The sequence below is a fragment of the Prenolepis imparis genome, unplaced genomic scaffold, assembly GCF_030444845.1.
Source record: "Prenolepis imparis isolate NDT839.2.m4 unplaced genomic scaffold, iyPreImpa1.0 SCAF_1, whole genome shotgun sequence".
Lineage (NCBI taxonomy): Eukaryota > Metazoa > Arthropoda > Insecta > Hymenoptera > Formicidae > Prenolepis > Prenolepis imparis.
In genome coordinates this window covers 4,764,484-4,908,662 of record NW_028141159.1, presented here as the reverse complement: position 1 = coordinate 4,908,662, position 144,179 = coordinate 4,764,484, and the positions used below count along the sequence as shown (strand labels likewise).

The following is a 144,179-nucleotide window of genomic DNA, read 5'->3' as shown; positions in this document are numbered from 1 at the left end:
AATCTTTTACTAAATCGTCCAGAGTGTTGCTCTTCTTTATAATATCAAATTTATAAAAATAATTGCTCAATCTCGGAGTAGTGAAAAAAGAGTAATGTCGATTTTTCATCACTAAACTATTGAAACTATTGAACACACAATTCATTATTTTAATTCATACTTTTACCATAAATTTATATTACGAATATTTTATAATTTATAATGTTTATTCGATCAATTTCAATTTCAATATGGAATTGTTAATTATTGATAGCTTGATCGCACGAAGTTAGTTAGCAAAAAGTTGATTTTAGAAACATGATAAATAAAAAATAAAATTGAAACATGATATTCCTAATTGAAAATTTAACTTGCATACAAAGCTGAACTATTTTGCATTATGTAGAACTAGTTCGCATTATATTATACTTGCGCATTCATTTTTTAATTATGCGGGCAGAAAAATCATTTATGCAATTAAGCAACTACAGGAATAGCTCAATATGTGCATCTCGAAATTCATCTATTACGAAACACAAACATTTTGTCTCTTTGTGACAAAATTCCTGCAGATATTCTTCTTGATATGTATATTCCGAAATTATATATTCCAAAAAGAAAAACAAATAGAAGCGAAGGAATTTATATAATGCAGTAGACTTACAGCGTCGTATATACATTGATGTTTTGTGGGATATTTTACTCTTTTTTTTTTTACATAAAATTTTTAATATTTTTACATAGCGATAATAAAACACTAATTCTTATTCTGCAGATATTGATATACTGTGGAACAAATGAATAAATTACTTAGCAGTTTTTTTTTATGTTGTTTCAAATTACGAAAAACAAACGAAATATAAAAGCATTTGAGACTTCAGTATTGTTCTTAATAATCTTACGTTACTGCATTCCATGTAGTAATTGAAAGAATAGAAGAGCAGAAATCTGAAGACTTCATTTTCATTTATATTTGATGTTTACATAATAGAATCGCTCACATAGAAACGTATATTCTATATGTATATACAATATATATATATATTGCAGTGATCTGCGTAGGTAATAGGAATCGTTGGGATAAATAATCTTCTCGGGTAAAAGCTCGATCCTTATTCCGAACATCCATTTCCTTTATTCAAGAAGATTTCGCGAGACGAGACGTTACGTTTATGACGTATATAAAACTGAAGCGCGGGCGTTTATGAAATTGCTACGGAACTACGTAAGCGTGTCAGGTATACGTTCTATTTCGTAAAAGAAGAGCACGTCTTGTCTTTTGAATTAAAACGTAGAGCCAGTTCATTTGCACCGATTATACTTGCAGCTACGATCGTTGCACACTACATTTCATTCATAACAGTTCGTCTCATCCGCTCTAATAAAGTCTCAAAGAATAATAATTTTTTTATGTGACATTAATTTAATTTTATAAATGAAATCAGTGTATTACCGCACTGATGAGCTGTGCTTTTAGTTATAGCACTGTAAACGGTGAAATCCTATTGAGAAGAATCAGTTAGTACTCGTGGTTAATTTGACGTTTCTTACTGCCATAATCAGTGAAACATGAGATGTAGGAGCAAAGTGTGTGTTTTCACTGAAAATCAGTGAAATATTCACTGATTTTCGGTGAAATCTTGTTACTGCTTTAATCAGTGATATTTTTAGTTTAAAAAGATAGATAATATTATATGAGATTATCATTTTTAGAAGGATTTTAGAAGGACGAGTCGCAATCGCGGTTGCACGACGACCATTGCTATTATCTAGAGATAATTACGTGGGTTCATTCAGATTACTCCTGAGGTTTAGACTTAATTTCCAACGTTGTGTTCTGACCACCTAATTTCCTGATATCGATCACTATGCGTCGCGGCGCCAAAGAGGGGAGGCAAAAAAGACTGGTAAAGGTGATCGCGTTATACGCTACTATCTCGCTACTTTGGTGAGAATCAAGCTGCTTCCTTCCCCGTCATGAATTCGCCTTAATTCGGAGTAATTAGCGGCGCATACATGCTCTGTGTGCGCATACAATTTGTAGCCACGTGTATGTTAATGGAGAGATAATCGGCCATTAAGTCTCATAATACTCGAGGGATTACTTCCGCAAATAATGATATTTTAATACCGCACTATTGTTGTTTCGTTGTTTTACGATATAATAATATCGTAGACTATTTAACTTGTTACACAATTAATCAGAATTATTGACGCGATATGTTATGAGCGCTATTTATCGCATATTGCACGGAATTGTCATTTGTGAACACAATTAACAATATTATATATATTAGGCTGCATTTATAATTATGTATTTATACCTGTACATATTTATTTTACGTTTAACTTTACTGATTTTAATGAGCTTCCCGTAAATATACTATACGGAACACTAAGCCTTTCCTTTGAGAACTTAAAACATTCCTCCCTTCATTCTCATTTTCGACGTGTTTTCTCTGCAAGCTAAGATATCCTCATTCTTACGTTTAACAATTGCGAAGAATAATTAATTCTTCTATATCACTTGATAAATGTATGCAGGGAAATTTTATTTTTTGATTATTATGATATAGAAAAATATAACTGCATATATATTTATTTACTTTTGTTTATTGATATTTATCGTATTAATTAAAATTTATTTAAAATTTGTATGTTTTTTTTGCGTGAATATGTTTGATAAAAAACTCAGCGTTTCTCTTCATTTCACTAACTTAATTAATAACGTCGTAGCTGCGCGGCACTGTTTGTCCATAACGCGTGCACGCATGCACGCAATACCTTTCATACGCGCATATAGGCGAGCTCATGTATAGACGAGGGCTTGTAAAGTTCTATGATGCCGGATTATACGAGCAACGAAAACTAGCTCGGTACCAAACTCAAACTTTATGCCACATAAAAGTCACGTCAAATGTGTAATATATCCGGCACGAAAGTAATTGTTCCGATAATAATGTATTTTTTACGAAGATATTATACGTAGCAGGGATACAAATAATACGTGCGGAAATTACGCGATATTTATAAATTCATGATCGAGTGAATTTATACATTAAATTGAATTTATACATTGAATTTCCATTCTTATTGCCCCGAGGTCGACTTTTCTAATGTACTTAATGTCCTGAATAAGGTATACTGTTACCTCGATAAGGATTTGATACAAGAAACTCTGTAACGGATATATTGGCCATTTTTTTTTCTCGGTCCCTTCTTTTGGGAATACGTGCGATTTCCCAACTGCATTAGGTCGGGAGGAAGATAATATCGCATTCACATCTCGATGCATTTGTTATAGCTGAAGAATGAGGATGTCTTAGCTTGCAGAGAAAACACGTCGGAAATGAGAATGAAGGGGGGAATGTCTTAAGTTCTCAAAGGAAAGGCTTAGTGTTCCGTATAGTATATTTACGGGAAGCTCATTAAAATCCGTAATTACTCTCGCAGACGCTCAAAGAATTTCTAAACAGGATTATCACTCCGTTAATCATACACTACCGGAAGGGGTAATGACATGCAACGTGATACTTCGGAGTTTATATACTTTCCACAGAGCAGCATCAGCTGCGCTTAGGCTTCTCTCGCAGGTGATTCCTCTATATACTGTATCTGTGCACGAAGGTTCCCGCATATCGAACGATATTTGTACCGTATACACACGCAGAACATAACTGTCTATCGTAATTAAACGCGCTATGATAATATACCGATACATCGAAAAGAGGGAGATACATCTTTTTTATCACGAAAATATATTTCAGATATTTTTTTTAATTAGCCGCGCATATAATTTTAAATTACAATTACAATAAAGTATATGACACGCTTTTGTCTACGTAATTGCATATCTTCCACTATGGCCTGTTTCTACCAACGTCGGTTAATTTTAACCTACGGTTAAACTATATCTTTGTCTTTTTTCAGCTACGTTTTTAAAAAGAGACAAAGATAGTTTAACCGGAGGTTTTAAAGTTAATCGATGTTGGTAGAAATGGGCCTATCTCGCGCACGTGAAAAAATATTTTTATAGCTATCGAATGCAAAATAGAATGATTTTGCTCGTTTTTTACGCGAGCATTGTCGATATATGCATCTCATCAATTCCGCGTCTATCGTTTTAGAACAATATTCGACGCTATTCGTTATATTTTCCTTCTCCGTTCAGCGTAAGTCATGCGTAATAATTATACCCTCAGAGCTTGACGACTCGATCTCGATCCCATTCGTTCGAATAGTCACGTTGGCGCGTTAATCGTTAAAGTTAAACTCCGTTTAGGCATTCGCATAGTTTCCGGACGCCAATATAACTTGGAGATTTATCACCGGGCACACGTGCTACGACGGCGTTAATTATTCCGCTTTTATTGAATACCCCGCAGCTTTTTTACTGCAACGAGACGGAAACCCATCATCCACCAACTTTTTATCCGGCGATCATATCTCTTCGGCGATTCGTTGGCTTCTTCTGACCCCTTTTGTCGGATACGGCGGTTAGCATCGGGCATATATTACTCGGTGGTGTCAAAGTATTGTTCCCGGTTGACCCCAAACGGTCGATTTTTCCTCAACTTATTGCCAGAAATTCGCTCTCTCTCTCTCTCTCTCTCTCTCTCTCCATAGATGTTGTAAAAAAATATATATTATATTCAATTTGCAATTAAACTTGTAATTTTAAAAATATGAGAGGATAATGATGAATTAAAACAAGTAATATATCCTGACCATGCTTTAGTTTTTAATTTTTTTTTATATTAAATTTCCCAATAATGAAATTCTCAATAAAATGCAAAAAGTACAATGAGAATGTTCGTTAAAGCAAATTCCGCTCTTACATTTTTCAAACGTAATTTCTCATTTTTCTCTTTCTATTAGATTTTCGCTAAGAATGGAATTTAACCTGAATTTCTTAGGAGAGAAAGTGATTGCCAATATGTGTTGTACATACATGCATAATTATTTCGCTAACATAGTTTAACTTCTACTTCCACGAACGGTCTACTTCCTCGGTCAAGTTCACGTCCAGCATTCTGTAGCACATCAATATACATATACATATATGAATTTTGTTCTAAAGCTTGTCTGCACATAAGCGACTGTATTGAAATATAAATATATATTTATATACCTATTTTCTTACTGATTTATAGCATTTTTATATATGCAGTAATAATATATCGATCAACGTCTTTCAATTTCCTATCACGTTTGACGCTGACGGAATGACGCAAATGCCTCGTGAGGTATAGACAGCAAATGACAGGAATCAAAAGCAAATCTGTTTCTCGCCTATCGATTCCTTTTCCGGAGAGAGTACTGAACGCTTTCTATCGTCTATAAGAGATCGTCGTTTTATAAGGCATAAAATCTGGCAGCGGCGACAGTTTCCGCGTCTTCTACGTAGCTATGAAAGGATAGGGAAATATTAAGGAATCGGTTCTTCCCCCGCCGTGGTTATCGATCGTTCCGACACAGACTGCTTCTCGGTCCTTCCTCGTCACTCGCATCGGCCGACCCTGATGTGACTGTCGTCGCTCTTCTTCAGAGATAAATCGAGTTTACCGCCAGGTACCGCGCCCGAGACAAAGTTATTATAGTTTCGATTCGATTACGTCGCAACTGCAACGACAGTTACGAAGGAAAACCGAGCGTCTCGAATCCCATCGCTTCTGCCCTTTCGTATCCTTTTATCCGGCCAAGATGATCTTTGCCCTAGATTAGCTGGATCGCCGTGCCTTCCGGGATAACGTCCTCGCCTGGGACGAGAAACAGCGAACAGCATGTGTACAAAGTTAGTGTGTACAGGTGAAATCTCACTTCTCTGATATTAGGTTTGTTTGATATATCAAGAGATATACTTCTTCTAAATATTTTACATTAATATCGTACAAACGATATAAATATTTAAAAAATAATAGAAAAAAACTGGAGGAAATAAATTTTGCAATTGAAAAAAGAAATTAAGAAAAATTAAAAAAAAACAAATAAATTTTGCTGTTGCAATCGTTAAGCAAGGAAGACCTTCGATTACGCGGCTATATTTTACCTCGACCTTAATAATTCAGTCGATTCAAATAACTACATAGATATTAGTTGGGTACTCGAGTCTAATGTAAACTGGATAATGGACTGGATATAACCAGAAATGCTAAAATTAATAGAGAATTTAGGCGATAGAGTTACTTTTACATATTGGGCATCAAAATACCATCAAAAGTATATCTATATTTGAAACTTCATATATTCCCTGTTAAACTTGTGGAAAACTTTAAATGCATTACAATGCTATTATTTATTACTTTCTCTCTCAACTGAATTATGAATAATTATAATATTCAGCGAAACTGTAAAACGAAAAGCACTTCTTGCCATGATTATTCATAGATCAATAGCGACAGGAACAATATAGCGTGCTTCCGTTTCAGATTATTAACATAATCTAAAATAAACGTTATATAGGCGGATCATTCTTGTTGATAAACGGAGGATCAATTAATGGGGGGATTCAATTTTCATCATGTTTACGGCACGAAATCTCGTATTTAACCACGGCGCGGTCGGGTGTTAATAACGTGATACGTTATACGTGCGATTTCGCTCGTTTTGTTGCAGAGCGGCTATTGTAGCGAACGCGGACACTTATTGAAGCCCGGCGCCAATCGCCGTTCCCTCGCAGCTTCCTCTCCCTTTTATCGTTCGTTGCTTTTTTTTTCTCGTTTCACGTAGTGTCCGGTCTATCGTTCGCACAGGACGAACTGACACGTATCAAAATGTGGAAAAAAGGGCAAAGCCAGCGAATATTGCTGCGTACGTGTCGGGAAATCGTTTACTCCGTCGTCCCCTTCGGTGAAAAAAAAGGGAAAAAGAAATGCCAAGAATATATATATATATATTGTTCGCATATCTGGCAATTTCTACTTCTCCGTCCACGCAACATCGTAATGCATGTCTATATTACTATACATACATGCGCATTTTCTTTCAATAGAAATGTTGAATGCCGAGAGATACGGGAGAGAGAGCACGACGGTTGTTTCAAAGCGTTTCAAAACGTAAATAGTTCCCCGAGTTTTATGCAATATTAAGCGAAAGGTCAGGGCTGATACGCTTAAAGAATGCATAAGAATAACGAAATTAAACTTTTTCCGGCTCTCTTCTTTGCATGTAAAAAAAAAGTTCTTTTTCATACACATAGTCTTCGATATTACGAAAAAGTCCATTCCTAGATTTGCGTAAAAGAACTTTATAAATTCTTTATATTTCTCGGAAATATCTCATTAATCACGATCGAGAGATAAAACTAGCACGTCAACAGCTTATGTAATTTGCAATATTCTGCGATACAACGCGAGGGGGATGTAATCGTGGAACCATTACATTCGATGAACTATAGATATCCGCGAGCAATTGAAATATTACTGCGACGTGTCGGAATATAGTATATAGCGAGGCATTAATTTGCGCGATATTTCATGATTCCCGATTGAAACTTTTCCCACGTAGCCGAAGCCGTCAGACAACGGCCGTCCATTCCTCCGTAATGTCGCTTTCGCGATCGGTCCATTCAACCGGGGTGAGCACTCATCGTGTTGGGCCACCCAATCCCGAGTCACCCTTTCTCACCGTGAAGCGTCGCACTTCGCGGATACTTCGCTTTTACGAGTAATGGAAAAACTTTGGTCGCGTACTACAGGCAAAACGACGATGACGGGGCGAGACGACGAAGCGAATATCGCGCGTTTCTCATTCTTCTCGGTCAGCGATGATAAACACGGCGAATGTGCGCGCCGTCAGTAATGTCAGAGTTTCTGCATTCCTCGGTGGCGTTGACAGAGCGATGTAGGTAGTCGGTGGTAGACTACAATGAGAAAGGCAAGAGTGTCGTATAAGGGAGCAGCGATCGAAGAGTGACCTGCCTACTTCCTACATCGGAAACCACTAACGGTGGATGGAAAGTTTTAGTCGTTTCGCTCCTGTATTTTTAAAACTCGGAATATTCTTTGCCGATACTTTAATTCGAGGAGAACGGATATGAGATGACAAAAGTCCGAAAAGTCCGAAAAGATCCGAAATATATTATAGTCCAAGTAAATAGTCAAATTTAATTAAGTGTCGAGAGAATGGGGGATAATTCCGATCTTTCGCGCTTTTTATCACTCGCAAGTTCCCATTCGGCGTCTATATACCCGGTATTGCAGGGATAAATTTGCACCTTTAGAAACGAAATTCACGAGTATATTTGAAATTCTAAATATATAGACTCTGATGCGGTTCCACGGCCGACTGAACTGCAACGCTCCCGGTCGATTGCATGCATTCCATTTGGATTCTCCCTTGTAACTGTTGATCGCAGCACTTTATCGTCTATTAATTTCGCCCCACCGAATCGTTTCTCTAACGGGAATGTTGCATACGACTCGTTGCATTTTACGCCATAAGTACATTATGCATATACGTCATCGCGTGACCGCAAGCGTCCAACTGCATTATACTTTCCTCAATTGCGGTTAATTTTGCTTTGACATGTTTCTTACACCTCTGTTATACATGATATCGAAGCTACAGTAATACAAATGTAAAATCTAAATTATAACAATGCCGAAATTAATTAAAATTTTAAGAAAGTATTATTATTGTACGCGCCGAATTTTATATCCGACGTATACAATAACAAGCAGTTATATAAATATAGAATAATTTTATAAATTTTTAAAATTAAATAAATTTAAAAAAAATACTTCTATATACGATTTATATATGATTTCTCTCTCTGTCTCTCTCTTGTTTAAATTATTTAAATAAATGAACCAAATTAATGTGTGCGCGATTTGTATAATATAATTAATATACAAATAATACTCAGCTTAGGGTTGCTCCGCCGGTGCCTGATGTCTCTTCCAGGTCTCTTCCTCCTCTTAAGATCGCTTAAGACAGCTTAAGTTGATTGATAATATACAAATAGAATTCAAATTATATTATATAATTTTATAATATAATATAAAATAATACGTATAGAATTGTAAGACCGAAAGATTAAAATAATGAAAAATCGTGATGTACCAATGGTTGATTTAATAATTAATTTAAGCTTTCATTTTAAGAAAATTTAAATTATTGGATATTTGACTTCAAGCATTGTTAAAGAAATAATTATTATCCGTAAAAATCGATAATCGAAGGATCATATAGAAACGATATATAATTTCTAATTTTTATCCTCATTATTCCAATTTTTACTTGTAACAATAAATAATCACGCTTTGACAAAAATTTATCGTTACAATACAGTTTTGTATCGATTATCAATAGTGTAATCGTTAAATGTAATAATCATTGCTAATTATGTTTTGATACTATCGCGATCTTGTTTAGGAAACAATTTGACAATATACATAGAAGCGTGTTTCGCACCACTACTTTACTGCTCGAGTGTCGGCGTGTGAATGACAACAATACGCGCTATTGATACCAAGACCGAATACCATGTTATTGATAATGGCTGCCGAATTATTTTACGTATACTATGACACATATTATATGCATATGTATAAATATTAAATTACACAAGAATTTTGAAGTATAAATTAATTAATCATTAAAAGAAAAGATTGATGTATCATGGAGCTCATCCTTATTTTAATTAATAACTCGATCCTGCGTTTCGATCGTTTTACTGCGCATTCCGAATTATATTTAGATCTTCGAAAAATCGAATGGGATAAAGCATCGGACGAATATATTTGTGGCTCTATCATTAAAACTATCATTAACTTATGATTTGGGTTCCTGTTAATCGATTCTTACTTCATTAAATAAATATATTACGCAAAAAAAAAAAAAAAAACGTTTTGAGACATATCGTCGCGATATATATAGATACACATTAATAGTAGTAGTTAATTACTCATTAATCATATTAGAATATCAAATAATTTTTTTTATATCAATTGCGATCGCGTTTAGAAAAGGAATTCGAGTGTCTCGCGCAATACGAATGACAACAGAACCGAAAGCCCGAAGCACGTAAACAATAGCGCGCTAGACTAGACGACACCAAGGCCGAATACATTTTTATTGATAATTCGTTGTTGAAATATTTTACTATGATGTATAAATATGTAGACGGAATATTAATTTACACAAAAATTTTAAAGTACACAGAGAGAATTTTCTCTTAGAATTTACCCTGAAAATCATGGTAATCATTGGATAATATGGTATATGGAAAGAATTTATTATGAGAATTTCTCTGATTAATATTCATCACAATAAAAAATAATAATATCTATCACAATAAAATATAAAATTTGTTCGATTAATTTTACTAAAAGTATAGTAAAATTTACTAGAAGTATGGTAAAATTAATCAAATATATTTAAAAAATTTTTTCCATACCATATTGTCCCACGATTACTATGATTTTCAGGGTAAATTCTAAGAGAAAATTCTCTCTCTGTATAAATAAATTATTTATGAAATGATTGATGTATTTTACGGGGCTTATCCTTATTTTATTTATTTGATTCGATTGTTTTTTTTTATTGCGTGTCCTCAATCCAAATTATATTTAAATCATCGAAAAATCGAACGATAAAGTATCGGACGAAATATATTTGACTCCAAATATTGCCGAACTATTTTACGTACTATGACATATTCATATATGCGGAATATTAAATTATACAAGCATTCTAAAATAACCAATCGCGCGGATGATAATTGCTAATTATAATAATTGTACAGAATGATCGCATTTTTATATAATAAATATATTTTATCTGATTATATATATATATATATATATATATATATATATATTTATCGTTCAACTTTTCGACGTTTTAAATATAATTTGAATTGAGAACGCTCTGAAAAACAATCGAATCGCAGGATCGAGTAAATAAAATAAAGATAAGCTCCATGATACATTAATCGTCTGATAAATAATTAATCTATATTTTCAAATATTTGTATAATTTAATATTCCGCGTTTGTACATTTATATTGTCCTTTTAACTATTTCAATCAATATTGTCTGTACTATTTCCGCTTGCTCTCTCATACGCGGCTTCCACTTTCGCAATTAAAGCATGCACTTAAAATATTAATGGTCTAAGAATGATGAAAAAGAAAACTTTCATATTCTTTGTCATTCTTTGTCATAATCTATATACATATCTTTCTCTTTTCTTCGGCATGTCCTGTTTACTTTCGAATTATCCACGATTCTATTACTATAAAAGCTTTTAGTCATAAAAAAATATGCAAGTCAATATAAACTTCGTCTTTTAAAGATTTCGAAACGATTTTACAGATATAAATCGCATATCATAAATTTTTCAAGAGTTTACGTATTCTATTAATTCAATAAAATCTCAACATTCTTCATTTAAGTTCCAGAATGTTATTCAAACTTATACATTTTATGTCTGATAACCGTGCGAATGAGATTTCTTTATTTAAATTTAAAGCTTACGCTTCACTAAGTCTAATATTATATCGCATAAGATTTGCGGTTGCGACAGTAAGGTGAAGTACGACCGTATCTAAAAATGCGATTCCATCCCGCGGTTACTCGAAAGGCAAGAGATGATGGCGATTTTCCGCTTCGAACCGAGTGTTGCAAATCAATCTCTTGCAACCGAGAGGTTCTCGTCGGTAGCGATCATTTTTATGCCCGCTTGCCTAACGCGAGAGAGGGTTGCGACGACAGTGGAACGGTAAGGTAATGCAGTAGAGTTCTCTCGAAGATGCTTGAGCAGCAGGAACGGCGCGCGATGGAGAGTACATTTTTCCGCGGTGGAGGAAATTTGAAAGTCAAATCGCTGGAAGAGGAAGATCGTCGAGCTGCTCTAACAAAAATCGACTCGAGCCCCTTCCGGCATCTAGCGTGTTCGCGCATTCGTTTATTCTCGCTAAGGGCTAACGTTTTATTTCTATTCATCCTTCGTTTGTTTTGTTTATTACACACGAGCAATCATATACTCTCGCGGGATAAATTGTCTAATGGGGGAAATTACGAAAATATGATTATTGAGGTATAAGTGACTGGCAAATAAGTGGCATTTCGTGAATTAAGATAATCTTATTTAAACAAATTTTTTTCACACTTTAATTTATCAGAATCTAAAAAGGGCTCTAAATAAAACTTTTTTTTGATTGATCCACCAAAAAAAAGATGTTCTAAAACGAGTATTGAGCTTGAAAACGTGGCAATAGAGTGTACTCCAACGATGGTCAAACTGATCCGTGCGTTACTCGTGCAAATAGAAACTGTTAACATTTCCATGTTGACATCGGTATGCCGCGTCGCACTTTGAGCCAGTTCGCCGCATCGTTCAAGTATTGACACTTCTGAACTAGATGCTATAGAAATACTTAACAATCGAAGGCAAACTTGTTGGATCGCATAGCTCCATTGTTTGCCTCGTAATTCATTTTAATGTCATCCAGTCTCCTTGACGGGAGCTAAATGGAAACTCGATAATTCAATTGCTGAAATTTCCATTTCTTATTAAACAACACGCGATGTATCGCAGTAGATTCGACGCAGCGCAAATACGATGTGGGAAAAGCGAGGACAAAAGCCACGGGCCAGGAAAGTGGCTGCCGGATAAAATCAATCTCCAGCTCCTGTCGAGGGGTTTACTTCGATAAGAGCCACCGTAAATCGCATTGGTTCCCGCATAGTTATTGGCCACTTGTATTTTTGAGATTTATATGCAATTTTTGCGCTTACGTATATATATTAGGTGTTTGCAAAAGTTCGTATGATTTGACAATTTTTATTTATTAATAACAAATAAAATAACATATAATATTTTAATCAAAACATTGGCCGTTTCTATTGACAACTTTTTGTCACTTTTCGGGCAATAATTTAATTCCACGTCGATAAAATGACTTATCTTTTGAAGCAATCCATTGCTCGATCCATTTTTGCACTTTTAGCGTTTTGAAATCGTGTATTGGATAGTAGACCGTGTTGCATTGATTTAAATAGATAAAAATTAGTTGGGGCGATGTCTGGAGAGTACGCTGGTAGAACTTCCCAATCCAATTCGAACAACGTCTCTTTAGTTGCAACAGCAACATGCGGTCTGGTTTTATTATGAAGTAGGATGATTCCATTTTCAATCGCGTTAAATATGAAGTTATATTCGGAATTATGATTTATCAGCCATCAATTCTGATTAAATATAGTCAACATTTAAAAACAAAAAAGCAACTTAAAAGAAAATAATTATTAAGTGACTGCAATCTAATCTACCGCGCCATTTATTTGTAACCTTACGAACTTTTGCAAACTCCTAATAGTATATATACACATTTTACTGCGACTGAGAATAAAAACATATTATTTTCATAGAAGAAATTTTTAGGAACGACTGTATGTGTCTGCTTCCGCAGCATTACTTTTAAATGCGACAAGTTTGATTCAAGTGATTCATAATTCTCTTTTAATTGATACTTTTTGCATAAGAAAATAGAGTCTAATAAGTTACATAAGTCCGCATAAGTCCATTCTCCGTCATATCCGAAAAGGATTTTAATTACGTTGATTTTAATAGAATGATCATTTTATAACGATAGCTGAATATTTTCAAGTAATCGTTAATTTTGAACGATTTATTTATACCTCGCTACGATTTACCCTATTACCGTTTCACCGAGGCAATAACTGATTAGCCTCAAAAGTACTTTACAGCCATGCCGCCTTACAGGCAATCTTCGCTTATTGGGGTAATAGGATCAATGCTTAAGTAGTTTAGAGCGAAGATAAGTTTGGCAACTGGAATCGCAAAATAGCATTTACATAAATATAACTTCTGAAATTGTACAGCTTTTTTCTGCAATTCTTTTGCAAATTACTTCTTACGCAACGTGTAACGATGCGTAAGTTTTTAAGTTTTCAAGTTTTATAACATTTTGCAAAAATTAACGAAATATAGTGAATTTAGAAAACTCTTCACGTGCTCACAACGTGATCTTCTGTATTGTTTTACAAATTGTATTATCGTCCAATTCGTTATTTCGCATTAACTATAACTTCGTAAATGTACGCGCTTGGTGGAAAATAGATTCATAAAATATCACGCAACGAACCACGAAGTGGAAGTTCGATCAAGGCGAATCTTATTAGAATAATTAAAAGACTGCTTCGAGAGGGGAAAGAGAGACAATCGTACATTTACGGACTGCAATTAAACTCACTCTGAACCGCGGAGTCGAAAGGATAGAAACGGTAAAACATTCCGCGATCGTGATTTGCATTTATACAGGTTGCCTGCGCGGTGTCTCGCTTTAACCGAGGATGATAAATTTATCGTTACGGGCACACGAACGAACACGCGAGATTAAATCCGACGTATATCCCTTTCGTCCTTCTCTTTCTCCAGGTTACTCTACTTCTTTTTTGGCCGTTTGATGAGATAAAGTACGAAAACTTTTCACGGATGAATTTTCATGCCCGCTTACGACGACGAATTGAGATGATATATTCTCGCTGGCTTTTGAAGGGAAAGGATCATTAATTCTTTCGTCAGTTACACGATTCGCGGTGAACTTAAATCGCGCCAAATACCGGAACTTTCGCAAGAATTTCCGAGATCTTCCGGAAGGCATTTGTCGCGCTGAATTTTAATATCAAATCGACGATCGTCTCTGAACTCATGGTATTTGTCAGGATTGAATTATAATATACGTATTTTTAAATATTTATAGAATTATTTCATGAGAAAATGACCATTTTGTGGAGCGTACAAAGAGATTATAATTAATAACTTGACATATGTTGTAATTAAAAAAATTCTAAAACTAATTTGTATCAAAAATGAATTTTTTTTAAATTTAACATTGTCTTTTCTAAAGTAATGAAAAAGTTGAGTTTATAATTTTATAAATCTTTATAACTTTTATAAAGATTTTAAAAAAAGAATGAACTTTCATTTAGAGTTTTTTCGCTAAAAATTTAAAAAAATTTTAAAATTAAAAAAAAATATACGTAATTTAACAAAAAAAAATCGAAAAGTTAATATTTAATAGCACAATTTTTTTTACTATCGTGAAATGTGCCAAAATACAAAAGCTTGGTACAAATTAATCTTGAAATTTTTGAACTATAACATATTTTTAAATAATTAAAATTATTTTGTATGCTCCAAAAAGTGGTCTTTTCGCATGGACTGGTTTTAATAGTAAGTAAAAAACAGAGAAAAAAATCACACAATGCTTATAGAGAATAATTCAATAAAAAATGTTATGTTATTAAATGCATCTTTTGATCTTAAGAGTCGATTACTCGGTCGATTATATATAAGGTTTGATTTCTAATCTATAAAAATTCTTGATAATTTTTCGTCAATACAAAATATATATATTCAATTTTTTTTTGCAAAATTTAAATTCTGTTAACGAATGACATAATCATTCCTTAGCGAGTTAAATTACGAAATAGAAAAAATTATTTAAAAAGAGAACGCGCATTTCTAGAGCAGTAGCAACTTTTTTAATTTACTGCTTAATTCTGCTTTTTAATTTACTGTAAATTAATTATAGCTCAAGTTCGTCGCGCGCATAATCAATTGTTGTCACCCCCAATTTCCAAATACTTTATAGATATATTCTTGCAAACTTAGGGATTCGAGTGCCGAACTATTAATTCTCTCATTAAAGAAGTTATCATGCAATTCACAAAAGCAGTAATAAGTTTAATTTTCGCATGAAGAAGCAGGATACGTCGTTTCCAAAACCTCGAATTATACTTCGTATTGACTTAGGTTGAGAAATTATCAAGAACTTTTGAAGTTTGGTAACTGCAAGCTGCTAATTAAAATGTGTTTTATAACAATTAAATATATTTTATGTAAAAATGTTAATTGGTATATCTTTTATAAAATATTAAAATAAGTTAAAAGCAATAAAATGGCAGTTCAAAGTGATTATAGATCGATATATATGTACGTGTATATTGTGTCCAAACGCGCTGCTTCCAAACTTTTTATATAATTGGCTCGTTTCAAATTTAATAAATGAATAGAACGTTTAATTAACAGAAACAATAATGTGTAAATTTGAACGGGTACACTGACGATGTGCATATGCCTGTTTGCATATCGCGGAAGGTACTTGTTTGAAATATTGTATAAACAATTAAAATCACGCTGAACTACCCGCATCGCTTTTATCGCGCATGTTCCATCAAACAATCAGATTATTTTTATTAAATAGATTTACGAAGTGAATCCGAGAGGAAGGAATTAATATCGAAACGCGATGCAATTTTGTCATGTTTCAAATTAATATTTCCATTAGTTTATGCAACGCACGTGAAAGTAACATGGTAATTGTTTCAGGTATTTTTCAATACAATCAATATAATCTTATGTAATAGGATTTGAAGTTACAGTAAATGATAATTATAACTTGTTGTTTTATATATTTACGAGATATAATTATTTATTTAAATATGAATTTAAACATTTATATATCTATATATATTATTTATTTACATATAAATAAATACACAGCTAATCAAGATTAATATTGCGAGAGTGTTGTGCAAAGCGCCACGCGAATTGCTACTTATAATCGTCTGCTAATTAATGCGTGATATTGATTAGCTGGTGTTTTCGCGCGTGAATATCGAGTGCAATGAAGCAGCAAGAGAAAAGATGAATATAAGAGAAGTGAAAGAAATGGCCCAGAAAGGCATCGTGCGACGTCGAAGCAACCGTGAATAATTTTTAATTTATTTTAATTTATTATTTTAATTTATTACTTATAAAATTAATTGCTTTTACCAATATAATATACATATATATATATATATATATATATATATATATATATACATATAATACATACATACATATAATATTTAAACTTTATTTTAAGATATATCAAAAATGTTGAATAATAGGTATATTTATAATATATATATATACTCTAATATTAATATTAAATTATATTAATATTATTATATTAATATTAAATATTATATTAATTTAATAATATTTTTAATATTATATTAATATTTTATTAATATTATATTAATATTTTATTAATATTATATTAATATTATATTAATATTATTTAAGATTAATTAACAATAATTAAAATAAGAAGTCGATTTCCATTTAATATATTCCATAAAAGTTTATATTTAAAAAAAGAATTAATTTAAGTGCGCGTAATAAACATTTTTGAAAATCTTAATTATTTTTTACTATTGTTTTGTACATAATTTGAGTATATTTCTATTTATACATTTATTTTAAGTATTATAATTCTATTGTTGCGTATCATGCCGATGAGTTAATTGATTTTTATTTCATAAATAAACTTAAAATTTTTATTTTTATCGTTTACATATAACCATTCTTGCATTTATAATATCAAAGCGAATTTAACATTTTTCTTCTTCAATAACACTTTAAAGTATTTTTACGTTTTTATTAATTCTCATATTAGAGTCTAATATAATATTACAGACAATATTATAGATAAAAAATTTTCATATATTTTATCTGACAGTGTCTTTTATCGATGCAGAATGGCATCGAAACAGATTGAATTTAAAAATAGAGAATATCATTGGTCGCAGGAAAAAGGTACGATGTCGGATGAATCGAACACATTGAAGATGCGTATATAGGCAAACGGTAAAAATGTTGGAATTTACGGAGGTATATTCATCTTTCTTTTCGAGGTTCTACCCGCTTCGTTGCACGTATTGTCGATCTCCAACCCTCCTACGAATATCCCATGAGAACCTCTCCATTCTACGCGAACTGTGATTCGCGAATCTACCAATTTATCTGCTGTACCTGGCCAGCAACCAATTGAATGTGACACAAAAAATTCGCCTAGCTTCCACACACACACATGCCTAACAATTTCCTGTGTGTGTGTACGATAAAAAAATACAATTATTGGCTGTCACGAAGCGTTTCTAAAGATCTAATTATATAATTTTTGCTTCTCTCTGTATATCTTTAGTCATTAATTTTAAAAAGAGTAGTACCTACTTTTTTTTTACAAAATATTGGAAACAATCTATTCAAGAAAATTATGGCGTGATCAAACAGAATTATGTTTTTATCTTTTACGTGAGGTAAACATTTGGTTCAACAAACATACCATACCAATTTATCTATTCTAACCGTTCGTTCAACGATTCAAAAAACGAATAAGAACATCCAATTTACTTGCAGAAAGAAGATAGTTATTTTATATATATTTATAAGATTTCTCCATTATATATATACATATATATATTTGAGAGTTATCTCTACGTGTTTTTCTAAATTTTTCAAAATCAATTAGGGATAAATATTCAAATCCATAAATTTAATTCGACTTTTGGTATCCCGGTTGGTCTTTATTTATCGGTTTGGACGATTGCCAATTATAAGTATTATATTGCGATTCGGAGATATATTATATGATACTAGATTTTTATTGATCAGGAAATACACAAAATAAAAAAATCGAGAATTTTACTATACGATCTATTATACTTTCTGCAATAATTAATATAATAATGGACGCATCGCATTTCTCGTAAAATGCGTAATAATCCGGCGATAACTTAATATTAGCATGTTAATTGCACGGAGCCCTCATAGCTTAACGTAAAATTTGAGCATAAAATTTGATAAATTTAAAGTGATTGATACTGTGTATTCCCTGTCGGGGGTCGAAGGTACATAATGATATACGACAAGAATATTAGATTTCATCTCAACGGGAAATAGCTTAAACAGGAAGTTGGCGATACTCAACACGTATCGCATGTTCTGAATTAAATTGCCGCAATAATTGACTCATTATGATGCACGTATATCCTTAAAATAATGCATAATAAGCGTATATTATAAACATATTAATTTTGTACATTATTATCATAGAAAATTTAATTTATTTCAAACAAATTTTCTATATGCACTATGCCGGGGACATTAACACATTGCCGTGCGCATAATTCAGTCTTATGCCTTACAGGCATCTGATATAGAGACTCTTAGAGTAAATATAACTACGAGTTGATAACTGACGTTGGTACCGGCGGCGATATTAGTATGATAATGCGACGAGCTTAAGCGAAGACTGGGACGCGTAAATGTTACTATATTCAATTACGATATAAATTGCGGGAGAGCGTTAATTTCTTCTTAATTAAATGTTTATGCAATGATAAGCGCTTAACTTATTATATAATAGCCAAAATATATTTTAACCAAATTTTTCCTCTGCAAGAAAATCTCAAATAATCCACGAAATGTAAAATGATTAGTTTTTTATGATTGTAGCGCTTTACTTTTTTTAATTCAATAACTTTTTATAACGTTATTCCATTTTTTTATATATAAGATTAAAGATCGTAGAAGCTTGAAAATTGCAGGATAGATTCATCCCATTAAACTAATTTGCAGCTATTGGTGTAATCGATCGAAGTGTCGATTGTCGATAGGAAATATTTGGCGTAGTAATCTAATCGACACTTTATCGTGCCGGCGGATTGAATCGATACCTAACATCGATATCGTCTGTTATAGCGACGTCGCCTCTCGCTTAGATTAATAACTATCTGAACTCGATATTCATCAGCGCAACCCGACTTAAGCACGAACAAAGTCGTGCCCTTTCGAAGAGAACGGATAAATTGGCGGGCTGTCGACGCGATAGCTCAGGATAGCTCCATAGGTGTTAACCGGAAAACGCTTCCAATTAATTTGAAATATCGACTCCCCGCACAGTGGTGCTTAAAAGGAATTTCACGGATGAAAAGTTTGTAATCGAATTTTTTAATCATTTCACAAAGTTGATCAAATATTACATGATAGCACTCTATTTAATTGACAATAATCATACTAATGTTTTTATGACTTATTCTATGTTTTTATATCAATGTAACGTTTTTTATCTTCTTTTATTTGTATTTAAAGAATACCTTTAAAAAATATTAGATTCTGCTACACATATGACATACAAAACGTATTTTTTAACTCAAAAAATCTTCCATGCTTGACAACTATATTCTAGATACTTAGTATGATTTTATCGTAATTTCTTACTAGCCAACAATTTAAGATCACGTTAAGTATATTAGAAGCTATTTTAATTTAGATAAAAAAGTTATTTTATAAAAAAATATTTTTAAAATATTATTTTAAAAATATTTTTATTTAATTTTAGATAAAAAAATTCTACAAAAGAGAGAGTAGAGAGAGAGAGAATTTTGGTTTTGTCAGGCCAGCTATTATTGTGACGCTGCAATGCAATTGCCGGCGGCATCGCACGCTGTGTATTATTAATGGCGATATAATTAATCGCTCGCAGAGATGCGATCGATTATGTCGTGAATGTGTTGCGGCGACGGGAAATGGCCAGGTGTATCGGACATAGAGCATTAATGATAATTTTTCTGCAGTTTTTCTGTTTTTCCTTCTATCTCTTAGCACAGGTTTTACCTCGAAATCTAGGATCCCATTAAAAAACGTATAAAGTAATGATATATTTTATAATTTAAAAAAAATCGTAATGTTGACTGATGCGGAATAATATTCAATTATCTTCTTATTTTTCCAGACATGTGTCACGCGATATAAAGAATATAAATAAAATTTACGATTTTCCAAATTTATTATTTGTAACTTATAATAAATTTATGTATACATAGTTATTTAATAATTATTGCTTGAATAATATTTATAGATCGAACTTCGTGGAATATGTTAAAAAATTTTTCCCGTATTTCGCCTTTTTATTCTGGTTATCAGCAAAATGTCACTTTCAATTTCGTTATGCCTTCTATATAGAGCACATAGCACATAGGTTGCCGATGAAAAGCCAATCTTTGTGCTACCAGCGTAAGTAGTTTGGAAAAAAAAGAAAAGAATAAGAGATACCAACGATCTCCTCCTATAGCTCGGTATCTCGTTCCACACGAATAAATCGATAGAGGCTGCAACATGTACATAAGCATGTTTATTTTAAAAACGTTACAACTAAATTATCAGCTATATTATTAAAAGCAGGTGAACCGCTAAATTCGATTTATATATGTATGTTGCATTCTGCAATTGCTTGTCTCGATTATTTTTAAAATAAATGATTAATATACAGTTAAAATAAAATAATAACATTATTTGATATGATAAATTCATACATTTCTATAGAGTAAATAAAAATATAAATAACTCTGAAAAATATTTCAAAAATTATTATTAGCTTTCTCTCTATTTGTTCACGTTATCCTGCGTATCGGTCTCTAATACTTGATTATAATGCAAGATGTGATATAGATTGATGCGCATCATCGAAGGAAAATTATGCGACATTAGTCCCATTATCTCTTTTTAATTAATCTCTAAAGAATAAGGGTAATAGACGTGAACTCTCTCTCCTCGGAAAATTAGTTTAACGAGATTAAATCGATCGAAAGCAATTTTATTTTTATCGAAATAAAATTATCAGCAGCGCGCCGAAAGAAAGATAAAAGATTTCTTTTAGATGATTACGGATTGCCTCTCGCAAAGATTTAATGCGTAAGCTCTTTTACTGGGAAAAGAGAAATATAATTTATATTTCATCCTCGCGACATATTTTTCATTTCGGTAAAACAATCCACTATATACTCAAATAATTGCGATTGTTTTTAGAGAACAGACATAAAGTAAACATTAGCCTCATGCAGAGTGCTGAAATTTGTAATCCGTTGACTCGCGTTCATGTCGCGGAAATTATTTTACGTCGACCGTGAGAAGCGAATCCGGGATTATTGGGGGAGGAAAAAAACGTGTTAACGTAGGAATGGTAATTTTCGACGAAGATCGTAGAAAAGTCTCGTGTAAGAAATGACCGGGCAACAGCATTTCTCTGCGCGTGTACATACGTTATGCTATGAGAATTATGCTTAGTCAGGTACTGCAGCGGACGGAAAATTATTCAGCATTTTTATTCGAGAAAAGAGGCCCGGCTAGGGTATTTTATAATTCAGAAGCGGAAAGGTTAATTGCAACTTATCTGTATACGCAGCGTGTTATGTAAAAACGCGTGTAGCAATAATAATTTAAAGCGCATCAATTCTGCATACGGTAGAACGCGTTGCGTCAGTCGCAAAAGAAATTCCTCACCATTAAAAACAGACCGATAAAATGAAATTTTACAAACATACATGGAGAGAACTTTACGCATTTTGTGCCATCGCATTGCTCGAGCTTGAAACCCCGTGTCTATGGAATATCGAAATCGTTTACAGCAAAAACAAATGGAAATGATTGGGAAAATATATGCTTTGGCTAAGCGTTTCGATACTGCGAAAGCCACTTAACGTATTTGCTGGTTTTGTCGGATTTCGAATATTTCATATATTTTGTTGACGTAATTATTTTATGTAAATTTTCATAAAAAGATTCGGTGATTTTACTGAAAATTCGATGTATAGAATCTTTTTAGTCTCTCGTTTTTCGGCGGTGTTTAACAAGAGAAAAAGAAAGAGAGAGAGAGAGAGACAGAGAGAAACTGCACGCATATAAAATATTTATTAATTCTGCTAAAATCATGATTCTATTTTATATCAATAATTTTATCACTTGCCTTGCCGACATAAATTAATTAAATATTCGTTGCTATGATACGAAATGCATAAATAAACGAAATGGATTAAAATAGGATTGGAATGCATTAAAAGCCCGATAACTCTGCTTAAAACCGCTTAATAAAGTGCTTAATATAAAAAAATATATAATATTACTTTTGTGTAATAAGCAATTTATATAAAATGTAAAATATTATGCATATAGAGAGCATACCTGAGATGTATATAAAATTTAAAAATTCGGAGCGCGAGGATCGTTAAATTGAAATATTATTAATTATTATACACGATAAAACGTCGGATTTATTTTTGCTCGTACGTTAATTATAACCAATGCATTTTTTCAAATTAAAAGTAATACCTTTTCTAACTGCACTTTCCTGCTTACAAGCTTCCGCCAAAAGCATTTGTCTCCCTGTCATTTGTACGACAGATTATATACTTATGCTCGAAGTTAAGAGAGTATGTTTTTTTAAGTAAAAGGTTTTAGAGAAAAAATACAAAGGTGTAGAAAGTAGAAAGTATAAAGAACAACACTGCTTGTATATATGTATGTACATTGCTAGTGAAATGCAACAAGAAAAATGCAGTCATTTTAGGTGCTGGAATGCAGTTTGTTTCGAGTTTCGAGTGCTTCGATATGGAAATCGTCGTAATGGCATTTGTGTATTCTATATTCGGAGAAACAAAGGAATATGTATTATATACTATAATTCATTTAGAAGAATTTTACGCTCTGCCCTATTTTACTGAAAAATAATTTAATATAAATTCGATGTTTTTTTGTCGAAAAGTGAATAAAATAAATCCGACGATTTAATTCCTTTTTATAGCTAAAAATATAAAATTGACTCCACTTAGCTTTAATGAGATTAAGATATCTATTTATGAAGATAAATTGAAGTATTTCTAGAATTAAATATTAAGTTAAACGTCAAAACGACAGCTGTTGCAGGAAATATCAATTCTCGAGCCGGAATATTAATACATTTTGTTTATTTTCGCGGTGGCGATATATATTTTTATACTTTGGCCAACCATGTACTCTATTCCGCTGCGATCCCGAAGTTTATCTCGTCGCGAACGTAGATGAACGATCGATGACGACTATGATAAGCAATCCCGGTGCCTGAGGGGTTTGTGCTTTATCGCCCATCATCACGTTCTTCATGGGTCTACCTATTTTCGAACTACATTATACTCACACCGAGAGCATGTTACCGCACATATTTGCACATGTATGTATATCGTGTAAATGTGGGAAAACACATTCCTAGGAGAAAATCGCGTGCGAGCGCTTCGATATCGCGGCACGTTCGACATTTTCTAGGATCACGCTCGAACATGATCTTTTGGCTATTCATACCTACATACCGGATTCCATCAGCCATTTCCTCTAATTGTATGCTCTTCTATACGTCTCTTTGATATCGCATACCGATATCGAAGTGACAAATTAATCATCAAAAATATTATTACTCTCCATTTAACGTTAATAATTCTGAAGTAAATTGTAATAATTTATATGAGAGTCCTGACTTTTTTTAAGTATCATTGAATGTTTATAGAAGACTGATATCGTGATAGTTGAAATAATATAATATAAAAAGTGGATAACTAGATTTGTAAGAATATTTCATTATTTAAGTCATCCCTTTATCATTATATATTTATTTAAATAATTGATTGATTACTAATTTTTGGTGATTTTTCTGCATATAATAAAGCAAAGCTTACTTTTTCAATTACATTTTTAACTTGTTTTTAAGACAAACGTCCTCTTACTTTCATTTGCCAGCGGCATCCAAATATTTGCATCGCAGGCAAAAATATTATTATAATTATTTTATCTGCCTTCTTACTTATTGTCGAGTTGTTATTGTTTTTCGATATCTCAAGCGAATAACGCGCGTTAATTACTAAAATTTAATTACATCTTTAATTTTATTGTAAATTGATAGCGAGCACGCGCGCACGCGATATCGTTCAAATCAAAATAATATATGACATAATCGTAATATCTCTTGGAGCTGTTTTATATCCTTTATCACAATTAACTTGAATTTAACAATAATGCGATTCGCGTGCAAATAACAGAAAGTAATCTGTACAATTCGTGCTGACAAGCTATTCGCGTTCATTTACAATTTATATAATTGAGAATTATTTATCGATTATTATTTCTAATTATTATTTTTTAATCGTGGCGCATTATTATGTTCTATATAGCAAAATCGTTTTCGCATTTGATTATTTCCTGTCACGTCATAAGAATATATAATAATATGTGAAATGTATGTTCTCACAAATGTAAAGTGCTTTTCCATGTAGCCCTCTCCCATTATAATAGTTATATATATTAAAAATATACTTATACATATAGCAAACTGATTTATAATAACTATTTCTTTATTTATTCTTATAGAAGATATAATTTTTTCTTCGAGTTTTTAAACTTATTTAACGTGAACTTGCATATCATGCATTCTGATATTATGCTACGTTCTTATTGTAGATTTATAATAACTATTTCTCTATTTATCTCTCTCCTCTCTTAAAACAAATTATTTTCTTCGAGTTTTTAAACTTATTTTCACGTGAACCTGCATATCATGCATTCTGATTCATATTATGCTACGTTCTTATTATAGATTCTGACCTCGTAATAATGAAAATCTTATCTGCTAACTTTTTCTCGCGGGAATATCATTGTATTATCCGTTTATATGCATAACTTTTTGAATTTTATTTTTTTATTTTATTATTTTGGAATAAAATATGTTAAAATCGAAAATTTATTTTGCTCGCGCATCTACTACTAGTAGCATCTACGACTAGTCCAATCCATTTTTATTATTTCATTAAATATTCATCGAGTTATGTTATAATTTATTATCTTGGAGAGTAGAAAAATAAGACAGTCATATTTGAATTGTTATTGCGTGATATTTAAGTGTAAAATGCTATATTACATTATTTTTCAATCGCGTTAATTCTATAAAGCTCATCGTTTCAATGACAATAAAATAATAAAATCGCGAAAAATTAAAAAATAAATTCTTTTAATCGTTGCTAAGATAAAAATATATAAATATAAAAATATATTTAAGGTAAATAATTTATTTTTATTTGCGTAAATAAAATGAAATGATGCGATATTTCGATGTTTGCTGCCAAATCTGATTTGACAAAGTAATAGGTAACAGCATATTCGAGATAATATTATATGTAAACATTTATGTATTACATTTTTATTTTGCCATCTTCATCGGTGATATTTTGTTCCGCGCTCGCCTGAAGCCAAATGCAATTGTAATTGCGCGTGATCTCGATTGCACGAGTAATTTTAGCTCGGGAAAATAATATGCAAAATCATTTGCAGAAACACAACTTGTAAATAAAATTGAAACGAAGCGCAATCATTGTGCATAATTACGTTCTCCGGCGAAAAAAAATTGCCGTCGAATAAAATGTTAAAAAATTAACGTTGTCTTGAGTAAAAAAAAAACGTGAAAAGAAGTTAAATTGTCAGTAGCACTTTGCGTGAAATTAAATTCCGGCTATTAAATTCATTACACTTCAGTGTCGCGATTCGATAAGTCAATTTAACTTTTGTAAAAGATTTCTCATTACATCGAGCTGATTATTGTCGCTGTATATCTCTGAAGCCATTCTTCTCGATTTATCTCCTTTCATCCCTTTTGCGGAGAAATATGCCCTTCGTTGCTTCGCATCGAGTTGGAAATCCGTTCGATCTTTTGATAGTATGAGTAATCTTAGTTGATGGAAATAGAAGTGAGCTAAGTGAAAATTGAGAATTGCCGCTGTAAAATTAATATACGACTATGTAATACGGGCGAGAGAGAAGTTAGACGTCGAGGCAAACTACTTTCTCAGGTTACAGGAAGAGAGATGCTTTCAACTTCATATTCTACATCGTGTGTTCCGTAATCGGAGTACAATCTTCATTTATTAGATTCATTGTTTAATAAGATAATTGATTATCGAAAGCTGTAGGTAATAAAACTATCATAAAACACTTTTATTATCGTACAAGATAGAAATGTATTTTTTTTGCATCGTCTATAATTTTATTTAAACGAACACTAATATTTGACGAAGATAATAGGATGTCGCACATTGCGCAAAAATAAGTTACAATAAAGAGTATCAGAGATTCTCTTTTAAGATTCTCTTTCAAAGATACATATATATACGTTTGCATTTTCAGTCAAACCAGTTTTATCCGGCATAGTTTAAATTGTCGTATTTTATTTTCCGGACGTGTTCTAGACAGGCGCAACATATGTGTAAAGCAATTGTTATCAGAGTTCAGTGGTTTAGCGTGATTTGCTTTTTTTTACGTTGTTTTTCGAGAATTATATGCGTCGATATTCTTCGAAGAAGAAAATACACGCTTTTAATATTAATTTATATTCAACGTGTATGTTCTCGAGGAAACATTTCAATCGATCATTTAAATTTTCATTTAACAAACTTATCTTATTTGCAGCATATTATGTAAGGAAAATTGTATCATTAGTTTTGAAATTAATTTTAGTTATAAACTATATATGGAAAATAATATAGAAGTTGATCCGATAAGACTCTCGTTGCATTTGTTATAAACGGATGCATAATCATTGGAAAAATTTACGAAATATTAATAAGTGATAATTACTACATCAGTTGCATATGCTTGCATATCATTCGGACATAAAGAAAAACATCGACAAATCGAAGTCCTTTTACAAGCTGATAAATAGCCTTAATAATTAATTAATTAATATCTTTGTTGGCACGTTTGATAATGAGCTTTGATTTGTGATTAGTGGTTACATTGCGTTGTTTTCAACATTGTTAATGAATATTGGTATCGAATGTTAACTGATAAATTACATTTCTGCCATTATGTAAGATATCTTTCGCGATTTATGCTTAACAATAAATGACAGATGAATATTTATATTTTATATAAAATTTTGTAAATATAAATTTATATTTTTGCGCTCTCTCTCTCTCTCTCTCTCTCTCTCTCTCTCTCTCTCTCTCGAGTTTTCATTAACTTCAAGAGTGACAAGTTGCGTTGAATTGTAGTAAATATAGAGGTTTAGAGTAAACTATCAAGAATTATGATGCAGATAAGGGTGGTTTATACATATAACAAATGATATTTACAAGCGATATAGCGGAAAATAACAATTACATAATTTTCTACGTCACAAGCAAAGATGATATAATGTGATAGACGGTTCGTATCACCATGGATAGTTTAATCGTTTCGTTGTCGCTAACGCGAGCTTATCTAATAGCGGATCTCGCGCGTCGTGTTTCATTATTAACGACCCTTATGCTGTCCCGATTGTTTCTGAACGCTGTTATCAAACGTTGCAGTTGATCGTCACAGCGAAAACGGTACACTTCAGAGAGAGAGAGAGAGAGAGAGGGAGGGAGGGAGGGAGAGAGAGAGAGAGAGAGAGAGAGAGAGAAAGAGAGAGAAAGAGTGAGGGGGAGAGGAGACAGGGAGAAAGATTAATTGTTTCATTGTAACGCGTGTTGTAAACTGCGCGGATGTGCCATAACGATTTGCATTATACTGTTTAATACGAATTATACCGGTCTCACCTGGAGTCTCGTTAGTTGTTAAATTATATTTTAACTATATTTAAATAGAAACTCTTCGCGCACGCAGTGCGGGACAGTAAACCAATTATTTGCGTGGGTGCATGCAACATGCGAGTCACACGGTTAAAAGTTTCGCAGAGACCGGGACGACGTATTTTATCGATCGACTAATTTATACTTTTCTCCACGCTGTGGTCAAAAAGATTAATATTTACGGTCAGAGAGCTATGCTATATATTCACAGACAAAGGGAAAGGAAAAATGAGTAGTGGAATAGCGTTCAATTTGGGTAAACGTATGCAAATTTTACGTAATGAACTTTGAGTTCCAAAATTGCCTCTATAAATAGATATAACCGTTCATGAAAGAAGTTTCTATTACATCCCCTAATATATTCTGTCAAATATGACCTGTTATACTATTTCCATAAATTTTCGTGAGAGATAATGTTGAAGTGAATTGACATACTATTAGGAATTAAATATAAAATAAAGTGTATATAAAACAAGATGTGCCATGATGATTAAAAATGTTATGATGAAAGTGAAGAAAACTCTTTCCGTAATAAGCGCTTCGTCTTAGGATGATGCGTTGTAGATGAGGATGAGAAGGAGAGAAACTTCCACGACACTCGGCTATATAGCTTTCGGGCCAGCCGTCTTATATAGAGAAGTGAAGTAGACTGCTAATTACTGCGCGAAAACTCGGTCTTGATTTCTCGGACAACTCATTAATCTTAATTAGCACCGACAAATCTTTGAACGTTTCGCACACGTCGCTGCGTCTTATATGGTGGGCCTGTTTCATTTATGCATCTGTCGAAGAATCGAATAAAAATGCATCTTTTCGCATCTATTATTCGCCAGTTGAATCATCGTCCGTAAAACGTCGTTTAATTTAAAAAACGTCGAAATCGAGTCAACTAAAGAATATCATAAAATTATTATTGATAATTAAATTTGAATAACGTAATAAAACGTTTGACTTTACGGATCAAGACTATTTGACTGGTGAGCATTTTAAATTCGTATCTTGTCTTCTACCCTTTTCTGCGAGAAAGCGCTTTCCAATTTTCTCTCGCATCGGTAGACGTTCCAGGTCCATATTTTATCGATACATTGTGTATTCACAGTTGCAATGAAATATGCAAGCTGCGCCTTGGATCACGAAATTCCGAAATTTCTAGGCTACGGTAGTATCGACTCGTAGCTTATGTACGTGCGATACAAAGACTTTCCATGGAGAGCGGTATACTAACGAGCTCTTTCCTATAGATACTGAGACGCTGAAGGATATAGTTCGGGGAGGTGCTTCGGTTCCGCAAGAGGGACGAAAGGAGGAATCGTTAACGGAAGTGAACAAGCCGCATACCACGGCATTAGGTATTTACATGAGAGCGTATATACAGAAACCTGAGAAGAGCATCTAATTCTACCATCTGCGAAATACTTCTCTTCTTGCGTGAAATAGAATACGTAATTTCTCTCTTTCTCATACACACATAAAATGTATAAAACAAAATCTCAATCATATTATATATTTTTTTTTTTTTTCAAAATTTCGACATTTATCTCTATTTCTACTTTTCGCTGATTAAATGAATTCGATCATTAAACATAACATACAATAGTGCGTTCGCACGTCGCGTGTGCTCGTGAAATTTTACATTTACATGGGTACAAGTTATACGACCCATTTCCAGATTAAATGAATGGGGCAACAGGACTGATATGTCACATTGGGCGCATTCAGCAGAAACAGCAGTTGAGTGGCAATTGGATGTGATTGATATATACCTCTAGATTTCCACTGAATCAGGTTCGATTGTTACGCGGCTGCTATTCAATTTTTCTCTGCTAAATGCAGCCATTCTTGCGAGAATTGATTCACGTCCTCGCGTGGATAAATTATTATTTCCCATTGTATCGTATGTATATATGCATAAACTTTAGTGATGATCCTCCTGAGTCTTTGTATTTGACGAAATTATCTCCCGAACGCTCGATATAACGTGCGACAGTTGAAAAAAAGTTAATATTGTATTTAAATATAAAGGACAAGGCCAATCAAATTGTAATTATCGATAGTATTAATGAAATAGTGTTCAAAAATTTCCTGAAACTTTGCAAAGGTTGCTTCTCAAACTTCTTTTACTTTGGAATATATTCTTGTGCTCTGTCGCAAAAGTAAATTTTTCGAAAAAGATAGGCCTCGATACAAATAAAATGGAATTTTCCTTGGTGTAAAGTTTTGTTGCAAGTTGAGCTTACGTTGCGCGAATTGCAATTTTACTGATAACTCACTCATAATCACTTGCTTGCACACGGATTACATATGTATGTAATAACTCAATGAATTAACACAGGATGAAATCGATGATCGCATTCATATATCGCTTTTATCAACTTGCTATCTTATTCGACCGTATACACATGCACATTGCTGTTAAAACAATTCCAGTTAAAACAAACGCACATATTTGCGTATATGCATATGTATATATGTACGTGGAATGATAATTGCACGCTCGTACATAAAGAACGAAAAGGATCACAAAATATAAAACAGCCAATTGATTTTTCCTTGAAAGACTGAATATTCGCCCATTTATCCCACGTGTACGTGCAAATTAATTTAGGATAATTATATACAAATAACTATCTTTTATTGTTTTAATTTTAATAATTCTTGACTACATATTTATGTGTATATACATATATACATATATGTATATATTTTTCTCATTTCGTTTAATCTAACCGAATATAATTACGCGCGCGAAGTGAATTTATTATTATATTTATTCTTATTTATTATTCTTTGATAATAAAATATTAAAAATTGCAACGCTTGCATAAAAATTATTATTGCAACCAATGCATAAAAAAAATATATTAATTATATATATATAAAGGAAGATATTATACATATTATGATTGATGTCAAATAAAATATTTTTTTACACTAAAATATTTTACACATGGACGCAATTTGCCGGGAAGTAGATTTATTTCCCATTAACATAATTCACGCTCGCCATATGGATTACGTAAGTCACCTGTTTGAAAGTAAAAGCAAATGATTCATAGTCGGCCATAAGGCGCAGTAGAAGTGGCAAGAATATGGCCAGCCGGAGCGCTCCATTTTCAAGGGTTATCGTACTTTATCAGCTACGTGAGAGCTTGAACACGGACGCGGTGAAATTATATGAGACGACATAATCAGGTTACGAGAGAACAAAGTTAAGGGACTCACACATGTGTAGCCTTTTCCATCGCGGACTTTAAATATTACGGGTTTGTGTACGAGTTTTCCTAGCGAACAATTTCATACTCTAAAGTCCATAACACAATGGATGGACAACAAGCGATTCACGCTATATTAACTTCTTTAAATATTTTGACACATATGTGTAGTTTAGTTTAAACATACGATTAGTTTTAGCTCATAAAATCCTTAATATGGTATCCTATAATATGGTCAAATATGTATAAATTATTTTTCTCAGAGATTTCAAAATATTTTTTTGTTTTTTTTAATAATTATAAATATATTTTGAATAAATATAATTAAAAGAAAGAAAAATAAAATAATTTTTTTCGACTTCAGTAAACTGTCTCTAAGGAAAAGGTTCCATAAGAACGTATTCTTAATTTACATGTACTAGAACAACACAAGCGCGCGCTACACGCGCGCCATTCTTCGATTTCATGTTAAAAGGAATGATATTTAAAAAAAATAATATAGTTTGTTTAAACTCGATTAAAATATTTTTCACAGAAATCAGCTGATTAAAGCGTTAATTTGCTAATTTAATTTTAAAATAATAAATATGGTAAAAAATTAAAATAGTAATATGTTGTAAATAATATGTTATAATACCTTATTCTTGATTAATATTTTATGACAGAAATCAGCTGATAACTGTCCAAAATATTAATCGTGTTTAAAGTATTACAACATATTATTTAAAACATTATTTTAATTTTTATAACTTATTATTTTAAAAATTAATTAGCAAATTAACGCTTTAATCAGCTGATTTCTATCAAAAAATATTAATAAAGCGAAAATTTGCCAATTAAATATTCTAGCTTACATATTTATAGATATATTGTGTATGTTATAATTTGCTAATTAAATTTTAAAATAATAATATGGTAAAAGTTATAAAATAGTAATATGTTATAAATAATATATCATAATACCTTATTCTCGATTAATATTTTTTCTTTCTAAAGCTATATTTTTTTGAACGAATCTCCTTCGAGTTTTAATTAATTATTAATATTAAGTCATGTATATAGTACCGCGCGCGCGCTATTAGAATGAAGTTGCCGATGTTTGTAGCCTCGGCCATTACCGAAACCCCGCGAGTATCAGGCAGTTGGAGCTGCGTCCCGCTGTGATTAATTAGTAAGCATAATCGTTAGAAACGATTTCTAACCTTTGTATTGTAATATTTATCAATCGCATATCATAATTTCAATGTTAATATGTAGTCGTAATTGTTCGAAACGCATATTTCGCGAAAAATTGGATGCAAAATCTCTTGCCAACATAACCCAACTTAATCTGTTTTCGCGCGCGCGAATGTGTTGCAATCCGTGGATATATCTATCGTTAATTCTAGCTTACATATTTATATTGTGTATGTTATAATGCGAAATAATAAGATTATTCTAATATATGTATGTATTTTATTTGTTACAGGTAGCATTGCGATTCACGCGTCGTGTCGGGAGTGCCGTGTAAAGTATCGCGCGTCGGGAGTGCTGTGTAAAATTTCGCGTGTCAGGAGTGCCGTGTAAAATGTCGGGCAATCGTAATTATTCGTATTTTCGCGAGTGTCGTGAATGCTTCGAAGGAGCAATGACGGTCGACCAAGAGAGGAGGAGGAGGCCCAGGGAGGCATCGGGCGACATCGGGGCAACTATGAGGTATGCAAAATAAAACATTTTTTCTAAACTGCATTGTTTATTCGACATGCACACATATGTATATTTGAATATTTTGTTTCCAGATCAATGTGCTGTGTACTACAACTCCGCTATTGCTGTATCGGTGAGTGAGAAATTGTTTATTTTATAATATTTCTATAGCGGTAATGGGGGTATATACAATATGTTGAAAATATTAAAATAGTAACATATGTTTTAAATAATATGTTATAATATCTTATCTGCGATTAATATTTTTTGACAAAAATCAACTCTGATAATTGTCAAAAATATTAATCGAATTAAAAATATAATAACATCCCTTTCTAAAAAAGGCTCGTTAAGTCGATTCTTGCAAGTATTGTTGCATTTTTTCCGATGCTGATTAACTGTTTTGATTCGTATTGTGCGTGATATTTGTAGCATCGAGAGGCTGTCATCGCGAGGGTTAGTAGTTTAACAGTTTGTTCAAAATAAAATAAAATAAAATAATATGTTTTAAATAATATGTTATAATATACTTTAAACTCGATTAATATTTTTAGTTATCAGTTGATTTCTGTCAAAAAATATTAATCGAGTTTAAAGATTTATAAAATATTATTTAAAACATATTATATTAAAATATTTTATTTAATTTTATTTTGAACAAATTGTCAAACTGCTAACCCTCGCGGTGACAGCCTCTCGATGCTACGAATATAACGCACAACGCGAATCGAGACAGCCAATCAGCATCGCGAAAGAGAAACAATAACAATACTTGCGAAAATCGACTTAATATATCTTTTTAGAAAGGGAATAATATTATTATAATTCGGTTTGGTATAACGGGGGACTATCCGCATTTAGTACAATTTAAGCAAAGTTGCATCGCTAGTTGTGCGGCTAGTTCGGGTCAACTAAGTTTGTTCACACCGATTCGCCGTGTCCCACTCTGAATTAACCCGCGATGCAGACGAGGAAGGAATATTCAGTTAACCAGTCTCCGCTCGCTTTTAATTTGTCACGATTTCCGTCGCGCACTGTCGACGCCTCCATTTACATTCGAGAGAAGCTTCTCTCACCCACCACTTCCCGTCGAATCCGAATTCTCTCTGTCGTATTTCCCTTCGTGTCTTTTCAATTAAATGACGAAAGATGAACTGAGCGAACGGGACGAGAGAGTAAGACAATATTGATCGTGGAAAGGGCGACCGCGGCAAACGAGAATGATATAATGATGATCATTTGATATTTGCGGAGCACACGGTAACATATACGTGCGCGGACGCAGCAGAAACTTTTCAGAAGACTTCCCCCTTCGCGCGTTTGTCTTTTCTCTCGCGTGTCTTCTGTTTTGCCATTGCACCTGGCAAACTGTAGTACTATAGTACCTCGCGGAAGGGAAAATAACGAGGCCGCCTGTTACAAAGTGATTCTGAAGGTTGGCACAAAGTTTGCGAGTGTGACTTTTGCGAAAAAGAATCATTTCCACGAAAGTGAAACATGGCGCGGAATTTCGTGTTATATCGAAACACAGTTTGATGATGAAATTGCGCTCTCTAATCAAATCTATATATTTTGTCTTTGTCTGAACTTAACATTTATAGAAATTCAATCGAGAATTTTCGAACTCTTGCATAAAGAAATTAGAAACTCTATCAATTATATCTCGAAATTCTGAAAATAGAACTTCGCAAGAGTTGTGTTTTGTTCTCTCTCGAAAATTTTTCAAACTGTAAGTAACTGATTTACTACTGATTTATTACTACAGTTATTTTAATTCTTGCCGTTGACATCAACTGTATTTTTTATCCAAAGCTAAAGGAAGAACTAAGCGAGATATATATAAACTCGAACGTTATTTTACATTAGATTAGCACATCCCGTTTTCCGCGTGAATTTCGTCGCCGAAACGTGCTTGAAGATATAAAATAAAAGCGTCCTGGCCTTTTTTAAGTCCTATATAAGTCACGACTTGCGTCTGACATCGCACAAATTTTTCGTACAGTCGATTCCTTCCTTCCTCGATTTTAACCTCTTTCGCCTCCTTAGATCTCAATTAAAAGATCAAAATAACTAGCATCGGGAATGAGAGAACGAAAGCAGCGAGACACCGAATAATTACAAACGTTACTCTGTCTCTCTCGAGTAATCCGTCTTTAATTCCATTTCATCCATTTCATCCATTTCATCAAATTAATGTTGAGATATATAATTATGCGTGGTCTAATTGAAGTTAATCAAAATTAAGAAGAAAAATATTCTCCTCCGTATCTTTTCCTACATATTATATGAACTCTTCTTCTAGATCGCGCGAAAGAAAGATATCGCGGTGCCTCATTAACAAACATTACGCTTTACGATTGCTCCTAAACGGCTCATCATTTGCGCTTTAATGAATGTCGTTGCGACGAGGACGAGCGTTATCGCGAAAAGATAGTTCGCCGCGTCCGTTTTAACGAACGAAGATAGCACAAAAGAGGTGCAGCTGAGGAACAGGGTGAATTCTCGAGAATGCATTCTCTCCATCGTCGCATTCGAACTTGGGATACTTTGTGTAACTGGTTGTTTAATTAAATGATAAAAGGAAATACCGTGGCGCGGAATACGAACGGGAAATGGACGAGAACGGAATCGGGCGAAAAGTCGGCCGTCTCTTCGGTCAGCGCTGATTTCCATACAAGGAAACCCAATCCCTTCTTCCTCTTCCCGAGACTTCTCTTTTTTCCCCTTTTTTTTTTCTCTCTCTCTCTCTCTCTTTTTTTTCCACGAACCAGCATTCCCCTGAGCCCTGACCTCGTTGCGAGGCGGAAAGGCCATTCTCTGCGTGTGCATCGTTATCTTTGCTATATACAAGAAAGTATAACTATTTTAACGAGTTCTCCTTCCGGAAATTCTATACTCTCTTGGTCTCGAAACAAACCGCCGGTATAATGGCAGGGATTACGCGAATAATCTTCGGTTGATCCTCCGCCTTAAAACTCGAGCACTGCCGCTCTTGATCCCTCGATTCGAATCGGTCAATAACACAGTAGAGATAACAAAATTAATTGGCTGTAACAAAGAAGATCACAAAATTATTTTAATATCATTTATTCTAGAAAAATGTAATCCTATTTACTTATATGTATATAGGTCGGTATTGATTCGTTCAGTGACGTCAGCGAAATTAATGAATATATAAAGCGGAGCAGTGGTGTGTTGTAATCCGATGTAATCTTTTTTGGTTTTGATGCTCGTTAAATTTTGGTTCGTGGAATGCACTGGTTTGTATGTATTGCAATTTTTTTTTTAGTACCATTATTCCTCTGTGTGTTTTGCAATTAGCAATATATCGGATAAATAATAGAAAGTGATTTATACCGCGCGCGTTCGAATTTATCTCACTCTGACCTCGCTCTATACGTGCGTTAAATAATAATTTATCGTCACGACAGCGTATCGTGTTTGCAGTTAATTCAACCCATCAACACGTACCGCGGATAGAATTGAAGGGCTCGTATGGTGAACCACCTGACGAAAAGTACAAGATTCTTGGCTTACACATCAATTTATTTGCATACAAAGCGATAAATTATCTTGAGTATTTTTCTTGTTCAAGAGAGGTATACTATATTATATATAGAAATTAATTTCTATATCAATATTATCCCAGAAATGCAAGCTTCGCTGCTTATAACTTGCGGATTACCTAAATAGAATGGTTAAGTAGTAGCACTAATAGAAACAAAGGTAATTATATAGTAGAAGAGAATGTGCGTGAGACACAATAGAAACATGCAAAGAGACTAATCTTCTTTTAAATATAATGTTTCAAGTGTTGTTATGCGTTGCATAGTTTGTTGATTCAGGAAAATTCCAGAGATCTCACTGTCCTTTACAGTATTCATGTAGTGGTTAAGTCGGGCACGCAGAAAGCGCGAGCTTCGAGCGAAATACGACCGTGTTTTATCGCGCTATTTATTATTACCTTGCACACACGTATAAGATATCTAATTATGGTTTTATGTAAAATTAATCTTTTGTAAAATCGTGTTATATACGCGCTGCGCAAAATCATTTCGATCGCATAACAGCTTTTGCGTAGGAAATCATGACAGAGTTTGACTTTTTTTAACATTTTGACAAAATGTTTTAATAAAATTTAAAAAAAAGAGACAAAAAAATTTATAGAATAATTATTTAATAATAATTATTTTTTAATAACAATTTATTTAAATAATAAAAACATTATTAAATTAACAAAATAACATTATTTAATTTAATTATTTATCAGAACTACTCGATTTTTTTTATATTACAAATGATATTTAATGTTTTTCTCGAATACGATATTCTTGGCTGCAAATTTTTCATCTCAGAACTCAGAAGCAATTTGCGTTTCATCCGCGGATCCGTGAATTGATCGCCCGAATTATTCGCGCAAACATAAAAGGGACATACACGTCCCTGAATAATCCGTTAAAGTGTATTTCCATCTTTAGTATGAAGAGCGAAAATAAGTGGAAAACATCGCGGACAATATCGCTCACGCGAGTGAGCACGCGCGAGATCTCTGGATATAAAACCAGGGGAAGCTCCTTAGAAAAAAACTTGCGAAACGACTTGGCGACGCAAAAATGCACTCTTCACTCGATTCGCCATCGTTGTCGCAGTCGCCGATGCGATGATGATGCTTTATTCATTATTGTGCCGCTGCAGGCGCCGGCGCGTAAGAATTCGATATCCGGAGATTCGTTCGAGAGACTAAGGGAAAGGGAAGAAGAAAACCCCCGACAATGATAGAAATCGTCCTGCTGATACCGTCTCGGTGGCGCGAATAGCTATGAGTTATTTGGAGGAAACCGTTCGAGCGAACGGAGAATAAAGGGCGAGAGGGTTAGGTAGACGGAGAGTGGCGGAAATTACAATAGAGGTATATACAGGTGAAGGAAGAGAAGAGGAGGAGGAGGAGGAAACGGGGGTGGATGTGGATGGCTGTTCAGGCATCGGTGGGGTCGAGGACGAGAGTGGATAACCGCGGAGGCGGAAATCGTTATTAGCCTAGAAGCGGCAGGATTTGGATATCAAAGGCCGCAGTCGCGGTTAGGGTTTATGCTCGATATCGGAGACAAAGAGCCGCGAATGTACCAGAGGACCATCTCGTCCCCCGTGTTTGCCGTGCGCGTTTAGCTCTAAACTCGACGTTCATCGTATAATTGAACGACTTAAACGAAATCATATTAAATGTATATAAAAGGTTGGGATTAATTGCGAGTATTCAGTATTAAATCCCCTCTATATTTTTGTCGAATATTATTTTTTATTGTAGCCTTGATTTCAGGCAATATCGTGCCAATATATATCCCGAATCTTCTCATAAAGACGCTGCTCGATTGCTTCGCGTGTCGAGAAACGTGCGTGCCTTCGGTCTAACCGGACGGGAGTCTAGAAGCGATATTGCTTCGATATAAAGTTGTATCGATATTGTAGCGCGCATAATGGGAAGCCATTATAAAAATCTATCGGCAAGGGTGAAGCTAACGAAGAAATAATGGAATATCGAAAGAAGGAGCTAAACTCTTTGAAGGATTGAATGGTGCACAATGGTATCTTTTATTAATCTCTAACTATATATATGTATATAATATATATATTTAAAACGCTTTAAAAAGATTAAAAGCCGACGAAAAGAAAGTGACAAATTAATTTAGCAAAAATTATTAAATTATTTCGAATATTACAAGTAAGTCGCTTCTAGCAAATTCTAGTCACGTTTTATCATTGCGACGGTGATAATATAAATGTTCTGGCATCGTCAAAATAAAGACAGGAGAACGACGAGAAGAATATAGCGGAAATTACGATGAGACAGAAACACAGGATATCGTTACTTGGTCGACAGAGCACTGCTTGTGTTCGCGACGACATATCCTGTTATCAATATATATTGGTTTTCGTTTTCCCTCGCCTGCGTCCTAAGGGTCGAATAGACACGCCGATAAAATCAGTTGATATGTACAAAAGGTATATCTTTTTACGGGTGAAAATAGGAGTGGGACACGAGTGAAGTACACGAGTGGCTGATAAAAGATGTGGACGAGCGAACGAAGCTAGGGCTCTATACAGTTATAAATGGTCTTAAGAGACAAGCGAGCGCGATTCGATAAATCGTTACGGATAAAATGTATTTCGATTGAATGAAATTTAATTATTCCCTGTGGTTGTGATTAGTCGCTTTGCAAAAGGAACTTTCTTGTGTGTGTTAATTAAACATTATTTCTTTCACTTATGTCATAATTTATCTCGAGATAAAAAAATTATACATTTAAAATATTTAAGGATTTTCTCGTGTGTTAAATTAAAAATTATTTCTTTCAATTAGTTGTAATTTATCTCGAGATAAAAAAATTATTATACATCTAAAATATATAAGGATACTTTTTACGTGCATTAATTACCGTGGGTCTGCAATTTTTACATTTGATTGATATCAAAGCTTATTCGAAAGAGTCACAAAGCGTGCAAATATACATAACTGCTTGTACAATTGGCAATATTTACCTATATTTTACTGCCAACCTGTACGGTTATTTGCCTATACGCGTGCTTTTCCATTTCCTCTCCATTCCTGCATGTTCCGTCAATATTCACGACGGGCTATTTCCGATAGATCTTTTTGATAAAAAGCGCAATACAATATGTATGATATTCCCCTTCATAGTCTGGTAGAGAATCTTCCCACAACTTCTCCTTTCTTGCGCCTCTATCAATGATTCAATATAATTCTGCCGTGTGTTTAGTTAATGCCGTGAGTCTGTAATGCAATGCCTCTTAACCAAGCTCGCGAGCTTGTTGAATACCTGAGAAAGGGAGAAGAGAGCGAGAGAGAGAGAAATGGATCCCGTTGTGGCAAGATTTATGTCGTTGAGCTCAAGGAAAAGAAAAATAACGAAGAGAAAGGGCAACGAATGTCGCGAGGAACTACGGGGTTCTGTGATATGGTTTAGAAGAAACGTTTCGTTCTCGCGAACATCTGCGAGAGCGAGTTTTCCTTCCGCCGTTTTACCCTCTCTCGCAAGCTTGCGTATCAGGATGAGGAGCGATACACGCAAGGAACAGCGAAGAAGGATAACGTGCAATATGAACTTTCTGAAATCGAGCCGAGGTAAAGTGAGACTCTCATCCGGCAATTCGCTTTATTTTTCATCTTTATTCGATAACACATCGATCACATCTCGAATGGCGGATAAATTGAATTACGCGATGCCCTCGACGCACAATCGAATTAGTTGGCCAGAAAATATCCGCAATTTACTTTTATGAAGCTTTATCCAGCGTATACGCGTCATATGGCGTCGCAATAACCGGCGTCTGGAATTTCTGGATCACGTCGCGAAATGAACCGCATCCTAGAGAGAGCAATAGTTGGAGAGAACAATAACTTCGGCGGTATATCGATACCGCGATGAGTATCGTAATAAAATTAGTTATAATTTTTGAAATCGTAAAACGAGTAAATATTCGAAAATTTAAATAATAATATGTAATTCTTATATACAACATTTCAATAATTGCGCGATTATATACGATAAGGGAAAAGTTAATTAGAGCGAATGTACAATTATCATGGTTTACGTCAGCGATGATATCTCTCCGAGCTATTTTTACATTCGCGTGCGTAATTCCTCTATCGTTCATCCGCAAACACAATTTTATTTTTTTCCCATAATATCATACATATTTCATACTTCTGCTGAATGCTCAACCGCGCGCGGTATTGTTTACGAAAAAAAATCGACGGGTATAAATTCGGAAACAACATAGGCCACGCCGTTCCGTGGATTACATCTGGTTCATGCGGAGAATATCCGGATCGTTTTACAAGCTCGTTCGCAGCGTGTCGTCGGGATTCTCCTCGTCCGGCGAATCGCTATACCGCATCGTTGCACGGATGTTAGCTAGCTCTCGCTGTGCATGACGACGGGGCTGCGGAAATAAAACTACAGCTCTCCGCACCGAGGCTCACAACTACGGGTCGAACAAAGCGAACGGAACTGAAAAAAGGGACAGAGAGGGAGGGAAGGGAAAAAATCCCGAGCGTCCGGCGCGATCGTAGCCCCCGGAGGTGTTTGCAAGTTTCAACGACGTTCCGGGACCCGTTAATTCACTCTAATCCGTTGCCGCCGCGGTTCGCGATCGAACGCATAAATCGTCCCGAAGTCGGCGAAAAAGCACCGGAGACCGGACGTATAGTTTTCCGAACCCCTTCATTGTTTCCTGAGAACAACAGGCGCATTGATAGGCGATACAATGCGGCCGCGGTCTTTGATGTGTATGCACATAGGGTCGTTAATTAATTGTTTTAACACATATCGAGACGTACATATATATATTTATTTATTTATTCACCCCGTTTCTTCTCTCTCCGATTCCATCTTTCCTTGTAAAAGCATAATTTTCATGTACGATGCACGTACACATGGTATTATTACCATCTTAAGAAAAAAATTCACGCATATATTCAATTATATTAATATGCACGATTGAATACATGCGTTTATTTATTTATTTGTTAAGATGATAATGCTAACATGCAGAAGAAATAAATGGGGTGAATAAAAACTGAACAACAATATCCCAGTAATAAAATTCAACAAAGACGCAATTTTCAATAAATCAAAAATATAGGAAACTTATAAATATCTATTCGATAATTTATTTCTTATTCTGTTCGTTAATTTTTATTAAGATCGAAGCTTATTATTTGCGATGATTTTATTTGCGATCGAAATGTCTACGTTCGAGAGAATATTGCAAAAATTGAAATTTAATAATACCTTTCCGGGGCACGGCACATTAAATCGATCTAGATACGGTCCATTTTAGATGAAGCAGTCCTCCTGCATGCCATCATCGTAAGAGCACCGGCTGCAACAATTGCGTTATCTCGATTTATACGGCCTCTTTCTGCAATACGGAAAGTGTACGCGAGGTTTTCCGGCTCTCTATCGAACGATTCCGCGTCTACATTTATGATTCTTTATCATCGTTTCTCTTCTGAGGGGATGGGGGAAGGGGGCGAGAGATGAAAGAAATTATTCTCTTCAATTTGCCGAAGTAGAGGTTTTCTTTGGCCGAGCAAATATACGCTTTACACTTGTCTCGTCATGTATAGCTTAATTGTATCGCACAAGTGATGCTTTTTTTCACTTGAAGTTTTTCGCCCGTATAATTACTTTTGCAACACGTGGTCTTTTCAATTTTCCGTTTAATGAATGAATGAACAGTATATATCGCGACCTCAAAACAATGCGCGGCAGCTGTGCGGAATACGGGAAAATAAATTGAAATGTCTATCGCGTCAAATATGACGTGTTTCTATAGCTTCATTGACGCATATAAAAGGAAATGAAAATTCAGAATGGACATCGTATATAACGTAAGCCGTAAGCTTTTCTTGCTTTTTAAGATTGTCATTTGATTTCGCTGCTCCTTTTTTTTCGCAATTTAATTATGTTATTTCTTTTATCGCAATTTCTCTTCGTCTCCTTCAATCTTCAATTAATTTTTTTTTTAATCAGCTTTTACAGTTTATTTTTTTACGTGAAAAACATGAATTTTGAAGCAAATTCGAAAGAATGATTTCTGATTTATTGCAAAAAATTCTGACATATTAAAATATTTTTTTCTTTTTAACGATACATGTATAAAACGATATACGTTTGTTTTCAATGTTTCTGTTTATGCAGAGAAAACATGTTTGAAAAGTGATAGCTAACAATTTTTTGTTTCGGGATACGCGAACTCGACCGTTGTTTTTATATTTTATATCTTCTACCGTCGCGTACGAGAGAGAGAGAGAGAGAGAGAGAGAGAGAGAGAGAGAGAGAGAGAGAGAGAGAGAGAGAGAGAGAGAGAGAGAGAGAGAGAGAGAGAGAGAGAGAGAGAGAGAGAGAGAGAGAGAGAGAGAGATAAAAGAACAGAGCTGTCTGCGAATTCCCCATATACCTGATATTCCACAAATTGAAATTTTTAAGGCTCTAACTAATCCGGCAAAAAGCATTGCGCGAAGATTGCGTCACATTTACAAATATCTTCCATGGTCAGAGACACATATATTTTCCATCAGTCTTATAACTTATAACAATGCTGCAGAGATGATTGTCCCGAGTTACTTTTACTGATTGTACTGTTTAAAAGAGTGTCGTGAGAATTATCTAATTACAATATATGAGAGAGAGAGAGAGAGAGAGAGAGAGAGAGAGAGAGAGAAGCACACACACACAATATACAAAACATACGAAAATATTATACAATAATTAACTGTACATGTACTAAAACGTTAAAACGTGCTTCTCTCGATGATACTGAAAGCATTAATTTTATTTTTACCACAAAACATTTTTATAATTTCTCAAGCGCCTTTTTCTCTCTCTTCTTCCTAATTTAATTGTCACTCCTACGATTTCTACGCTTTTGCGTAAGAGATGCAGTGTTTATGCGAAATTTTTACTTGCCAGTCCTTTTCATTTTCATTTTCTTCTCTCTCTTTCTCAGTTTTCCTTACTTAAATATTTTATCTTGTATGCGCACGAGAAACAACTCTGAAGTCTGACATCTCGTTAAATATCCCACCCGTGTAACATTCCGCGCGAAAAAAGAGAAGAAAGTAAGAAAGAGGAGCCGCGTATATATAAAGATAGTGTTCCTCCGTAGCGGTGTTTCAATAAATAAACGGTGAAGTTCATAACGAGACCTCGTAATTTTGAAATACTGGTGGTTGAAGGAAGAACATACGAATAACACACTATCTAAGTAGGCACGGATTTATATACGTACGTGTAGCAAAAATGAGTTTAAAAAGTTCTTTATTTCTCGATGGGGCGGGAAAACTCGTGGAGAACGCAAGCCGCGGGACAAAAGTCGAAAATTTCGCCTTAGACTCGCTCTTCGTCCGCGAATACAAAGGTACTGTATATATATACAAGTGAGGGTAAGTAATCGCCATTTCAAAGTTCGTCGCTTCGTCGAAAAGAACGTCCTGTGACGTTGAATAAACGAGTTTACGCCGCGTCCAGCGTAAAACGCGGCATCGCTCTCTCTGTCACGCCACGTTATTTCGATTCTGTGAACTTTCAACGTCCTCCGCAACGTCCCTTTTGTTGCCGCCCCTTAAAAGTTCCTGAATTTCGCGGAACGTCCGGCCCTTGGTCTCGGGTACGGCGAACATCACCATTACAAAGGCGAATAAGCACGAAGCCGCGAAGAAGTAGTAAACGATGTCGGCGCCCAGCGAGTCGCCGATCACCTGGTACAGCTTGGAGACGGCGAAGCCGAGCATCCCGTCGAAGATGGTCACGATGGCGCCGGCGAACGCCTTCACCTCGGTGGGGAACAATTCGCCGATCAGCGCACTGGGCAGCGTACCCAATCCGATCTGAAAGGCAATCTGAAAGGCGATCACGTCGATGACCGGAAGGAGATTCATCGTGGACATGTCGACGCCTCGTTCGTCCAGCATAAGATATATCGCGAGAATCGCGAGGGTAACGGAGGAGCCCAAGGTGGAGGCGATCAGCAATGGACGTCTGCCGGCGCCCTCGACAGTCGCGGTTGATAATCCTGACGAGACGAGGCCGACCGCAAGCACGATTACCGTAGCCGTGTTGGAGTCGAGGCCGATGGCAATTTTCTTGAAGAGCACTTCGAGATACTGTATAGTACTGAAGTTCCCGCTAAGTTGCTGCGCCATGATGAGACCGAGAACGATGCCGAGGGCCCGGGCGTTACTGGGCAATAACATTAACTTCAGTTTGACAAACCAGCTACGCTTGACCGGTTCCGTTCGCGCTCCGGGACCAGTCACCGGGACGTTGTCGCAGACGTCCTCGAGGAAAATATTGCGCAGAGCTTGCTCCAACTCTCTTCTAGCCTCGTCACGATCGCGGATTCCCTTGAAGAACGCCAGGGATCTGGTGGCCTCCGCTCTGCGACCCCTGGCGGCGAGAAAGGCGGGAGTCTCTGGAAACCAGGAGAAGCACAGCACGAAGAGGACGGCTATCGCGAGCAGTATAACCACTAGAACCTGATAAGACACCCAAGGACTGATGCTGCACGTCAGTAAGGACCCAGTGAACACGTTCACAGAGATCAGAGTGCCGAGGGCGCCCCTGATATTTACGTCGGCTACTTCCGACACGTACATCGGATTGGCGGTGTACGACATGCCCACGCCAATGCCCAGGATTACCCTCGAGATGTAGAGGACCGTGACGCTCCGGGCGAAGAACACGACTGTCCAGCCGATGATGAAGAAACCGCTGGCGAGCAAGAGGGCTCTCTTACGACCGTATCGATCGGCGAGACCCGCTCCGAGGAACGGACCGATCATCGAGCCGATCACCGTCAGCGATACGATCCATGAACTCTCGTCCTGGGTAATCTTCATTGGAACGTCGCTGTCGCCAGACGTGAGTCGCGAGAGCGACGTGGTGGTCCATCCGTAAACAGTACCGACCGCTACCATAGATAGAGTCGCTGCGAAACGAAGAATTAAACGAAGATTAATGGCGCATTAATTAAACAATTGATCGCCACATGTGACTTTTAAACGAGTCTCATAAAATATGACGCAAACCTGATATGCATGCCAGCCATTGCCTCCATTGTGTGTGTTTGCTATGACGCTTCTCCTGGGAAGATGAAGCTTGTATCACAATTTCCTCCTTCGGTCCGCCTTCCTTCCGCGCATCGATCTAGAATGGAAACAAATATTGATCTTTTTTTTTTTAAATCAGGTTGACAAAGCCTAAAACCTTTACGTTGTTATGTAAGACTTATAATTGTGTAAAATGACATAAATAACGTAGCTTTTGATTAAAATTAGATGCCATCGCGTTTGAAATTATAAATCTTGCGGTAGCTACTGATAACAAATCAACCGCTGCTCTTCCACTGCCAATATGATTTATGAATTCGAATCAAATCGGAATGCAGCGATGATACTCGCACATGCATCTCCTTGAGCGTGACGGAATGCAGAAATTCTTTCTGGAAGTGAGAAGCAACAGGTGATAGTGATTAATGTGGTGTGCAAGGAATCAAGTGGAAATCGCGTTCTTCTTTCAAAGAACTCGGACATACCGCGGGAATCAAACAATCTACGCAAACTACACGAAGCTTCGAAAAAAATTATCCTCGGTTTCGTTTCAATAGTCGGCTCTCTCGGTGGAAAAATTGTTTTTTTTCAATTGTCAAGTAAACATGTGGCGCATCGAGGAATTCGCAAAGCGCGGTTTAGCGTAGCGTTTCCTGTTCTTCGATTGAGCAAAGCGCCACCGTAAGGTCGCCGATCGACTGCACATGCGCGCTCCTACTTTTCGCAACGATACGTCACTCTTCTTCTTCGTGTTCGCGTGTTTGCCGGCGACGCAATCTAACACCAGGATCTCATCAGTCGTAACGGCGTCTACGCGGACTTATCGCGATAGTTTGGTGCACGCGAGAGCATCGGCGAGGCCGGGAAAGCGAGCGAGTGAACGAGCATGATGGTGACACATGCCTTGGCTTTCGTTCCGTTGGTCAACTTACCAACGTGTTTGCACTCCTCGTGGCTTTCCGGAGCCATCGCACGCACTTGCCCGCAAGGTATCGAAAAGCGGCACTGAACGAAACACCCATTTTTGGCTCCGTCGCGGGATGGGCCGCTTCGAGTTTATTTCTCGAGATCGCGTGCCAACATACTGACACACACACGTGTATCTAATGCATGTATGTGGAGAACACATAAAGCGCACACAACACTCGTTACGCGACGCGCCGATGGAGGTCAACGTGCTCCGACTTCATTGTCTAAATGCTGAATCATTCGGTTTTATAAGTTCCGAGTTACACGGCTCATCGAAAAAAAATATATTTGAAACACTGATTAGAGCCGGATTATATTTGGAAAAAATACTTTTAATTTTACATAGTTGGATATGGATAGAGAATTTAATTTCTTGGTTCTCACGAGCGATTTCAACTAAATTGAAATGTGTTAATAAATTTTCAACTTTCGCTGAGAGTCGTAATCTTGAAATGTAATATATGGATTAAAATTTACAAAGTACAATTAATAAATTATAGAAATCCCGTGTGTATACGTTCCGTTTGTATATTTCAATTTTATTCAGAGAAGCGATGTGTATGAATGACATCTTTGAAATCGTAAGACGTTCTAAATACTTTCGCCAGTGGATCATCAATTTTTTTTTAGAAACTAAAAAAAAATTTCAAGATTGTTTTCCAGTCGATATATGTACATACAATACCGGTATCTGAGTGCGCGCAAGCGCTTCGGTAAAAGAGTGATAACGCCGTTTCCTTCACGTGCACACGCATGTGCTGCGCACGCTCACGCGAATATAACCTCAGACTTGGAGCGGATTTTATCTGGCACGAAGAATACATCTCGGAAATGCGCCAAATGTCTCGTTTTTTTCAACAAAGCGAACGAATCGCGAGATACTCACCAGCGGGTCCATTGTTTCAGTCATGTCGCCTCCGCTCCGATCCCTTTAAATGGCGCTAACCAGCGATCTAAATACAACGTGCCACGATCGACCAGCTCCTCTGTCCCGGATTCGATAGAGGCGACCACTTTCATGTTTTTGTCGGTATTAACTTTGGACCGTGTTTGTGGAACCGGATACGTTGGAAAACGCGCAGGCGTCAACACTGCGTCTGCTTTCACGCATCGCGTACACATTTGTGTGATCGCCCCTCTACATATTTTTATTTTTCTTTCCACTCACTCTCTCGACACATCCCGCGTTTACACATTAACCGCGATATTTATAATCATTCGCAGACGGCAAAGGCCATCGGTTGATGATCCTTCAATTGCAGCGTTGCGATAATAAAGAGATTGAGCAATGGTACCAAGGAACGATCCATCGTATACATGATTTTCTCGAACTGAATTAGGAAAGCCGTGTAGAATTGGATGAATATAAAATGAACTTGATAAACGCGTTAAAATTTGATTATTCAATACTAACCGACTATAATAGTAAATGCCGATGATTATTATTCCATAATTATCGCCAATTGCGATCTGCGTTGCATATTCATGCAAGAAACCCTGCAGAAATGTTCGAGGAAGATTTGCGATAGATTTTTATTCAATATTGTGCTACTCCCATATTATAATTCTCCGATACGACCAACAATTATCGAAAATTGATCCAATATGCGCGCGGAGCAGCCGCACCATTACATCTAATAATAAGCGTCAATTAATTATACGAATTAACGATTCGCGGCAACGCGTTTCAGTTTCGTCTGTTTACGCGGTAACGAGAGAAATCGGAGCAGCGGCGTATTGCAACTGCGGAGTAAAACTGTGTCGCTTACATTTGTGATTGTAGCCATGTGAGAGACGAGAATGGAACGGGGCTGTCCTATTTTATTTTCCTGGCGATTCTCCGGAGCTGCGGACTTCAATGCGATGAATCCAACAAGTAGTTTCCTTCAAGTTTTTATCGAATGCCCTTATTTTCAAATCATCCGAGTATCGATACTTTCATTTTTTGAACGTATGTCGGTTTTATCATTTTATAGTTGCGAACCGAACAATTACTGATTAGCTTTTCAGAGAACGATTTTTCTTCTATTTATTAATCACTGTATTTCATAGTATTTTACACAAAAGAGAGCTACGTATGTAATCTATCTATTTTAGTATTAATTAGTCTTTTGTCATTTATTCCGGAAAAATTCCGGATTCGCGAAAATTACTATCGCCGATATATGTTCGTAACAATCGCGCATATAACACATAAATGACGCATAAATCGAAAATACAAAAAACTAATCCACTCAGCCTTTTATTACTTCACTGCTTTTTTTTCGCTTTCGCAGCTTTATATCAGCGCAGCAAGAGTTTCATGATTAACTAGTAGCCGTTTTATCACTTGCAGTCTCGGTTTTCACGATGTTTCCACCACTAGAGGCTAACAGACACTGGTAACTTCGGAATTTGAATTCATGTCGAGCCGACAACGGAGTCGGCCGCGTCTTATCGATGCGTGTGTGTGTGTGTGTGTGTGTGTGTGTGTGTGTGTGTGTGTGTGTGTGTGTGTGTGTGTGATCCGCGAAGAGAGATCTAGAAAGATCTATTTATCTGTTACTTCATAATTAACTCCAGAGCTGTGGTATAGATGACGACCCATCACCGCCCTCGTGCCATCCAATTGGCCTTAATACGATTGTTGATTGTTAATTGCAAGCCGGTACAATTATACTGGCAGTTCTAGAGATAACCAGTTTTCGCGTGCGACACGAGTCTTTTTCTTATGCTAACTATATAACGATAACGCGAGCAACAGGCGATTACTGTCCGTAATGTCCACTCATGGTCGTCTGCCTTGTCGTCCAGACACACGAAGAGGTGAATCCTAGAATGTCTCCTTTGCCTCCTTATCTCTCACCATTATCGATGATGATGGGCCCATACGTTTGCTCGTATCTCGCACTATCGATGAAGACGCCCCGTGGCTTATCTCGCATCGTTTGTCTGCGATCCGTGTGCGTTTTCAAACAAACCGCGACGACAAGCAATATAGTTGTTAATTAGCGCCAGTGTGAGAGATGTCAAGCGTCGAGTAAACTTTTCGCTCGATTGACTTTCGCGCGATTCGACCTATTCCAATCTCGTTCACCATCATCGAAACCGAAATCAATCGCGAAGACTCGTAAAGAGAGAATTCTCTCTCACGTTATGTCCGGAAGAGATGAGCGGTATACAATATTTTTGTTGTCTCGGCTTGTCGTTATATATAATATTTGCCCTCTATAGTGTCTTCTGGACGACACGTGATAAAAATTTTATTACCGCATTCTTTCAGATAGTTTATCAGAAGGTCACGTTTTAACGTCAATCTTTCCGCTTATATCGATAAAAAAAGGAAATCGATGAATCCGTCCGGAGTCTTAATCGCTTTCGGCGATTCAATAACGAGAACAACAAACACAGGATGCATCAAAGGGATTTATTGCGTTTCAGAGTTAAGCTGATTGCGTTTCAGAGCGGATAGTTTCGGTTCTCTTGGAATACGCGTGATCCATGATAATCTCACATTTCAAAGCTGCGGCTTTTGCAACAGTTTCTGATGATTCATAGAAACACTTTCGATGTGACATAAAAGTGTCAGATAAATTGGCTTTTAACTGTTATCGCGCGCGCGAGCACTCAAAATTGAATAGAATCTCTCTGATGTAGCTTAATTTAATATATTATGAAATATATAACTGATAGTAAAAATCTGCTATTCAGCATATCTTAGGAAAGAGAAAAATTTAAAAGAGTGAAAACTTAAAGATTTTTTGGTTTGAGAAACTTGTTTTTTTTAGTAATAATACTGTTGGTACATTACTTTTATATTATTATCGATAGTCATTATTTACTTAAACAGTTTGTGGACATTAAGATTAACTAGATTGTCTTTTTTGCAAAAAAATACTGACAGACGTTATAATTATAAGTATGAAAGCTGTCGTACTGCAATTTACTATGTCTTGTAACTAATAAGACCTACTGTCATTCAACATGTGTGTCAACTTAATTAATCATAAGAGTAGTGACGGATCAGGCTTGACATATATATTATTAACGAGCAGCGAACGTCACGTTGCGCTTGTTCCATGATTAATTCCTATGCAAGCTTTGGTTTCGATTGGCAAATATACGAGTAATTCCAATGTGATAGAAATTTATATCTGTAAACAAACTGTATATATTCTCATTGAATTGTTAAAAACATTTTGACAGGAAACCGCATCGATCCGGAGATTCAAACAGTTATGATTCATATACCCTACATTTATATACAAATATAAAATATAATCACATATGTAGATTTAAATAATGTAAAATCGTACAATAGATTATTTGTGAATAAACTACGCGTTAATAAATATACATGTGCATGCTTTTAATAATTTTTCAAATGAAAAATAATTGTCGAATATATCGCTATTGTCGAATATATATCTGATTATGTAGTCGGTAAAATTGTTGTTATCGTGATACATTTTATGCTCATTTTATGCACCATGAAACAAATATTACATAAAACCATCACTTTAAATTGATAATTTATGAATACTATCTTTCTAATTACTATCGCTCATCTTGCAACTGATTGCTCCGAGATAAAATCTTTTCGCAGATTTAAGATGACTTCTTCACCGTCTCGTTAGTAAGATAAAAATATCATGATAATGGCAGAGAGTTTCATAAGAATCTCTTAAATGACTTACAAACAATTACGAGATTTGCGTTCTTGATTTGATATCTTCTGTTTACTTTTGCTTCTTGAAACATGCGACAATAGCCTGAACAAAATCTATAGTATCTTGGACCTTGATTCATCGAAAATAAGCCTAGACTGTAATTAACTGAGCTAATTCTTCAAATTACAATACGCGATAATATCTACTTCACTCTTCATTAATTTTACACATCGCTACTTTATATGCCAGCCTTCGGATTTATTTCACTCATTACTTCTAAGTGACAAGCAACCTCGCACAATGTTAGGTCTTGAGAGAGATTCGTAACTGAACAACTGTCCATGCCCCTCTGTTTCTCTCTCCCTCTCCTCTCCTCTTTCTCTCTTCCTTTCGAGTAAAGTAATGGCAAGTCACCAGACTTAATGCATTTCGCGACAAATTGCTTCAGCCGGTGTCCCTTGTAATCACGTAAATTGTCATTATCTTAACTGTTTCTGTTCAACACAACCGATTGCTCTGTCGGTTGCATAGGAGGGCAGAGAGACTTCGAGATCTTAACGCCGTACGCATTATTTCGACGAGAAATCGTACCTAGCATCGTTCCCTGGCATCGCATCGGGCTGGCTGAATTCCTCCGCGAACGTGAAGTTAATTAAAGTAATACTCGGTTAATCGGCGTCGCGCGCCCGGAGAGAGGCCGCGTGCTCACGCTCATTATGTCGCCCTTTATAAATGCAAGCGCGGAGCGGCGCCCGCTTGGTGTGATTAAAATTTAAAGCGACGCGCACGACATTTGCGCTCCGACGAGACGAGCTTGGCGAAAATATCGACCCTTTCGCTTCTCTTTTGAGAAGCATTTTTTTCCTGCTGCGTTTCGCGTCAAAGAGCGTACGTTTATTTGCTTATTCGCTTGCTAAGCATTACGCTTTTGTCGTGTTCCGCAAAGAGAGAAAAAGACAAAGGGAATAACGCGATAACACTTCCGATTGGAGATAGTAAAAATATTTCTTTACATCTCCGTTATATATATTTTCGCATGAAAAAATCTGAAACGTTTTCCGTCCAAATGGTTAATCCGATTACAACGATTTATGTTACAGAATAAAAAAAAGACGCGTTCCATTTAGCTCCTGCGCGAGCAATTACAGAATTGTTTGTCCGAAATGTTATAAATATTCGTATAACTTATTGAAATATTATTTTTATTCATTTTCCCTGTAGTTTGCATATCATCGTTTTGAATTTCTCCATATATATATACTCTGCGTATCGAGTGTATAAAGCACTATGTCGCGAAATACAGAATGACACCCAAAGCTTGTATAACGAATTCGATGAAATATCGACGTTTCAATCCCCCGCGTTCTTTTAATCTTTTTTTTCTACCTCAGTTGCACTGATAAATCCATTTATCTGTCCGGAGCAGCGAGACATCCATTAAGCTTCTTTTTTTCATACCAGAGAATGGAAAATAATCAAAGGGAAGAGAAATATATGTGTGTGTTTATTAGGTTCTTCTATATATACCATATAACAGTTCGCAAGATTTTATCGAAATCTAAAAAAAAAAAAAAGAAAAATAGATATCGAAAAAGATTTTTGCAAGATTCACGATATCCTGCCGTAAAAATGTACAGAAGCCGGTTTGATTAAATTCGCGTTGGTATGAATTTTGCCTCGGTCAGGTTTCAGATGAGTCACGTTCGATTTTGTACGGCACTATGACGCCGTAACGAGTGCGCCACACGTCGTATTATGCGAAATAAATCAGCGCCGATGCCGGATTATGTAAGACATTAATCTTTTCGAGACGCGTGATTTTTCACCCTCTTATTGATCTCCCAACAAGAGCAATGACTTTTGACGTTTCACGGGCCTGCGGAGACGGTTACATGTTCGCGATGAAAAATTCATGAGGCGCTATGTAACGCGTATGTAACACGCTTGCCGTACATAAGACATGGTTTGCGATAATTTCTGATCCTTATCGACGTTGTGTCACGTGAATCATATAACAGTTGTAAAAATATTCCATTAAATATTAAATTATTAATGGACACTCTCCGCTGTTGCGGAATACATACGATATCGTAAAGTTATTTTTTTTTAATTATTAGAACAACACACACAAGCGCGTTATTCTTCGATTTTATATTAAAAAGAATGATATTTAAAAAAATATATATAAAGTTTGTTTAAAGTTTAAACTCGATTAATATATTTTCACAGAAATCAGCTGATTAAAGCGTTAATTTGCTAATTAAATTTTAAAATAATAATGAAAAAATTAAATTGTAATATGTTGTAAATAATATGTTATAATACCTTATTTTTGATTAATATTTTTTGACAGAAATCAGCAGATAACTGTCAAAAATATTATAACATATTTTATTTAAAACATATTATTTTAATTTTTATATTATTTTAATTTTTATAACATATTATTTTAAAAATTAATTAGCAAATTGACGCTTTAATCAGTTAATTTCTATCAAAAAATATTAATAAAGCGAAAATTTGCTAATTAAATATATATATATATATATATATATATATATATATATTCTAGCTTACATATTTATATTTATATTGTGTATGTTACAATTGCGAAATAATAAGATTATTCTAATATATGTATGTATTTTATTTGTTACAGGTAGCATTGCGATTCACGCGTCGTGTCGGGAGTACCGTGTAAAGTGTCGCGCGTCGGGAGTGCCGTGTAAAGTTTCGCGTGTCGGGAGTGCCGTATAAAGTGTCGGACAATCGTAATTATTCGTGTTTTCGCGAATGTCGTGAGTGCTACGAAGGGGCAATGACGGTCGACCAAGAGAGGAGGAGGAGGCCCGGGGAGGCATCGGGCAACAGCGGGGCAACTGTGAGGTATGCAAAATAAAAAAATTTTTTTTAAACTGCATTGTTTATGAGATATTCGACACACACATATGTATATACATATACATAATTTGATATTTTGTTTTCAGATCAATGTGCTGTATGTACAACTCCGCTATTGCTGTATCGGTGAGTGAGAAATTGTTTATTTTATAACATTTTTATATAGCGATTAATGCGGGTGTATATAATATGTTGAAAATATTAAAATAGTAATATGGTTTAAAATAATATGTTATAATATCTTATTTGTGATTAATATTTTTTGACAAAAATCAGCTGATAACTGTCAAAAATATTAATCGAGTTTAAAGTATTATAACATATTATTTACAACTTATTACTATTTTAATATTTTTAACATATTATTATTTTAAAATTTAATTAGTAACATGCCTTTTTAGAAAGGATTATTTATTTGCAATAATAAATATTTTTTAGTTATAAATTTTTGCTATTTTTTAAATGTAATTCTCATGAATTGCTTAGTGAGAATTAATAAAATTCAGCCTTTGTCATATATAGACATATACATAGTTAATACATATATTATATTAAAATTCATTTTTTTAATCGTCTTATTTACGAAAATACGCGGATTTCTCTCTAACATGTTTGTAGATATTTTATTATTCTATTTTTGGTACATTCATTTAAAGGCACATCGTTTAAATTAGAACGAATTGTGTTGATAAAGCCTTGTGAAAAGCTATTGGCGCGTAAAGCATTTATTCGGAATATTTGTGGCTATTTAAAAGAAACTGAGAGAATGTTGGTTCCTCTTTAACCGCATGAAATCGATTCATTTAAAAATGCAAATATTTTCTCAGTTACAAAATACTCGAAACAGAATAAAAACAGCGTTTATTTACTGTTTATTGTTCTTCACGTGTACAGCTGATACTATCTACGTTAATCGATACTGAAGTTTTAATAATAGAAAATTAATTAGCACAGCTGTCAATCATCATTATTGCAATGATTTTTGTACAAGGATTGCGTGAAATTTTTAATTTATAAAACTGGTTTGCATCATCAAATCAACTGGTTACAATCTCGTCATTGTAAGCCACAATGACAACTTGTACAAACTAGTACCTCTGATTTACTCGCAAAATTGGCAATCGCTAAGCTAAGCTGCAAAATGTTGCGATGTTAAGCCGCATAAGCTCATGCGACTCTTGCTTTCTGTTCAGCGTGCGGATTAATGGCCATGATGCAAATTCACGGATGAATAGGTGCAAATCAATTGCGAGATATATAACGATATAAATTAGCAAACGCCGAGTTAATCGACCTGTTCAATCTATTCGTTTCGAAAGCTCACTGAATTTATAACATGCTTTGAAAATTGGATTTTTCTTGAAGCTAGATTTTTTTTAGCAATCTATTATGATGTAAGCAAATAAAGATGCAAGATTTTGCTTACGTCAATTTTTTAAAATAATAATTAAGTTTTCGCATTAAAAGGAGCAACGAGATTATAATATGTTGATAGGAAAAATTTTTTTAAAACATGTTTCCACGATTTTATAACAAACTGTGCGTAAATGTTATTGAGGATTTCTATGAGAGAAATGCATATTTTCAACTATTTTATCAAAGTTATCTCAGAATGATGTGGCGTACTGAAATGAAAGCTGCGTCTCGCTCATTAATTCTCTCCTTTTTCCGCATTTTCTTCGTAACGAGCGTTAACTAGATTTGCCTCTGCATTCTTCTCAAATTCGCTAATAGCGAGAATTACGAATGCGTCTCGGCACACACATACTTATCCATTAACCCTGCGACGCCGTAATTTATCGGAGCGTGTAGTTAGTCGGGAATGGAAGCCATGCATATAACGTAATCTCTAATGAGGAGCCATGTCGAGACTAAATTTTTGTTCCCTTGCTGTGATATACATATATATACCCGTATGTTTATATACATTATACGCGTCCATTGCTAAGCCGAGCATATATACTGCATGCATACTGCATGTATAGGCGTATGTTTTATACTAGGTCGAATAATTAAAACTACTGTGTGTTTATCAATACTGACACTCAGTATTGATGAAATAAAAACAAAAACAAAAAAAAATAATAAAATAAATTATGCAGTCAATCAATGTCGTGCAAATTCTGATCAAGTTACTACATAAATAAAAATTAAATTGCATCGAGTCGTTACAATCGATGTATCGTGTATATTTTTTTAATCAAAAATACACTAAAATTGTGCGCGACGCCATCGTATTTTAACTCGTGGTTTAATAGACTTGGAAGGACTTACCTCACGAAGAGAAGGGATTTGGTCGTTAAAATGGCACATCCATCCTCGTTGTTCTCGCTGTTGTCGTGGAAGCGACAGTAACTTAGTCGCAATTTAATTGTCGCTCGTCGCTTTACGCATCTAACTGAGTCTGACTATAGAGTCTGACTATAGAAGTGATGAAGAAACAGAGTGCGAGACGGGGAGGGAAACGGGAGTGCGGTGAACAGAAGGAAAAGAGCTTAACTTTACTTCGGAACTTTGGCAAGCGGGGACCCGTCCCGCGGGAAATCAATGTCTAGCTGTTCAAAGGGAAAAGTCGAAGCAGGACGAGTGATCGTGTATGTATGTATGTACGCGTACACGAGTCGGTTTACGTGTGATAGTTAATTTGATAACCAGTTCGCGCTGGCTAGTTTCTCGTCTCTGTTTCTACTTTTGCGACTCATCTGCTCGCGGACTTTTTGTCCATTTCGTTTTTGCCGATTGAACTTCAAAGTATTTGAGATTGTACAGACTACGGGATGAGGATGAAGAAACACTTCCGAGTAATTAAATAGGAGATCTGCATTTTACAAAGCAATAAGTTACACGAGAATCCTTACACGAAACCAAAGCCCTAATTCGAGTCGTGGCACGCGTTCCTCTGTCGTGCCCCTTTCGTTTCCTTCCTTTTTACACAATGTGATATAAATGTTAAGTGAAGAATAAAAAGCGCAATGTGTCCTTTCCTAAAAAGTGTTCCCGAGTTAATTCTACACCATATATGTATCTACGCTGTTGAACAAAAGTACGAATACCCTATAAAAAGTAAAGTCTCGCTACATCGATATATTAACACCAAGAAGAAGGTTTCAATCTATTGCTTGGCAAAATTCGTTGCAAAATACTTGCTTATACCTTTCTAATAAAAAGATATAAATTTTTCTTTATCTGTATTAAAAATGCTTTTTCTATCGAATCTATTTCGACTTTTGTTCGGTAGTAAATGTACGCAATTTCATCAATATTCGCATTCGCGTTTATGAAGAAATGGCTCGAATTTCTGTGGAAGACTGGAAAAGGATGACGTCGTTGTCATCGATGGTTTAAGAAAGAAAAAAAAAAAAGAAGAAAAACGGACAAGAGATAATAGCACCGCAGACGCACGACTAAGTGCGACGTGCAAAGTTAGCCACGACATCGAGGTTTTTTTTTCTGAGAATTATACGTAGTTAGCACCTAAAAAGTTTATCATCGCTCGTAAAGAGAGAGAGTGTCTGTGTGTGTGATCACACAGTTAATTAGCTTAGTGACCTTAGCTTGATCCGCAGCTCGAACTTTTACTTCATAAGTTTGATTTCGTCATTCAACTAGCCTCCGCGCTAGTTTTTATTCGCTCTCGGTAGTTTAATTCTTCACGACAACGAAGAAAAGGACGCCAGCAGCGTCGTTCAAACAGCACGATTAAAGTTCATCGCGATTTCGAACTATTATACCGTCTTTCGTATATTCTCTTCACCAGTCTTTCGTCTCTCCGGACTATGATCCTAGTTTGTCACTTTGATGTAAGTTTCGGTCGTATACATTAAATACGGGTTCACGTTTTGTTCGACGTCTCGGTACGCGAAGATACATCCATTATCTGGTCCATTGATCCTGTTTCAGCCGTGCCCTCGTCATTTTGATCGGACTCGAGGTCCGATATTGGCTCGGATCAATCACTGTGAAAAGAAAGAAATTTTTCTTGTAAATCGGACAGCGAAAATTATTCAAGATTATCATACGTAGAATACAAAATATTTAAAAATCTCAAATTTAAAATTATTGTTTTAGATTTTTAATTATATTATTTTGTGCATTACATTCCTCCTCTTTTCCCCTTATCCCTTTCTTCCTCTCCTTTTGCTTACCTATCACTATTCTCGCTCGTGGCTTCCTCGCTGCAGTCCAAGTCGAGTTCTCCTTGAATCGCGCTCTGCAAGTCGTCGATCCTCTGTAGCGCCAATCTGAGATCGTCTCTGGCCACTTTGGTCTCAGCCTCTGCGGCCTCCAAAGATTTCTCCGTGTCGCGACGAGCACGTAGGGCCTCCTGTTCGCGCGATATTGCCGCGCTGGCTTCGTCGCGTGCATCGCGCAAGGATCGTTGCAGTCGCCTTGCCGCGTCTTGAGCAGTCTGTTCCTTCGTTCTAAGTAAGGCTGATTCTGTCTGTAATTTATCTACGCTCTCCTTCAACCGTGCTATTTGCGTCTGCATAAACAAAAATAAATAATTAAGATCAGTTAATTAGAAATTAATTTGCCAAATTATGTATCACATTGCAATATTTAATTGATTTTTAAAAATATTGATACTCTTATATACACGATTCTTTCTGAGACTGAATAGATTATTTTTAGACAATTAATTATAATGAGTTTGCTAATTTGACAATACCTCCAAGCGCGCTCTTGTGGTTTGCTCCAGTTCGAGCTTGCTCTCGAGCTCTTTGGCTCGGAATTCCAGGCGTCTCGTGGCGAGACTGTTTGCCGTAGGATCGCCGAGTTGCTCCACTGATTCTAATCGTTGCGCCAGTTCCGCTAATTGGTCTTTCAACGATGACTTTTCCGCCTCGAGTGCGGCGATTTGAACCTGAGCCTCTTGCAATTGGCTCTGCTCCGACGAAACTTGTTGCACGGCGGCTCGATATTTCTTCAAGACCTTTACGATCATAATAAGATGTGAAAAATCATTTTACACTCATATAATTTTCATTTATTTTCAAAAAATACCACGCGATTATTAATTATAAATTATAATTACATAAATTAATTTTTGAAGTATTATTTTTGAAGTATTATTTTATAAGTCTTAAAAGATATTTCGCGAATATTGATTATAATTGATTAATTAGTTTAATTTTATATTAATTACTTAAATTAATTAATTTTGTTTTTTCGAACTCGAAATGAAATGACGTACCTCGGCAAGTTCCTCTTCGTTCTCCTCTAACTGAGACAGCAGCTCCGTGCGTTCGCGATTGGCCGCATTGGCCCGCTCTTCCGCCTCGGAACGTTGTCGCATAGCTTCCTCCAGACTCGCTTGCGTTTCATTCAGTTCCTGTTCCAATGCCTGTTTCGCTTTAATCGCCACCGCTCGAGCGCATTCCGCGTCTTCCAACTGATTCTTCAATTGACGCAGCGCGGCTTTGCCCGTCGAATCGCCTTTGGATCTCTCGAGCATCGTCTGCGCGTCCCTGAGTAAGGCCTTTGTCCTCTTCAGGTCTCTCTTCAGTCTGTTTAATTATACACGTAACGTGAATCGTTAAAATTATTTTTATTTTAGATAGAACGGATAAGATGAATAGAAGCGGAAGTTCAGAATTTTTGACACTCACCTCTGCATAGTTTCGGCTTCCGTCGCGCGATCGGCTCGATCTTGTTCCTCCAAAGCCACCAAACGGCGTTCCAATTCGTGTTTCTCCCTCAAAAGAATCGTTCTCTCCTCGTGCTCATTTTCCAACTGCGACTCGAGAGCCTTAACTTTTTTGTGCGCGTTTCCGCGAACGTCTTCCAGTTCCTCGTCGCGCTGTTGCATCTCCTTGCGCATCTCCTTGCGCTGTTGTTCGATGCTCATTTCAAGCCTGAGTTTCGCCTGTTCGAGCAGCTGCACCTGACCAGCTAAATCGTCCAGTTCCTCTTCTTGATCCTTGGCGCGTTTCTCTAGTTCGTGTTTTGCTTTCTTCAGCTGCGCGACTTCCTCTTCCGTTTTACCGCCGAAAGTGAGCTCCTCCAATTCTTGGGTCAACGTACGAAGTCTTTCCTCTTTCAGTTCAATCTCTAGTCTTGCGTCCTGTTATAAAAATGATAATATATGTAGATGTACGCGATGTCGCATTCACCTGTCTAAAGCTGGGAAAATAAAAAAAAAATAGAGATATAATAAGAAGGAAAATATATATACTCACGCTCAGATTTTGCTCTATTGTGAATTTTTCCGCGATCGCGATCTCCTTTTCTCTCGCTAATCTTTCACGCTGTGCTTTCTCTTGTCTAAGGTCGTTCATCAGGTTCTGAGTTTCCGAATCGAACCTAAATGCATTTATTATGACGATTAAATGAGAAAAAGATAAGATTTAATAACTTCAATATTACAACACAATAATAACTTCAAATTATTTATATATAAAACTAAACAAATTTAAATAGATATTTTAACAATGTTCAGTCGTGAAAATTATCTCTCATACCTACAAGGTGCAAATCAATTACTACAAGGTACAAATCAATTACTTTGAAACGTTAAGTAAAATAAGTATTGGAAAGAACGGACTGAATTTCGGGAGCGAGTCCAATTTCGCTGCTTGTAACGAGATCGGCTTTAACCGGTGCGCTGCATTTAGATTAACAGGAAGCTATCTTCGCGAACGGTCAATCGTGATTTGCAGGCGCACCGGACGCGTCGCTGAACGCTGGCAGTATAGATCGGGTGGCGTTACTGGCCTGGCGAAATGCCAGAGACACTTGTTGCCGCGAATGAAATGAGAATAGAGCAAGCTACTATACCCAACACCGACTCGTCGACCATTAGCCGTGGATTAAACGCGCCTGCGAGGCACCGTATCTCAAAACGCGACAAAATAGCACGATTTATATTATCTTGTTGTAACTTTGTTTGACACATTCGCAACCAGACTTACTTGCGCTGTTTTTTCTCCAAGAGATTGTTCCTAGCGGTCTGTTCCTCCAACAGTAATCTGAGATCGTGCATTTCACCGTTCAGTTTCTGAACTCGTCGTTTCCACTGACCGACGACTTGTCGTTGCTCCTCCACCTCTTCGTAAGCATCGGCCAACTGTTGGACAGAGCAAGAACATGACGATGACGATGATGATGACGCTTGTTTGTATGATTACGAGCGTAACTCTTGACGTACCTTCTTTTCCAACTGCTTCTTGAGTCCCACCAGTTGCTCCAGATCGTCCTCGTGTTGCTGTGCCATTTTTCTCTTCGTGAACTCAAGCTCCCGAATGGCATTTTCGTACCGTTGCCTGTAAACACCGCCGTCCTCGCTCTCCTCGCCGTCGGAAGCTACCCCGTTCAAGTCGGCAGCCCTCGCGTATAGCAGTTCCATCTCCAGTCGTTCGGTCGTCTGCTGAAGATTCTTGTTAGTCTCGGTTACATCCTGCAACTCTCTCTCGAGTCGCAGACGCTCCGATGTCTCGGCATCGATCCTCTCCGCCGCTAAGGTCGACGTAGAATGCTCCTCGGCAAAGTCTGCGGTCATCTCGCTCAGCTTGAACAGAGAAATACATGTCTTACGTAAGGATATCGAATCGCGACACGCGAACAATACGAAATCATCATTACTTATGCTTTATACGATTACTCTTTTCCTGTTCTGCGTTCTTAAATATGTTCGAAATTGAAATGAAGTAAATTGTACGACCTTTGTTCAAAATGTACGATAATATTTTTTTTAAACAAATTTTGTTTTATTATGTACTATCTGATTTTTCCTTAATGGAAATTTCAAGTCTTCGCTCTGCATCGTTACCTCCTGGATTCCTTCCGATAAAGTGCCATCCTCCGAAGCGCGGGACAAGGACCGCCTCGAGGGACTCTTTGTTACACTGCTCGATCTACTATAGTACTGATAGCCGCGTATCATGATATTCGTGGCGCTCTGACTTCTCCCGATAATGCCTCGGGGCTTATCTCGCGACAAACTTCTCATCTCGTCGTTCACGTCGTCTTTGTGACCGAGGCTCCGCCATTCGTCCATGATATGATCGGTACGTTTCAGAAACTGAGAGATCTTCGAGGAAAGATACGACGAAGCGGTGGAGGGTTCCAAATGCGACGCGGTAGGTCGAAACGATTGTTTTACTCTCTGTCGTTCGCAGCCGAGGACGAAGTTGAGACTCGCGTCGAACACGACCGGAGCCTGTTCCTTGATCAGAACTTTCTCCATCGACGGCGAGCGCGTGCTCTCGCGAGGATACGTTCTTCGTGGCGGAATCGAGAAGCTGGGCGAGTCCAGCTGAGAGCTACTTCGCGAGGAAGCGACGGACGGCGACCTCATTCTAGCGGATCTGGCGCGATAAGAGGCACTGGAGGAAATACTGCAAGGAGAAGGACTTCGCATCGAGAGACTCGAATTGCCAGCGACGTGCCTTTTGCTAGTCGGCCTCTTGTTGAAATGCGGCGGCAAGGGTGGTCTCCTCGTCAGGATCTTCGCGGAATCGGGTGAATTCGGTAAACCGTTGGTCAGATTGCTCATCGAATCGTTTCTTTCGAGCGTGTCGTCGGAGCTGGTGTTCTCCAGCGCGTTCAGATGCCAATTATCGTGAGAGAGAGAGGATGTATCCGAGTAACTTGTCGGCACGGAAGGCATCTTGATGATTTGATCCGGGAAAGTTAACTCGGGAATATTCGATTTATAATTAATCTGATCATGAAGCGAGCGATGGAATAAATTTCCCGAGACAGAATTGTCGCGATTCGCGTTTCAAGCTCTTTTCTTCGTACTTCATAGCTTTATTTGTGCTGCTAGTCGAGATGGAGATGCGTTATATTACTTCGACGAATTGCGTAACGTCGAATGACAACGGAGACGCCCGTGTCGGCAAGGAGTCGCGATGCAACTGCCTCTTCCTGGGTCGGCCGACTCGCCGCCGAAGACGTTCGTTAGAGGAGGCGGTCACCTCTGAGTTATTCTAAGGGGAAGACGGCGAGAAAGAGAGGACCAGCGAGGGTGATGAAGGCGGAGAGAAACAGGCGAGACGGCGATTCTGGCTATTCGCCAGATTCTCCGTAGATTTCGTGAGAAAAGTATCGAAAGTGAAGGTGGAAGGGAGAACATAACACTCTCTAGCATTTCGACAGGAGATCTAAGAATTATATCTTTTGTATAAAAATAGAACGGAGAGAAATGGAACGGAAAGAAACAAAGATTGCCGCGCTGTAAATAAAATAAAGTAGCTCGAGGAAGTTCCGATATTAATGACATAGAGAGAAATTAGGCTGAGATTTATTGTCATTCACTAGTTGCGAATGATAATTGCTCATTAAATAATGGCTCTCTCCAGTCAATTATTCCCGATTAAAGAAAGAGACGCAGAGGAGGTATTTTCTCGAGCAACTTATAAGGATGCGCTGTTTTAGCGTTTTTTTTTTTTTTCCTTTCTTATATATTAGCGGCCGACTCTGGAATGGTAATGTAACGCGTGCGGTTTACTGGTCGAGTCACGATAATAGTCGCACACGCTCGACACGAGCCGTCTGGCGTGCTTAACCCAATTGCGCGGCGTGCGTGCCGCGAATACCTAAACGGGCAGTTTGGGCTTAATGTATCCTTCGAGAGTGCCTCTATTAGAACCCATCACGCGGTCACACGCGAAATCATTGCGGTAGAAGCGGAGAGGCAGCAGCAATTTGCAGCAGCACGGGCCGCCGCTCAAGTATAACGAATATTTTTTTTCAAGCCACAACGTTTTTTTTTTCTTCAGTCTCGCGAAAAACATTGCATAATTGTATTAACCAAAAGTGGATGTTCTTTCTCTAGCGTTGGATTATAATATCCGTTGCCGTGTGTCGCAACTCACCTTTGCCTCTAATTTGTCGTTGTCGTGTTTCAAATGATTACGTTCCTGCTCCAAGCGCTCCACTTTTGCCTTGAGAAGCTCGAGCTCTTCCTATTGAAATGAAAAAGTGCATTAGAAAACAATGATATAGCGGCGGATAAATACTGTAACACACATATATTGTACATATAGATAACTGTTTTTCTCACCGTTCGCGCCTTCAGCTGATCCTCGGTCCGATGAACGTTCAACAAGGGCGCGACTTTCACGTACAATCTCCACCAAGGCCATTCTCGCACAGACATTAGCTTCCTCACGTTCCTCTGGATGCAACGCACTGCGAGATCTTGCAGCTGTAAAAAAAGTCAATTTTTATTTATTTGTTTCCAATATCATTATTATAGAAGAGTGTTATAAATTATCACCGACGCGAAGAAAATGTAAGAAGCGAGATACAAGTATATATTTTTTACATTTTTTTTGCTCCTTATTCGGTAAATTAAAAACCTGAAGACTTTTATAAAGACAAAGGTAAATTTTCAGAGCCATTAGAACGAATTAGACATTTTAAACGCGGCGATTTCTGCATTAATCGTGCAAAAATGAGCGAAAGTGTTTGCTTGCGGTTTCTCATACGTAACAGAAAAGTTATCCTTCTAAATATAATTATGAAGTTAGAATATTTCAAATTCGCAAGAGAGGAAAATAAGCGACCCACTTTCAAAGTGTTGAGTCTGCGCCGCGCTAGATAGCCTCTGCATCTCGCCTGCAGTAGAATGATGTGGCCGGTGAGTTTCTCGTCCCTCTGAGCCTCCAATCGTTCCAAGGTGCCCGATCTGAAGAATATCTGCGAGAAGAATAGACGTTCCTTTTAGTTTTCCCATTGATGAATATTAATTGGCATTTTGAATGCCGATGTTGTTACGATGGTGTATATTACTGTTAATTATCCTATCTTAATCAAGCGCGATTTTTATCGAAAGGAATAATCAGCTATTAATAACTAGTAACGTACATCACATATGATGTAAGAAGAATATCAAGCTTAGTTTCATGGACGATGAAAATGTTAAAATATGCGTGGCATAGTTTCCTGCTACTTTCATACACGTTTCTTCGTATGGAAATAAAGGATAAATGCATATAGCTACTGAAGCGTAAAGGCGCATCGTGGCATCTCGATATTGCATTAAATACTTTTACATAAGACTATGCAATGAATGAACTGAGCATTAATATAGTTACATTAACACACACTTTCAATTATACGTATATAATGCGGGTCTTATTTTTAAGTACATCATATATTTTGAGAGATTCTAATCATTCTAATCATAAAATAGCGATATAGTTATCGTTTACGTGAAATTAAAGTATTAATTTAAAAAAAGAGAGTCAATTAATAGATACTGGATCTTCTTTCTGTTAGTATCTTATTATATTATTATATAAAATCACGATTTTTCCGCAATATATGAACGATGAACGCGAGCGCACATTGGATACGCGGAACTACTAACGCGTCCTAATTATTCAATCGACCTTCTAATTACCGAGCGCTATCAGCATTTAAAGCTAACAGCGCGCGAGATCATAATCGTTCGACACGGACCTGTTGTCCATTTTCCGAGCATCTGTCGTCCCGACAATTATCTGTATTGCCAGCATCGTTGGACATCAAGGGACTATTCCGGTTATTGACGACCTTCTTCTTTTCAGGCTCGGCCAGCCTGCGAACGATCGTTGGCTCGAAGATCTTCGCATCATCGTTATCCTCGTCTCGATCGATCCTGTCGAAGTACTGCTGCCCCTTGAACTCGCTTGTCTCTCTCTGACCCTGATTCTCCATAGTTTCCTTCCATTCCACTTCGTTCTCATTGCTCATGTGACCGCTGTCCTCCGAACAGTTTCCATCCGACACGTATCCACTGTACTCATTCCCGGTTTTGGACTCGTTCTTCTTCAAGGCAGGTGTCTCGATGATAGGAATGTCTACAGATCGCGGCTTGATCAGAACCTCTCGCGGGGACTCCTTGACGACTTCGGCGTTCTTGCAATTGAAAAAGTTCACCAGATGTTCGATATCCTTGGCTCTTTTACCGACAACGCACTGCTTCCTCTTCGTCTCCTGCGCGTCGTCGACGACGTCGTTCCCAGTTCGCGTCGCCTTCGACGGGTTGACGGTCATCCTTCCGGAATTTGCAGCATGGATCGTCGTTTTGGCGTCGGTATTTTGATTCGTGATTCCTCCGGTCTGTTTTTCCCAATTTCGCCTCAATTCTTGAATGGAATTCTCCTTGTTTCTCCTCGAATCCTTAGTAAATTCATCCGGCTTTTCGCAACTCTTGATTTGATTAGACTTAGATTCTTTTATAACAGATTCGTTTCTCTGCAAATCTTTTTCTGATTTGACTTTAAAAATATCTTCAGAAATCATTGGCCTTTTTCTCTTCGTCTTTTCGTCAGCTCTTGATATTTCGTTGCTCTTATCATCCTCAGAATCACACTTCTCTATACTAATATTATTTGTGCGCAAAGTCTCTCGATCCTCGTAGACAGTTTCCGTTCTACATGGAGGAGCGACATTCATGACGTCCACTGACACAATGGTCTCCTTGGGCTCCAAATCGTCTTCTAATTGTGCCATCAGTCGCGCGGCTCTCTCCTCCAGATTGCTCATCGACGTCGACCTCGCAGAATTGAATTTCGATGCGCGATCTAGAGTCTCGCGACAATTCTCGTAGATACGCTCGTCCGATGCGGCATCGAGATCGAGCTCGAAACTGATCATCGTCCGGCCGACTATCTCTTCGGCGCGATCTACTTGCGATAGATCGGCGAGAGATCGACCGAGACCGGCGGATCGCGTCGCCGGAAGCGGTATCTTGCTCGGCCTGAAGACCGAGTTTAGCCTCGCGGGCGAGCCGGAAGTCTTCCCGCACTGATTGTTATCCACCCTCGAGGTCCGAACATTCCACAGACTGGTAGATCTGTTAATGAACGTCAGACCTTTTCCCGATAGTTCTGTCTTCTTCTCCTTTTCTGTCGATCTCCTATCCGAGAAAATAGGAATCCATCGCGGGCTGATTGCGGGATTTGTCGTTTGATTATCCGAGGATACAGAATTCAAACTGACAGAACGATCGAGGAGGCCCTTTCGTCGAAAGGCCTCGGGTTTCGTCGGTCTATTTTCGGGCGTATAAGTGAGGCCTTTCTTCAACAACGCTCTGTCCTCTAAAATCGTGCACGAGCTGGCCGATTTGCAGACCTTCTTCTTGTCACGTGCAGCGGACGAGACAGTTTTTGTCGCGTCCGGTCGGGCTTCGTTCGGCGATCGTTTCGGAGGCTTCGAGGGCACAATAAGTCGAGATTTCGAGGAATCCAAATTGGTAGAAACACGTCGTGGTGGAGTAATCGCGTCGTTAGGCGTCTTGATGGATATCCTCGAGGGAATAGGTGGCTTTGCGGAGCGAGATGTTTTGTTCGGGGTAACCGTGGGACTCGTCGTTGTCTGGTTTGATTGAGTCTGTTTTCTGACGGACGAAAGCGCTGCTTTTGACACATTCGGACTGCTCTTGGCCTTAACTAAACGCGAACCGCCGCTGGGCGTGCATTTAGATACGTTATCGAACATGATTAGGAAAGATCTAAGGTCAGATTCGATAGTGGAGTAAGCAAGTCGTTATATCTAATGGAATGTCGTTATTTCTATTTCAAGTCTAGTGTCTTTCCTCAGAATTTTTATACTACTATTATAATTATTGTTATTATAATAGTTGTTATAATAAATCATCTTGTTCTGTCATATATATCGCATATATTTTCATGCATCTCTGAGTCAATTTTCTGATACAATAAAAATGAACTTTGCTGCTTTCTCGCGTAATTTCCTTTCTTCAATTCAAATCCTTTACTTTTTAATATAGCATTTCACTATTTCTTTCTCATAATTTGTTTTTGATGTAACTTGATAAAGATTGAAGACGCGCACTTTTTTCCTCTAAAATTAACGTAATGTTTTTTTCAATTAAATGTCGATTAAGTACAGCTTTCATCACTTTCGAATTAATCGATAATTTTTATCCGTGTGAACATTTGTCATTTGTGCTGGTGAGACGGACGCGATTATGATATAAACACAATACAGTAATGTCCCGAGGAAAAGTGTTTATCAATTCAATTTTGAAACGTTGTACTCTAACGATTCAAAGTTTAAATACAGATTATATTTGTGTGTAACACAAAGCGTCTATTATTTCCGCTTCATCATCATTTCAAATAATGTCCTTTGCAATCGCCTCGCACGACATTAAGCAGTTCGTTACTTCGCGTAAACTTCGCATACAGATAATATACAATATATATATACGAACAATGTAGACATATATAGATGCTCACTGGTCTATGTAAATATCGGATTCGATTGTAATACAGTATTTAAAAAATGCAAAAAAATCACAGGTGTTTCAAAAAATTAAAAGACATCTGATAGTCACACGCGAATTGTGTACTTAAAAGTCTAATGGCTTGTCATCAGAGTCAGATTTGTTCGCCGCACTTGTCACCTCGACATCGCATCCCCGATCACTGACACCGCGATAATTCTCGCACTTGCATACGTTGCGGAATGGATGGTCGTTGATGGAGGCTCTTCCTCTCCTCTGCCGGGTAGAACGAGCCGCAACTAAATGCCGTAAAAGCCGCGTAAAAGTGTATACGCATCCGACTGCGAGGACAGAAGTGAAGAAGCAAAAGAGAGAACGGCAGAGATGACGACAGGAGGGAGGGATAAAAGAGTGAGGGAAATAAAGGGGAGAGAGAATTGAGAGAGAAAGAGTGAGAGAAAGACCGGTGAAGGGAAAGGGGCAGATTATCTTGAGAAGCCGGTTACCACGCATCGGCCTGCAACTCTCAACTGGGCAGGAAGATGCAGCCGGTTAATGCCCGGGTGCCAGCTTATCATTTTCATTGAAGGGAGACGTCGCGTCTTTTTGCTCCGATAAATCGAAACACAAATCGGAAGACGTAACAGTGAGAGATGCCCGTAATGTTGCGATTTATAGAGAGATGCAAAATTACTGCGGAAGAAAGATTTTTGACTCTGCATCACGTTTATTTCTAAAGACAGATAGCGAGACGGACACGCAGATTAAACATTTTTTTAATGTTTGTTATCTAATCTTTATTAAAAAATAATTCCGTTTTACCGAATATTTTGTCTGAACTTATAATATGAAAATTATTATAAATATTTATTTTTTTTATACGATACACCGGTATCACGTTTCCTTACGGTGAAATAAATAGATAATTAAGAGACGCTAATAAACGCAGAGACGGCGCGTTAAATTTGCTGTGACTTGGTTAATTAAACGCGCAACAGGGATATTGTGTAAAGCACACTTCGCAATCCTGACCGCTTCTCTTCCTCTCCTTAATTACACGACGCGTTCGTCTGGAGATAAAACACCCGTTAAACGAATGTCTGTAGTCTGAAAGTCGACAGAAACGAAACATTGAGGTCCCTCTCTTAATCATCATGCGCGTTGACGTTTTAAAAGAAGTTTTTGCGAAACAGCCTTTGCAACGCACACATGCGCTCTTCATTAATTTCGGGTAAGATGTGATATTTTCTACTTCGAGATAAAGTCACCGTTATGCTAATACGCTAATTATCAGTGAATACGAAAATATAGCGTATCGAGAATTCTTTTAGATCTCTCACTTTGCATGAAAGTCTTATTATATGCGAAAAAAATTTTGTTACAGCAAGACTGTGTCTTCGTCTCTTTCATCTCTCAAATTGAAACACGGTCTCTTTGTATATGCAGATAAAAAGGCTTATTCAGAATGGCTCGTCGACTAGTGATATAATCGATTAAGAGCGACGATGATTCGACCGCTGACCAGATGTGCGGCTAATATAGCTAATATTATTTCCATTATCAACTCTCAAAGGAAAAGTATATGATATACTGCGCGTGCGAGACATTTGCATGTCTTTACATAAAGTCGATGATATAAGTATAGATCATATAGATATACAATTATATTTTTTATCTATAATTATTTCTTTTAGAAGAAAAATATTTATTAATAAAATTTTGAAAAATCTATTGAAATATTAAATATTTAAAAACCGGAAGCCGTAAATATCGACAAATCCAAATAACGCGATTAACAAGTTCACGACGTCGAGCAGTCACGTTCAAATAAAGCAAAGACCGAAGCCGCAAAGTAAAGAAGCTGTCGATCTTCGCGCGGATCAATTTTATATAACTTTTCTGTACGATTGTACAGGATTGTAATACCGGTGTTTCGTTTGGTCGACGATGAGAAAGCACTCGTGCGGCTCGGTGCTTTACTTCCAGGCCGATGATGTTTACCGTTATCGAAACTAACAGGAGGGTACCGGTGTGGCTGTGGACTTTCTCTCTCTCTTTCTTTCAGGTAGGTTAATTAAGAAATTGATGACTTTCTCTCTTTTTCTTCTTCCCTCGGTCACAGACACTTCGTCTACGGACCGAAAAGCGAATCTACTTCGCGCTTCGCCGATTTTTACCGAAATTGTAGTGGATTATTTTGTACTCGGCAAAATGAAGGAAATTGTCTAAAATATGGCTAATAAAAAGCATAAAATTTGCATTTAATCTTGAGCAAATTCTATTATTTAGTACTGAAACTTAAATAATTCAAATCACGAGCAAATTATCCCTTTACGAGAAATAAATTTTAATTTTAAGAAATTTTAAGCAACATATTCTTATTTTATTAGGAATTTAGTAACATTTTCAAGATTAATATGTTATTGGTTTTATATTGAAAATTTAAAAATTTCTTATCAATTTACTGCAGACTATCATATATGTTATAAAATATATGTGATAAAATAGGAAAAGATGGGCCTTTTACAATAAAATTATCATGTAGGTTCAAGCAAAAAATACATGAGTTTATCGCATGTTTAGAAAATTATCGGCTTTCTTTGCAGCGAGATAATATATTCTAATTAATTATTCTCAATAAGTATTCCCGTCTCAATTTTCTGGGGAAAAACGACCGGAAGGAAGTTTGAAGAAATATGATCGACCGGCATGCACTCACACACTAGAAACGCATGTGCGAATTATGCACTTCGCGAACGAATTGCGTGCAATCCGACAAAAGGCGAGTCCCTTCGCTTGCTGTGCAATGTCAAGGCCGAAAGATATTCGACGCCCGATGACGTCTTGACCGGAACCAACCGCGAACTGAACCGCAGGTGCGGTCGCACAGTCAGTCGTCGCGTCGTCAGAAAGCTCGTTTTGCATCAGGTACGCGTCCCTCCATCTCCCTCCTCACTATACAGGTAATGTGTCACCAACACATGTATAAATCCCGCGCATTCAAACGTACATATACGTCTGGTCCCCTGCTAGCAACGGCACGTTCCGCCAGTAATGCGCGCGATATGGAATATAAATCTCGAAATTATTATGTCGGAAGAGATTAGGGATGAGAAAACATTCGATTAATCAAAAGCGCGATTTTACGCGCGAATAAATGAATATCAATGATATAATCGAATTATATGCATCTCCGACGCGTCTAAAAATATTTCGAATACGCCGAATTACTTTCGATATTATAATTTTGCAAAATCATAATTATCGATCCACCCTCGATATTTCACGGAATCGTGAAAATTTCGAAAGTGCAAGGGAAAGGGAAATCGCAGATTCGAAATACGGTGACAGGTGGGCCTTGAACGGCGCATCGAAGCGCTGCCGAATGGACCCAGGAGGACCGGTCCGAACTGGCAGGTCTCTCTCTTTCTTGTTTTCTCGTCTATCCCCGAATAAGGCACACTTGGCGATATCCATTTCGCCCGTCCGCTTTTTACCTTACGATCCACCTCGATATATTTAAGGGGGGACTCGTCAAAAGACATGGAACGCTCTCGTCTCGTTAGTTTTCTAATCCTAAATGATGATCAAGAAGAAATCATGAAGATCCAAGAAGGGGGGCGTTTCTTTCTTGGCTCGGTTCTCGCGAGCTCGTCTTGACCCGCGAATTTTTCGAGCGTATTACGGAAACGGGGACGCGGGGCCGTTCGCCTTTCGGACACGTAGAAAAAGGTCCCTGCATCCTGCCGTCCACTACATCGAATCGATAGATGTTTGCCGGGGATCTTGGCTGCCACGAAGAAATCCGAAGCAGACGCAGGTTGGTTGGAAAGCGGCGAGAATGTCTGCTGGCCTACTGACGAACGGGAGAAAGGAGAGAGACGAGACAACGCGAGAGAGAAGGGAGCAGCCGCATAAGAAGAGAAAAGACGGCTTTCTGGCCGCGTTATGAAATCGCGAACTTCTTTCCGCGAGTCTGCGCCAGACATTTTTTTTGGTACTTTTGTTTAATGGGACCAACCGCGTCTGCAACCAAGATTTCGCCGTAAAGTTTATTACTCCTCTTCGGTAGATACCGTCGCTTTATCGAGTCCGTTTCGCGTTATGTCTGATTCTTGCGCCCTTCCCCCTCGTAAGAGTGAGGTAAGTTGATCGGGTTTATAAATTGCACGGTGAATGATTTCGCCCGGAGCATAGAGAGTAAAGAAGAAAGTAAAAAAGAACTCGTTTCTCGTGTGCATTATGCTCGTTGCACGTCCGATTTCATCGCGATGCGATTTTCTTGAGAAGCAATTAACTTTTTTGGAAAGTAGTGGATTTATTTTCATCCGAAAAAATTTCGTAAAAACATAATCGGTAAGGATTTCCGTATTATGCAGCGTCCAACTCTCGACCCGTGTTACATGACCCAGTAATCTTATCGTAAATGTACATATATGTACATTTTGTGATAATTTTATCGTGCCATTGGGAAAGTAGGAGACGATAATTAGAAAATTGTGCTGCAAAAAGCATTCGGCTGCAGTTGCACAGAAAGCGAAGGAAAGGATCTGCTCCGCGTTATATTTCATATCACGTCTGACTTAATAGTAATATAATTTTCTCAACGAGCGATTAGTTTTCTAGAAAGCAGTAAATAAGTAGTATCCAAGTATCAGTTTTTCGTAAAAACATCCTGTTTCATGCACGCCTGCAAATACGGAATCTTATCGGAAAGACATCGGACGCCTACGCCCCGGTCAATTAAAGGCTTGAAGCCGCTTCTTCTCAAGGACCGAAAGAAAAGCAGGAGGAAGTTACGTTTAACTTGTCGCAATTAACCGCGGGGTAGAAATGAAGAATCTGACCCCGAGTCGCGGGTTGACGAAGCCGAGATTGAGCGGTATGCAACGTTTCCGCTTCCCGACGAAGGGAAAACAGAGCCGTGTGAGAACCTGCAGCGTTGATGCATTTTGCTTGATAATTAGTCGGTGGCTTCTTCAATCATCTACTCGTTTCTGATACTTGATGAATCCCGATTATAATCTTAAACCTGAATTAATTACATATTCCGAAGAGTCATAAAAATAAATTTGAAAAGTAGAAGAGTAAACAAAGAAGAGATGCGACTTATTAGTAAAAAAACCTTTATCTATCTTATAATATAAATTTTCTGCTTCTAAAATAGAAAATAATAATTATGTGTGCGAATAAATCACATAAATATTGAAATAGAATTTAGAAGGTCTAGTTTTTGACAGAAAATGTGAGCTACAAATTACATACTATGTGATATCGAATTTGAGCATATATCTTTCCTGCATTAGCGTGGGTGGAGGCAGTAGGTTATATTCCGCGATTTCGATCTGGCTCGTTGCCGAGATTGTCGTGCGAACCTGACCTAGACGTGCAAAGTTTCTTGGATAACTAACTTACGTTTCTCTATCATGGTATAACATGATTAGTAGTCCTTCAGTCTCCCAACTTAGCATTGTTGAGTGCAAATTGATTGTCAATTAAAATATAATAATATGTACATATAATATATGTACATTATATATAAGATTCGTATATACAATATACAATGAGATGTAATTTTATTATTTTTAGAATAGAGACTTTATCGATAAAATTATTTTAGAATAATTACGTTACAGATATATATTCATTAATTTAAATTTCTTTAAATTAACCGGATATTATTTTTATTTTTGTTCATAATCTAATACATCTCTATTCTCTTTAATCGACTGATCCATCTAGATTGATTTAATCTTCACTAACTGATTGTGATGCGATGACTGTTAAGGCGCGCGCATGCATAATAAGGATTAATTGTACGGTACTTGTTCCAGAGAATCAATATTCTAATCAAGTTAAGACACGCTCGCGCTTTTTCCATTTGGCGCCTCGGAATTACTTGACATATACGAATCGTTCGAGATGCGAGACACGCAGTAATCGAAGGCACGCGTAAAACGGTCACATTTCCGCCGTGGAAACTTTAGCGCCAGATATTTCGGTAGTCGTGACGTATATGTTTAAACAGGCACGATTGGCTTGAAAATATATCCGAAAATACATCGACGTCCATCGTAAGGAATCGTAACTTGATTATTTTTCCGAGAAACTTGGCAAGAGAGAGATGCGTTTTATCTATCTCGACAAATAGAGGAAGATTATATGGAAATTATATGAATGAAAAAAGAAGATCACAAAAATGGAGAACACATAATACGTACACACATGGCGATTGCGAGATTGCCGTAAAGTAACGGCGGGAAATTGCAAGGAACAAAACGAAAGAGAGAGAGAGAAGAGAAAATAAGAGATATTAAGAACTAAGTGTACCGGAAAAAGCTACGCTTAATGTAAAACGATGTTGTAAGGAACATATATTAATTCGCGAGTCGTCGTAACCAAGACCACCGATCTTCTCGTCTCGCGTGAAGAGGAATCGACTAGGCTGTACTATATAGCGATGCACTAGAAAAATAAATGTCGGTGGAACGGAAACGGAGTTAACGTTTCCTCGGGCTGGATACGTAACTCCGGGAAAGATACGGAAAAACCTCGTTCTTTTCTGGTTATTCTGGTTTTTCGCATATATGGCGATAGCGCCGAGGGCACACGCGTGTTGCACGCTGGCAACAACGACAGAAAGGAAACGAAGACGTCGACAGACGTGGAAGACGTACGAGAAATAGGCGCATAAACACTCTCGAAAATGACGGAAGATTCATCTGACGGTCGTGTAATTTGCACTTCGTAATTGTAGCATCCCAGGAAGGAGAGTGCCACGCTCTGCGTATGTGTGATGCGATCGTAATGAACGTAATTTATAATAGTGATTCTCGTATCCTGTCGCTTTAGATAATAACGAGTTACGTATCTTTCTTTTTCTCTTTAAAATATTCAGTGAAAGGGATTTCATCTTTGGAAGAGTAAAAAAAGATCATCTATCTAAAGAACTTTCCAGAGAATTTCCAAACAACTACTTTTATAAAATTTGACAGCTACGTGCGGGACGCCTCTTTTTTTAAAGCTGTATCTCGCGCAAGTGTAATTATAGATAGGTGGGAAGAAATGAAAGGCCGAAGACGAGATGTAAGGAGGCTGATATGTTCGCGGTGCAAAATTGCAAATGGATCGACGGGGCATGGCGAACCAGTAAGGACCAGTGCGGCAATTTGTATGTGGGCCACGAGAAAGTCACAGCACGTGCACTTTTTCTCCCTACATTCGTCTCTTTTACACTTTCGCGGACGAACGATCGGGGTGTGTGTTCTTTTTCCCGATTTTATCCACTATATAGATCTTTCTGTTAAAAAAAGAAATTCGCTCTTAGAACCGAAGAGAATAATAAGCAGAATGACGAAGAATCTCAGGAATTTTTACAGCGAAATTCTTGAAACGCATCTTGACATCTGTAAAATAAATTCATCCGTTGTAGTCGCGAAGAAGACCACGTAAATCATTCGTTGAACATCGGACATCGTAAATCAGACAGTTACGACATTTCGCTCGGCGCCGAGATGTGCGACTTGGCATGACGTCGATAGTTCGCAGCTGTTTCGATTAAGCTTCTGCGGCATCAGGAAGCATCAGTGAACGCCGTCGATGAACGCGGTGACTTTCCACTCGGATTACAAAATGTAAGATGCGTGAAAGAAATATAGCGGTCTCTCACTTCGAGAGACGAGGATAGCTTCAACCTGTATCGCCAACATCTAATTTGTATTTCCTCTCTGCCATGCGGCGTGATCACGAGTTTGCCTCACGTAGAGAGGTATTTAGAGATCTCAAATTGACTTATTTATGTCCAATAATGTCTTAGCCTCGAGATGCATCGTCCCTCGAGATGCTCATCTCGGTTTTGTTTGTAATAAACAAGTTTGAAGGAAGTGATCTTTGAGATACTTTGTATACGCCGCTATCTCATTTAAATTTCAAGATACTAAGATAAAAACGATCTCACCCAGATGACTGTTAATTTCGATTTTTTCTGATCAGTAATAATAGGTCGCTTAGAATTTGCATTTTGCCGCGAAAGTATTTATATAATTATCGACAGATTATATCATCACACTATCATTATCGTAGATGAGAAATTTATAGCGCTAATATATAAACAAATATCTAAAAAAAAATCTATAAATTCTTAGAATTTAAAAACCACAGAAAAAATGTATTTTTTTCTTATTATAATTCTCTATAAATAAACACTTTCAATTGATAATTATATATAGCTTCTCTCTAATCGATTTATTTAAAACTACTGAATTCTATTGAATTCTAACGCGTTTCTTCATTTATCAAATGCAGAAAGACCGTCTTCCAACAGACGGCGGGAAACAGGTGGTGTCGGTCGAAGACACTTTACATTCTCCGTTTCTTTAGGACGGACGGGGCGGATTTCGTGAGGCGGTGAAACGCGACAAGGCCAAGGTAAAGGTAAAAGGTAAAAAGGAGCGGCACGGGGAATGCGGGACTGTGGAAGAGAAAATCATGCGCGGCGAGCCGCGCAAAAGTCAACGAACCGAAATCGGCGTGTACGCGATAACGCGCGATAATCCACGGACGATTTCCTCGGTAAATTTCAATAAGTATGGTCCACGCTACGTTCTCTTAATCGCGAACATATATTTTAGACCAACGTGTACGTTAGATACTTTTTCTCCAAGTTCTCAAGGCGGTAAATCCGCTTCAATGATTATAGATTTGCGCTCTGATAAGCGCGTTTATAGTATATAAACTTTACACTTATTTATATATATATTTATTATGTATATTTTTATATTTTAACGCGTGTGATAGATAATCGAGGAAATGACTTTCCTCGCAATGTAGAAATTAATATTTCTCAATTTTCTTTTTTATAATTAATCAAACAGGTCTTCAATTTGAATTTCCTTTGAAACGACTTATATCCGATTTATTTCGTTTTTATTATCGTTAAAAATCTGAAGATTTTAGAAGAAAAATAATTGTATTTATGCAACGTGTGCATAAATATAGAGTCTCGTTATACCACATATGGTTTATCAGAGGCAGAGGCAAACGTCCGCCGCATAACTTATACAACGAGAGTCTTCGTCGTCCACGAATAAACGGAGTTAACGGTTGATTGCCTCTCATACAAGATGCGCAAGACAGAATCAGTTTTTAAATCTCGAGCTTTGCGCCTGCCTCGCGTCATACCATGTATTTCACCTGCTTCAAATAATATTGCAAATCATTGTTGTGACACGCGCTCCCATATTGAATAGTCATTCGCGCACTATAATGGTACTGTAATATGAAATATGCGAGACGTATCGCGTGAAAAATTATTACAACATTGCGAAGGAGAATGATGATGATGATGACTCGTTAAATTCTCTCTCTCTCTCAGAAACCGATTCTAAATTCGTCCGAGATGTGTTTTACTTACAATTAGTAAAACGTTCTTGCACATTTCTCCTTGGAAGATACGCTACTTCCATGGCGATAGCTTTTTCTCCGGTGTATTTCATGAATAACGCATATATGTACGACGAAGAGTGGGACGACGCAGATCTCGCAGAATCAGAAAGTTGTGCGTTTCGTCGAAATAACGAATTTGGGTGAAACGCAGCCGTCACGAACGGAAAAAAGGAAATCTCGACCAATTTTCACGAATGGGAAGTGATGCATTCGCGATGCGCAAGTGGATCGTCATGTGTGCCAACTGGATTTGTCGTATATATATATATATATATATATCGCTTGAATCCTATATACACACGTAGAATTTGCCAAAGATGCGTGTCCTCCCGCACTGCAAGCTATGCAAGGTGAAACCGGCGAAGCTGGTTTTGCGTGTCAAGTACAGTTGGTGAAATGCATGAATACGCATGGATCGCGCGTACCGTTCGTGGCCCTTCTCTATAAAAAATATATACGAATATAACAGGTGCGGTAAGAGGCTGTCGCCTATTGACAAGCCGCCCACACCCAGTCTCGTAAGCTTTCACGCATCAGGAGGAGAAATTAACAGCGGTGAAAGAAGCGATAGTTTTCTTCTTCCTTTCTTTTTTTTCCTCGAAAGTAACTCGACGAGATTTCGAAGAAAATTTCGAGACGTTGAATTTATATATAGTTTTATATAACGCGCGTGTTTTTCTTTAACATAAAAAAAAAAAAATCGTTAACCGGAGAACTACTTTTGATTTTGTCCCCGATACATATTCATGATCGAGATACGGAGAAATCGTATCAGTTACGGTGGAAATGTGCACGTATGTATATGGGCGCTTGTGAGTTGGTATTCCGAACCGTGTGGTATCTGTACACGAGAGAATATACGATCTGACGCGCGTCGTCGATCTTTCGAAAGCGTCTCAGAATATTTCCGCAGGCGAAACTACCGAAAGACTAATACGCATGCGACCTCGCTGACCCTCACCTAGCAAGTTTGCTCCTTTCTTTCTATTTTTCATCTATAAATATAAATCCTTTCTCAGAATCACGTCTAGAACCTGACGCGAGATATTCTTACATCTCCTTATCGATTACTTTCCTAAATCTTTTCAAATTGCCCTGACTCGATTATAATGAAAGGATCAATACAGAAAGCAATCCGTTGGAATAAATTTTGAAAGCAATTTTTCGGATAAAATAAAATGTGATATACATATTCTTATGTGTGAAGATCTACACAAGGTTCGTCTAGTCACGCTCTAAGAAACGGATGTCGTTCCTCCGAGCAGCGACCCTCGATCGTCTTCGTGACGAGGACAATTATCGAGTCGCGGAAGTGTTGGACGCGATGATTTGCACAACGCCCGTTCAAGTACGGTCGTCATTTTCCCTTCTGAATTCGTTGAACGATTTCTTGGCAAGCGAAAGTGCATTGACACATCTCGGCCTGTGAGACGAGAGCGCTTTTCTGCGAGCGTCGCGTCGTAAAGCGTCGTCGCGATAAAAAAAATATATATATGCCGTTAAGTGGTTATTCGCAGTTAACGTGTCGGAAAGATTTATAAGCTCCTTCGAGCAGTAAAATTCTATTAGAAAGCGAATATTATATATATATATATATATATATATATATATATATATTATATATAGGTATATCGTGGTCGGGGAAGAAATCGCGCGCATACAGAATATCACGATTTCGTGAATAATAAAATAATAAGATTATGAAACAACTGGTACATCAGCACTTTCCAACATAATCTCTTCGTGTGTTATGTGTGTATCTCTTAATATATGTTATTTCTCGTTACAGTCCTTTGACATAAATATCAATTATTTAAACCTCTAGCCGAACTTCATTTTATCTCTTAAATTTTATTATAGCTAATCCTATATAATCACACATCCTGTCAGATTTATATACGCCTTTTCTCTGACATTTGATGCAAAGCGGCATCACATTGACAAATATTTCAATGTCGTAACAAACTTTCTCGCAATAAATATTATTTGTTGCGGCTTTTATGATTGATGACATTTTCTCTGTTTCTAATAGTTTGTCTACTTTCTAAGTTGCACTGTAAGTTCAACAAAATTATGCGCACTTTCGAGAAAATATTGACTCACCTGGCTTTGGCCGACTCGATAGGATGCGGGGTCGACGTCGACCGTGAGCAGCATGTCTTCGACGGCTCGACGTTCATCGGTTACGGGACTTCCAGGACGAACGTTCACGTCGCTCGAAAGTAGTCCGAATCGACGTCTGAATTCACCCAGGGCCATATGCTTCGGGAATCCAACTTTGTGTAGACGAATAGCGTCTATTATCTGGCTTCCGCGAATCTGTTTACAAGTAAAAATATCGTATAAAAAATATTCGATATTAGTTTTTGTATTAAAAAGAAAATTAAATGTTAGCAAGCTAAGGTTTCATAAAAAATTATATCTCTACTGCTTATAGGAAGTTTTCCTATAATAATATGAGAAACTGATATATCTTTCATTAATTAATTAAACTTGGCTTCTATTCATTATAAACATTTATTTTTGAAATAGTAAAATGTTTTTACCTGCGATCGCAGAAGAGGCACATTAATGACGCTGTCCTCGCTCTGATTCGATTTCACGGAGAGGAGGCTTTTATTGTCGGTGCAACCTGCATTGTGTTGAGGTAGAATACAGTGTACAAACTTGACGCGAGTTCTCCGTAGCGTTTCCACTAAGCCATCCTGGAAACAATTCACAGTTGTGCTTTACTCCGCTTTATAATGTCCGAGGCATACGTCAGCGAGATAAACAAAGAATCGCAGTATTGTCCTTACTAGATAACGAGCGCAAAAAAGAAAACACGAGAACAACACAAGGTAGCAGCAAATCATCTTAACACAACATATTTCTCCGAACATTTCTAACATGCCAAACATCTCGCAGAGCTAAGGAGAAATGATCAACGTGCGTGAAAATGTCCACTAGCTATAATGTAACATTTACGCGATTAAAATGTACGGCCTTGCGATAATGGAACTTGTGATAATAGTCTGATCTTTGACACCGAGAGAGACTAATGAGAGATTAATGATGTATAAATGACCGACGAAAGTAATTTTACCATAGATGCCGCGATATTCCAAGACGCGAAGAGAATATTTGCTAATAAATAAAGTAAAAATTCAAGATATTAATCATTCAAATTGTTTTCTCAGATGGAGAAAAGAAAGTGGGGAATTAAATACTCACTACTGTGAATTTCACTTGCAGGCAAACGTTCTTCCTTTTCACTGCAGTGAACGTTCTTCGTATGCTCGAGGCTCGCCTCAAGGATTGCGAGCCTTCGAGCCCCGGCATAGAACTGCATAAAGCACCGGAGACACCGGCACCCCGGGCACTTACGAACAGTTTGCTTACGTGTTCTCTATAAATTTTTATAACATATAAAAATATATATTTGTAAATATTATAAATATCATATAATATATTATATATAATATTATAATATAAATTTTATATATATATAATATATATAATATAAAAAATTATATAGATATATATAATTTGCAAAAATGAAAGCGTTTGCATTAAATAGATATGCGATATATTACCGTGTACTTTCTTGAAGTATCGTGATGGCACTCTTGGCGACAGGATTCTCGCGCGTGGCCTTAAGCCAACCGGTGGCAGTATAAAGCACGGGATTCGTTCCCAACAAGTGTTGCAACACGAATTGATTGTTGCCCGGTGCTTTTCGCAAAAGCGTTTGGTGATCTACAACAGAAATTATTTTCACGTAAAATAAAAAATTAAATAAAATATTCGCAATTGGCACGAACGTAGATGTGTCGATGTCGGGAAATTAATTTTACCTCGGTCTCCGTAATGAGAGAATAAACGATCCAGGAAAGTCTCGTCGCTACCTCCGGGACACACGGTCTCCTCGTCCAATAGCCAGAGTAATCCTTTCCGTTCCATCTGCCTGCTACCGCTAAGATCGCTTTGACTAGTTCGCAACATCGTCGCGCTTTGCGAGCTTCCGCGAGAGCGATCCAAGAGAGAAACTAAACCTTGAGGCGATCCGATGCCGTCCTCGTCGTAATCATCCTCATAATCTACATCAATGCCCTCCTGAACGTATCTGATAAAATTTTATAAATTAATCTTTATATTATGCTATTTGTAATAAATGATATAGGGAGATTGTCGAAAAAATTTTAATAATGCTATACATATAAATAAAATATTTTTATTTTACAAAACGTCTATGGAGGAATTGAGAATAGAAATTTGAAAGTTCTTTGCACATTCTTAACACATTTCACTTACCTATCCTTCGGAGCTATCAACGTAGTATGGTGAAACAATAACTGCAGACGCTCCTGTAGATAATTGTGACAAAGATCCTCGAAAGTTGCACCGGTTTGTCGGCCGCACGAGGCAGGATTTTGAAAACCTGGCGAATCACACAGCAGTACAGATGAAACTGTATGTACAGCGGATGATATGGATCTAAAAGAATGACAAGTACATAGTATATAAATACTATCAAGAAAATGAATAGCTTTATGAAACTGAATCTTATAATTTTCATCGTTAATCATCTGTCAAGCTTCTTGAGAAAATATCTCAAGTATTATCAAGCTATAATTGCCTTTTTAAAAAATTTTTTAAAAATAAGTCGAGTCGATCGACAAGATGAAACTTATGAAGATAAAAACACTCCACGATGTTAAGAAAAAAGTCACTTAGCGAGCATAATTTAGTCCGCCAATTTATTTACTTGTTAATGAGAGCCGCGACGCAGTGGAAGACTTCGGAGTAGAGTCCGACCAGAAGTCCCTCCAGCGCATCGAGCCCGGTGACATCCTTGCCCTGCTCGGTCGGACTAGGTGTTCTCAGAGCCGGTCTCGGAGTGCTCGGTGTTCCGGCACCACCTCCGTTGGACGAGAAGACCACTCGGCTCAGCTCCTCTACCGAGGTACCCAACAGATTGGCGGCCTTCTCCGCGCATTCAACTCTGGCGAATTGCCACCTGCTCTGCGAACTAGTACCGGCCTTCACGGCGCCGGCGCAGCTCAAGTGATAAATGCCGGCCAGCACCAGCCAAATGACCTTCTCGTCAGCCTCGGAGATGCCGAGTATCCTGAGGGCGACGACGATGCGATTAAACTCGACCATAGCCCGCTGCTTGTCCTCGTGCTTCTGCAGCGGCGTGACGAAGGGATTGTTCTCGGCGACTAGATTCGTAAGATGTAATTCTTTCCTCAGTGCACCCTCCGCGCCCGCTAGCAGACGATAAACGGCGTGGAAGGTCGGATCTCCGTTGGCTCGCCGGCCTATCCTCGACTTCTCCAGCAGCAGCACCTTGCGAGAAAAGAGAAAAATTCATCGCACGAAGCACGAGAGGCAGAATGATAAAAGGAAAAAGAAAAGTGTTTTCCTCACTTGCAGAGAGGCCGAGGCGATCTGACCCGACTGATCGAAGTCGAGGCTGAAGAGCTGCGTGAACCGCGTCGCGTTCGAATTCATATGTGTTCTACTATTTCCGAAGGCCTCGAGGACCGTGAAGAGCGCGTTCAGCTTCTCGATCGTCAAGATCTGTAAAAAGGAAACGACGCTCGTTCAGAGACGTTTCGTATGTATAACGTCCCGTGCGTTCTCGACCCTTCGACTTGCCTTGTTAACCGTGCCGGCAGCCAATACGAGGTAATGAAGAGCGTGTTTGAAGTTCGTGGTTTTCCCCGCTCCGCTACGTCCGAGAAAAACCAAAGAATGATCCCTTCGTGTCGCCAGCATTCCTCGATAAGCCGACTGCGCTATCGCATAGATATGTGGTGGCATATCCTCGCTTTTGCAACCTCGGAACATGTGCGCAACCTAAGAAGAGAGATATAATTTTTATCTTTTTTTTTTTTAGATATACAAATTTAATATTGATACGCGAAATTCATCGAAAAATGAATAGATTTGAAATTTAACGATTTTACAAGTCCGTAAGCACATAAATGATATATAGAATTGTGATAATAACAATTTTTTTATAATTTAATTTACTGTAAACTAAATTGTCACATTGAAAAAATTTAAGTAGTGTAACATTTAAGTAAACTTTCGTAAGAGCAGCCTTACCTTTTCAGAATAAATAGCCAATGGTGCAACCGGATTGATAACGATCATGCTGTCCCCCGCATATGTGTGTATTAAATTACTGGCGTAACGTTGCCTCAACGTATGGAGAACGGACGATTCATTCAAGAACCGTAACTGGGAAAGCTCCTCGGCTTTATCAAACTGGGGTGGATTAGCCTAAAGAGAGACAATGCAAACGATAATGAAATGAAATACGAACAATTGCTCGATTTAATTGATTAATAAGTATATATTATGAATGAATATGCAGATGAAAACTGATTGCAAAAAGTAATCGATGGCACTATACCTTCTCTATATCTTCCTCGTCCACGAGCAACTCCTCTCCAGAAGTAGTCAATCGAATCCTCAACTTTCCTGTGTCGGGATCGGCGGAACCGCACCTTGCGGCAGGGGTGAAACCTCCGCGATGTAATAACCAGATCTTCTCGGAAGTTAGCCATGCTTGTTCTTGCGCCAGATGCTCCTCTGATCGCGCCTGTAAAATATTTATATGAAAACGTGTAATCAGTGCACGTAAATTATTCAAATTATTAGGTATTTTCCGAAAAGAGTAAATCCTTCATTGAACTAAAATTTAACTTTGCCTTAAACAAAAAAAAGAAGAACACAGTTCACAAAAAAATTGTCTTAAATCCATTGAAACGTGTGGATTCAAGAAATAAGATACAATTGGAAGCTATCAGCTTCTCGAGAAGATATTTTTAAGCGTTTCTTATTTCGGAAAAAGATTGATCGAGCAAGTTAATTGAATCGTTTGCAGTGATCTTGCAGCATCTCTGCATTCGCAGTCACGCGAGTTTCTCGTTCTTTTTTTCTACGGCACTAAACGATCAGTCGTGTAATCATAAATTTTATCGACGACTTTTGCCACCGGCAAACTAGGCGCGACCTAGCGAGGACAGCAGACGCCTACACGATAGGTTGAATCGGCAATGCGTCCTCGAGTATCTCGCTACCGGCGACGATCAGTCGCGGTGGATCATTATGAAATGTTTTATTGCGTGGCTGCGCGTTATGACGAACGGACCTGCGTTCGTACCATTAAGCGGCCGCTCATTAACATCGAAATGGCATTCGCTCGATCCTTTCTATTTCTATCTTCCCCCGTTCATATATCCTTCCTATCCCTCTTCAAGAATGCCTATCATCTCGAGGGCATAGAGAAAGAGCTGCACCGATTTGCCTGTATCAGACAAGGTACGACGTACTGACGATTTTTACAGAGAATTATATATAATCATGCCATATTATTGATAATTTACAATTGTAGAGGTATTAAAGTTATATAACCGTCTTGTACGATTTATTAGCTTGTACTATTAAATCTGTACGCGCCGAAAGTTAAACGTATTCCGCGACTCTATTCTCATAAAACAACGCGTGAATCACCCCGTGCAGTCGATGCAGCTGCGAATTCTCGCGTATCGATTTCCGCATCGAGCAACCGCGGCGCGGTGACTCCGTACCCGGTTCCACCGGGTAAGGACGACAGACACACACAGTGAGTTTCCTGGTACATAAATTATCACGCATCAGGTCTCAGTGCTCATTGGTAGCGCACAACGCGCCATTGTTTTACGGTAAACGCCGCTCCTACAAAAGGCCTAAATGAGGGGATTGTTCGAATATTACGAGTTTGCCCTTTAAACTTGCCGTTTTACGCCCTCTCACGCGATGACAATTTGTCAGAAATTTCCTGGATTCGCTGGAGGTGCATATTATGCTTAACAGACGAAGACGGGGAAATTATATACATGACATCTCTATCTGTTTTATCGAGATTGATGAAACGGCGAAAGAAAAACGTCTCTCGCATTCTGTACTATTTTGAAACTACGTATGTGTATATTTTTAAAAATTATCAGATTTTTAAAAATCATTTTTCTATTGGCAAAAACTATTTCACATTGCATTTCTTTTTCCAAAACGAAATGCTCAATTTTCTGTAAATCCTTCGCGAAACGTACCTCGTCGATTTGCGGCTTCACTCTATTTTGCAGAAGGACCTCGAGGCGCTTCATACACTCTCCTTCATCCTTCGCGCGATTACTTTTCCCACCATCTTTCGTACTCTCAATTCTGTTCGACTCTACTCTCCCTTTTCCCCGTATTTTTCGCTTTATCTTCCTGGCTAAAGCGATTTCGAACAGCTCCTCCCACTCGATAATATCCTGAATCGGTTTCGCGCATCTTTGATGACTCGGCCGGCTTCTCTTCGATACCTTCTTCGAATTATTAGTCCAGCTATTCTTGAAACCGAACATACGAAGTCCACTATCCGTGCTCGGTATTCTCTGTTCTATTTCCGCCGTGATCCTATGCCATTTGCGTTCCCTCGGTATCCTGATGACGTTACTGTCATTCCAACCCTTCTCCATTCTCTTGATTTTGTCGTCCATGCATCCTGTGCGCAACGTATCCGCCCAGTTCCCCTTCTTGACATTTCTGACAAGTAATGGCGAGCAATGATAATTCTTGCCGTGCGGTTCTTTGATCCTCTTTTTGTCGGACTTGACACTCGGTGATCGATCGAGGTCGCGATTCGTATTGATCGGTCGATTTTCGTAGCCGTTCTGCCCGATTTCAGACGAGTGCATGCTATCGCTGTCGCTGTATTCCCACGAGCTGGTGCTATTTCTGCTGTGCTTTCTGCCGGATGCGAGGCCGTTCGAGACGCAGGACTCGCGTTGCTTCGCCAAATCATCCCGCATCGAGGACCTCGGAGACTTTTGCGAGGATACGCTTCGACGGAGGTTCTGTTTGGCTATCCCGCTGGCGTGGGCCTTGCCCCTGCAGGATCTGTGAAGGAGACGATGCGCACCGAGCGACATATTGTCGGTTTCGTCCCTGCTGCGCGGCATCTTCAACATCGGTCGCTCTTCAGAGAAACGAATCTCACGCGCGCTGTCACTTTCCCAACGTAATTATCACTAATCTCAGCGGTTCCTCTCTCTCTCGCTCTCTTCTGGCCTACCGACTTTCTTAAGTTTGCTTGAGAATTCGCGTGTATGGAATTCTTCGTCGTCTGTTGAAATCGTCTCTTCATTAACGTTTCTCAGCGCAATGATGTCAGATTTCTTTGATATCGTGGTAACTATGTGACACCACTACTGTCAAATATATTACTTCAATCATAATATACGTTTCACGGTAAAAAAAAAGTGTAATACATATTTTTTAATCAATATTAACTTGTCATTTATACATTTTTTTAATTGCTTAATTTACACTCGCAATTCCTCATCACGTAGCACATTGTCAAGAGCAATACTAGCAACGCTGTGAATTGTCGTTCTTTTCTCAAACTCGAAGTGTATTGATTCATAAATACGTAATCGAGCGTTCTGCGAATTATCTGATGCGTTCCATCCGACTTCTATTTAGGAGCGTTTTAGTGAACGACTCGCATCCGCGAAGAACCGAGACGCGACTTCCGCCGCGAGTTCCTCTCATGACTCGGGACGGCGGCGACGGTCACGAGGGACAGAACGCGATCACGAGGAGCATCACGGGTCTCTCTCTAGTGTCGACTGAGGCAACGCCGGTGCTCCGAGACAGAGACAGGTCTCCTCTCTTCGGAGGAGAACGAGAGAGGCGTGTGCCCACGAGAGCCGCCCGGGAGTTCTTTCTCTCCATCACGAAACGTAATTCTCCCGCTCGCTCACCAAGTTCCTCCGTTCTCGTCTCTCTCGCCTCCGTCGTACAAGAGTCCCTTCTCCGTCCCTCCATCGGCCCGTTCGGTTACTTCAGACACGTCCTTCCTCCGCAATTTATACAGACGGCAAACAGTCGGCCAGTAGGCCGTTTCGTTTTCGCGGACGATCGCCGATCGAGGTGCGGTTAGCGAAAATTCGAAATCTGAACGACGTCTCACTCGACGTATAGATATTTGTCGCGACGTAAAAGTCTTGTTAATGCTGTTGGAAGAGTGATTCAATAAAAAAAAACTATCTTATAAGAATCGTACAGTCTACTTTAACATTCACACAATTCTAATTAGCCTATTATTCAAAATTTATTAGAATATTATTTTCGACATTCTTACATCTATATATTTAGCCAATATAAATTGAAGGTAAAGCTGATGATAAAAATGCATCTATTATCTGAAGTTAAATGCCAGCCTATTCTTAGAGATTCGACTTATGGAAATGTGATGCGAGTGCAAACAAGAGCCATTTCTAAGAAACACTCGACTCGATCATTCGCTTCGAATATATGTAGCTACCGTTTACCGTGCAAAGCTCCCGTAAACGCTTTCGTAAGCTTTGAGCGAGGAAGCGAAGGAAATGGAGCAATACAGAAGTGTTTATATATAGACTTCCTCAGAAGGGAGTTCTGTAGAGGCTTGGAGAATCTATTATTCAAACGACTCTTGCCTTATTAATGTTATATAAGACTGTAAAAATGACCGGCGCGTACACAATAAGCTCTTATATTCCTCAATTCTTAAAAGATTTATCCCTTTGATTTTTTTTTAATTCAAGTTTTACATCCGAAATCTATCAGATAAAATTACGCCATCATTACGCTTCTATTTTGTACATAATTAATAACGTCATGAAAAGGAATTAAATCTTAATCGAAGAAAACATTCACGGATTGGTCACGTGCGCCACGTTGAGAAGACAGTTCAATGCGTGCATCGCACGTGCTGAGAGAAATGCATTCGTGAAGATTCGAGGGAGCAACGAGCTGCTATTTTAAGAAACTCGTAATGCGCGAGATTGCGTCCAACCAAAGCAAGAGTTCCCCGACATCGCCACACCAAACACATCCTGTACAGAAAGACGTAATATCACAGTCGATGTTTAGCTCTTTTTAGGGTCCGAATATTGCCGCCGCAGCTATATCGGCCGCAAGAAATGTGGGCAGAAATTCCCGATGCACGATAATTCGCTTTTTGCATGAAGCACTATATGACTATAAATATATATGGAATTCGATACGGTACATTGACTGTAATAAGGCAATTGATAAACTTTCTCTACTCTTTAGCATTTTTCTTTGTATCAGATGAAGCTTGCAAAGCTACTAGGAAGGAGAAATAATACTGTTCAAGGACGCGTGACACGGCTTCAATCGGCTGTGAAGAATCGAGCCAATTAGTTTTCAAAAGGCGTTACATTCTAGATTGTAAATTATGCTAGACCGATGACGCATCGTTGTCATTGTTCGACAATGGATGCTTATTCAATGAAGAGACGAGAAACATGAATCGATCGCGATGTGGGTGGATTGCTACACGACAATTTCTTCGTTACGTTTCGTCCGCGACGCGTAGGCCGTCAGATCGATGAATTAGAAGCAGGTAAAAAAAATTTACATATAGTACAACCCTAAGGCCAGATCCCAAAAGAAAGAGCGATTTAAAAATTCATATCTTTTTTTTCTCCCTCCTTTTTTCTCTATTTCTCCTTCTCTTTATTGGAATCGTCATATAGTGTCTTAGTACGAATCATTAAATAAAAGAAAGTTAAATAAAAAAATTAAAAACACATAATAACAGTTTTACTTCTGTGTGCACATCAGCGCTAGCAATTAGGCTGAAATTAGCAACACGCGAAGTGACGTAGGCACAGCTGACATACATAAATTGTCAATGCAATATAATTACGGCACAATTACGAACTTCAATTATCGATGGTCAATACGAGAATAGCTTTTTATTACTGCGAGGCACGTCGATCGAGGGCAATCGTTAGCGCGAAGCTTGTGCGTGACTTTAAAAGTTACCTGTCAAGAGTCAACTCCTGACGGAACAGCGATCTTTCTCACGGTTCGAAATGTGCAAACAGGCTTCACGGTTACATTGTTCCGCGCGGCGACTCGCGATATGCGCCTTTTTATGCACTTATGGTGCACTATGCTTATGGTACCGGCGAACGGAACGACGAAGAGATAGGTGGTGCAGCAGGAATTAAAGTGTAGGTCGAAACGGCCGGAACCCTCTCGTGTGCGAGCGCGTAATTTATGCGACAAACAAGACGAAGTAGCTTGACGTGTCGTGTTCAATGAATTTCAATCATTGTTATCTTCTGATGTAACGCGATTTTTTTTCCGTCGTACTCGCGCGAATTCTACATTCTGAAGAAGAGTGAATAAGTCAAGTTCGGAGTTTATGAAATTTTTGCTTTTTTGTGACTTATTATCTTATGAAAAAATTTGGAGACGAATGTAGATTGATAGATTTCACTTGTCACTTGTCACCAGCCATCGAAAATGCAATAGAATCCACGTTGGAAGGTCATTCGAGGCCGCTCGGAGTTCTTGAAAGGAGGGAAAAAAAAGAAAGTGGAGAACGAGTCCTTTGGTCGTACATGCTGCGCGAATTGCTAAATCGACCTTGCGCGTTGTAACACGATCGGCGTAGGCGATTGCAACCAGGAGTTGTAGGTGGTGGATTTAAGAAAGGTATCTAATTGAGATAATTGTCACGAAAAAAAAAAAAAATTAAGTATCCATTAGAAGTCCGGAAGAAATTGAGTGGACAAATGGATATCAAAATATTTTCTTAGAGACAAAATCGCGATAATCGCTACTAGACAGATCGATCAGATTCGAGAAGATGCGACGAGTCGAAAATTTTGACGTTTGTATACAAATTAAATGTTGTTGAGATTCGCGAGGAAAAAATGATGCTCGATGACTCACGTTGATAGAGAGACCAGATTGACTGGTACGATTGCAGCATACGCGACTCATAAATCTGCAATATCGTACTCGCATCGAGTGCGAGTAACATGCTTAAATGCGCGTGTCTAAGACGCGGTTCTTGATCCGATTTAAAAGAACATGTTCGCTGGCACAGCTTGTACAGAAGAAACCTCTACACGCATACAACATCCGCTGAATCTAAACATCCATTCGCAATATGACTGCTCCAATTTCAAGTATCGCCGACACTATTTATTGTTTTCTAATCGACCCTTGATAAAGTTTTGATTATCACATTCAAACTTAACACTGATTACTACATGATCTATTTTTCTATATTTTCCCCTAAATAATTATATTTAAATGTAAAGACTATTCTAGAATAGAAGAGATGGAAAATACTATTTTCTATGTATCATACGAGAAATATTATACATGTCAGATTTAATTATTCATAATCCGTAAAGAGCATCGAGTTTCATTCAAGGAAATAAAAAATATATGCTAATGTTATGGAGTCCGATTAATTCTTTAGCGGAATAAGAGAGTACATTGAGAAAAATACATCTACGTTGGGAAGGCAGAGGGAGGATAGAGGGAGGATAGAGAGGGACGGTGTTAGAGAGGCGCCAAGGATCAGCTGGAGCGTAATGCACGCAGCATCGCTCGTCTGTTGCAATCAAGATGCCTCTCGCTACCAGGCGTTGACGACGCGTCAACGCCGTCACGCATCGACGTGGGCAGATAAGAGAGAGCGGGGGCACGCACGTACTCGCGTATATATGTATATGTGTACGTACGTACGTAGAGCCACCGCGATTACGTGCATAAAATTCAAATTACGCCCCGGCGTGTCGCATTCTTGTGAATGCCGACTTCGCCTTTTGCCCGTTGCATGCAAATTTATTCACGCGCGCGGCAAAGCCGCTCGAATAGTCTATTCATTTTTGCGAAATAACGCAACACCGATGGAAAGTTAAACGAATCGCCGTTTTTATCGGGATTTTTAAGGCTTAAGCTGATATATTCATCGATGATGATCCCTCGAACGCTTCCATTTGGAAATGTCTCCGCAATTATTTTTCTCAGACTGACATTTTCAGCAGATTGACATTCTGCTCGAGTAAAGTTCGCAAGTAAAGTTAAATAAGGAGAATAATGTTTGATTATTATTTATATTTTTGCTAATTAAAATATTCAAATTTTTTGTGCGCTTTATCAGTGCGACATATGCCAGCAACAGTCTACAAAGTCGTAGACGCGCATTTAGAGGCCGTTAAACTCTCGCGGTTCCTTGCTCGCGTGGGCAACCCACTTTTTCCGAATACCCGATATTTACAGGCGATAAGCTGACGTCATACCAAGACTGCACTCATCTGAGTGCATCACTTTCGGCACCGAACGTTTTATTGCACGTTTGTTAGTTCACGAATTCCTTCTCCTTATGAGCAACAACATTTATCATAACTCGACCTAACAATAAAAAAAGTCTGAGTTCTTAACGAGGAGACATCAGGGTTGACGACTTGGGCGTGGATCTAATGATGCGTGATTTTCCAGATGGAAAAGGAAAAAAGCGCCAAGTTCGCTCGCCTTCTTATCTCGTACGAATGCATATACGCGATCGAAAATATGCATTATTGGCCTACATATTGCGACAAGCAACCAGCTTGGCTGGATCCGCCGGAGATATTATCTCGCGCGCGCATATCCAGTGCCTTCCTCGCGGGCATAATAATAGCGTTACGATGGTAACGACGTAATTATTTAGCGTAGCGCGTAACGTGCAATTCTAATTACGTAATTTGACATTTATGTAGTACCTATACGGAGAGAAAGAGAGAGAAAGAACAGAGCTACGCGGATGCTGCGATCCGTACATCGTAATACTAAGTTCATATTTTGCAAATCTGCCGGTTCTTTGATTAATAGTCTCGTCAATTGCTTTGTAATTTCTCAGCATACATCGATTTACAAGATCTTGGTATTTTGAAATGTGACTCTCTTTCATTGATCTCTTGAAGATAATCACGATAAATTTTATCCCCGAGATATTTTTTTTATGAAACCAAAAATTCCGTAGAAATTCTTTCGAGATGTCTTTTTAAAAATTATTATCCATTTCGTAATATACAGGGTGTTTCTAAAACTATGTCGGAGATTTTAAGGGCATATTCTAGGGGTCAAAATAAGAAAAAAAGTTCTTATAAATATGGGTTCAAAAATGAAAATTAGCACCTCCCCATATCTCCTTCTCAAAGTCGGATCAAATTGTTAAAATCACATAAAAATGGTTTCATGTGTAAAAGGTCACTATTAATTATTACACTGCAAAATTTCAATGATCTGTGAAAGTCTCCGAGAGCTAATTTTTCGATTTTTCCCCCAACTTTAGGAGGCTATAACTCAGAGGGAAAGCATTTTTGGACCCATGTTTATACGAACTTTTTTTCTTATTTTGACCCCTAGAATACGCCCTTAAAATCTCCGACATAGTTTTAGAAACACCCTGTATATAGATTATAATTTTTTTAGCAAAATATTTATATAAATTTACATAAAATTTTCGAAGAATATTAAATATATTTTTTTTTATTTTTGTTATAAATGTGTAATAAAATCTTAATGAAAGTGCTTCTTCAGCGAAATTCGAAAAGCCTGCTCGCGCTACGATGTTCTTCGCAACAGCAAGTCGGCAGCACGTTCTTTGGTGTACCGCACCGTATCTCGGGCTTTACCGGCAGTCAGTAAATATCATCATTCTACTATGTATTTTAGCACTGCACAAGTCGCACTTTGTTAAAGCTAATTGCCAATTACGACACGTCGTTACTCGTGTCAAATTGCGCAGCGAGCAATGACATTCGTCTCTACGATGCAGCGCTCATATAACGTTTCGTTTATGAGATATAATTGCGTTATTTCTCATATATATATCTGTATCGTTTAATCGAAACTGACAATTTGACTTTAAATCGCGTGAGATCGACGCGATTGTTAGGAAAGTTTACACAGCTGATTCAATTGAAGCTGACAATTGAATTACCTGTCTTCCCTACGATACACTGTTTCATGTTTACTGTAGGCTTCACGCGTTTATATACGTATAACAAAGGTATTATCTCGTTTTCTCGTAATTTTGATCATCATAAAAATACAATCAAAATCTTAGCAAGATACTAATAATTTTCAAATTATTTTAATGACTGCACTAATTATTTTAGAAAAATATACAGTTAAATGCTAAATATTTCAGCAATACGGCTCGTGGCGTTTTTCCTTCTCGTTAATGGACTCGAGTATGAATAATAATTTCATTTATAACGGTGCTTCGATCTCGTCCACAATGGCGAGTAGGAATGCGTATTATGTCACGTGACGGTTTAATTTAATGAAGACAGCTCGAAAGCCCGCAAGCTCTCGACTACTAACGAAGCCGTGAAATAAAGGAGGAATGTATCGATGAAATACCGTGCAGAAAAATAACGAGGCATACGTGCGTTCATTTCTGCTTATGAACAAGCATCAACTCGGGAAATCAATGTCGATTACATTCTGACTCGTATTCCTGTACTCTGCTATCGTTCGCTTTATTTGCGGTAGTTGCGCTTTCGACTTTTAACTCTCTTGGTGTGATCACCGATTCGACGATCATATATCGACCAGCGTCGACGATGGTCCACGATACAAAAAAGAAAATTGTCCATCGTTAAATTTAATTTGCGATTAATTAATTTAATTGCGGCACATGATTCTCGGTCGTTAAGTCGCTTCGTGCCCGGTTGTAAGATCTTAACTCGAAAGAATTAAGTGACAAAAAACGCGAGAGTTCGAATAGTTAAAGAGTTAAAGTATTACAAATTTTTTTCTATGTTAAAAATCTGCTCAAGATAATTCTTTCCACGCAAATAAAAAAATTTGGATAATAAATTCTTGAAATTTCTGAAATGTTACTTTCTGGGTGACATTCGAATTGCATGACAAATTCGCCAAATAATTGGTTTTTCCTGAAACAAGTTACACCCATAGCTAGATAGGAGCTCGAAACTCGGCGGAAACGAGATATTACGGTACGAAGCAGTAGATGTACCGTTATGCGATTGCTATGCCACTGCGTTGCTCTAGGGAATGTGGGTGGAAAGTGAAGCGTCTCTACTATTGTCTTCCTCTTTCTACGCTGCAATCCTATCGAATTCCGATACATTCTTTTACCCTTTGTGTCATTTTCCCATTTTTCTGCGCATCCTTCACTAAAATCGATTGTCCTTTATATTCAATTTTCATGCCCCCTTTATTCTTCGGGTTTCTTTTTATAGACGTAACGTTTTGTTGTAGATATTTTTAATGGGCTAAGAAACTACGTGATATATTGAAACACCACGTATATCAGAAAGGTGATTGAACAGAAAAAACCGAGAATAGCCTGACATGATATAGCGAAATAATTCATGCGTGACGAATTTAAGTGGTAAAAACTTGAATGATACAAGTCAATGAACGTGACTTCTTAATTATATATCTTTCAACGTGTGAATTCTCACGTTATTCGCTTATAGAGAGTTGTGCGAAAATAGTTTTTCTCTTTACACTCGCTCATTTGATCCTTTCTTTCGAAAAGAAAAGATCTCGACGAACTTGACTCGTAGCATTTAAGTTGCTAAGTCGACGGCAACTGTGGCGATAGGCTTACTGTATTCTGATGAAACCGCAAACTGCCGGATCGGCGAAGCGTGCCACCGCGGATATTCGCAGGTGCCAATTCGACTTGACGTCCGTCACAGCCGCCGCGTCTCGATAGCTCCGACAGCTCGGCGACCGGCTGCACCTGCAACGAGATCGACACGCGTTAATATCTATAATACTAACATGCATCACGTAAGTACGCCCTTGAGCGTGCGGACAATTGCGACTGGAGATTCATTTTCGCTTATGAATAGTCGCGTCCGCACACGAATATCCGCGCACCATATAAATGCAAAGTATGTACACAGGTATGTACATTTGTCATTTTCAGAGAGATAACAATGTCCATATTTTAAATACTTAATAGTCGGAAAATACACTCTTCTCCCCATAACATAGTCAGGGTGTCCCAGACCTACTGGATCACTTGTTAATGATAGATTCCTGGGATCATCTGGAGGCCATTTTTCCTCAGTGAAAATGTCGAGGCTACAATAATTTTCGAGATTTTTATAAGCGATTGAAAATAAAGAATTTTTCGTAAACTAAGCCTTGTGTAGAAATAAAATATTAACAAAAGTTCTTCAGTTAATTTCAGGTAGAATATACTTTGATAAAATTTTAATTTAAGGCTTAATTACAAAGATACATGATGGCAAGAAATGATGGCCTCTCTCGACATTTTCGCTGAGGAAAAATCGTCTCCAAATAATTCCAGGAATCTGTCATTAACGGATGATCCGGTAGATCTGGTACATCCTGATGCATATTTCGAAAACTTAAAAATTCTCTTCGGAAATGGAAAGAGCTTAGGACTCTATCGATTGTCTCAATCGTGTTGCGAGAACACAGTATTAGCTTCTCGCAGAAGTCATATGAAGTACTATGTATCCCTCTCTCTCCCCGTTCGCCACTAATTCCAATTAATCATCGTTACGAACGACTCCGCCTGTTATCGACATGTCTACATGCTCGATACGCACACTTCGTCTATCGGGCGTGTATTATAACGGGGCACGTGCATGACTTATATACGTACGGGGCCGAGCTCGTGCGACGTACAGTGAACAGGAAGCAGGATGTTGACCGAGAGGCCTGCCGACGCGTTACCTCTATACACAAATATGTAAATCACGTCACGTTTCTCTTTTCTGCCGAGACGTTGCCACGCTGCGGAAAGAGAGAAAAAGGGGGAAAGGAACAAAGGGGGAAGGGAGGAAGAGAGCACGAGGATCGGATCTCTCACGTACATATATATTGAGATACTGAACACACAATAGATATAGCCTTCTCCAATATTTACCGTTTATCATTCGATAGCCATTCGATTCCAGCGATGATGGATGGAATCGAGTAGTGAATAGAGATGTATACACACTCTGGTGTGCCACAAATATGACAGCAATTTTGAGAGTTTTAGCTTATTCAGAAATTTTGTGCGTGTGTGAGTGCATGACAAAATTAAAAATTGCAAAAAATTGCAAAACTCTCGCTAAAGAATCTCTAGCGAAAAGTATGCAAGTTTTGACACGCCCTGTATGCAGCACATAACACGCTCGGTTTGTGAGCGATTTACATCCGGTTTTTCCCCCTCTGCGTCTTTCTCCCTCGCTCCAATGCTTATTTCCTACTCATCCGCTGACATGCCTAGCATTTTCGGGTGTCTACGTGTTTGAGTTGAGAGATTCCCAAGTTGTTTGAGAGTTTTAAAATAACAAATAAATTTGATCGCGTATATTTACAGATATGTATATCGTCCACTTTTCTATCATCATGACTACTTTCATCCTCGCTGTTGGATATTGTTTATACATGAAGAATGCATTTACAGAGAAGCACGTTTATCGATCCTTCGACGTTCTCCGATGCGCGCTGACGCACGAAATCTCCGGATTAGCCGTACAATCCACCCCGGAGATTGCATTCTGTGACGCGCGGTGAAAGGGAGAACGGTGCAAACGGACACAACGCATGACGGAATCGTATACATCTCTTCGTTCTCTGCCGCGGGAACGCGGCGGCATTTTTAGCATTCTACGCGGGCTACGGGGCAAGGTCAGATACACTCTTGGGCGTCTCTCCACCACGCCGCCCCCTTTTACTTTTTCGCTCTTCGGATCCAAACTCACCTCACGCTTGGATCTCCTCTTTATGAGATCCGCGTCCTCAAGATAGTCGATTTTTGGTCCCTCTTGGTGACGACGAAAGAGAAAATCGCATTCTCGGTAAGACTGCTATTTTCACACGACAGTATCGCTCCCCTCGTCCCTCTTCTCTCTTGAGTATAGTTTTATTAGCGGGACCGTGACTCACTATCCCGCTATATTCGTTGCCAACAGTGGCAATGAACCAGCCAACATCGCACGGCAATCATTGGGGTCCTACCAGACGCTCGTAGGTTTTGCGAATTCACTCACTTTTAACGACACGATGCAACGACCGGCCAAGTATCAATGAAACCGACATAGTATTCCGTCTTTCTTCCTTTTTCTCTTTTCTTTTCTCTCTTTCATACATAATATTATTTAACATGATGAAACGTGAAAATATGGATTTTTTTTATTCGTTTGACGGTACAATTAATAAAAAAATTAAAACACTTTATCCCGTAAAATATATTCAATTGTCTCACATTCTGATTAAAATTATCGAAATGAAATTATAAATTTAAATGAAGTGTCAGAGTTGTTGTCATTTATTAAAATGCAATAAGCGTTTCGCTGCAATGTATCAAGGTCTACGAAACGACACTCGACCGACCCCTTTTTATGACCTAAGGATTCCTCGACACCTTTCACCATATTCGTTATTGATTTCCCTGTGCAATACCGAGCAACATTTACACGTGTCTTCCAAGCAATGTTTTTAAAAAACCAAGGCCAATTGCGACTATCGCGATAATGAGAGATAAACAGATGATAAGTTAATAATTATTTATCGTTACGGCGGGCTGATAATCGAACATAAGTCGCTGCGCGGTGATGTCACGTTTGAATAATTACCTTCCGGTAAATATCGTCAAATTTCAAGCCGCGCTTATGTTAATAAGCTCCGTTGCCGTGCGTTCCGAGAAGAGAAAGGTTCGTTTACAGGGTATGAGAAATCGACATTATGCGACGCGACTGGTCTATAGAAGAGAAGAGGATGAGGTATAGAGAGTACTATCTTTTGCGCAATGTCTAAGATACGCTCCGAGCATTCTCATCGTTTGACTCCGACGTCTTCGTAAAAAATTTAACAAGAATAGAAGTCTCTCTTTCTGTCTCTCTAGGTTGCATTCCGCGTTATCTCAAATAATTTTACTTGAAAAAAAGATATTGCTCTACAAAATATATCGATTAGATTATTGATTCGTACATTGATTAAAACGCACGCAATATTTTTAAACGTATAAAATTATTTCAAAATAATGGGATACGCATTTATTGTACGAGCTAAATTAATAAAAGAATGAGGATTACCTTTACAGTGACGCTGCCGGCGGAGCTCTTAATGAGATCGATAATCTCCTCGCGCGATTTGTCGTCCACGTTGATCCCATTGACCTCGATCAGCCTATCGCCGGGTATTAGACCCGTGTCGTTGTTATGCTGGACCAAAGCACCGGGTTCGGCGAAGATCACCGGTCTCATCTGGGTGACGCCGTTCGCCGCTCGTTCGACGATCACGGCGCGACGAAGGGAAAAGCCGAAATCGCTTCGCGGCGGCGGCTGCCTCTGAATGGTGAGCTCCCTAGGTTCGGGTAACTCGAGCGGCACCAGCTCCGGCAGCTGCAGCTCGATACCCTGCTCCTCGAAGGAGACCGACGAGCGCCACCTCGAGAAACCCTGGGACTCGCCGACGGGCGACAGGCTGAACGGCGGCGTGGCAAAACTCGAGTTCGTCGTGTCCGTCAAGGAATCCGCGGATGGACTAGCACTAGTGACGACCTAAATATATCGAGACGTTTTGACGTGTTACACGAAAAATCTCGATTTAGACAGTCGCTGGAAATATCACAAAGCGAGGTCTGAATCACGAAATGTCAATTGATAAATTTATTTTGCTCGGTGAAAATAAAAATATTTTCAGTTAATGAGAGTTGTAGAATTATGGTACAGAAATTCACGATAGAGATATTTAATAATAGAAAAAAAAACTCTGCTATGTCGTAAGAAAAATATTTTGATGATCGCACGCAAAATGTAAATTATGAAAGGCACAATTCGCTTGTTGTTTCAAGGGGAATTTTTTCACCATCGTCTGTTTACGTCAAATTATAAACAGACCCGTCATCAGTGTCTCATTATTTGCAAATAACTGTAATAATCGAGTTTCACATTGCGGCTGTAACGCGCGAGTCGTAAAGAGAAAGCGGAATGTTATCTAACCTGCAGCAGTTTGGCGTCGATTTGGTGATGCTGCTGCTGCTGCTGCTGATAGTGTTGCTGAACAGTCTGGTGCGGCGTCGTGACGCGCCACGTGGTCTGACACAGCGTCTCCTCCTCGCTGCAGACGTCGTCCTTGTTCAGGATGTTGTTGAAATACGTCGGCACGTTCTGATAGGCTATCACCTCGTTCTGAAGAGTGTTCCTCACCAGCAGATTGCTGGCTTCCTGGTAACTCGTGTCGGTACCATTCGGCAGCGCGTTCTCCTCCGAAAGGACACTCCCGATGCCGCTGTTGACGCTCAATCGGGGTCCCTTGAGGATCCCTCGCTTGGGCGGCTTCGGCGGCAAAGGCGGCAGATTCTTGCCACCCGCGTGACTCGTCGTCGTCGACGACGTCGTCGTGGTGGTCATTAGGGAGGTGAGAGACGCCTCCGACGAGTCGCTCTGCATCAATCCGTCGGGTGTCCTGACGCTGGACCAGCTACTGGTACCGGCGCTGATCGTCGAGCCTAGACCCGAATCTATATTCTGCGTGGCGTCCAGAAGATCGCGGTCCAGATGCGCGAAGAAAGACGCGCTGTAATCCGCGGTGATACCGCTCGGTAGCTTCTCCTTCTCCTTCCGGCGACCGGGAATCTTCAATGATCTACGGACCTGTAACGAAATTCGTGGCGAATATAGAGAAACGTTTTTCGAAGGAAATTTTTCCGAATCATCGGCTCCGACCAACGTGGACCATGGATGGAATCTTACGATTTTGCTCAAGAGACTTTTCTTATTTTTTGTCGAACGATGCGATTGCGACGACGCGTTCTCCATATCGCAAAATAATTTTGCAATTTTCACTTCGTCTATCGAATGCGTGTAACTTCGCGACCGGTACTTCTTATCGCGCGAAACCACATCCAACCGATGACAATACTGAGTCTACAGAAAAGAACGGAAACTTTTCAAAACGAAATCTTTTCTGCTAATAGTCTTGTATAAATTTTATCTAAAAATTTTCTTTCGAATAATTATCCTTTTAATAGTTATTTCTTTGAAAAGCAACGTAAAGCACAGTTTATTAATAATGACACAGTTTATTATTAATAACACAAATCTGAGGAAACTCGCGAAAAAACTGATTGCCTCTCGGTATCGACTCGAACTCGTTTACGGCGATAAAAAACGTAGTCCGAGCAAGATATCGATATCTTCGTAACTTGCGTAAATCTACATGCAATATCAGTATACACCCACTTTATTATTATTGGAGGATGCGATAACCAAACGAGTCTATACGTCGCAAGTTCAATATGAAAATCATATGACCGGCGAAACGTATCATTATTAAGTCTTATTTGTTACGCATACAATATAGGAAAAGGGCAATATCGAAGCCAGGTTGTTTCTTGATAAGAACGTTCACCTCATCCAATCGTAGGAGCTCCTCCGCTGACATGCTGCTGCGATCGCGCTTCTTGACATCCTTCCGCTCCTTCTTCTCGCGCTTCCGCTTCTCCTTGTCGTCCTTCTCCGCGGTCTTCTTCATAAAGTTAAACATCTTCCCCGACTTTTAAACGTTCCCAAGCCGAACGCGAGAAAGAGATAACATACGAGATATCTCGTTTCTCGATTGCTTCAACGCGCTTGACGTGAGGCCCTACGCGACGCAATCGCGAACAGTCTCGATCTCTCGCACCTCGTAGCATATATATATTGTATATATATTACACGAATATATCACAGTATGTATATATGTATATATGTATGATCACAGCACCGTCCATGAAAACAATCGGCGAGCGTGTTCCCTGATTCGCGATTGAGCGATCGGCGTTATTGACCGATCGCGAGCATCGCTTAGTCACCGCTGCCGAAAATGAGCCGAAAGGAGGCGGCCGTCTGTCGTCTGTCCTGTCACGATTCGTACCGGGATAAGCTCGGTCCTGCGTCCGAGAAAGCTTCCACCAATGCTCCGGCTCGCCCCGAAGCGTACCGGTGCACCCTATCGACCGGCAACAACGGCACGGCGTTCATCGAGTCGCCCTCAGGATCGTCCCCTGGAATTTATCGGAGAAAACAGTTAATTACAAGAATATCATCAGCATTCTTGAACGAAGTCTCGCGCAATTTCGCACGTTTCAACTACTTGGTAAGCCGCGAATATGAATCCACTCTCTGTCATCGACATTGAATTTCCTTGATATAATTAATGCGAGTCATTCGGCTGAAGGCCGCCCGGATATTGGCTTGCAAGGGTGTGAACCAAAGTGCTTCTCTTCGTGACCGGACGCTTCCGGCATTCGAGATCGCGAGGTATGCGGAAACGGAGCGGCGGCGAACTCACTCGCGGACTTCTCGTTCGTTAACACACCGGCGGAAGAAGCGACGATAACGCAATCGTTGTTCGGTGCAATTCACCGCACGAAGCAAAGGAGGCTTTTCTCTCTCCCTCTATATCTTTCTCTCTCTTCTTATTGCTCGCGAAACCCGCTAATATACGCACCGTTCGCGTTCTTGTCGACGCGGAGTCAGCGAAATAAGAAAGTGTTGTCGAAAAGTGACCAATTATCTCAGCGATTATCGACACGCGCGTTCCATATTAAAAATTAAGTTGAATAATCAGTTGAATAATCGATTATTTAATTGGGAATCAATTAGAAAATAGGCTGCATTTTTTCTCATATATGACAGATATCTTTTAAATAGAATGCGATACATCGAGCGAGCCTTCATACCCTCATTACTCACATTTACATGACTTCGCGGAAAGCGATTAAGAAGTCATAACTGCATCTCGAGATCTATGAGAGCGTAGAGAATTAGAAAGGCGACAATTAACTATTACTAACGAATAGACACACATTTTAGTTTATTTTGAATTGTACATTCCTGTATATACACTTTCTCGTACCAGACGTGTACCAGAAGAGGAGATCATTTAAATGTAATCGGAGCACGCGGAAGTGTGCATTATGCAAACGATCTTACATCATTAAACTATCACGTCCACATGGAAATGAGAAATGACACATTAGAGATAAAATAAATATCTAGACGTAATATCCTTTATTCTCGTGTATATATATGACGTCCGCAGCACCGGCGTTATTATTCGCTACGCGGAATGTGAGCGAATGTAAGCTCATTTTCCACCACACCTTACTCCGTATTCTTCGTTCAAGGGCGGTTCGGAAAATCCCGTTGGTCTACGCCGGCGAATTCACAGGCGTATCGATCGATCATTCATACTACGATTCGCGTACGCTCGCTTGCCGGCAAATTTTTCGGAGCACGCGGACTGCTCCGAAAATTTGGGCCGCGATCAATGTATCGATTAGCTTTGATTCGCGTGCGCTGCAAAGCGAACAAATAGAAAGCAACGTTTTATCGTTACCAAACAATTTTTTATATAAAGAAAGAGTTTAGCTTTATTCAATAAATTGTAAAAAAAATCTAAATCTCGTCTGTATAATTTTGATAAGCTTTGAACTTTGAGAGCTCTGTAGAAGCTTGGCAGAATTTCACGAAAAGCTTGAAATTTCGGTAAAAACTATGAATTACCGGCGAATTTTTCACGAGGCATGCGACCTTTCAAGCGAGTTATTCGGAATGTCTCATAGCGATCGATGCTCGGTGCACTTTACGCTTTGGTGCGACGCTATTATTCTCCGTAGATGCTCAAGAGGTAGGTCCTAGTCTTGGAGAAGGCGTCCTACCTACCTACGGGATTCGACGAGACGCATCGATCGTCCAAATTCAGAGGAAGCGTAGCTGTCTATTGTATCTCGACGCGGACCAGTACCTGGTGCTCCGAAACTGACAGCGAGCCAGACGTGCGTGCATGCATACGTGCGGGATTCCGGATCACATCAACAACATCGCCGCCACAACATCCGCCACTTTAGACACTGATATCCACGACGCGTGCTAGCGCTTCGCGAAACTCCCGCTGATGATGATATAGTGATGATCAACACGTCCAGGACGGCCGCGCCTGGTCGACCCGCGGAGAACTGGTCCGCTGCAGTTCCAGCACCTTGACGAACCCCGAGAACGGATCTTGGTGGAACCTTCTCGCGGTGTAACGCGGATAAATGCATCAATCAATAGCGGCGCTCTTTAAACGCGTTGGTACTCGGTGTACTCGCCGCGATACGGAGAAGGACTGTCATGGCAGCGCGGATTGGAAGCGAGGCCGGTGGCGACTGCTAGCGCTTTTGACCAGACAACGGTCTGTTTAGCCAGCACCCTCATTTTCCAGACAGCTATTCTCTCATCCACGCATGCGCGCACGGCCTTTAGACCTTTCGATCCACCGGCCGAGCACGGCTTTAGCGGCATCTTCTAAAGCGGACCAGGTCTTTGACTCCAGCTCTGGTCGCCGAGTCTCTGACTTGGGAAAGGGAGTGATTTCACCATCAGTCGATTAGAGAATTAGGCATAGACGTGTGTTCTGGAAGAAAAGAATAAGGATGTTGATGGATACAATATAACAATATGATTTGATAATAATTAAATATAAAGTCAATGAAATAATTAAGTAATTAATAACATAATTGTGTAGTGTACTTTCTAAAAAAACTAATAAGTTTTTACCAGAACGTACAAAGCTATTCTATTGATAATGTCATTTTTTCAAAATTTTATTTTACATATTTGAAACAGCTTGCTCTGATTCTTTAATATATTATCTTATTCTTTTTGTACATGATGTTGCTTCATTTTGTCGGTAAACGTTCAACTGATCTTTGCCTCGCCAGCTGGCAGCAGTTTATACATAACAGAACGTAAAATACGTATATAACTTCTGATGAATCTCTAACATGGTCTATCAACTCATGGCACAACATCAATAACATCTTGTAACATCTGTATCTCGGAGCTTCCGCAGCATCGAATGAAACATCATGTGGTGTCGGAGCATCTTGAAGACGTGCACTGCCTTCAGTAATTTATCCATATCTACCTATGTGCAATGTTTGACGATTAATGGTCTCAACTTTGTCACGTTGAGATGTCCAGTGCGACGGTCGTTCAGTTCGAACACGCGTGTATGTACGGTCGGCGATGTTATTGATCAATGGAGTCGCCGATTCGAGAGCGAAGGCATAACGGAGCCAGTAGAATCGATAGAACACATAGTGGCGCACGTTATAGGAACTAAGAAGGTAATAATCGCTATTTTGTCATTATAATTGATCATTCTGCGAGGGAAGGTTACTGATAATTATCTTACGTACGTATTTTGTCCAACGCATGCGCGTCCCATCCTTATATTTTTCGCTTAAAATTATTGGAGTAGCTGCTTGGCGCGAATTTTATGACTATTACTTTTTAAGTAGATTCACTGCTTTCATGAAATATATTAAAATGGAAAATATAAATAATGTGTGATAATAAGACAGCCCAAATATGTCTTATGTTATATAAAAAATATAAATACTAAAGTCTGGATTAGTTTCTTTCTGATGAAGTCTACCTTTAGATTTTATTAAATAATTTTTCTAATTTTCTCTTATTATTATATTTATAGATAATCGATATTTTAAACGTCAGGAATGACCGACTCAATGAGAGCCAGTTCGAAAAATTGGAGTCGTTGTGCCAATGTCGATTATCGAGGTAAGAGGCCCTTAAAAGAGCCCATTATAATCTATCACATTGGACTTTACTGCGCGAAGTTTTTCGCGCTCGCTCATCAACATCGAGCCCTTGCAGAATGCCAGTTCAGTACATTATCGGCGAATGGGATTTTCGAGACATCACCGTAAAACTCGTACCACCGATTTTCATTCCTCGCCCGGAAACAGAAATACTAGTAGATTTTGTATTGAAGAGACTTAATTCGTCGCAACTAGATAGTTGTGAAATCCTGGAAATCGGTTGCGGCTCAGGTGCAATATCACTGGCTCTCGCTCACGCTTGTAAAAAAGTGCATAACGTGTTATAATGACGTTATAATACTTTACATTTCATAAATCAATCAATGAATTTAATGTTTATACTATATTTTTTTCCAGATAAAATGCACAGCGATTGACACGAGTCCTTATGCATGCGATTTAACCGTGATAAATCGAAACAACTTGAATCTGGCGAATCAAATCACAGTCATACATGCAACTCTAAAGCAAGATGCAACTGTTGAAGTTTCGAAGAACTTGAACGGTGCCAGTAATGTAGATCTGAATTCAAAATCATTCGATTTCGTAGTCAGTAACCCGCCTTACGTTCCGACGAAAAATATACCAGAACTGCAACCCGAGATAAAGATGTAACATACAAAGTATAATTGAGAATTCTTCAATAGCATTAAATGTAAATAATTAATAATTTTAACTACTGTACACAGTTACGAGGATCTCAGGGCGTTGGATGGCGGTGACGATGGGCTAGAAGTAATCAAGCCGCTCTTAAAATACACTGCCAAAGTATTAAAACCTGGCGGACGTCTCTTTTTGGAGGTTGATCCCACTCATCCCGAATATATACAATTTTTCACAAATAAATATCCTGACTTCAAGCTCTATCACGAACACACGTACAAAGATTTTTGTAATAATGATCGTTTTGTGGAAGTAGTGAAGACTGCCTGATGATACGACTTGTGATATTTCATTCATGTTTGTTATTCTGATTAAAATAATGTTATATAATTATTTTGTACATATATTTTAGAATAAATTTAATAAAATGGTCACACACGTTGTACATATTATATAAGTTTATTGTATATTTCAGTTATAAGAGTATGTTTCTCTAAGTACGTTGGACGGATCGAAGTTACGAGAGAATTATTGTTGCAATTAATATCTTTCGAAATTTTTTATGTGATTCAAACTCATTATTTATGATCGTATCAAGGTTGCAAATGTATTCTACATATATATTCTACATGCACTTATTCAATATGATAATATGTACAGTGATTACTAGTTGATAAGCTGAATTTATAGTGGCACAATTTTGTTTCGCGACAATGAAACTACAGAATAATCTATTTCCTGAAATGTGTATGCGAAATGATTTTATCGTGATACATGTGAAATGATTTCATTTCACATGTAGAATGATTTCATTTACATCATAGTGAAAAAGTTCGATGTCGAGTTATAAAATTTCCTGACAAAAGTTTATCGGATATTTACACCGTTTTTTGATTCTTAAAATTGATATATCACTTCGCAAGAGTATTTAAGCTAACATTTATTGCACCCCGTTTATAATTGCGTTCTACTGAGGCGAAAACTTTTCGAGTTCCTTCTTGATCGACGCGATCAAGGGTACCGCAGGATCTTCCGGTGCAAGTCTGCTGTCCGTCAATATACGTCTAGTATCCACTTCCGGTAAGTTCGGTCTGTGGAACGGACCTGCGCTAAGTGGCCTTGAACCCCAGACATTGCGTGAATGAATCTGTTCAGCCTGGCCTGTCTCCGGAATATCCTCGTCGAGATCTCTACGTGGTAACGATGTACGTGGTCTCGTTTTTATTTCCATCGTTGGTGTTGCTACTGGACTGTATGATTATACGATTACTTTTACCACACTCATTAATAAAATACATAATTATTAATATATATTAATATATATTAATATATAATTATGTACATATAATGATAAAATATCGCGAGATAATTTTCTTATCGCACGCTTTTTATTAAATATATCTTTAATGGATTCTGGAAAATAATGAAATATGCACATTTATATTTAATAAGTGTCTGACAACTAAACTTTAACGACTAATTACCTGTTAGAAGAAGAAGGAGGAGAAGAAGAAGGATATGTACCTGACGTGGGCGGATTTGCCTCTCGGCTCCGAAAGTATCGCGAGTGTATCCGCGGTACGTGCAAAGGAAGCCGATGCTTGTGACGTTTGCGGCTGCTGCGTCTCTTTGATTTTGACGTCTCTGCTTCCGAAGAGACTGAAGGAGTCCTCGAGGAGTTCGTGGAGTCTCCTCCTGGCGCGACCCACGGGTCCCGATGATAGATGGTACATTCCATCGACATCCGTTTCGGACGTACCGTTACCTTTAGACAAGTTGAGTCTTTCGAGAGATTGTGAAGGAACAAGTATTCCTTACATTTTATTATAATCGATTGCGAACGAACAAATCGATGCAATTTCACTTTTAAATTATAATAATTTATGTGAGATTATTATTTATCCGTTCGTAATCGAAGTCGCAGAAATATTAATGATTCGTTGATATTCCTAAATGATTACCACAAATATATATATTGAACATGCAGTGCTGGAAAAAATGATATGTTTACCTTCTGTCGAGAACAACTGCTTGCTAAGATTCCAAACAATCGGTCCTACAGCTCCAGGATCCTTCGAGGTACTCAATGTTCTCGTAAGAAATGTATCTTCGATATTGCCGTCTCTATCGCGGCGCACTAATTCTGGAGAATCGATATCTAAGTGTCTGACCTAAAGTACATCTTATCATTAGTATGAAGAATTTATATCGGTTAGAGTGTTAGAGCAATATGTTGTTTATCATTTTTCGCTAATTACCATGACGGGTTCCAGCACTCTTGACAGCGGTTCCACACTACGCATGCTAGGAAATTGCTTGCACGATGGCATTGACAAGTAAGATCGCGGCGAAGCGGTAGCTTCCTCCCGTTTCACGTAACCATTTTCTAAAGATTCCAATGTCTCTACGTGATCGGTCACCGTGTCCAATGAATCCGGTGTCCTGGGTTGGTCTATTGCGTTCATTCTTGTCATTCTTGCGTGCGATATTCTATATTTCGTAAAATTTATAATTATTATAAATAGAAATTATCGCATAAATATTTCCTTTTTTTACTATAAATTAAAATAAATGGAATATTAATAAGATATTATTAATTATTATTTATTTTTCTGTAAATATTAATTGTTGAGAATTTTTCTGAGACTACCTTGCTTTCTTAGCTGGATGTTCTTGAATACTCCAAGGAGTCGAGCCGCGAGCCTTTTTCAGTTCCTCGTCGTCGTCGCTGGAAACTTCATGAATGCCCAATTCTAAACTATCAGGCGTGTCGGGGGTGATCGGAGTTCTGGATAAAGTTCGCGGAGTTTGTCGCTGACTGGTACCGTCCGTCTGCGAACAAGGGAGAGCCGCATAAGAGGCATAGATAAGCGATTCAAAGCGTAACAATTTGCTCGATGGGAAAGGGAGTAATATTTCTGTTAGGATCAATATCGTCCCTGACATCGAGGAAACAAATTGTCTTTCCTCGCAATTTCCGACATCGTTTGTTGATCGTTCGCGTGCCAATTTTAACAATTTCAGGCTTATTTCCTTTATGATACCCCATAACTTTTAACACGCGAGGTAAAAACTTTAAAAGTTATAAAGTATTCTCTTTCTTGTTATGAAACACTTCTGCTGCATGATATAATTTAACAGATGTATATTTAATCATTTCTATTAATATATATACATATATTTCGCATGTAATACAAATTTAAACCAGTTTAAAATATATGCATAAAAATTAATATTCTCAATATAGAAAATAATTTCTTTTTTATTTTGATATACATATATTTAAAAAAGAAAGAAATTATATAGTGTGTGTACCTTAATTTCGGTTTCCGACGTTGAAAATGCAGCGTTATCGAGGCCAGGTGTCGTGGATGCATATTCACGTTCCTTCTTAAGGATACTTCTGTTCGGTGGCGCGACGACAGCACTATGTGCCCTCTTTCTTTTGGCGGCCAAGATCAAACCAGTGAGAACCAAGATTAGGAGAATGACGCCTGCGCTAGTTGCACCGATCAACAGCCAGGCATCCCTCTTTCTTGATAGAGCCAGAGGTCGACTCTCCTTCAAATAAGCTATAAATATAAGTCATTTCTAATGCTCTGTTTTCGTGAACTTCTGCCTAGTAAAAACTACTATTTACTCACGCTCGCTTTGAATGATCACCGGTGCGCCAAGTTCCAGGGCGACTTCCTGGGGCGAGAGAAGGGCCATGTCTCTCGCAGCAGTTTCAGCGGGAACGGGCTTGTCATCGAGATGAACCGAATAGATCAATCTCATCGCGCCGCCTTCGATAACACTCGTATTCTGCATTCTGACCTTTACGACCCCCGGAATCGAGCCATCCGCTAAACGCAACCTCGAACGCATACCTGCATCGCTCGATCGGTTTCTGGAGACGACATCAGTGTTAGACTTTGAATCAGACTTCGAATCTGTAGACATCGGCATCAATTCTCGCGGAATTTGCTCGCTGGAATCATCAGTTTTATCGGGATACAATGGATCGATAGTCGTAGATAAGTCGTCCGAGGGTAATCTCGTTTCTCCCTTTAACGTTTTGATGAGCTTTTTCAGAGCAAAATCTTCTTCCTTCGTAGATTTCACATTATCGTCCGTTGCGTCGACATCGAATGTCGGCAGCAACATCTTCTTCGGCCTGGGAATTTCGATCATTCTCATGGACTTGATTTGCGAATCGTTTGAAAAATACAATTTGTTATTGTCGGTTAAGTTCGAAATGCTCGCTTCGGTTTCTGTATGAATCGAGGAGCTCTCGACGATATCGACGATTAATTCGGACGGTTGAGCTTTGGTTGCATTGACGGAAATCTCTTCTTGACGAATTTTTCCTCGAGACAAAGGTTCAAAACGTTCCGGTATAACCTGTGCGTATCGAGAAGAATAAAAATCATGGACAAAATTAATATGTAAACGCATATATTTTACCTTTCGGCCAACTAAATCACGTAATAATGTGCCTCTTCGCGATCGCGGATCTGTCGATAACAGACCAAGGTGCCGTTGTTGCTGTCTGGAAAACGCGGCTCGATACAAGCGAGCTAAACGAAGCTCGACTTTTGGTGGTACAGCCTCCCCTGGTCGAAGAACCGTCAATAGCCAGTACCTATTAATGCAAATTTGACTATTTTCGTTATCTCTACATTAGAAACGATATTTATTTTATCAGTATTTACACGTATGTCAGAATAATTTTACAAACATATATTATATGCTTGTAAAATTTATTTATCAAAATATTTTCCTGTCGTTCTTTAATTCTTTGACGTCTTAATTCTGTGTAATTTAAAAAACATTTAATGCATATTATTTTATAACATTAATTAATCGCAGCTACCTTGGACCTGGATCATCTCCGATAAGAACTCCGATACTCTGATCGTCATCATCGTCCAACCTAGGTGTCGGTTCTATGCATGTGATACATTCCGGATTGTAAGTATCTGGACGATGAGGCGATATAGGATCCGATAGGCCTTCCTCGTTGCTCGGAGTGTAAACTGTGACAGTATGAACGATTGTTTTTGTCTCGTAAAATGTTAAACCCTGATTTGGATCCACCCATGGCGGTGCATCTTCCAAACCGGTCCAGAAGAAGTCTTGCAGATGCACCCGCCGTCCTGGTAGGTGTTCGATCAGAATAATCTCGTCTTCTGTACGAACAAAAATTTCATTATTTAATAACGCTTACAAAAGCTCCTAAATACATATTAAATTTAAATAGACACAAGAGCAAAACGTGGATGTTAGTGCAATCTCAATTTCGATGAAATTAATTTTTCCCATCGAATATAGTGTGCTCAAGGCACAAATTTTTGTTGATACGATATCACAAAAATAATTCTCATATCGAGAATATTTAATTTTTTATAATTCTCAATTTAAAAAATTTATCAAATTAATAATGTCCTCTATCCTCCTTCCCCTTATGGTAGGCGAAAAAAATAAGGTCAAAGTCGCTAGATCGAGAACTGAACCCGCGTTTTTCACTTGCCGGGCGACACCTCTTACCACTGAGCTATTCAGACCTTCAACCTGATATTTCTCATAGGGACTTGCACATATTTTCGAAGCCCTTCTCGACTAAATTGACTGCCCTGTATAATCATCGAGCGAATTTCGATGATTAATTATTGAAATTGATATGGTTCGTCTTCCTATAGTGCCTTAACCCAAAGTCCGACACTTACAAGAAATATCAAATTGAAATCAATCGCTGAATCGGGAATCGAACCCGAGTCTTTCGCTTGCCGGGCGACTGCTCTTACCACTGAGCTATTTAGACCCTTCATCCTGATATTTCTTATTTGCCTATAAATATTTTTGTGTAAACAACGCCACCTTTAGCCGGCGTGAAATAACTAATAAGACTTACAAAGGCTCCTAAATATGAGATGCATATTAAATTTAAATAGGCGCAAGAGCCATTTCATAATTTCATTATGTTTGACTTTGTTGTATAAAGTCTGATAAAAATATGGCTAATGCATATGCGTAATGAAAAATTCATTATTAAAATTACAAAAATAATTATATCTCGTATCTTTGTCTTGTGATTTCAAATATGAAATACAACATAGATGTCTGTACAAATTTTAAGATATTATACATCTTGACATGTAATATCATTAATTATATCTATTAATAATAATGTTTTAAATTACTGTACTGCGTAATTTTCCAATATTGTTGTAATGTCATAAATTTAAAAATTCAAGGGTTTCGTGTTCTGTTAATTGTGTAACTTGTGTAAAGATTCTGCGAAGGAAGCAGGACACGCAAGAAAACACGCGTGTATATACGTAGAAGCCTTTCCACAAGGTACCTTGTCGATGGGGCCAACGACCGACCGTCATGCGAGTTATTGGCGATGTCACGACATGCCTGAAGATGAGCCGATCATAATAGATACGATAATAATAAAGACGGGGTGCACACATAACAAAGAAAGGAATTTCTTATCACGCGATCACGTGACCGAAGCTTATGAAAGTTGTATAATTCATTTACATGCGTGAGCAGAACTATTTTTGTGACTATACAGACGAAAAATATAATATATAGCTATTGCTGTTTCTTATGTCATTCTAGGTATTTTAATAATTAGAGGGTAACGTCCTCTTGAGAGCTAAACGTACGTTTTATGTTAATGTTAAAGATTGTATAAAAAGAGAACTTCGGTATGAAATTGATTCTGCGTTGGATAATTTTTGCAGCCGGTCATCGCTGAAACTGTCGATCAATTATGACACTACGTGGAACACGTCCATGATCTATTCTTCACGTGCAATTTTTTTCGCGTTGTTACGACGACCTGGTTTCACGGTTCGTTTGACTTTCCGGTGCGTGGAAATATTGTTGTGAAGTTACGCGCATCCTGATCGCTCGCGTGGTTCTGCAACTTCGTGTCTACGAGGACGAGTAACTCGTCTGTGTTTCCAAATTTGTTCACAATTATCAAAAGAGAATATAATAATTCCAGCAAAACTTTTTCTTCACGTGAACGTGCATGTATGTATCATATACATATAAACGCGAATGCATATTTTTTTTCCGTCACTGAACTATACTCAATCATACCGTACATACGCAGAGTTTATAGTCGGCATATCTCAGGTATTTTTAGTACGTGATGGTAGTGTTAAATCGATAGAAAACGGAGTTCCTATGGTGAGAATGAGTTGAATTGATCGTTATTAACCCCCGTATGCCGCGTCGTTTATTCCATCGCAACCTATTCCATTCTCATTGATAATTTCCCATGAATTTATGAAGAATGAGTAAAATTACGTCGAGATTTTCCGCGATATATACGCATATCAAATCATTTATATTCTCGATGCTACTTGTATTTTAAAGAAAATATATTTCTTCTACAATAATAATCATACATCGATATACAAATTTTATTTAAATATCACAGAATATCAATATAAAAATTATAATAAATCTTATCGCAAAAATATCGTAATCATCAGGATAGTAGTAGCGCATCCATATTTATACAAGAGCATGTACCGATAATAATATTGATTACCTGCTAAGGTGTACACCTGCATGAATTACTTAAGTTGTCTCATAGACTGACGCCTAGTTGGCTATCTGCTCGATTTTGATTTACATACGCGAAATCGTTAGCATCATTGACAACAAGAAGTTACAGCAGAACGCACCCCCTTGCAGAAATAAAGTGACGGAACACGCGGAACATCGCTTGTATTTTCATGCGCACGTGTAGTATCATGATGTGAAAGAAAGGTTCACCTCGAATCGATCGAGCACGTGGAACTACGTATACGTCGCTGAATCACACACGCTACATATGCGTAAAAATTTACCGTAAAATATCAGCGATATAAATTAAAAATATATGCGTGACTCGTAAAATAAACTCGCATGCGTGTAATAATTTCAGCATAATTCATAAGAAGCGGATTAGACATATCGTGTTATGAAATCATTTCTTCAATAAGATAGAAATAAAATAAAATAGGAAAACTTTCAACTTTTAATATTTTAAACAACATTGCACCAACGCGACTTGTATAAAATGTATATTAAATATAAAATAATTAAATTAAATTATAGATAAGTTCAAATGGTAATCTTTTGAAAGCTATTCTAAGCACCCAACTCTGAGCATACACTGTAATTTTTATGCAAAAAAATGATGCAAAGAATGCATTAATATAAAAAAAAAAATATTTATTACTCTTTCGTATAGATTTTTGTCCATTTATAGTAGGTCTATTTTATGAATGTATCGCACTAACAATAAATCACTGACCGGCTCCTGGTGGCATCGAGGCGAGCACTCTGGAGATATTGGAGTTTTGCAGCAAGAAGATCGCAATCTGCACAACAGTCCCAAAAGACGCGGATAACGCTGCACAAAGTATACTGCATAGTAACATCGCGTCAAGCGCGCTCCGTTATACTGATTCGACCACAGGGTGTTCTACATGGATGAGTAATAAAGTATCAGAGTGGGGTAGAGAGTTTGCGCAGAGTGGTGTATGCTGCGTGGATGAAAGGAAGTAGCGTAAAGTAGCGATGCGTGAATGGGACTACAAACAAAAAAGATAGTCATTGACAGTTACTGATTATTTCGGTTATTTCCTTTCTTTTATTTACCAAATGCTTTCATGCGGGGCTAATGTATTCCCTGTAAAATGCGAGTATATAATATATACAATCCGGACTGTCTATCTACTATTTATCTATTAATGCCATTTTGCATCAATGACTATAGGCTATATTACGTCCAATAAATTATCTACAAGGATAATGTTGAACAATAATTTTTAATCAATTAATTAAATTGATGAATTTAATGTTAAGTACTATTTGTATAATTTCTTAAAAAAGAAAAAAAAACTACGATTTTTTTAAAGACTCTTGTTATATGTACGATTTTATACTTACATTAAAATTGAATGCTATTTAAAAGATTTAAAATTAAATACGTTTATTTAACTGTGTGGAAATACTATATACAGTTATTTAACGAAATAATTACATGTTTATACTGTATTTTATACACATAATTGTATTGAAACAATATTAACAATTAATTCATTAATTTTTAATTAAAAACGTGTAGAGATAAATATTTTCACAATATAAAATATCCAATTATATGTGCTGCTTCTATGATCTGGTATAAGTATCATTAACAAATGTTATTTTATCGTCATCTGTTATATTTAGCTTTAATTTTTTGTCACTATTAATATGTTCGCCATTGATAGCAGCTACAATTTTATCATTGTCCATCATCGTAACGTGATTACCTTCGACATAATATACCTCCACATTTCCTTTAGTAATCTGAAAATCATCTTGATGAGTAAAACTATTTTGTATAAGTGATCTTTTCATAATTATCACAATAATTACCTTATGTAAACCATAATCTTCTTGAGAAAAAGGTAGCACTTGTATCGTAGGCTTTAAAAGTATTATAGGTGATTCAATTTTCGGTAATTGTGAAGCATCATATTCATGAATAGCGAATAACCGTTGGTAAATAGTTGTACACAAAGATTTATTGTTATCAGTTGACAGTTGTGTGTAATTTGGAGGAACGTAAGTTATGAAAGTATTTAATTTTTCGTCCCAGTTAGTGCATTTATTTAACTCCAAAAGAAGCTGTAAAAGATTACTTTTGACTTTCACAGAAAAACTTTTCCCTTTCTCTCTTTTTCTCTCACTCTCGCTTTTCATTTATTCAAAGATAATGTCTATAAATAATATACCTTTCCACTAAGTGCTGGTTGTATAGTATCCATTACAGTGAGAAGAACATTATTCTGGAGTTCGACAATCGTGGTAAAAGGTACAAATTGATTTACTATTGCTTTTATATGTTCCGGTGCACCATCGATAAGCACTAATCGGCCTTGAAGATTCATTCCTTCTAATTTTCGTATTAATTCAATTGCAATTAACGATCCCATTGAATAACCCACTAATACAAAGTCTCGACTCAATTTCTTTTTGCTTAGAATATGCTGTAAATATGTAAAACATTACAAAATATATACATAACAGTAATACTATATCAAACATCCGTCTGCATATTCCATGAGATTCTCTAATTACTATATTTGTTGTATAAATAAAAAAAATTCATACTTGTAAAAGGCAATCGGCAATTTCGTTTATTGAAGTACAGCCAACGCCAACATTATACGTTCCATGTTGTAAGCACGTTGCTGGACCGTCGATTAAATGCACTAACGAATCGAATATACTTCCACAGCCTTCCAATCCTGGCAATAGAAATATTTTGCTTCCCGCTTTGTTCTTTTTTGTCGGAAGGTCTATACAGACATCGGGAATCAGATGATCGTTACCAATCAAGCGAACGAGCAGTTTAATACCAGTTATATCGTTTTCATCTCCACTTTTATCGTTCAACGTGTCTTTGTCAAACATTTCTATAAGTTTGGCAAAATTGAGATAACGAATATCTTGCGCTGTAAGGAAAACATCGAACTCCCGTTCCAAAGTCTGTTTAATTTCCACAGCCATCATCGAGTCCAAGCCAAGCTCCGGCAATGGTGTGTGGCGAGCGACGTTATTCAAATCCTTCACACCTACAATAACATTTAGCATTTTGATTTGATTTATTACATTAATTCGCTTAATTAAATTGTTTAATTTTTTTACGTTATATTGAATTACCCATAATATTAGCCACGGTTTCAACAATATTGTTTACGCCAAAAGCATCTGAACGTTTCTCAGCTACAACCATACTTGCAACTACAGGATGCTCTTGTAATAGAAATTCTTCGAGTTTTTCTATGCAAGAAACTATTTTTTGTTGCAAAGTACCGCCTATGACCATTTCTTTATCACTATCTTGCATGTCGGCCACAAGACCGACATCGCCCACTGCGCCCCACTGAATCGCTAGTCCGTGTAAACCTTCTTGCACTCTTCTCTCACAAATTCTTTCCATAACAGAATTTGCCATGCCGTAATTGCTTTGTCCAGCATTACCTCTGCCGCAAGAAACTGAGGAGAAGACAACAAAATGTCGAAGCTGAAGACATATCTTTTTAGACAGTTGATCCAAGTTTCTCGTCGCCCAAGCTTTCGCATTGAATGGCTCTTGAAATGTATTTACAGTATGATTCTGGCAGATTTTATCATTCAATACCACAGCAAGATTGAATATAGCATCTACTGGCGCTATCTTTTCCGCTGTTCTCAATATACGTTCGCAATCATCGACGTCCGACGCGTCGACGTTCGATATGACCGATACCTTCACTCCGTAAGATTTCCACTGTTCGACCTTCATTTGTTGATATCCGTTTTTTATTCCTTTGCGCGAGATAAGGACAAGATTCTTGGCGCCTCGAATGACCAACCAATCGGCTAATTCTAAACCGAAACCACCTAAGCCACCAAAAATGACGTATGTCTTGTTCGCCATACAATAATACCGTGGAAGTGCTAGAATGGGTGCGTTCATAGATTCGTCTTCTTTATGTATTTTTATAACTATCTAAAAATTGTGATATATAAACTCGATTATAAATTGCAATATACTGTCTCTCTTGGTACATGGTATGACTTACTTTTCCTATATGCTTTCCAGCTGCCATGTATCTGAATGCAGACTCAATTTCATCTCGTTGGAAAACTTTTCTGCTTATTGGCTTGACTGCTCCGCTACTGAGACATTTGACTAGTCCCTTATGCAGTACCATTCTTTGCTCCTCCGAAGCCGAGAAAAAATTATCCAACATAATGCTATAAAATGTAATGCCTTTTGCAAAGATCGACAAGTCTAACATATTGTTAGCCACAAAGTCGAACTTGCCAATTTCCAAAAAACGTCCGCCTTTTGCGAGACAACGAATAGAAGCCTGAAGTTTCTCTTCGGCTAATGAGTTCAGTACTATATCTACTCCGCGACCTTTGGTCTGTTGGAATATCATCTGCTCAAAACTGGTATCGCGCGAATTTCCAATATGATCCTCTGGAATAGATGGGAAGGTTTCTCTTATAAACCGTCGCTTTTCTGGAGTGCCAACTGTGGTGAATACTTCACAGCCTTCGAAAAGCGCGAGATTAATCGCCGCTTGACCCACGGCGCCAGTACCCGAATGAATTAATACCTTGTCGTCTTTATTCATTTTTGTTTTGATATATAATCCGTAATAACATGTGCCATAAGCGCATGGAACTGTCGCAGCATCTTCCAAAGTCCATTCGTCGGGAACGTACCAGCATAAAGCTTTATCAGCTACGCGCATATTTGCTATACATCTGAATGAAAAGATTATCATATATATTTTATATCAAGAAATAAAATATAAAGAGCTTTATATATATTTTATAGATAATAAAAATGTTTCTCTTTTAATAAGTTAATTCTGCTTTTGAAGTCAGAACCTCAATAAATTAATACACTTACTCATTAACTAATTTATTATATTATAAAATTTAAAGTACAATTTTTATTAATTAGTATATATTAACATACCTATTTCCATAAATTCCCATTACACTGCGTCCATCTCTATTTATACCGACATATTCCAAACCTATCACACAGTCCTCTAACCGTCCGCGTGACATATATTCATCTATATTAATTTTGGCAGTCGCTAACATGACATCTTTAAAATTAATAGACGCATAAACTATGCGAACAAGGTCTTTGTCCTGATAATCCGAAACAATCGGGCCTTCGATCCAGTGAAATGAACTCAAATCACCGCGAATCTAACAGTAACAAGCTTTATTGTAGAAAATTTATTTAAACATTTGATAAAAATAACTTATTTTTAAAAACACTGGTACATACCATTTGATTGACAAAAGCGTGATATGAGAGTTTTGGTGCCAAAGGTGATAACGGAAGATGTCTGTATGATCCCCATATTTTTCCCGGACGTAAGACATTTGTAATGAGATCAATCTTGAGTTGGTTCGCGTACAACGGCTCGTCCAAAGAAAATTCCGGTGCTGTCTCGTCTTGGATAAATACACCTCTTATTAATTCACCGCCTGGTTCTCTTCTTAAACAATTAACAAGACCTAATAAGCCGCATTCCAAATCTTTTTGCCCCACTAAAATTATTCGTGAGATATTATTATCCTCCTTTAAGATCGATGTTAATTGTTCTAACCAAGAGAATTCGTAATTGTTTACATAAATAATTTGTGTCTTTTTCCACAATTTTCTTGTTTTCTTTAAGAGTATAATGTGCTCTTTTATCGTGTGTTTCTCAAGAACTACTTCTAAATCGTATTTCTTTGCATTTATAAGATCGTTTCTTGTGAGCGGTTGTCCCCGTGTCAATAAGAATCCGTCGTCTTTTAATGCCGACAAGATTTCCTTTAAGGTTTCACTCTTATCGTTTGTTAATAGATTAAATCCAGCGATTAAGATCGCATTATCATCCTTTGATAGCTTCATGGATTGCGAAATCGTGATTTTTGAAGGTAGAATAATAGAATTAAAGCAATCAGTTCGAGTTATCAAATTGATGTTAGGTTTGATCAACGGCAGATTATCTAAGACTTCGAGGAACAATGGAGACGCTAATTCTTCTGACGTTATCTTGTCCCCCTGTTCAATCAATTCGATAATATTTACTTTCGTTATTTGATGATACTCTAGAGCGAGATGCGTCGATATAATTATGCCCTCCTGTAAGGAAACTTCGGCTCTGTCGCGATGTGCTACGAATCTATAATGTTCGAGAATGGGATTTCCTGTCGGTTTTCGGCGCGATACAGAAGCAGCTTTGACACCCCGCATTTCAATACCACCTGATACTATCGTATCCAAATCTTTGTACACGCGTACAGGTAACTCTAGAATTTAAAATTATTTTTTAATTGCATTATTAATTGTTTAGGAAAAAATATTTTTTTTGCATCTGTGTGACACATTGACACATTATTTATATAATTATTTAAAAAGATTGCGATATTAAATATATGAGATAATTTCAAAATGAAATTTCTTCGACCGTCATTCTGTAAACTTACGCTTTTCTTCTTCTGTTATGTTCCGTATATACTGTGCATGAAGTTTTGTGTCAATCACCAGCTTTTTTATCTCGGTGGGAACATAGAGAGTTCTCAGATTTATACTGAAAATTTTTATTTGCAACATATTATCCATGAACGTCACCCAATTATTCACCCAAGCTATATGTCCTCGCCTTGCCGTTGTGGATAAACTTTTTAATCCTCGAAATAGATTGGCATATTGATATCCGCGTAATTTAAGTTCTTTATAAATATCTTTTGTTTTCATCACTTCTTCCTCGTTCTCCTCATCTTCTTGTAAAAGTTGTAATCTTTCTTTAACGGGATCTGACGGAATGCGTGCTCTACCAGTAACGACAGCATTACCTCCTTCAATTATTTCAAAATTTCCAGTGGCTAGATAATATATATAAATATATATAAATACATAACAATAATAACCACAATATTTTTTTTTATTACAAATATTATAACGTTGTTTGTAAAAAATTTAGTTTACTTTCTAAACAAACTTTACCTTCCTGCACCATTATTGTTAGATCCAGATCATCCTGCTTTGGAATATGCGTAGCTCGAAGAAACTTGACATTTTCGAATACAATCGGTATCTCATTAAGCCATTGACCTCTCAGCATACTAATCGTATCCCAAATGAAAACAAGATATCCCGTGGCAGGCAACAAGTTTCGTCCGTCGATTACGTGGCCGCTTATGTATTCAAAAGATTCATCTTTCACTGTAATATTGACAATTCTTTCTCCAGAAGTAATCTTCTTTTGTGTTTTAAAACACATTACATACCAGTCTTCGGAATGATTCCACCTAGAGTATAATAAAAAAATGTCTTTATCAATTAACAAATTTGAAGAAAAAAAATTTTTTGCAATACAAAAATTAATTTACGCTTCCTGTATATTTTTATATATGTTTAATATCTTTAAATGTGTTTAATAAATAAAATGTTCGATATACTTGATTGACGGCGAAATCATTGGAGTTCCACGACTAACAGGGAATCGCACAGTCGGATATAAATTAGCTAATTGTGGTTGCAAGCCGTTGTTATATATTTGTCCCAATCCTTGCAAAAATACTTTAACATTGTCTTCATGATTGCCTTGTAGTAATGTGATATTAGTATTATTAAACAGTTCTTTTATATTGCTCTGAATAATATTATCTGGCGCTATTTCGAGGATTATCGCATTTTTAGGAATTAATTGCGTAATTTCTTTGAAAAATACTGGATTTAGTATACTATTAGTGAAATATTCTGCGCAAGACATTTCAATCCCGCGAAACAAACTTTGCCATATTTGATTGTGCATCATGGTGTGCGGTATTATTCGATTTAAATAAGACAGAATCGTGGCTCTTGTAGATGCCAAATGACGACTATGAAGAGAAATGTTGCTGCACTTAATTTCTTTAGTACAGATATTGTTAATCTAAAAAATAATATATGTTAATTAGGCATAATAATTCATTTATTTTACTAAAATTAAAATATTGAATTAATAAAAAATGTAAAAAAGAACCTGCAACTTTGTTATAAATGCCTTTATTGAATTCTTTGGACCACTTATAGTGCAAGTATTGAAATTATTATTGCATATTACGTCAATATCCGGCGGACATATGTTCTTTGCATTCTCATAACTAATACCGATGTCCGCTATGGCTTCATGAATTACTTTTGTTTCATTCAACGCCAATCCTATATAATACGAAGATAGAAGCACTTGTTCCATTGTAAAATTACCAGTTACGTATCCGCAACAGAGTTCACCAATCGAATGACCGACAACATAATCTGGCACGACATTTACGGACTTTAAAAGATCGATTAATCCAATCTGAAGAGAAAAATAAAATATTAATTTTTGTTAATTCTAAATAAGTTATATATAAATTGCATAATTTACGCGATAATTAGAATGGATAAATCATCACCTGCATTACAGTAATGCCAACTAACGAGTTCAATACATTATTAAAGATTGCTTCGTGTTTACTTGTTAATACATCAATGATACGCATTCCACGTATCCTTAAAATAGTATCGCATTTTTCTACAGTTCTATAGAATGCTGGGAATCGCAGTAACGCTTGACCTGTCAACGCGTAACATAAAATAATTTAATTGTAAGTTATTGCTTCTCTGATATATGTATACATATATGCAAAGTAAGATGCATACCCATTCCAGGCCATTGCGAGCCTAATCCAGAAAACACGAAACAAATCGGTCTTTTTTTACTTGAATGATATTGTATTTCTTTTATTGTTTTGATCGATGTTTTAGATTCAATAATCGTATATCCTCTGTAAGGATGACCTTTTATGTCATCAGAGTAAAGGTCATGCAACAGTCGAATATATTCAACGTCTATCGGCTGATTCTCGATCTAATATATAAACTTATTTATTTAATTTATTTAAAAAATATTTTACTTTTATATTTTATAAATATTTATAAAATATAAAATAAAATTATTTTATATATACTTTAATCGACAAAATAAAACGCAGAACTTTTACGTACCTCATTTAATAATAACGCGACTGCTTGTTCAGTACGGCCAGATATGATGACGAGTCGCGGCAAATCGTCATTTGGCGCTCCTTCATTAATTTTTTCCTTTTGATTAGATTTTAACAAAATATGACAATTGGCTCCGCCGAAGCCAAACGAATTAACACCCACGAAACCAGGCTTCCATGGTGTAGGAGCATCCACTACGCGTATACTTCCTTCATCAAAAGCTTTAACACCTTTTCGTGCTTGTGTAAAGTTTATATTTGGTGGAATTATGCCGGTTTGTATCGCAATTATAATCTTTTGGAAAATAGTATTATCAGAAATCTTTCTTCACTCTTTGTTAAATTATTATTTTTCGATAGAATTTATGAGTCAGAAGTGGAAAGATAGCAAAAGCATTATTAGTTTTAACTAAAAAATTAAAAAATTCTGGGTATATATGACACTGTCACTGTGGATATATGACATTAATTAATTATTATAATAATTTCTAGTTAGTATTATAATTACTATTACCTTAGCAATTTGACATATACCAGCAGCAGCCTCAGAGTGACCCAAATTTGACTTGACAGAACCAATTAACAGAGGAGTCTGCCTATCCTTGCAGAAAACGCTCTCGAGTGCGTTGATTTCTTCCGGATCGCCAGCTTTGGTACCGGTACCATGAGCTTCCATATAAGTTAAAGAAGATGGAGATACACCACATTCATCGTAAAATTCTTGAAGCAAAACTCCTTGCATTTCGCTGGACGGAAAAGTAATGCCTTGTTCTTTGTATCCATCACAATTTGTTTTGGCGTGCACAACGGTAGCATAAATTCTTTTAGCATTCTTTGCTTTTTGCAAGTATACTATACCGATTGTTTCACTACGCATGTAACCGTTTGCATTATCATCAAAAGATCTACATATTCCGTTAGGCGATAGCACCCCTATAGAATATATATATAATTATGAAAAATTATATATATATATATTTAATTACACAAATATATGTATATTTTTTATATATACATCTCAGATTTATATAAATTTTTTATATTTTAAATTTATTGATTTAACGAGTAACAATACCAAGTCGTGTGAATAGCAAAGCTAAATTGGGGTGTAAACAGAGATTTGCACCACCGACGATAGCAGCGTCACACTCCCCCGATCGTATACTTCTATAAGCATGCTCGATTGCATACAAACTTGAACTGCAAGCGGTATCGATTGAATAAGACGGTCCTGTTATACCCAACCAGTGAGAAATTCGATTTGCCAGCATAGCCTTGCTACATCCATAAATTGCAGGACCAGATACCTAATACATATACATAATTATTTAAAAAATTTTTTATGATTGTCACACATGTTTTTATATATAGAAATCACTTTTTCTACAATTTGATATATTAAAATATTGTGTCCATAAAATTTTTTATTGATGATTAATGCATAAATTTGAACTAAACTATTAATCGTATTTCTCACTCATTAATAATATTTTGTATACCTGAAGTTTTTCGTAAAACCAATTTCCCTCCGATTCGGAAAAACACACTCCTATAAAAACTCCTGTTTTTGTTCCGTGTAAATTTTTCGGATTTACTCCCGCGTCGACAATAGCTTCGTAGGTATGTTCTAATAGCATCCTACTCATAGGATCTATCAAAGGAACTTCATTGAAAGGAATATCAAAATAATCTGCATCAAACTTCTCCATATTGTTGATTTTTCCTGTGCGTTGAGGTATTTCTGGATGAACTGTAAATTTCAAATCATATGATTTAAATAAGATATTATTTTTACTTAAAGTTTATATTGATTATATGATGTAATTATATTAATAAGTTTAAATAATACTTATATATATGTTTATAAAATAAATTATATAATTTTTTTTATATTATGTGTCATATACATATAAAATTAAACGTTATTACCGTGATTCCATCGTCGGGTGTCATTCGATCCAAGATCTACTTTGTTAAACAGATTTTCCTGAAGATGTTTAATGTTGTCAGATTCAGGAAATCTACCAGCGATACCAGAAATAACAATTTCATCACCAGGTTCAATGTGTAGAAGCGACATTTTCTTACTTTCTATTTCTTAAATGTTTTTAATCGAAAAAAATTTAGATTAGTAATTTAAAAGAAAAATGTGACACAAATGTGAGAATGCAAATGTTCCTGATAATTACTAATAATTTAATGTTTTATTTTCATATTTGTTATATGTTTTTCTTTTCAAATTTCAGACCTTAATATTTTCGATTTTTAAACTCAAAATATTGATTTTTTAATTGCAGATGTTCTATGACATAATGGATTACGTAGATATTGAACCTATTTATATAAGAAACCTATGTGATAAATATTTCCCGTTTTTATATAATACTAAACTAACTCATTATTTATAAGCATTGAAACTAATGTGTGAATAATAGCACAAGCATACATATATTAACTTTTCACAGACCAAATATAATTTACAATTATTTACATAAAAGAAGAAACATTCTTATTTATTTCGGAACAATGTCTTCTGGTGTGTGCCATATATATTTATAACATGTAAATTAAAGAAGGCGATTTTATAATATATCTAAAATAAACAGGAACCGTAATTCTACTGAGAAGGTACAATAGTTATGCAATTCTTTATTATGGAAAGAGATAATGCATTATTTATAGGTACATATTATTAATAAACATTCGAACTATACAATTTAACGAACTTTATATGCAATCTTTCAATATTAATGTGGTCAAAGGTCCTCTCTACTGTATTATATTAACCTTACTGACCATCGATTAAAAGTCAACGGCTACACGTTGATTGTAGTTTACTGTAGTAATTCAAATAGATCTTGCTCCAATTATAGGTTCAAATTCTTAGAAAAGGCATATAGAATCGATTATTTGAAAAATATCGTATTTTATTGTTGCCTATTTTCAGTGACGCCATTTGATTATCTCGATATGTACTGTATGTTATTTCGTATCAATGAGAAGTTGTCATTGAGGAAAAATTATTTAATTAAACAGTTTGAATATCGAAAAAGTTAACAATGTGTTGGAATTTTATCCGTTTAATACGAGTTTAATACCATTGCTTTTAAAAAATGGAAAAAATTGTAATAAATTTTTTTCAAGTTTTTAATAATAATATATTAAAAGATTGTATTGGCAGTTTTCTTAATGTCAGAACGTGCAGCAGCTAAGTTCACTCGCAGTGTGTTATTTTCGCCATCGACGATCAAATTCGTTCGCAGCAGGTTTGCTTTCGCGAATGCGATACTGTAAAATGCGAACTACTTTACACTTCAATACGATTTTTTGCCTAAATTATCCTTATCAATGTTATACGCACATTCTTCACATTCTTCACATTCATTATCGAATATATCGTGTCCAATGAACTATCTGTAATAATGCTGACAAAAGTAACTTTTAATTGATTAATTTATTTGATCAATTTAATATAAAATACTATTTGTACAATTTCTTAATAAATAAAAAACGTTACTTTTTTTAAATGACTCTAGTTATACAGGATGTCTCTGAACTCATTGTCAGTGTCAAAACTGGTACAGCAGCTTTAGCACATAGAAACAAGTCGAAAATGTTAATAAACATATTTCGAGCTTTTTGAAAAATTTTATCTGCGAAACTCCAAACATTTTTCGAAACTATTCAGATTCGGACATATGTTTATTAACATTTTCAATTTGTTTTCATGTGCTAAAGTCGCTATATCAATTTTGGCACTGAGTTCAGAGACACCCTATGTTCATACGACATAACAATATGATACGTATGTATTATGTACGATTTTACAACCATAACAATAAAGCTGTTAAAAATTAAATTCAATAAGTATTACTGTAAGCCTGCTAAAGAATATATAATAAGAGTTTGTATAAAATTGATGTAAGTATAGAATATTGTATTGCTTTTAGAGAAGCATAAAACCTTTTTTATCTATTTATAATTTTTTTCTAAACAAATATAATTTTTATACCCTATATGTTATATTTTTTTTATTATATTTTTAAATCACAAATGTAGATAAAAATTATATTTGATTAATAAAAAGTATAAACGGATAAAATAAAATTTTATATTCTTTAAAAATCCCAATGCAATATTGTATACTTTTCTTAATGTAATGCTATTTAAAGTATTAAAAATTAAATATGTTTATTTAACGATGTAAAAATACTAGACCCTTTAATATATATAATTATAATTATAATTTAACGAAATAAATACGTGTTAATATTGTATTTTATACAAAAAAAATTGTATTAATACAATGTTACCAAACAATTATTTCGTTTTTAATTGAAAACGTGTAGAATTGTTAAATATGTCCTCAATTAAATATTTTTATACTGTAAAATATCCAATTATTTAGCTTCTATGATCTCAAATAAATATTTGTAACAGATGTTATATTATCATCATCTGTCACATCAAACTTTAAATTTTTGACACTTTTGATATGTTCTTCATTGATCGCAGTTATGACTTTATCACTGTCCAGTATGGTAATGTGATTACCTTCGACATAACGTACTTCCACATTTCCTTTAGTTATCTGAAAATTATTTTTCTGATTGAATTGTGCTCTGTATAAGTGATTTTCTTATAATTACAGCACATAATTACACACATTACTTAATTGTTACTTTATATAATTACCATATGTAAGCCGTAATCTTCCTGAGAAAAAGACACCGATTGTACCGTAGGTTTCAGAAGTATTATCGGTGATTCAATTTTCGGTAATTGTGTGACATCATATTTATGAAGAGCGATTGCTCGCTCGTAAATTGTTCTACACACAGATTTATTATACTTCATTGCTGATTTTTTGTAAGTTGAAGGAACATGACTTAGGAAAATATCTAATTTTTGATCCCAATTAGTGCATTTGTTTAACTCCAAAAGAAGCTGCAAAAATTATATTACTTGTAACCTTGATCAAAAAATGACTCATTTAAAAATAATACCTATGAATAATATACCTTCCCACTAAGTACTGGTTGTATAGTATCCATTATTCCCAAAAGAATATTATTTTCGAGTTCGGCAACCGTGTTAAAAGGTAAATGTTGATTTGAAACTGCTTTCATATACTCAGGTGCGCCATCGATAAGCACTAATCGGCCTTGGAAATTCATTTTTTCTAACTTACGCACTAATTCAATTGCGATCACTGAACCCAATGAATAACCCACTATTACAAAGTTCTGCCACAATTTCTTTTTGCTTAAAATATGCTGCAAACATATATATACATATTGAAATAATACTATATTAATTTTACTCTGCTATTCTAATATTCTATAATCTATAAGATACTATAATTGTAATTAAGTATAAGATTTATACTTTTAAGAGGCAATCAGCGATGTCGTTTATTGAAGTACAGTTCGTGCCGATGTGGTATGTTCCATATTGTAAGCATGTTGCTGGAGCTTCGATATGTTCTGTCAGCGAATTAAAAATACTTCCACAGCCTTCCATTCCTGGTATTAGAAATATTTCGCTTCTTGCCATGTTCTTTTTTGTTGGCATGTCTATACAGACATCGGAAATCGGATTATCGTTACCTATCAAGCGAACGAGCAGTTTAATACCAGTTATATCGCTTTCATCTCGGCCACTTTTATCCTTCGATACGTCTTTGTCGCACATTTCTATAAGTTTGGCAAAATTGAGATAACGAATATCCTGAGCTGTAAGAAAAACATCGAACTCCCGTTCCAAAGCCTGTTTAATTTCCACAGCCATCATCGAGTCCATGCCAAGCTCGGGCAATAGTGTGTGACGAGCAACGTTATTCAAATCTTTCAAACCTATATTAACATTTTGATTCGCTTTAATATATTAATTCAATTATTGAATCAAATAACTTAATTTTGTATACCATACTGACTTACCCATAATATTAGCAACAGTTTCAACAATATTGCCTGTACCAAAATCTGAACGCTTCTCAGCTACAACCATACTCGCTACTACAGGATGCTCTTGTAACAGAAATTCTTCGAGTTTCTCGATGCAGGAATCTATTTTTTGTTGCAAAGTACCGCCTATGACCATTTCTTTATCATTATCTTGCATGTCGGCCACAAGACCGACATCGCCCACTGCGCCCCACTGAATCGCTAGTCCGTGTAAACCCTCTTCCACTCTTCTCTCGCAAATTCTTTCCATAACAGAATTTGCCATGCCGTAATTGCTCTGCCCAGCATTACCTCTGCCGCAAGAAACTGAGGAGAAGACAACAAAGTGTCGAAGCTGAAGACATATCTTTCTAGATAGTTGATCCAAGTTTCTCGTCGCCCAAGCTTTCGCATTGAATGGCTCTTGAAATGTATTTATAGTGTGATTTTGGCAGATTTTATCATTCAATACCACAGCAAGATTGAATATAGCATCTACTGGCGCTATCTTTTCCGCTGTTCTCAATATACGTTCGCAATCATCGACGTCCGATGCGTCGACGTTCGATATGACCGATACCTTCACTCCGTAAGATTTCCACAGTTCGACCTTCATTTGTTGATATCCGTTTTTTATTCCTTTGCGCGAGATAAGGACAAGATTCTTGGCGCCTCGAATGACCAACCAATCGGCTAATTCTAAACCGAAACCACCTAAGCCACCAAAAATGACGTATGTCTTGTTCGCCATACAATAATACCGTGGAAGTGCTAGAATGGGTGCGTTCATAGATTCGTCTTCTTTATGTATTTTTATAACTATCTAAAAATTGTAATATATAAACTCGATTATAAATTGCAATATACTGTCTCTCTTGGTACATGGTATGACTTACTTTTCCTATATGCTTTCCAGCTGCCATGTATCTGAATGCAGACTCAATTTCGTCTCGTTGGAAAACTTTTCTGCTTATTGGCTTGACAGCTCCGCTACTGAGACCTTTCTCTACCATCTTTGATAGTTTCCTTCCATCTTCGACCGGGTATATCGTGAAAAAGTTATCTAACATAACGCTAGAAAATGTAATGCCTTTGGAAAAGACCGACAGATCTAACATATTGTTAGCCATAAAATCGAATTTGCCAATTTCCAAGAAACGTCCGCCTTTTGCGAGACAACGAATAGAAGCCTGAAGTTTCTCTTCGGCTAATGAGTTCAGTACTATATCTACTCCGTGACCTTTGGTCTGTTGGAATATCATTTGCTCGAAACTGGTATCGCGCGAATTTCCAATATGATCCTCTGGAATAGATGGGAAGGTTTCTCTTATAAACCGTCGCTTTTCTGGAGTGCCAACTGTGGTGAATACTTCACAGCCTTCGAAAAGCGCGAGATTAATCGCCGCTTGACCCACGGCGCCAGTACCCGAATGAATTAATACCTTGTCGTCTTTATTCATTTTTGTTCTGACATATAATCCGTAATAGCATGTGGCATAAGCGCATGGAACTGTCGCAGCGTCGTCCAGAGTCCATTCGTCGGGAACGTACCAGCATAAAGTTTTATAGGGTATGCACATGTTTGCTATACATCTAAATGAAAAAATTATTACATATTTTATATGAAAAAATAAATATATAGCATATTTTGTATATTTTTCCAATATAATTAAAATATTTCAATACGTCAATTCTGCTATTGAAGTTAAAATCTCAATATATGAATACACTGACTAATTATACTGAGATTTACATAGATTTATTATAAACGCTAAAGTATAATTTTTTGTCCAAAATATAAATTATTTAAATTATCTACATTATATATTTTTCTAGTACAGCTTTAAGCTTGCAATACTTGTAAACAATTAGTATATAGTGACGTACCTCTTTTCCAAAAGTCCCATTACTCTGCGTCCAGCACTATTGATACCAACATATTCCATACCTATCATACAGTCCTCTAACCGTCCGCGTGATATATATTCATCCATAATTAGTTTGGCGGTTGCTAACATTACATCTTTAAAATTAATAGACGCATAAACTATGCGAACAAGGTCTTCGTCTTGATAATCCGAAACAATCGGGCCTTCGATCCAGTGAAATGAACTCAAATCACCGCGAATCTAACAGTAACAAGCTTTATTGTAGAAAATTTATTTAAACATTTGATAAAAATAACTTATTTTTAAAAACACTGATACATACCATTTGATTGACAAAAGCGTGATATGAGAGTTTTGGTGCCAAAGGTGATAACGGAAGATGTCTGTATGATCCCCATATTTTTCCCGGACGTAAGACATTTGTAATGAGATCAATCTTGAGTTGGTTCGCGTACAACGGTTCGTCCAAAGAAAATTCCGGTGCTGTCTCGTCTTGGATAAATACACCTCTTATTAATTCACCGCCTGGTTCTCTTCTTAAACAATTAACAAGACCTAATAAGCCGCATTCCAAATCTTTTTGCCCCACTAAAATTATTCTCGAGTTATTATTAAAATTATCCTCGTTTAAAATCGACGTTAGTTGTTCTAACCAAGAGAATTCGTAATTATTTATATAAATAACTTGTGTCTTCCTCAATTTTCCTCTTTTCTTTAAGAGTACAATGTGCTCTTTTATTGTACGTTTCTCAAGAACTACTTCTAAATTGTATCTCTCCGCATTTATAAGGTCGTTTTTTGTCAGCGCTTGTCCTCGTGTCAATAAGAATCCGTCGTCTTTTAATGCCGACAAGATTTCCTTTAAGGTTTCACTCTTATCGTTTGTTAATAGATTAAATCCAGCGATTAAGATCGCATTATCATCCTTTGATAGCTTCATGGATTGCGAAATCGTGATTTTTGAAGGTAGAATAATAGAATTAAAGCAATCAGTTCGAGTTATCAAATTGATGTTAGGTTTGATCAACGGCAGATTATCTAAGACTTCGAGGAACAATGGAGACGCTAATTCTTCTGACGTTATCTTGTCACCATGTTCAATCAATTCGATAATATTTACTTTCGTCGTTTGATGATACTCTAGAGCGAGATGAGTCGATATAATTATGCCCTCCTGTAAGGAAACTTCGGCTCTGTCACGATGCGCTACAAATCTATACTCTTCGAGAACGGGACTCGCTGTCGACTTTCGACGAAATATAGAAGTAGCTTTGATACCCCGCATTTCAATACCACCTGATACTATCGTGTCCAAATCTTTGTATACGCGTACAGGAAACTCTGCAATTTTTAAATTATTTTTTTATTATTTATTTACAATATTATATACGCATGTTTTATGTTTTAATACATTTTTTTAATTTTAAACCTACAAAGATCTATAAAATATTAAATATATTAATTCAATAAAAACATGTTTTTTTATCGATGTCTGCATCCGTTTTTTGGCAAACTTACGCTTCTCTTCAGCTGTTATGTTTTTTATGTACTGTGTATGAAGCTTCGAATCAATCACCAATTTTCGTATCTCCGTAGGAACATAAAGACTTCTCATATCTATTCCCAAGATTTTTATTTGTAACATATTATCCATGAATGTTACCCAATTATTCGTCCAAGCTATGTGTCCTCGTTTTCCCGTTGTCGATGAACTTTTTAATCCTCGAAATAAATTGGCATATTGATATCCACGTAATTTAAGTTCCTTATAAATATCTTTCGTTTTCATCACTTCCTCTTCGTCCTCACAATTCTCTTGTAAATCTCCTTGTAATCTTTCTTTAGTCGGATCTGATGGAATGCGCGCTCTACCAGTTACGACAGCATTACCTCCTTCAATTATTTCAAAGTTTCCAGTACCTAGATAATATATATAAATATATAACAATAATAACAACGATATTAATTTTTTATTATAGATATTATAACGCTGTGTCAAAATTGTTTGTGATATATAAATGTATTTCTAAGCAGAATTTACCTTTCTGCATCATTACAGTTAAATCCAGATCACCCTGCTTTGGAATATGCGTAGCTCGAAGAAACTTGACATTTTCAAAAACAATTGGTATCTCATTAAGCCACTGACCGCTCAGCATACTAATCGTATCCCAAATAAAAACAAGATATCCCGTGGCCGGCAACAAGTTTCTTCCGTCGATTACATGGCCGCTTATATATTCGAATAATTCGTCTTTCAGTGTAACTTTGACAATTCTTTCTCCGGAAGTAATCTTCTTTTGCGTTTTATAAGACGCTACATAGCAATCTTCGGAATGATTCCACCTAGAATAAAATAAAAAGTAAATCTGCATCAGTTAACAAATTTGAAGTAAACGTCTTTGTATTTTACAAAAACTATTTTACATTTCCTCTACATTATTATATATGTTTAATAGATGAAATGTTTGACATACTTGATTGACGGCGAAATCATTGGAGTTCCACGACTAACAGGAAATTGCACAGTCGGATACAAATTCGCTAGTTGTGGTTGCAAGCCGTTGTTATATATTTTTCCTAATCCTTGCAAAAAGACTGCAACATTATCTTCATAGTTGCATTGTAATGTGATACTGGTTGTATCAAACAGTTCCTTTATAGCATTCTGAAGAATTTCATTTGGCGCAATTTCGAGGGTTATCGCATTTTTGGGAATCAATTGCGCAATTTCTTTGAAAAATACTGGATTTAGTATACTATTAGTGAAATATTCAGCGCAGGATATTTCAATCCCGTGAAACGAACTTTGCCACATCTGATTGTGCGTCATGGTGTGCGGTATTATTCGATTTAGATAAGACAGAATCGTGGCTCTTGCAGATGCCATATAACGACTGTGAAGAGGAATATTGCTGCAGTTAATTTCCTTAGTAAAGATATTGTTAATCTAAAAAAGTATAAATGCCGATTAAATATAACTGCTTATCTTAATTGTTATATTAAAAGTAAAATACTTAATTAAAAGAGAAAATATGAAAACGAACCTGCAACTTTGTTATAAATGCCTTTATTGAATTCTTTGGGCCACTTATAGTGCAAGTATTGAAATTATTATTGCATATTACGTCAATATCCGGCGGACATATGTTCTTTGCATTCTCATAACTAATACCGATGTCCGCTATGGCTCCATGAATTACTTTTGTTTCATTCAATGCCAATCCTATATAATACGAAGATAGAAGCACTTGTTCCATTGTAAAATTACCAGTTACGTATCCGCAACAGAGTTCACCAATCGAATGACCGACAACATAATTTGGCATGACATTTACGGACTTTAAAAGATCGACTAATCCAATCTGAAGAGAAAAGTAAAGTATTAATTTTTGTTAATTCTAAATAAGTTATATATAAATTGCATAATTTACGCGATAATTAGAATGGACAATTCATCACCTGCATTACAGTAATGCCAACTAACGAGTTCAATACATTATTAAAGATTGCTTGGTCTTTACTTGTTAATACATCAATGATACGCATTCCACGTATCCTTAAAATCGCATCGCACTTTTCTACAGTTTTATGGAATGTCGGGAATCTTAATAACGCTTGACCTGTCAATGTATAACATAAAATAATTAATTATAAGTTATTGCTTTTGTAATAAATATGCATAGTAAGATGCGTACCCATTCTGGGCCATTGCGAGCCTAGTCCAGAAAAGACGAAACAAATCGGCTTCTTTTTACCTGAATAATATTGTATTTCTTTTATCTCTTTGATCGATGCTTTAGATTCGATAATCGCATACCCTCTGTAAGGATGACCCTTTATGTCGTCAGAGTAAAGATCGTGCAACAACCGTATATATTCAATGTCTATCGGCTGATTCTCGATCTAATATACAAATTTATTTATTTTTATTTTAATAAAAAATATTTTATTTATTTTATTTATATTTTATAAATATGCTTTTATCGGGAATATAATATTTTATCGGCAGAAATTTTGCATACCTCGTTCAATAATGATTCGACTGCTTGTTCAGTACGGCCAGATATAATGACGAGTCGCGGCAAATCGTCATTTGGCGCTCCTCCATTAACTTTTTCCTTCTGATTAGATTGTAACAAAATATGACAATTAGCTCCGCCGAAGCCAAACGAATTAACTCCCACGAAACCAGGCTTCCATGGTGTCGGAGCATCCACTACGCGTATACTTCCTTCATCAAAAGCTTTAACACCTTTCCGTGCTTGTGTAAAGTTTAAATTTGGTGGAATTATGCCGGTATGTATCGCAATTACAACCTTTTGAAAAATAATTTTAATAAAAATATTTCCTCATTTTTTGTTAAATTATTATTTTTCGATAGAATTTATGAGTCCGAAGTGGAAAGAAAGCAAAAGCATCATTATCTTTAAGTAAAGAATTAAAAAATTGTTTGTGTATATGTATATGACACCGCCACTGTGGATATATGGCATTGATAAATTATTATGTAAATTATTAAAATAATTTCTAATTAGTATTATAATTACTATTACCTTAGCAATTTGACATATACCAGCAGCAGCCTCAGAGTGACCCAAATTTGACTTGACAGAACCAATTAACAGAGGAGCCTTCTTATCCTTGCAGAAAATGCGCTCGAGTGCATTGACTTCTTCCGGATCACCAACTCTGGTACCGGTGCCATGAGCCTCCATATAAATTAAGCGAGATGGAGATATGCCGCATTCATCGTAAAATTCTTGAAACAAAATTGCTTGCATTTCGCTGGACGGAAAAGTAATGCCTTGTTCTTTGTATCCGTCACAATTCGACTTAGCATGCACGACGGTAGCATAAATTCTTTTAGCTTTCTTTGCTTTTTGCAGGTATATTATACCGACTGTTTCACTACGCATATAACCGTTTGCATTCTCATCAAAAGGTTTACATATTCCATTATATGCTAGAACTCCTAGAATTAAAACGGTTTTAAATCATAATATACTATAATGAAATATATATATATTCGAATATAAATTTTTAAATCTTTTGTTTATTTCTCTATATCTCCTATATTTTTTTAATGTATAAGTTTCAATAAGCAACAGTACCAAGTCGTGCGAATGTCAAGGATAAATTAGGATGTAAACAGAGATTTGCACCACCGACGATAGCAGCGTCACACTCCCCCGATCGCATACTTCTATAAGCATGTTCCATAGCAGTTAGACTTGAACTGCAAGCGCTGTCAATTGAATAAGATGGTCCTGTTATACCCAACCAATGAGAAATTCGATATGCCATGAAAGCCTTGCTACATGCATTCATTGTGGAACCAGGTATCTAATGCATACATATGCATAAATTATTAAATAAATAAATATGATTTTTAAAGTCGGCCAATAGAGCCAAGCACGAAAATTAATTCTAATTTTTCAGAACTGTATCTCTTGGTTTGAGATTACTAAGTTCCATCAATTAATAATCCTCGAATTTACAACGGGAAAATAGGCGAGAAAAATATTGGTCCGAAAAATTATTAAAAAACAATTTTTTTTCTTATTTACACATATGTTTTTATATAATGAAATTAATTTTCTACAATTTAATATATTAAAATATTATCTATAAAAATTTTTGACGATTAATGCATAATATGGAACTAGATTATTTATAAATAATATTTTATATACCTGATGTTTTTCGTAAAACCATTTTCCCTCTGATTCGGAAAAACACACTCCTAGAAAAACTCCAGTTCTTGTTCCATGTAAATCTTTCGGATTTATTCCCGCGTCGACAATAGCTTCGTAGGTATGTTCTAATAGCATCCTTCCCATAGGATCTATCAGAGGAACTTCGTCGAAGGGAATATCAAAATATTCTGCATCGAATTTCTCCATATTATTGATTTTTCCTGTGCGTTGCGGTATTTCTGGATGAACTGTACATTTTAAATCATATAATGTAAATGAGATATTTTTACTTGAAAATTTTGTAATGTATTGTATGATGTATAATTATATAATATAATTACGTCGATTAAATAACAAATAATTAATATAAAACATATATAAGCTGTATTTATAATAATATAAAATAACTATTGAAATCATATATATAAGATAAACGTTTTAAATCATATATTTTTTTACTGGGAAATTTTTTCATGTAATGTAAGTGTGTCAATAAATAACAAATTAATAAGATTATTAAAATATAATTTTATATATTTTTATAGAATATATTATATCGAATATATATTATAGAATATATATTATACGATTTTCTCACATTATATGTACACATTTGGTAGAATTAAATGTTATTACCTTGAATCCATCGTCGGCTATCATCCGATCCAAGGTCTACCTTATTAAGCAGATTCTGCTGAAGATGTTTAATATTGTCAGAATTAGGAAATCTACCGGCAATACCAGAAATAACAATTTCGTCTCCTTCAACATCGAGAAGTTTAACTTTTTTATAATCCATCTTTTAAATACTTTTAAACTTTCGGAATGATTAAGATCTGGAAGAATAAAAGAAAAAATATGACACAAACATAAAGATGCAAAATTTTTTGATTATTATTGACAATTTTGATCTATTTTGTGTTTTTATATTTATTGTATATATTTTCTATTTCGAAAATTATAGAAAATTACACATTGCATATTACAATTACGTATTACCTTAATATTTCCAATTCAGATTCTTGAAAATTTTTATGATTTTGCGATTAATTACGGTTAAAATCTTGTAACATTATGAATTGTACAGATGTTGGATTTATTTATATAAGAAACCCCTTTATGTGATAAATATCTCATTATTATAAAATAGTACAAACTTATTATTTATAAGCATTTAAATAAATGTATGAATGATAATAAAATTATACATATATTAATTCCTATATACATACATAACAAATATAATTTACAATTATTTACATAAAGGAACATTCTTATTTGCTTTGCAATAGTGCATACCGGATGGCATTTTATGTATACGTATAATATGTAAACCAAAAATTTTAAAAGAAGCGATATCTACTTGGCAAAATAAATATTGTTTTAATTCTTAATAAGAAAGTGTAATAGTTATATAATAGTTATACGACTGACGAATTTGTATTATGTAAAAAAGGCAATGCGTTATTTATTAAGTTAAGTACATATGCGTTATTTATTAAGATAAATAATACACATTTAAAAAATACATATTATTAATGAACATTCGAATAATATATACAATGTCGTGAATTTTATATGCAATCTTAATATGCAATTTTAATGTAGTCAAAAATCCTCTCTCCTGTATCAAATTAACCTTCTCTATTGATTAAAGTCAACGACTGCAATGGACTGTAATAATTTAAATAAATCTTATTCCAATCACAGAAATATTCAAACATTTAAACAAGATCGTATGTAGAGTCGATTAAAAGTATCAAAGTTCATTGCTGCCTTTTTTCCAGAATTGATTATCTCGATATGCATTGTGCATTATTTCGTTTCAATGAATGTCTGTCATTGAGCAAAAGAATTTGTAAGCGATGAATTGTTGACTCCTTTTATAATATTAAAAACGATATCGATAATTTGTTGCCGCGGACACTATACGACGCATACTTATAATTCGTATATTAAATAGAAGAATTTGTACGCTCGCATGTTTAAGATGGAAAAATAATCTGCAAACAGTATAGTATCGAAATATACAAGCGATGAATTTTTGGCTTCTTTTAAAATTTCAAATATCGATACTTTGTAGCCGCAGATCCTGTACGACGCAGATTTATATTACGTATATTAAATAAAAAAATTCGTACGCTCGTATGTTTATGATATAAAAGCGATCTGCAAACAATTTACTATTCAAATATACAAGCGATGAATTTTTGTTTGTGTGTATGTGTGTATGTGGCTCTTTTTAAAATATTAAATATTTTTTAAAAGTGTTGATACTTTCCAGTTACAAAGTATCGATATTTAATATTCAAAAAAAGAGCCAAAAATTAATTGCTTGTTTTTTTTAATAGTACATTGTATGCAGATTACTTTTATACCAAACAGATTCGAGTCTACAAATTTTTTCATTTAATACACATAATATAAGTCTGGGTTTTATAGGGTCCGCGGCTATAAAGTATACATTTTTAATATTCTAAAAAGAGCCAAAAATTTATTGCCTGTTTTTTTTAATAATACATTGTATGCAGATTACTTTTATACCAAATAGATGCGAGCGTACAAATTTTTTCATTTAATACACATGATATAAATCTGCGTTTTATAGGGTCTGCGGCTATAAAATATCGAAATTTAATATTTAAAAAATTAATCGCTTGTTTTTTTTTAATAGTATATTCTTTGCAAATTTTTTTTTTTATACCGATCAGATTCGAGCCCACAAATTTTTTCATTTAATACACATAATATAATTCTGCGTTGTATAGGGTCCGCGGTTGTAAAGTATTGATTTTTAATATTTTAATAAGAGTCAAAAATAAATCGCTTGTATATTTTTATAGTACATTGTTTTTAAATTATTTTTATATCACAAGTATACAGGCGTACAAATTCTTTTATTTAATATACACTAGAACAATACAAAGCGCGCGCTTCGCGCGCGCCATTTATTTCCTTCAACTATACAATATAAGCTGCGGTCGAGAATGTGCTACTAATATGGTACAAAGATAGAATGATGTTTCGAATTATTCGTAGCGCATTCTCGATCCACAGCTTGTACGTTAATTACATATTATACAACAATTATAATATTTATCTTTTCATCTTTTGATACCATGCAGACACCAGCGTACAAATTTTTTAATATGATAAACATAAAATAAGGATGCGTCGCATAGGGTCAGCGGCAAAAAAGTATCCATTTCTAATATTTTAAGACGAGCCAAAAATTCATCGATTATACATTTTAATAGTACATTGATTACAGAATCTTTTGGTACCAAGCAGACAACAGCGTACAAACTTTTTCATTTGCTATACATAAATTAAGGATGCGTCGCATAGGGCCAGCGGCATAAATGTATCAATTTCTAATATTTTAATACGAGCCAAAAATTCATCGATTATACATTCTAACAGTACATTGATTACAGAATCATTTGGTACCAAACAGATACCAGCGTACAAATTTTTTAAATTGATATACATAAAACAAGGTTGCGTCGCATAGGGTCAGCGGTAAAAAAGTATCGAATTCTAATATTTCAAGACGAGCCAAAAATTCATCGATTATACATTTTAATAGTACATTGATTACAGAATCTTCTGGTACCATGCAGACACCAGCGTACAAATTTTTTAATACGATAAACATAAAATAAGGATGCGTCGCACAGGGTCCGCGTCAAAAAAGTATCAATTTCTAATATTTTAAGACGAGCCAAAAATTCATCGATTATACATTTTAATAGTACATTGATTACAGAATCTTTTGGTACCAAGCAGACAACAGCGTACAAACTTTTTCATTTGCTATACATAAATTAAGGATGCGTCGCATAGGGTTAGCGGCATAAATGTATCAATTTCTAATATTTTAAGACGAGCCAAAAATTCATCGATTATACATTTTAATAGTACATTTATTACAGAATCATTTGGTACCATGTAGAAACCAGCGTACAAACATTTTCATTTGCTATACATAAATTAAGGATGCGTCGCATAGGGTCAGCGCATAAATGTATCGATTTCTAATATTTAAAGACGAGCCAAAAATTCATAGATTATACATTTTAATAGTACATTGATTACAGAATTATTTGGTACCAACCAGACACCAGCGTACAAATTTTTTTATACGATAAACATAAAATAAGGATGCGTCGCACAGGGTCCGCGTCAAAAAAGTATCAATTTCTAATATTTTAAGACGAGCCAAAAATTCATCGATTATACATTTTAATAGTACATTTATTACAGAATCATTTGGTACCATGTAGACACCAGCGTACAAACATTTTCATTTGCTATACATAAATTAAGAATGCGTCGCATAGGATCAGCGCATAAATGTATCAATTTCTAATATTTTAAGAGGAGCCAAAAATTCATCGATTATACATTCTAATAGTACATTGATTACAGAATCTCTTGGTACCAAGCAGACAACAGCGTACAAACTTTTTCATTTGCTATACATAAATTAAGGATGCGTCGCATAGGGTCAGCGGCATAATTGTATCAATTTCTAATATTTTAAGACGAGCCAAAAATTCATCGATTATACATTTTAATAGTACATTGATTACAGAATCTTTTGGTACCATGCAGACAACAGCGTACAAATTTTTTAATACGATAAACATAAAATAAGGATGCGTCGCATAGGGTCAGCACATAAATGTATCAATTTCTAATATTTTAAGACGAGCCAAAAATTCATCGATTATACATTCTAATAGTACATTGATTATAGAATCTTTTGGTACCAAGCAGACACCAGCGTACAAACATTTTCATTTGCTATACATAAATTAAGGATGCGTCGCATAGGGTCAGCGCATAAATGTATCGATTTCTAATATTTAAAGACGAGCCAAAAATTCATCGATTATACATTTTAATAGTACATTGATTACAGAATTATTTGGTACCAACCAGACACCAGCGTACAAATTTTTTAATACGATAAAAATAAAATAAGGATGCGTCGCACAGGGTCCGCGTCAAAAAAGTATCAATTTCTAATATTTTAAGACGAGCCAAAAATTCATCGATTATACATTTTAATAGTACATTTATTACAGAATCATTTGGTACCATGTAGACACCAGCGTACAAACATTTTCATTTGCTATACATAAATTAAGGATGCGTCGCATAGGGTCAGCGCATAAATGTATCAATTTCTAATATTTTAAGAGGAGCCAAAAATTCATCGATTATACATTCTAATAGTACATTGATTACAGAATATTTTGGTACCATGCAGACACCAGCGTACAAATTTTTTAATACGATAAACATAAAATAAGGATGTGTCGCACAGGGTCCGCGTCAAAAAACTATCAAATTCTAATATTTTAAGACGAGCCAAAAATTCATCGATTATACATTCTAATAGTACATTGATTACAGAATCTTTTGGTACCATGCAGACACCAGCGTACAAATTTTTTAATACGATAAACATAAAATAAGGATGCGTCGCACAGGGTCCGCGTCAAAAAAGTATCAATTTCTAATATTTTAAGACGAGCCAAAAATTCATCGATTATACATTTTAATACGACATTTATTACAGAATCATTTGGTACCATGTAGACACCAGCGTACAAACATTTTCATTTGCTATACATAAATTAAGGATGCGTCGCATAGGGTCAGCGTATAAATGTATCGATTTCTAATATTTAAAGACGAGCCAAAAATTCATCGATTATACATTTTAATAGTACATTGATTACAGAATTATTTGGTACCAAGCAGACACCAGCGTACAAATTTTTTCATTTGCTATACATAAATTAAGGATGCGTCGCATAGGGTTAGCGGCATAAATGTATCAATTTCTAATATTTTAAGAGGAGCCAAAAATTCATCGATTATACATTCTAATAGTACATTGATTACAGAATATTTTGGTACCATGCAGACACCAGCGTACAAATTTTTTAATACGATAAACATAAAATAAGGATGTGTCGCACAGGGTCCGCGTCAAAAAACTATCAAATTCTAATATTTTAAGACGAGCCAAAAATTCATCGATTATACATTCTAATAGTACATTGATTACAGAATCTTTTGGTATCATGCAGACACCAGCGTACTAATTTTTTAATACGATAAACATAAAATAAGGATGCGTCCCACAGGGTCCGCGTCAAAAAAGTATCAATTTCTAATATTTTAAGACGAGCCAAAAATTCATCGATTATACATTTTAATAGTACATTTATTACAGAATCATTTGGTACCATGTAGACACCAGCGTACAAACATTTTCATTTGCTATACATAAATTAAGGATGCGTCGCATAGGGTCAGCGTATAAATGTATCGATTTCTAATATTTAAAGACGAGCCAAAAATTCATCGATTATACATTTTAATAGTACATTGATTACAGAATTATTTGGTACCAAGTAGACACCAGAGTACAAATTTTTTCATTTGCTATACATAAATTAAGGATGCGTCGCATAGGGTCAGCGCATAAATGTATCGATTTCTAATATTTAAAGACGAGCCAAAAATTCATCGATTATACATTTTAATAGTACATTGATTACAGAATTATTTGGTACCAAGCAGACACCAGCGTACAAACTTTTTCATTTGCTATACATAAATTAAGGATGCGTCGCATAGGGTTAGCGGCATAAATGTATCAATTTCTAATATTTTAAGAGGAGCCAAAAATTCATCGATTATACATTTTAATAGTACATTGATTACAGAATTATTTGGTACCAAGCAGACACCAGCGTACAAATTTTTTCATTTGCTATACATAAATTAAGGATGCGTCACATAGGGTCAGCGCATAAATGTATCGATTTCTAATATTTAAAGACGAGCCAAAAATTCATCGATTATACATTTTAATAGTACATTGATTACAGAATTATTTGGTACCAAGCAGACACCAGCGTACAAACTTTTTCATTTGCTATACATAAATTAAGAATGCGTCGCATAGGGTTAGCGGCATAAATGTATCAATTTCTAATATTTTAAGAGGAGCCAAAAATTCATCGATTATACATTCTAATAGTACATTGATTACAGAATCTTTTGGTACCAAGCAGACAACAGCGTACAAACTTTTTCATTTGCTATACATAAATTAAGGATGCGTCGCATAGGGTCAGCGCATAAATGTATCGATTTCTAATATTTAAAGACGAGCCAAAAATTCATCGATTATACATTTTAATAGTACATTTATTACAGAATCATTTGGTACCATGTAGACACCAGCGTACAAACATTTTCATTTGCTATACATAAATTAAGGATGCGTCGCATAGGGTCAGCGGCATAAATGTATCAATTTCTAATATTTTAAGACGAGCCAAAAATTCATCGATTATACATTCTAATAGTACATTAATTTCAGAATCATTTGGTACCAAGCAGACACCAGCGTACAAACATTTTCATTTGCTATACATAAATTAAGGATGCGTCGCATAGGGTCAGCGCATAAATGTATCAATTTCTAATATTTTAAGAGGAGCCAAAAATTCATCGATTATACATTCTAATAGTACATTGATTACAGAATCTTTTGGTACCATGCAGACACCAGCGTACAAATTTTTTAATACGATAAACATAAAATAAGGATGCGTCGCACAGGGTCCGCGTCAAAAAAGTATCAATTTCTAATATTTTAAGACGAGCCAAAAATTCATCGATTATACATTTTAATACGACATTTATTACAGAATCATTTGGTACCATGTAGACACCAGCGTACAAACATTTTCATTTGCTATACATAAATTAAGGATGCGTCGCATAGGGTCAGCGTATAAATGTATCGATTTCTAATATTTAAAGACGAGCCAAAAATTCATCGATTATACATTTTAATAGTACATTGATTACAGAATTATTTGGTACCAACCAGACACCAGCGTACAAATTTTTTAATACGATAAAAATAAAATAAGGATGCGTCGCACAGGGTCCGCGTCAAAAAAGTATCAATTTCTAATATTTTAAGACGAGCCAAAAATTCATCGATTATACATTTT

General features: G+C 36.7%; 6 protein-coding genes, 1 long non-coding RNA gene and 1 pseudogene across 16 annotated transcripts; 3 read left to right on the top strand and 5 right to left on the bottom strand.

The window, feature by feature from the left end:
- The first annotated feature begins 32,956 nt into the window (after positions 1–32,956).
- Positions 32,957–54,473, top strand: LOC145939783 (uncharacterized). The gene is made up of 4 exons (XR_014425896.1): positions 32,957–33,151; positions 33,235–33,275; positions 54,054–54,280; positions 54,382–54,473. It is a non-coding gene; the product is annotated as an uncharacterized LOC145939783 (long non-coding RNA).
- LOC145943074 (facilitated trehalose transporter Tret1) lies at positions 43,084–49,853 on the bottom strand. 6 transcript variants are annotated; one of them, XM_083050370.1, is made up of 5 exons: positions 48,515–49,226; positions 48,160–48,379; positions 47,632–48,076; positions 45,756–45,873; positions 43,084–45,655 (listed from the first exon to the last, which is right to left on the bottom strand). In XM_083050370.1, exons 3-5 carry the CDS (start codon positions 47,653–47,655, stop codon positions 44,223–44,225), a joined length of 1,575 nt encoding a protein of 524 aa, XP_082906496.1. In that variant the 5' UTR covers positions 47,656–48,076; positions 48,160–48,379; positions 48,515–49,226; the 3' UTR covers positions 43,084–44,222. The 6 variants fall into 6 exon arrangements, with proteins under 6 accessions (XP_082906496.1, XP_082906515.1, XP_082906485.1 ...); XM_083050389.1 differs by having other exon boundaries at positions 45,756–45,896; positions 47,632–48,379; positions 48,515–49,853; XM_083050359.1 differs by having other exon boundaries at positions 47,632–48,379.
- Positions 54,474–57,097: 2,624 nt separating the features above from the next.
- Positions 57,098–104,172, bottom strand: LOC145943052 (unconventional myosin-XVIIIa). Of its 5 annotated transcripts, XM_083050269.1 has the most exons (27): positions 103,460–104,172; positions 101,163–101,796; positions 99,752–100,405; positions 98,843–99,310; positions 95,389–95,523; positions 84,328–84,516; positions 84,018–84,194; positions 83,565–83,765; positions 83,334–83,486; positions 82,669–83,252; positions 82,215–82,397; positions 81,758–82,026; positions 81,497–81,659; positions 81,135–81,309; positions 80,468–80,626; positions 80,025–80,240; positions 64,811–64,939; positions 64,302–64,445; positions 64,114–64,203; positions 61,443–61,802; positions 61,207–61,361; positions 60,475–60,598; positions 59,905–60,359; positions 59,490–59,802; positions 58,965–59,228; positions 58,441–58,778; positions 57,098–58,251 (listed from the first exon to the last, which is right to left on the bottom strand). In XM_083050269.1, exons 2-27 carry the CDS (start codon positions 101,295–101,297, stop codon positions 58,245–58,247), a joined length of 6,240 nt encoding a protein of 2,079 aa, XP_082906395.1. In that variant the 5' UTR covers positions 101,298–101,796; positions 103,460–104,172; the 3' UTR covers positions 57,098–58,244. The 5 variants fall into 5 exon arrangements, with proteins under 5 accessions (XP_082906395.1, XP_082906406.1, XP_082906427.1 ...); XM_083050280.1 differs by lacking the exons at positions 95,389–95,523; positions 98,843–99,310; positions 99,752–100,405; positions 101,163–101,796; positions 103,460–104,172 and adding an exon at positions 86,009–87,572; XM_083050301.1 differs by lacking the exons at positions 81,135–81,309; positions 81,497–81,659; positions 81,758–82,026; ... (9 more) ...; positions 101,163–101,796; positions 103,460–104,172 and adding an exon at positions 80,720–81,028.
- Positions 71,187–74,505, top strand: LOC145944344 (uncharacterized; annotated as a pseudogene).
- Positions 104,173–104,359: 187 nt separating the features above from the next.
- Positions 104,360–106,439, top strand: Hemk1 (HemK methyltransferase 1). The gene is made up of 5 exons (XM_083050337.1): positions 104,360–104,907; positions 105,273–105,361; positions 105,458–105,671; positions 105,760–106,013; positions 106,092–106,439. The coding sequence occupies exons 1-5, from the start codon at positions 104,647–104,649 to the stop codon at positions 106,333–106,335; spliced, it is 1,062 nt and encodes a 353-aa protein (XP_082906463.1). The 5' UTR covers positions 104,360–104,646; the 3' UTR covers positions 106,336–106,439.
- A 44-nt stretch (positions 106,440–106,483) lies between these two features.
- Positions 106,484–114,452, bottom strand: LOC145943063 (uncharacterized). The gene is made up of 10 exons (XM_083050324.1): positions 114,311–114,452; positions 110,861–111,176; positions 110,452–110,629; positions 109,650–110,388; positions 109,321–109,577; positions 108,656–108,837; positions 108,264–108,495; positions 108,017–108,176; positions 107,530–107,770; positions 106,484–107,255 (listed from the first exon to the last, which is right to left on the bottom strand). Exons 1-10 carry the CDS (start codon positions 114,435–114,437, stop codon positions 106,973–106,975), a joined length of 2,715 nt encoding a protein of 904 aa, XP_082906450.1. The 5' UTR covers positions 114,438–114,452; the 3' UTR covers positions 106,484–106,972.
- Positions 114,453–115,173: 721 nt separating this feature from the next.
- Positions 115,174–124,991, bottom strand: LOC145944530 (fatty acid synthase-like). Its single transcript, XM_083052903.1, has 20 exons — positions 124,988–124,991; positions 124,522–124,689; positions 124,092–124,342; positions 123,668–123,899; positions 123,107–123,525; positions 122,594–122,887; positions 122,249–122,456; positions 122,002–122,162; positions 121,587–121,904; positions 121,021–121,496; positions 120,566–120,870; positions 120,046–120,444; positions 118,853–119,868; positions 118,529–118,770; positions 117,618–118,311; positions 116,713–117,544; positions 116,161–116,624; positions 115,782–116,036; positions 115,423–115,674; positions 115,174–115,353 (listed from the first exon to the last, which is right to left on the bottom strand). The coding sequence occupies exons 1-20, from the start codon at positions 124,989–124,991 to the stop codon at positions 115,174–115,176; spliced, it is 7,170 nt and encodes a 2,389-aa protein (XP_082909029.1).
- Positions 124,992–126,804: 1,813 nt separating this feature from the next.
- Positions 126,805–137,146, bottom strand: LOC145943043 (fatty acid synthase-like). Its single transcript, XM_083050257.1, has 20 exons — positions 137,125–137,146; positions 136,762–136,961; positions 136,123–136,373; positions 135,541–135,772; positions 134,983–135,401; positions 134,452–134,745; positions 134,125–134,332; positions 133,889–134,049; positions 133,474–133,791; positions 132,904–133,376; positions 132,468–132,772; positions 131,945–132,346; positions 130,749–131,767; positions 130,425–130,666; positions 129,434–130,130; positions 128,532–129,360; positions 127,981–128,447; positions 127,614–127,868; positions 127,288–127,539; positions 126,805–127,183 (listed from the first exon to the last, which is right to left on the bottom strand). Exons 2-20 carry the CDS (start codon positions 136,922–136,924, stop codon positions 127,004–127,006), a joined length of 7,167 nt encoding a protein of 2,388 aa, XP_082906383.1. The 5' UTR covers positions 136,925–136,961; positions 137,125–137,146; the 3' UTR covers positions 126,805–127,003.
- Between the last annotated feature and the right edge of the window lie 7,033 nt (positions 137,147–144,179).

Coding starts and splice junctions, on each gene's coding strand:
- LOC145943074 (XM_083050350.1), bottom strand. CDS start 46,798: ATGGGTGTTTCGTTCAGTGCCGCTTTTCGATACCTTGCGGGCAAGTGC. Junction 45,874..46,708: donor CGAGGAGTGCAAACACGTTG/GTAAGTTGACCA, acceptor TTTCCATTCTAG/ATCGATGCGCGGAAGGAAGG. Junction 45,656..45,755: donor ATGGCTGGCATGCATATCAG/GTTTGCGTCATA, acceptor TTCGTTTCGCAG/CGACTCTATCTATGGTAGCG.
- LOC145943052 (XM_083050269.1), bottom strand. CDS start 101,297: ATGTTTAACTTTATGAAGAAGACCGCGGAGAAGGACGACAAGGAGAAG. Junction 80,627..81,134: donor TGCAAGTGAAATTCACAGTA/GTGAGTATTTAA, acceptor AATTGTTTCCAG/GATGGCTTAGTGGAAACGCT. Junction 59,229..59,489: donor ACGAAGAGGAACTTGCCGAG/GTACGTCATTTC, acceptor ATGATCGTAAAG/GTCTTGAAGAAATATCGAGC.
- Hemk1 (XM_083050337.1), top strand. CDS start 104,647: ATGTGGTGTCGGAGCATCTTGAAGACGTGCACTGCCTTCAGTAATTTA. Junction 105,672..105,759: donor TCGCTCACGCTTGTAAAAAA/GTGCATAACGTG, acceptor ATTTTTTTCCAG/ATAAAATGCACAGCGATTGA. Junction 106,014..106,091: donor CTGCAACCCGAGATAAAGAT/GTAACATACAAA, acceptor TACTGTACACAG/TTACGAGGATCTCAGGGCGT.
- LOC145943063 (XM_083050324.1), bottom strand. CDS start 114,437: ATGTTACTATGCAGTATACTTTGTGCAGCGTTATCCGCGTCTTTTGGG. Junction 110,389..110,451: donor GTGATTTAGTTGGCCGAAAG/GTAAAATATATG, acceptor CGATACGCACAG/GTTATACCGGAACGTTTTGA. Junction 108,177..108,263: donor GAGTGCTGGAACCCGTCATG/GTAATTAGCGAA, acceptor GATGTACTTTAG/GTCAGACACTTAGATATCGA.
- LOC145944530 (XM_083052903.1), bottom strand. Junction 124,343..124,521: donor CACCCGACGATGGAATCACG/GTAATAACGTTT, acceptor TGAAATTTACAG/TTCATCCAGAAATACCTCAA. Junction 115,675..115,781: donor AACCAGCACTTAGTGGAAAG/GTATATTATTTA, acceptor AATCTTTTACAG/CTTCTTTTGGAGTTAAATAA.
- LOC145943043 (XM_083050257.1), bottom strand. CDS start 136,924: ATGGATTATAAAAAAGTTAAACTTCTCGATGTTGAAGGAGACGAAATT. Junction 134,333..134,451: donor TCGAATCATTATTGAACGAG/GTATGCAAAATT, acceptor TTTGTATATTAG/ATCGAGAATCAGCCGATAGA. Junction 132,347..132,467: donor AACTGTAATGATGCAGAAAG/GTAAATTCTGCT, acceptor TATATTATCTAG/GTACTGGAAACTTTGAAATA.